The 144,179-nt window shown below is 38.4% G+C and overlaps 1 protein-coding gene across 4 annotated transcripts; it reads left to right on the top strand.

Moving 5' to 3' along the window:
* Positions 1-69,927: 69,927 nt before the first annotated feature.
* On the top strand, positions 69,928-142,837 carry SLC39A8 (solute carrier family 39 member 8). 4 transcript variants are annotated; one of them, XM_057729626.1, is made up of 9 exons: positions 69,928-70,061; positions 70,507-70,978; positions 94,121-94,283; positions 103,735-103,904; positions 106,295-106,417; positions 106,907-107,074; positions 137,813-138,020; positions 138,598-138,782; positions 141,277-142,837. In XM_057729626.1, exons 2-9 carry the CDS (start codon positions 70,760-70,762, stop codon positions 141,424-141,426), a joined length of 1,386 nt encoding a protein of 461 aa, XP_057585609.1. In that variant the 5' UTR covers positions 69,928-70,061; positions 70,507-70,759; the 3' UTR covers positions 141,427-142,837. The 4 variants fall into 4 exon arrangements, with proteins under 4 accessions (XP_057585609.1, XP_057585613.1, XP_057585612.1 ...); XM_057729629.1 differs by lacking the exon at positions 69,928-70,061 and adding an exon at positions 70,077-70,255; XM_057729630.1 differs by lacking the exon at positions 138,598-138,782.
* The last annotated feature ends 1,342 nt before the right edge of the window (positions 142,838-144,179 follow it).

Below are 144,179 nucleotides of genomic sequence, written 5' to 3'. Positions count from 1 at the left end.
GTTCCTCCTCACAGGAGGACTGGCTTATCAACATCAAGCAGTGACACATACACACTGAGCTTTGTTAACCCAGTGAGGTCACGGCTTAAGAATGTGGGCAGCACAGTCCTCCGTCTCTCTTGTTGCTTGTCAATTTGTGGGCCTGTATTGCCACCTGCCCTTTGTCTCCTGGAAGCACCTGGGCCAGACTCAGGATTGTCTCTGGCAGGCCCAGTTTATGTCTAAGCCTGCTAATGGGTGAGAATATGAAGAGATGCTCTGTGGGACCAGGGGTCTTCATTCCAGGAGAGCCCTCAGCTGAAAATTGTGTTTCCCAACACAAGTCATCAAAATTCTTTGTTTGGGGATTATTTGCTTTTGCCTGGCCTATAATGCTTGGTCTGTACTTTTTTTCTCTAACTGGATCCTTATGAATATTTCTTAGGTTTTAGAAAAGAGGGAAGGAAGCAGTGATGTGCTGGTTAAACTGGTTCTCTGAGGGGAAAAGGCCAGATTGAAGGAATTGTTATCTTTTATAATGCAATGCACTCACCATGGCATATTTCCAGCTCCCAATGGGCTGTTGGACAAAATTCCTGAGTGTTTAACCATCAGCTCTTATGAGTGTGCTCCAGCACACCACAGGAAGGAAGGAAGCCATTAAGCTTCATCAGATATGATTTGCCACATCGAGGGAACAGCTTTCTCTCAATCCATTTCCAAACTCCTGGGGAAATTCTCAGTGGCCCAGCTTGCCTGTCAGGTTTCTGTCCCTAGTTTTATCAGCTGTGACCAGGGGACCATGTCTACATAGTATTGACAGAAGGAAGCGCAGTGGTTGGAAGTCTGCTGTAATGAGTCAGAAGCAGTTAGTGTCAACGTGTGCTGAGCTAATAGCCTGGGTCTCTGCAAAGCAGCGCCTAAGACAAAGACTTGTGTACATGACATTTACTCAGAAATATGATCCCAGGAAGCAGGAGTACAGGACCAACAGGGAAGGAGAGAAAGACAAAATATGGATGTATTATTAAATTCACAAATCTTACTCTTTCGTTAATACTGGGTAATAAAAGAGCAATTTACCTAAATAATGCATAGTAAGAAATGAGCTGGGAGTTGCCAGGAGCCACCACTGGAGCTTGAGAACAAACCCAAGGCAGAGGAGGGTAGAGCTAAGAGGGGAGCACAAACCAGTCCTGGTGACATCACTTCATCCCTGATTGGTATGTGCTATGTGTCAGCATTATGGACCATTCTACCGCCTTTGATTTTGGTTATGTGAACCAATTAACTTCCTTATTGCTTAAGCCAGTTTGAATCATGTTTTCTGTCACTTGCAATTAAAGAGTTCCAACTGCAGTACTTCACAACAGAGATCACACTGTATTCTGGTTGCTTGTTTGTGTCTTCTCCAGCAGGTTGTCACCTCCTGAGGTCAGGGCCCATGCATCTTACTCCGCTTGTATCTCTAGCACCTAAGAGAGCACCTGGCATATAGTAGAAGTTCATGACATGCTGGATTGAAGGAAAATATCTGTAATATTAATTTTGCATCTGCAATATTGATCCTTTCTAGTTTTATCAAGGCTTTTTAAAAAATATTAAACCATTTTTTATATTTAAAATTATCTACTAATGTGCATATAAACATTCTGCATAGTTATAATCAATCTATTGCTTTGTCTTAAAAATACCATTTTATATTCTGTTTTTCCTCTTCACTATTATTTCATACAAACAATAATTTTATTTTATATCCATCAAGATGAACCATGAAGCTATTTCAAATAGGTTTTAGTATTAAAATTTTTTTCTTTTACTTTTTGACCTCCTTCACCCATTTCTCCTACCCCCTCATTAATGCTTTCTTAAAGAATATAAGTGGGTTAAACTTTTTGGTGCAGAGAAGAAAAACAGATGAAAATTTACAAGAAAATTTGATGAAATACATTCACTCAGAAAGAAAAGTATGGTTAGATGGAAGAATTCACATTATTTAAAACTATTCTGTCAAAAGTACATCTTCATAGACCATTTTTTACTTAACTGTGATAGAGCTAAAAGATTAATAAAGGGCTAGTTTTAATTGATTGATTTAAACTGTAACTAACGTAATGGAAAGATTTTTTTCCTGCCTTTTTTTTTTTAAGGGCAAAATTTCTATGTAAAATGAAAATATGGCAAAGAGAAAATGCTATGATGTTGATAATATTTTATTTTGCATAGTCCTAAAAGAGGGTTCCCATGAGCAATTATGATCTTATTACTAGAAACTCACAAAAGAAAAGCTTATTTTATAATCTACTAAATTCCCTTATATGGACAGTATTACCTCTTCCCTGTCAATTTAAAACCTTTCTGAAAGAGAATCTATACAGTGGGAAATTCAGGAAGCCCACAATTTTATCTAACTATTCATCATTCTGTCTGCATTTCTTGCACATGGCCTTTTGAATGAGAATTTAAAGCAATCTTTACCTGGAATCTTAGAATTATATATGATCTTCCAAATTGAATTGTGAAGCCATTATATGGGATTTTCACTATATAACTATACTGTTGGCAAGAAACTCATGGAAGTATCAAGCAATATTCAAATACAATTCTGTACAAGCCAACATTCAGAAAAACAATGCAGATAAACAAAAAGGAGGATATATCTTAATAATGATATTATGGGGACCACAATAAATTTTGAAGTAAGCTACAAATTCTTTGCCTTCAGAACCCCAAGTCCCAATATTTTCATTAAGCCTAACCATTAGCCGCTAATAAGTTTTAATCCAGAAATAAACCTTCCCTCTTAGACTAATGGCAAGAATACAATAAACAATTCTTTTTCAGTCAAAATTCCAGACTAAATCAAAAGGAGAGGGAAAAAAATTTATCCTTCTTGCCTTTTAGTAAGATTCAGAGATCAGGAGTAAATTAAGTCTGATAGAAAGACAACTTTATAATTCCTTCTTCCCAGATAAGGGATCAACATGTCAGCACTGGCTTCCTCCAAACTTGACAATGCCCAGCTCTTTCCGAGCTGTGTGAGTGGCCATGTTGTTGTATGTGTTCAGTCTGAAGGCTGAGCAAATGATTCACAGATGTGTTCTAGACATCCGCAACACTGGAATGAGTAAATCATGACTCTGCCTGACTCTGCAGATGCTCACTCTATATTTTCCCTCCCATGAACCTTTTGAATATAACTTCATCTCGATTAATTTTCCTTAAAGTCACTTACGTTAATTGTAGAAATTATTAAAATCTGAAAAAAATTCAATGCTATGATTCTTCAATGTGAATTTGAGATTAGAATATTTTAAATTAATGAATTTCTCTTGTAAAAATGAAATATTTCACCTCCCAGACCATTTGTTCTATAGGTAATTATTTTCATGACTTCATGTTATTCTTCCTGAGATTATTAAAGCTTAAAAATTTTTTGTTTAAATGTAAATAGCAAAACATTATATTTTGAGTTTAACATAAATGACATATTATAAAGCAAATGAATTAATGCAACAAAACAGAAACAAACTCGCAGATATAGAGAACAAGCTAGGGTTACAGTAGGGAGAGGGATCGGGGAGGGCAAGGTATGGGATTAAGAGGTAAAAACTACTATGTATAAAATAAATAAGATACAAGGATATAATGTACAGCACAGGGAATATAGCCAATATTTTATAATAACTGTAAATGAAGTATAATCTGTAAAAATGTTGAATCAGTATGTTGCACACCTGAAACTAATACAATATTGTAAATCGACCAGACTTCAATAAAAAAATAAAGTAAAATAAATGATATATTAACTCTTTGAACTACCTCACAGATTTTTCAAGCTGTTAATAAAGTTTATTTGTACTAAAATGTCCTTTCTGTAATTAGCAAAGTTTTATTATAGAATTATGTAGGTATCTAGTCAGAATGTGAAAAGGCAACTTTAAAATCTAAAATCCTCTCTTGATTATTAAGAAATCCTCCTCCTTCCTTTCTTCCTTCCTTCCATCCTTCTTTCCTCCCCACTCCCTCTGTCTATCCATCTGTCTGTCTGTCTCCCTTTCTTTTTCTTTTTTTAAAGATGACCTCAGTCTGGAATAAACATTCTTGCGAAATTGGCCAGGATTTTTGCCAAGCATAGTGTGTACACGTCAGCTGTTTTCTGGAAAATAACTGCACCGTGTGACAATGTCTATTATTTTAATTAGTACTGAGGAATGCCTCCAAGATATTTCATCAGGTCAGTCTTTCTGACACTGGCAATGGCTTTTTACTTCCTGAAATGCTGATTAAGCTGATAGATGACATTTGACATTTTGTATACGTGAACAAAATAATTGTTATAATTAAGCCAGAACTCACAGAAGTAATAAACCACTCCCCAAGTATACAAAAGGCTTTAGGGCCTGTATCCTGAAGAGAATATGGCATCTTTTAGAGTGCAGTGTTCAAATTATCCGACAGAAATAGTAACCAAACTCAGTTGGTGGGAAGGCCACTCTCTGGGAAGGCCCTGGCATGCCCGGGGAGATCAAAGTGCTTTGTCATAAACTTCCAAGGCTCAGTCAGCCATCCAGTGGCTGTTGTATTTCCAGGATACTTGCCTGTATTTCTGTGTTAAATTCAAGAAGTACTGATTCCAAGATCTGAAAAAAAAGAGCCTTTTGTGAGACTGTGTTGAGAACACACCTCCAGAAATGGACAAACCTGAAAACACAGTTTTTAATAGTGCTGGAGAGGGTATAAGCAGCTTTATTTCCTCTTTCCACAGCTGTTCCTCAACATCACTGTCAGAAGAACTAAAGATTAGGGACAGACGTGTTCATCTGGAAAGAAAGGCATTTTGTAATCATCATGCTGTGTCACACAGTATCAATGTGATTTTGTAATATAACAAAGCACATATTTTTATACTGGTTTTGTATGTCTTCTGTGTGAATAAAGGTGAACAAAGGTGGTTAGTCAGTTTTATTGTGAGGCTTTGTAGAGGCTGGCAGGCCACACTCTGTGTGGGTGGACTCGCTCTCCTGTCAAAGGGGTGGTAATCCCTGACATCAGTTCCTCTGGGTGGGGGAGGTTTTCAGACTGAAACTGGACTGATATTGGTTGCAGGAAAGGATTCTCCTCCTCTTCCTGGGTCTTCATTGCTTAGTCTAAGTAAATTAGGAGACACTGGCCTATGCTTATAGGTGGTGGGTTCTGAGACAGTGCACAGGCACTTAAGATGCTGGAACCTAGATCAAGCCAGGCTTCAGCAGTACACATCATAGTTTGCAAGCTTTATCACCCATGTAAAGGACTGACTTTGATTCCACTTATTTATTTATTTATTGCCCCACGGCATGTGGGATCTTAGTTCCCTGACCTAGGAACAAACCTGTGCCCCCTGCATGGGATGTGCGGATTCTTAACCACTGGACAGCCACTAGGTATTTAAAAACGCCATATTTTCCCACTTTCTACCTGGTTTATCCCTCCATTCCTGTGTGTGGACAAGAAATTCAATATTAATAAATTGTCAGGACATGCTTTGCATTGCATAGGAACCCTGGGCCTTATTCAGTCCAGGAAATTCAGGGAAGGCTGCAGTTTTGATCTGTTTTACTGTCACAATCCCTTTGCATTGCTGGGTGCTAGAGTGCATTCAAAGTGGGGAGGCTCTGCTTGTGATTTCCTCTCTTGTGCTAAACTCAGTGACAGGGACCTCTGCTGAGACCTCCAAGGCCTAGTAACAGGGCCCAGGCTTCTGAAGCATGTGCTGTATTTGAGCCTCTGTCACATCTTGGGGGCTGTCTGGGTAGGGTCATGGTCTCCATCTGTGTGGGGGCCTGTGGGAACATACAGCCTGGTCCTCCCTCTTGCTCTTGGGGGACTCACCTACCATGGCTCAGCCAATTTTTCTTTCTACCCAAAGTGGCCACATCCTTTTTGAGCAATTTAGCCTAATTACCTGATATACATTCCAAGTAAAGGCTGGACTTTGATGGGGGAGGGGCGTGTTATTAGCGGGGATCACTTCTACTTCTTTTTAGTTCCAAAGCACAAAAAGGTCAGTTCCTTGCTACCTTCCCGCCCCTCACCCCCCCAATGCAATCTCCAAGGGAATCCATTAGGATTTCTTCAGGCCCCAAGATTACCAAGGTCTAGTCTTTTCTTCTGCAGAATTAGAATAAGGGTGGGGAAAGGATAATTTTGGTTTGGTTTAATTTTCTCCCGTTGACTATTCAGAAACCAAGGAATTAGTTAAATACTTTCACCTATTCACCCTGATGGAGCTAGTGTAATTTTGTTTCCATCAAGCTCCCTTTAGTTATTCCTTTTTATTTAGTCAAGTCTTATTTAATATGTTAGCCCTGTTGCAGTTTTACTTGTTGGTGTTAAGGGAAGGCTTTGTGTCCAAAAATGGGCCAGGAGGTTAAAGGTGAAACGGCATTCCTTTTTCCCTCATCTTAAACCAACCTAGTAGTTGTCAGAAGTAAAACCCCTAAGGAGAGATTAATCTGTCAACTAGAGATAGGGCTTCATGCCCATGCTATTCTTTTTTGTGTGTGACAATCCTTTGACAGTTTAGGAAGATCTGGATTTTACATATTTTGAGAAGGAAAATGTCTATACAAAAGCCACAGCTGTGTTGGATTCCTATACATTATGTGGCACTTACTATTTGCAACTAGGGAAACCTCCTAAACCATGTATCTTGGGATTGTGTTCCAAGGTGGCATAGTGTTTCTTTCTGATTGGCGGGAAAAATTAGGAATAATTCTTAGCCTCACAAGCAGGAGAGAAGGGAAACAGAGTGATAATCACAGGGTTCCATGCCCCTTTCCAGCCCCCATTTCTTTTTTTACTTGTCAAGACAGTATATACATGGACCTAAGCCAGCTGCACAAATTTCTCATTGGTTTTTCTGCCTCTAAGTCTTGATTTAGTAAAGTTTTGTTAATTATTGACCATACATAAAGATTTTTGTGTGTGTGCTAATCATAAGTAGAAGCAGAGAGAAAATTGGTGAGATCCTGTTGACTAGGCTGGGCATATTAATATAAGAAATAAGCAGTGATTTTAATATTCTGCCTTTTTTGGAGAGTGAAATGATTAAAACATAAGAAAGTATATAGAAATTAACTAAAGACTTTAAAGTAGATATAAATATGTCTAAAGAACTAAGAAAACTACATCTAAAGAATAAATGGAAAAAAAAGAATAAATGGAAAGTATGAGAATGCGTCTCAGTAAAGAGTAAAGTAAAGTATATCAGTAAAGAGATAAAAATTATTTTAAAAAAATAAATGAACAAAAATTCTGGAGTTGAAAACTACCTGAACTGAAATGATTTGAGCTGCCCAAAATAAATAATTGGAAAACTTGGAGGTACATCATTGTGATAGCCAGTCTGAAGAACAGAAGGACAAAAGGATGAAGAAGCATTATGGAAGAAGTAGAGAAATCAGAACCTTCAAAATTGTTAATTAGATTGTAAAATGATGCAGCCACCTTGGAAAAGTTTGGCTGTTCCTCAAAATGTTAAGCATAGCTTTACTACATGACCCAACAATTCTACTACCAGGTATAAACCCAAGAGAAATTAGAGCACACACTCACACAACTTTTACATGGATGTTCATGGCAGCACTATACATAATGGTACAAAAGATACTGTACAACCCAAAGGTCCCTCAGCTGATGAATGGATAAGCAAAGTGGCATAGCCATGCAATGGAATATTATTTGACAATAAAAATGAAGTCCTAATACATGCTACATCAGGGATGAACTTTGAAAACATTATGCTAAGTTAAGCCAATTACAAAAGAACACGATTGTACAATTCCATTTATATGAAATTTCCAGACTAGGGGAATAGATATGGAAAGTAGATTCATGGTTGCCAGGAGTTAGGGAGAGGAGGGTATGAGAACTAACTGCAAATGGATGTGAGCTGTCTTTTTGCAGTGGTCCACATACTCTGGAATTAGGTCACGTGATGGTTGCCAATCTATGTCAATATACTAAAAACACTGAATTACACACTTTTTTTTCGATCTTTATTGGAGTATAAATAGCTTTACACTGTGGTGTCAGTTTCCACTGTATAACAAAACAAATCAGCTGTATTTATACATATAACCCCATATCCCCTCCCTCTTGAGCCTTCCTCTTGAGCATCCCTCCCACCCTCTCTATCCCACCTCTCTAGGTCATCAGCAATGATGGAGTTGATCTCCCTGCATTAAGCAGCTGCTTCCCACTAGCTATCTATCTTATATCTGGTAGTATAAGTATATAAATGTCAATACTACTCTTTCACTTTGTTTCAGCTTCTCCTTCCCCACCTCCCCATGTCCTCAAGTCTGTTCTCCACCTCTGTGTCTTTATTCTTCCTCTACCACTGAGTTCAGTACCATTTTTTTAAAATTCCATATATATGTGTTAGTATACGGTATTTGTTCTTCTCTTTCTTACTTCACTCTGTATGACAGACTCTAGGTCTATCTACCTCACTACAAATAACTCAATTTCATTCCTTTTTACTGCTGAGTAATATTCCATTGTATATATGTGCCATATCTTCTTTATCCATTCATCTGTCAATGGACATTTAGGTTGCATCCATGTCCTGGCTATTGTAAATAATGCTGTAATGAACATTGTGGTACATGCATCTTTTTGAATTATGGTTTTCTCCCGGTATATGCCCAATAGTGGGATTACTGGGTCATACGGTAGTTCAACTTTTAGTTCTTTGAAGACACTCCATACTGTTTTCCATAGTAGCTGTACCAATTTACATTCCCACCAACAGTGCAGGAGGGTTCCCTTTTCTCCACAGCCTCTCCAGCATTTATTGTTCCTAGATTTTTTGATGATGGCCAATCTGACTGGTGTGAGGTGATATGTCACTGTAGTTTTGATTTGCCTTTCTCTAATGATTAGTGATGTTGAGCAGCTTTCCATGTGTTTGTTGGCCATCTGTATGTCTTCTTTGGAGAAATGTCTGTTTAGGTCTTCTGCCCATTTTTGGATTGGGTTTTTTGTTTTTTTGATATTGAGCTGCACGAGCTGCTTTATATTTTGGAGATTAATCTTTTGTCAGTTGCTCCATTGGCAAATATTTTCTCCCACTCTGATGGTTGTCTTTGCATTATATTTATCGTTTCCTTTGCTGTGCAAAGGCTCTTAAGTTTTATTAGGTCGCATTTGTTTATTTTTGTTTTTATTCCCTTTACTCTAGGAGGTGGGTCAAGAAAAATCCTGCTGTCATTTATGTCATAAAGTGTTCTGCCTATGTTTTCCTCTAAGAGTTTTATAGTGTCAGGCCTTACATTTAGGTCTTTGATCCATTATGACTTTATTTTTGTGTATGGTGTTAGGGAATGTTCTAAATTCATTCTTTTACACATAACTGTCCAGTTTTCCCAGCACTATTTATTGAAGAGGCTGTCTTTTTCCATTGTATATTCTTGCCTCGTCAAAGATAAGGTGACCATATGTACGTGCGTTTATCTCTGGGCTTTCTACCCTGTTCCATTGATCTATATTTCTGTTTTTGTGCCAGTACATACTGTCTTGATTACTATAGCTTTGTAGAATGGTCTGAAGTCAGGGAGCTTGATTCCTCCAGCTCTGTTTTTAATTCTCAAGATTACTTTGGCTATTCAGGGTCTTTTGTGTTTCCACATAAATTGCATAATTTCTTGTTCTAGTTCTGTGAAAAATGCCACTGGTAATTTGACAGGGATTGCAATGAATCTGTAGATTGTTTGGGGCAGTATAGTCATTTTCATAATGTTGATTCTTCCAATCCAAGAACATGGTATATCTCTCCATCTGTTTGTGTCATCTTTGATTTCTTTCATCAGTGTCTTATAATTTTCTGCATACAGGTCTTTTGCCTCCTTAGGTAGGTTTATTCCTAGGTATTTTATTACTTTTGTTGCAATGGTAAATGCTTCCTTAATTTCTCTTTCTGATTTTTCATTGTTGGTGTATGCGAATGCAAGAGAATTCTGTGCATTAATTTTGTATCCTGCAACTTCACCAAATTCTGTGATTAACTCTAATAGTTTTCTGGTAGTATCTTCAGGGTTTTCTATATATAGTATCATGTCATCTGCAAACAGTGACAGTTTTACTTCTTTCCAATTTGGATTCCTTTTATTTCTTTATCTTCTGATTGCTGTGGCTAAAACTTCCAAAACTATGTTGAATAATAGTGGTGAGAGTGGACATCCTTGTCTTGTTCCTGATCTTAGAGGAAATGCTTTCAGTTTTTCACCACTGAGGATGATGTTGGCTGTGGGTTTGTCATACATGGCCTTTATTATGTTGAGGTAGGTTCCCTCTATGTCTACTTTCTGGAGAGTTTTTGTCATAAATGGGTGTTGAATTTTGTTGAAAGCTTTTTCTGCATCTACTGAGATTATCATATGGTTTTTATCCTTCAATTTGTTAATATGGTGTATTACATTGACTGATTTGCATCTATTGAAGAATCCTTGCATTCCTGGGATAAACCCCACTTGATCATGGGAATTACACACTTTAAAGGGAGAATTTTATGCTTTGTGAGTTTATCTCAATAAAATTGTAATTTTAAAAAAGTATAAATAAATGGGTCATTTTTTAATGTGATCAACCTATGTTGCAAAGAATACTGTAAAAAAAAAAAAAGACCCTGCAGTATATTTTCTTTTCTTTTGAAGTAGGTTATAGCTATTCTGATTTTTTTTTAATGGATGAATAACTGCCCTCAAATGTGAGTAAGCCATTTCTAACTCTTCATTAAAGTTCTCAAAGCTACTTTAAAAGGAAATTCACTGCCACCTAGTGTCTAACTCCTAAAATAACTGAATTACGGTGCTTAGAAATATTTTTTAAAATAGAACCGCTTGGTGGCACTACGTACAAGTACATTAAAGGTACAACTTCCAATTTATGGACTAGTTGTTCTATCTCTGTTCATAAGAGTTTGTTAAATGTGACAAATACATTGCCTTCTTTTTCAGATCATCAGTGTTATATTTTCTAAGAAAATCTGGCATATTTTTGGAACTAAACCCTTATAAGTGATGAGAAACCTGAACATCTTCAGATTTAATTTTTGATATGTGAAGACTTAAAGCTTTAAATAGTTCACAGTAGTTTTTTTTCCCTCCCTGTTTTCCCTTTAGCCATACAAATGTAATACAAACCAATTTCAACACAGGGAGAGAGGTTTAAAATATTTGTGCAAATATTAAGTGAAAATATGCAACAAACTTCCCAGATAATCAAGAAGAAGAAAGAAAAACAACTTAAATGAAACTATTTCATAGCAAGGGCTCTTTGTATTTAGAAAGTGTGGTGGTGGGTGTGGGGATAACTTCTGTTTTAAGCATTAAAATCTAGTGGGAAAAATGTACCTCCTAACAAGAACATCTGCCTGAGATGATGATTCATTATAAAGAGACACAGAGCTTGGGTCCAGAAAAATCAAGAATGCCACAATGAAAATTTTTGTAATTGATTATGTGAGCATACTTCCAGTCTTATTTTTTTTTTAATGCCTTCAAATTTGGTAGTAGTAGCAATGGGAAATGAAATTCATTCCACTTCCTATATTAGGCAGATTCCTGAAGAAATTGATCTAATAAGCTGACTTTCTTTATGGTTACACAAGGCAAGAAAGGATAAAACAATGTTTGAAAATATAACACCTGGTTAAAATAAACATACTCTAAGCACATGAAAACATCAAATAAAATTTTGGTACTTAGTATCACATCACATCTATGTATTTATGTATCTATCTATCCATCATATAGATATAACATAAATCCATAATGCCAACTATAGCTTTTGCAATTTGGTAAGTCATATATATTACTGGTAAAAATATAATTACAATGATCCCATCTAAATACTCTTGCTAGGAAGAAATAGACTAATTGCCAACATACTTTTTTGGTATGTTCTGGTAATAATGATTATTAAGATTTCAAAGGCTTATGAGAAATGAGTTCTCATAGCTTATCACAGAGCAAAAGCTTTTTACTTGTTTGATTAGATTTACCCTTTTGGTCTCTATTCCAAAGCACCATAATTCTCCTTAACATTTAACACAGTGTTTTCTAAGCCTTGTTTGTTCCTTAACTGAGAAAGTTGTGATCATCTGTCAAGTGTCAGTCCTACCTCACACTTACGAATAGATAAGCATTTCCCTTCTTCCTTTCTTCACACTCCGAGGACAATGTACTCCTCTTCCTGGTCAAAGCCAAATCCTCTCCTGGAGCCCTCAGTCTTTTCTTCCTTCCCCATCTGTGTTGGGTGAGCAATGCTTCTTCAATCATTTGCACACTGTTCCCTATCTTCCACTTTAATCTTTCTATTGGCTCTGATCCTGGGCCCGCAAACCCAAAGTCTTTTTCATCCTTTAAAAACAAAGAGACAAACAAATACCCCAAAAATACAACAAAAAATTCTCATGACCAAAAAACAAAACAGACACTACGAACAACGAAACTACCCTTTTTTGACCTGAAATTCCCCTTTGCCTTGCATTCCATCATTTCCCTCCCTTTTTTTGTGCTCCTAGGCTTTCTTTTAGTTTCCTTTCTCTTTTAGGTACCTTTTATAATATTGTGTGTGTAAGTTTTGTTTAGTAAATGCTTGTTCAATAAAATGAATGAATAAATGGATGGATGAGCTAAAATGGGTGATATTAAACAGAGGTCACCAAGTGAAATATCTATAGGACTCAAGCAATAATACAGGTAAAAGAAACATCTTCAGTGTAAGTAAAAGGGAGTGGTACAGGTCATGGGAAATTGAGAAGTGCATGCTTTGGCAAAAGGGGAGAACTTGGATTTAACTCCATTTGATTGCTACCATGCACAAATATGGGTCAAGGGCAGCCAATTTTTTTTTTATTTCAAGAGAAGCTTGAGGGGGCCTCCTAGGTGGTGCAGTGGGTAAGAATCTGCCTGCCAATTCAGGGGGCATGGGTTCGATCTCTGCTCCAGGAAGATCCCACATGCCGCGGAGCAACTAAGCCCATGCCCCACAACTATTGAGCCTGCGCTTTAGAGCCACAACTATTGAGCCCATGTGCCGCAACTACTGAAGCCCATGCGCCTAGAGCCCGTGCTCCGCAACAAGAGAAGCCACGGCAATGAGGAGCCTGCGCACCACAACAAAGAGTAGCCCCCACTCACCGCAACTAAAAAGAAAGCCTGCACACAGCAAAAAAGACCCAACACAGCCAATAAAGTAAATAAATAAATAAATTTATTAAAAAAAAAAAAAAAAAAAAAAGAGAGGAAAAAAGATGGCGGCGAAGTAGAGAGACGTGGAGTGCATCCCTCTCCACAGATGCATTGGGAATGCACGGAAGGACACAGTCATTCCCACAGAGAACCAGCTGAACACCAGCAGACGGCCTCGGACACCGGAAAGGGCTGCGGAGAACCTGACATAGCCGGTAGGGAGGCATCTACGAGGGCTCAAAGAGGGTGAAGCGGCGGAGCTGTGGCAGACGGGAGGGAGTGAGAAACATACGGAGGGTCCACAGCGCAGCTCAGCGTTCCCGGACCGAGACATCGATCCGCGGCTGAACGGAGGGTCCAGGAGCGGGAGCGTGGGAACCGGAGAGCTGGTTCAGGGGGAGAAACATTGTTGCCGGTAGGGTGACGGACCGAGAGGACAGGAGGGAGGAGATCCGCGGAGAGGAGTGCCGATCCCTGAGAGCTGCCCGGCCATAATGGCGGCTGGAGGCTGCAGGCTCCCGGGCGCGGGGGAGGAGCCGCGCGCATAGCCTCTCTCTCTCTTTCTGCGCCTCTGCAACAGGCAGCGGAGAGATGCCCTGCGGGGCCACATAAGGCGCTCAGGGATAACAAGCACCCTCAGGCGCTCGGGCGGGGCTAGATTAAAACTCCTTGCAACGCCAGCAGCAGGGAGGCTGCCGAGAGAAAAAAAAAAAAAAAAACCAGCATCAAAAAGAAAAAACCCCGAGAGAGGCCCAACTCTAAGACTTTCTGTGTACGCCTGAGCCACCAGCGCCCTCTGCAACAGGCACCTCCAAGCCTGACTGAAGCAACAGTGCGCCACTGCTCACTCCCTCCCAGGAGAAGGAGCCACTATTGCACCCTCTCCCTCCCCACACACCGAGGCTTACAGACGAACAATAAAGGAACCTCTGCTGGTCACAGAATAACGCAAAAAAAAAAAAAAACCCAAGGCAAGGAAAAGGACACTTACAGCTGAGACGCTAAGGAAACAGAAATAGTAGTATCAATACCTATTGAACTGGTCCATTCGGGGATCAGTTCTGGATTTTTTTTTTTTTTTTTTCCTTTCTCTTTTTTTTTTTTTTTTTTTTGATTTATTAAATACGATCTTAGCCATAAGGGATCTACAAGTTTTACAACATAATTTTATAAGGATATTTTTTACTTTTTTTTTTTTTTTTTTTTTTTTTTTTTTTTTTTTTTTGCCTTTTAAAATACTTCTATATCTAGCTAAGTTTTTGGTAGTACGGACAAAATATCTTTCATACTTTCCTTTCATCCCTTTCTTTTATACACTTCTATTCCTTTCTTTTTCTTTGCATATTTCCAACCACATTACGCTCTTCTGTTCCCCTTTCTTCCAGCCATTTTAAGTGTATTTTATCTTAACATACTTATAAGCAACACTATCGGTCTGCTCAGACTCCTTGCTCTATTCTCCAGATGATGCACTGCCTTGGTATTAATATTAGGCTTTTGTCTTTATCTTAGTTCTTAGTACAGTTGTCTAATTACATTCTGAGAATCTCCATTCTCTCTGGTGGTACTCCAGCTCATTTCTATATTTGATCCTAGCTTACAAAATCTCCCTGGATTGATGTTTGTATGTGTAGGGTGTTATTTGTTGTTTGTTTGCTTTTGCTTTTGTCTCTGATTTGTTCTGTTTCAGTTGTCAATTTCTGCTGGGTTTCTCTCTGAATATCTGATAGCACACTGGGGTTCTGTCAGGTCTTTCTAGAGCCTTATGTCCTAACGGATTCAATAATTGTGTGTCTTATACATGTATGTGTTTCCTAGACTGAATATTCGTCTAATCCAATACTTGGACATTAGTCTGAGGCTTGGACAGTCTTCTATAAACACCTCTATCACCAGGACAAGCAACCCCAAAAGCTTGGACAACCATGAGGAAACAAAGAAACACCATGCAGGCAAAGGAGCAGGAAAAAAACCCACAAGACCAAATAAATGAGGAGGAAATAGGAAAAATGCCTGAAAAAGAATTTAGAGTAATGATAGTAAAAATGATACAAAATCTCGATAACAAATTAGAGAAAGTACAAGAAACAGTTCATAAGAACTCAGAAAAACAAACAGCAATGGATAACAAAATAACTGAAATTAAAAATACTCTAGATGCTCTAACCAGCAGAATGACTGAGGCAGAAGAACGAATAAGTGAGTTGGAAGATAGAATGGGAGAAATAAACGCCACAGAGCAGGAAAAAGATAAAAAAATAAAAAGACTAGAAGACAGCCTCAGAGACCTCAGTGATAACCTTAAACGTACCAACATTCGAATTATAGGCATCCCAGAAGAAGAAGAAAACAAGAAAGGGTCTGTGAAAATATTTGAAGAGGTTCTAGTGGAAAACTTCCCCAACATGGGAAAGGAAATAATGAACCAAGTCCAAGAAGCACAGAGAGTCCCATACAGAATAAACCCAAGGAGAAATACACCAAGACACATATTAATCAAACTAACGACAATTCAACACAAAGAAAAAATATTAAAAGCAGCAAGAGAAAAGCAACAAACAACATATAAGGGAAAACCCATCAGGATAACAGCTGACCTTTCTACAGAAACTCTGCAGGCCAGAAGGGAATGGCAAGATATACTGAAAGTCCTGAAAGAGAGAAACCTACAGCCAAGAATACTTTACCCAGCAAGAATCTCATTCAGATTTGAGGGAGAAATCAAAAGCTTTCCAGACAAGCAAAAGTTAAGAGAATTCAGCACCACCAAACCAGCCTTACAACAAGTGCTAAAGGAACTTCTCTAAGTAGGAAACACAAGAAAAGGAAAACACCTACAAATACAAACCCAAAACAATTAAGAAAATGGTCATTGGAACACACATGTCAATAATCACTTTAAATGTAAATGGATTAAATGCTCCAACCAAAAGACACAGACTGGCTGAATGGATACAAAAACAAGACCCCTCTATATGCTGCCTACAAGAAACCCACTTCAGACCAAGGGACACATATAGACTGAAAGTGAAGGGATGGAAAAAGATATTCCATGCAAATGGAAGTCAAAAGAAAGCTGGAGTAGCAATACTCATATCAGACAAATTAGACTTGAAAGTAAAGACTATTAAAAGAGACAAGGAAGGGCACTACATAATGATCAAGGGATCCATCCAAGAAGAACATATCACAATGGTAAATATCTATGCCCCCAATATAGGAGCACCTCAATACATAAGGCAAATGCTAACAGCTATAAAAGGGGACATCGACAGTAACACAATTATAGTGGGAGACTTGAACACCCCACTTACATCAATGGACAGATCATCCAAACAGAAAATAAATAAAGACACACAAGCTTTAAATGACACATTAGACCATCTAGACTTAATTGATATTTATAGGACATTCCATCCAAAAACGACAGACTACACTTTCTTCTCAAGTGCACACGGAACATTTTCCAGGATAGATCACATCTTGGGTCACAAATCAAACCTCAGCAAATTCAAGAAAATTGAAATCATATCAAGCATCTTCTCAGACCACAACGCCATGAGACTAGATATCAATTACAGGAAAAAAACTGCAAAAAATACAAACACATGGAGGCTAAACAATTCACTATTAAACAACCAAGGAATCACTACAGAAATCAAAGAGGAAATCAAAAAGTATCTAGAAACAAATGACAACGAAAACACAACAACCCAAAACCTATGGGACGCAGCAAAAGCAGTTCTAAGAGGGAAGTTTATAGCAATACAGTCCTACCTTAAGAAACAAGAAAATGATCGAATAAACAACCTAACCTTACACCTCAAACAACTAGAGAAAGAAGAACAAAGAAACCCCAAAGTGAGCAGAAGGAAAGAAATCATAAAGATCAGAGCAGAAATAAATGAAAAAGAAAGGAAAGAAACCATAAGAAAAATAAATAAAACTAAAAGCTGGTTCTTTGAGAAGATTAACAAAATTGATAAACCATTAGCCAGACTCATCAAGAAAAAAAGGGAGAAGATGCAAATCAACAGAATTAGAAATGAAAAAGGAGAAGTCACAACGGACACCTCAGAAATACAAAAGATCATGAGAGACTACTACAAGCAACTATATGCCAATCAATTGGATAACCTGGAAGAAATGGATACATTCTTAGAAAAATACAATCTTCCAAGACTGAACCAGGAAGAAATAGAAACCATGAACAGACCAATCACAAGTACAGAAATTGAGGCAGTGATTAAAAATCTCCCAACACACAAAAGCCCAGGACCAGATGGATTCACAGGCGAATTCTATCAAACATTTCGAGAAGAGTTAACACCTATCCTTCTCAAACTCTTCCAAAATATTGCAGAAGGCGGAGCACTCCCAAACTCATTCTATGAGGCTACCATCACCCTGATACCAAAACCAGGCAAAGATGTCACAAAAAAAGAAAACTACAGACCAATATCACTGATGAATATAGATGCAAAAATCCTCAACAAAATACTAGCTAACAGACTGCAACAGCACATTAAAAAAATCATACACCACGATCAAGTGGGGTTTATCCCTGGGATGCAAGGATTCTTCAATATACGCAAATCAATCAACGTGATACATCATATCAACAAACTGAAGGATAAAAACCATATGATCATTTCAATAGATGCAGAAAAAGCTTTTGACAAAGTTCAACATCCATTTATGATAAAAGCTCTCCAGAAAATGGGCATAGAAGGAAATTACCTCAACATCATAAAAGCCATATATGACAAACCAAAAGCCAACATTGTTCTCAATGGAGAAAAACTGGAAGAATTCCCTCTAAGAACAGGAACAAGACAAGGGTGTCCACTCTCACCACTGTTATTCAACATAGTTTTGGAAGTGTTAGCCACAGCAATCAGAGAAGAAAAAGAAATTAAAGGAATCCAAATTGGAAAAGAAGAAGTAAAATTATCACTCTTTGCAGATGACATGATACTATATATAGAAAACCCTAAAGACTCTACCAGAAAACTGCTAGCACTCATTGATGAGTTTAGTAAAGTAGCAGGATACAAAATTAATGCACAGAAATCTCTTGCATTCCTATACACTAACAACGGAAGAGCAGAAAGAGAAATTAAGGAAACTCTCCCATTCACCATTGCAACCAAAAGAATAAAATACCTAGGAATAAACCTGCCTAAGGAGGCAAAAGATCTGTATGCAGAAAACTTTAAGACACTGATGAAAGAAATCAAAGATGACATAAACAGATGGAGGGATATACCATGTTCCTGGATTGGAAGAATCAACATCGTGAAAATGACTGTACTACCCAAAGCAATTTACAGATTTAATGCAATCCCGATCAGATTGCCAATGGCATTTTTCACAGAACTAGAGCAAGAAATCTTACGATTTGTATGGAAACGCAAAAGACCCCGAATAGCCAAAGCAATCTTGAGAAGGAAAAATGGAGTTGGTGGAATCAGGCTTCCTGACTTCAAACTATACTACAAGGCCATAGTGATCAAGACAGTATGGTACTGGCACAAAAATAGAAAGGAAGATCAATGGAACAGAATAGAGAACTCAGAAGTAAGCCCAAACACATATGGGCACCTTATCTTTGACAAAGGAGGCACGAGTATACAATGGAAAAAAGACAGCCTCTTCAATAAGTGGTGCTGGGAAAATTGGACAGCAACATGTAAAAGAATGAAATTAGAACACTCCCTAACACCATACACAAAAATAAACTCCAAATGGATTAAAGACCTACATATAAGGCCAGACACTATCAAACTCCTAGAGGAAAACATAGGCAGAACACTCTTTGACATACATCAAAGCAACATCCTTTTTGACCCACCTCCTAGAATCATGGAAATAAAATCAAGAATAAACGAATGGGACCTCATGAAACTTAAAAGCTTTTGCACAGCAAAAGAAACCATAAACAAGACTAAAAGGCAACCCTCAGAATGGGAAAAAATAATTGCCTATGAAACAACGGACAAAGGATTAACCTCCAAAATATACAAGCAGCTCATGCAGCTTCATACCAAAAAAGCAAATAACCCAATCCACAAATGGGCAGAAGACCTAAATAGACATTTCTCCAAAGAAGACATACAGATGGCCAACAAACACATGAAAAGATGCTCAACATCACTCATCATCAGAGAAATGCAAGTCAAAGCCACAATGAGGTATCACCTCACACCAATCAGAATGGCCATCATCACAAAGTCTGGAAACAACAAATGTTGGAGAGGGTGTGGAGAAAAGGGAACTCTCCTGCACTGTTGGTGGGACTGTAAGTTGGTACAGCCACTATGGAAAACAATTTGGAGGTTCCTTAAAAAACTACAAATAGAACTACCATATGATCCAGTAATCCCACTCCTGGGCATATACCCAAAGAAAACCATAATCCCAAAAGAAACTTGTACCATAATGTTTATTGCAGCACTCTTTACAATAGCCAGGACATGGAAGCAACCTAAATGCCCATCAACAAATGAATGGATACAGAAGATGTGGCATATATATACAATGGAATATTACTCAGCTATAAAAAGGGATGAGATGGACCTATATGTAATGAGGTGGATAGAACTACAATCTGTCATACAGAGTGAAGTAAGTCAGAAAGAGAAAGACAAATATTGTATGCTAACTCACATATACGGAATCTAAAAATGGTACTGATGAACTCAGTGACAAGAACAGGGAAGCAGATACAGGGAATGGACTGGAGAACTCGAGGTATGGGAGGGGGTGGGGGGTGAAGGGGAAACTGAGAAGAAGCGGGAGAGTAGTACAGACATATATATACTACCAACTGTAAAATAGTCAGTGGGAAGTTGTTGTATAACAAAGGGAGTCCAACTGGAGGATGGAAGATGCCTTAGAGGACTGGGGCAGGGAGGGTGGGGGGGAATCGAGGGGGGGGCGTCAAGGAAGGGAGGGAATATGGGGATATGTGTATAAAAACAGTTGATTGAAAAAAAAAAAAAGACCTAGGGTACGACTGCCATAAAAAAACAATCCTATCTGAAAAAAAAAAAAAAAAAAAAAAAAAGAGAAGCTGGAAGTCTCTGGCCTTTTTAGTGTAAAATTTTCTGTTAGCCAAGATTCTGCAGGTCAGATGAAATTTGTCCTGAATTTGTTCATTATCCTGCCAAGTTATGACCTCTGATCAAGTAGTTCAACATTATTTTATAGATGAAGAAAAGCAGGCTTTTCTATTATCTGTTAATAGATACGGAGCTAACCTTTACAGGCAGCAAATTACTCTTTCACATTTTGGCTAAGATTTGAGGCTGCCTTTTAGCTCCAACACAAAAGCAGCAAAAGTATAACCATGAAAGCGGCTCAATAAATACTGTCATATGTATTCTTCTGCTTTAACTTGATTGCTTAAATCACTCCTTTAATTTGGATTCCAGAGAGTTAATTACCACATATTTCAGTTATCCATCTGAAAAATGGGGATACTAAACTTCACCTTAATTATTTAACAGGGTTACTACGTTTAAGCGATGTAGCTGTGATGTGCTGTTATCATACCACTCCAGAGGTTAATCCACGATAAGGCATAAATAGCTGCCTACGTTTAATGATCTTGGCCAGTTTGATATCATATAATAGGCTCCTTCCCCAGGTACTTAATTGTTTTTCCCTCTAATTTTAAATTCTTACTAAACTTTAGGATCAAAAGATTATAGAATATTGTAATATGGAGTATCTTGTCAATGGAAATTTAAAAATATTTCTTTCACTGAATAAGATATGAGCACCAACTGATATTCAAAGCATTAAAAATCCATTACATCTAGTTTAAGGAGATATGACACAAGATGCACTTCTTAAGGCTTTACTAGTTATTCTAAACGTTATTTATTTTCTGAAGCAGATTTCATCCTTAAAATTGTTTTCAGCAACCTAGTTTCACTTCTACATGATAATGTTTTTCTGAAGTTCCAGTTCATACACTGTATCATTCTGTAGCTTTTTGTTATTAACAAAAAGTTAAATGGCTTTTAAAATCAAGGGGTTAAAAAAAGCACATGATAATATTTGCAGTCTCAGTATTTAGTACTATTAAAGATTGGTAGGGCTTCCTAGGTGGTGCAGTGGTTAAGAATCCGCCTGCCAATGCAGGGGACACGGGTTCAATCCCTGCTCCAGGAAGATCCCACATGCCACGGAGAAATTAAGCCCGTGTGCAACAACTACTGAGCCAGCACTTTAGAGCCTATGAGCCACAACTATTGAGCCCATGTGCCACAACTATGAAGCCCATGCGCCTAGAGCCTGTACTCTGCAATAAGAGAAGCCATGGCAATGAGAAGCCGGCGCACCACAATGAAGAGCAGCACCCGCTCTCCACAACTAGAGAAAGCCTGAGTGCAGCAACAAAGACCCAACACAGCCAATAAATAAATTAATTAATTAAAAAAAAATGATACCTTCAGGGATTTTTATTATGAACAACTCAGCAGTGTCTTTACCAGCTTTCTCTAGCTTTCTCTATTCTGCTTCTTACCAAATCCTACCCACCATACATATACTTAGAAAGATTTCTTATCATGGTATTATGGTTATTTATTAAATTATAACCTACTTCCTTTCAGAAAAGATTTGAGATAGCTTACTGGATTGCACACAGTATCATAACATGAAAATTAAAGACATTTATTTACAGGGAAAAGAAATTTAGAATGTTGAGATGTAACAAAAGAAAAAAATAATATACAGAAATATATGCCACAAAAATATGTCCCACACGACTCTTAAAAGACAACTACATATTTACACTTAGTTTCAAACTTCTGATTAGCCAAAGCTTAAAGGACAATATTATCACATAAAGAGAAATATTGTCCTAATAATAACAGAAGTATAGTAACAGCAATAAAAAACATAAATGTAGATAAAACTAAATAAGCTATTATTTTTCTGGTTATGAAATTTGAGAACATTTTCTCCAAATTTAGAATTCTGGATGCTTAACAGTAGGACATGGAATCATGGAATGGAAAATATTATCAACAACATTCTTAAAATCAGAACAACTAGTTTTGTGTAGCTGTTTCCTATAGTGCCCTTCAATGTAAATTGAGAGTGTAAGGCCAAAGCACAACGTAGTAACTGCAATTCTCTGTAAGTGGGTAGTACCAAAAAAAACTCAAAACAATGAAATAAGCTTTCTTAATGTCTAGGTTGGTCCAGGGATAAATATCCAAACTATTTATTAGGCTGGGTGAACTTTATGCCCTTTAATTAGTCCTTCATGAATACTATTTCTTGCACTTTGACTTTTTAAAAAATTGAAGTATAGTTCATTTGCAATGTTATATTAATTTCTGCTGTACAGCAAAGTGACTCAGTTATACATATACATACATTCTTCTCTATATTCTTTTCAATTTTGGTTTATCCCAGAACACTGAATATAGTTCCTTGGGCTATACAGTAAGACCCTGTTGACCATCCATTCTATATGTAATAGTTTGCATGTACTAACCCCAAACTCCCAGTCTATCCCCCCACCCCCCTTCCCCTTGGCAACTACAAGTCCCTTCTCTATGTCTGTGAGTCAATTTCTGCATTGTAGATAGGTTCATTCGTGTCATGTAAGTGATATAATATGGTGTTTGTCTTTCTCTTTCTGACTTACTTCACTTAGCTTGCACTTTAACTTCTGATAAAAGTTGGCCAGCAATGGATAATTGATTTTTTGACAAATGTTTTAGAGTATTTGGTGTTACTAATTGAAACACGTGTTTTTAAAACTCATATACTTCAGAAAGTATATATTTTAAAAATTAACTGAGCAAAGACATATAGGAGAATGTCACCTTATGAAAATTACAGTGCCTTAGACTTTGTCTTGCGTTGGCATTGGCCTACCTCTGCATAGAGGAGATGGGAGGATTGTATACAGTATAAAGATTTTTCTCTGAAAACAATTATGAGTCTGCTCCAGGATAAGGGCAAATCAATAAACAAGGTTCCAAAGTTCTACACTCTAGACCATGGCTTTGACAATTCTGGCCTGGAAAATTTTCAAAGCAGAATTACTCATAGAAAAATTTAAGAAATCCATTTGTGAAATGTCTGAGTTTCACAGTTTTCTAATGATCCTTCTAGGGAAAATGACTTGTGAAACATACCCCATACTAATAAAAATGATTGACATGCTGTTTAGAGTTTTTGGATATAAACTAATTAAACCTTGGAGGACATCTACCAGAAATACAAATTTGTGTTTAGAGATAATTGACCTTAAATGAACTCTTTCTGACTATTACATGGTAGGAATATTGTGTATTAAGCCCAGTACTATCACAGAATATTTCTCTTTTCAGTTTTTTTTTTCTTTTTCTTTTTTTTTACCCCCATAAGGAGAATTATACTTGGGTTATTAAGTTGAGCTTAGTTTCTTTCAAATTCTAATAGTCTTAATGAGACTGCTGTTAACTGGGTATTTGTCTATGAGCTAACAAACTGTAAATGTTAGAATTTTCCACACAACTGCCCAAGAAAGGTGGATAATTAAAATGAGCACTCAGAGGCCTTCTAAATTTCCACTTACTAGCTATGCACCAAAACTTTACGTTTTAGAGGTGCTCTCAGTGACTGAACTTGTGTATAATCAATCATACTTGGTTACATAAAATGGCTCCTTTCCTCACCAGTGACCTCACACCTTTCTTATTAACATTTTTAATTTAACTCCTGTGCTATAGCATGTAGAATTACAGGAGTAGATCAACAGACACCACTGTGAGAGGCTTGGGGAATGGAGGAAGGAAAAAGAAAGTTGGCATGTTCTAAGGCTTAAAAAAAAATCCCCTTTAATTTCTCTTCAAAAATTGCAAAAGTAGTATGAGTTTAGTGAGAGTGAAATAGTATAAAGATAAATAATGAAAAAAAAAGCAATTAATATTTTTTTCTCACCTCTTCTCCCTGCCACCTCCCCATCTCCTGGGTCCTCACAAGCAACAAAAGTTAACAACCTGGTGTATATCCTTTCACACATTTCTACATGCTAGTTCATTCACAAACCTGCTGGTACATACGAAATTCCATGGATCTTAAATTCAGCTGCTCTATTCTCTCCACGGACCTGGTCTTGAACTCTCTTTTTCCTTCTGGACACTAAGCAGTTGCTGTAACAGCCTGGGTTATGAAATGAGGTGTGGTAAGAAACGTCAAACAGCAGCACAACAGAGACAGCTCTGGGATCTCAGCTAGGATGACTCAAATTTGGCTGCGGGTGACTTCAGTGACTGGGTCTGGAGATGTAATTCTAAGAGCTTCTTCACACATCTCTCCTAGGTGGAAACGGCTAAAGAACCGGCTCAGTTGGGATTGATGGTGGAGTGTCTGTCTGTGCTGCTACAGCACGGTGGTCTCAGGGCAGTCAGACTTCCGTGATGGCTCAGGTGGTTTCACGGATGAGCACAGCAGAAGCTGCATAGCTGTTTATGATCTCAACTTAGAAATCACATGGCGAGCTGCGCGCTCTCTTTGGTCAGGTGCTCCGACTCGCGTCGCATCCCTGAGCCATTCAACTCTACCTCCAGCCCACATGGGGTGCTCCCGCCACTGGGCCTCCAGGAAGCGGTCCCGGAACTGCGACGCCAGGAGCCCTTCATCCTCCACCTCCCCGAGAGCAATGGTGGAGACCATCGTTGTGGCTGAGGCCGTAGTTGACGTGTCGCCGTCGCGGCCATCTTCGCTGCCGAGGCATCACCTCCCCACCTGCTCGCGAGAGACTGGCTCGGGGTCTGGGATAGGAAGCAACCAGGGCGCACTTCCGGTCTCTATGGTTTCTCACTAGGCCGGCCTTCTCTCCCCGACGGTCCTCCAGGCTATGGGCGCTAGCGTGGGGAGAGACTGGAAAGCAGCTAGAGAGGCAGGATTTGAAGCTGCTGAGGAGCCGCTGGCAGCTGACTTTCTGTTTCCGTTAACTGAGGCGCCGGGATCTGGTGTTCCAATCCAGCGGGACTGAAGAGGAGACTCTTGTAATGTGTGAGAAGATAGCAAAATACATGGGGGAGACTCTTCAGCTTGCTGGTCGACAGGCCCGATGACGCCTGCTGTCTCAGGCTGCACGACGAACGGCTCTGCTGCGTGAGTGAGAAGATCTTGATGTTGGCGGCCAATATCTGGACAAGCTGGAGTCTTTGGGGACGTGCTTCGAAAAATTCACAAAGACCCACAAGTTTCAGTTGTACATCACAGCTCTGGATTACCTGGCAGCCTCTGCCAAGTGTAAAGCGTGGATGAAGCCTGGAGCAGAGCAGTCCTTCCTGTATGGGAAACGTGCTGAAATCTGGACTTGGTGGAATCACAGAAAATACTTCTCGGTACCAGGGAGTCGTGGGGTACGCCATGGCAGACATCCCTTTGGGCTTTGGGGTGGCAACAAAGTCTACACAAGACTACAGGAAAGTAGACCCCGTGGCGATTTCGGTATTTCATCAAGCAGACATTGGGGAATACCTGCGGCATGAAGAGACTGACTTGAAATCATCACAAGGACTTGTGGCTGCATGGAGGGGCCTAGCTTTGTTTCCTTTGTCTGTGTAGGTTCCACCATCATGTTGAATTTTGTCAACACTGTGACAGCTTCAGGGACTTCTTAGTTTAATATTCTCTCTATTATGGACAAATGCAGGCTGGATTCTTATTATGCAGAAATGGCTCAAAGATGGAGTTTCAGATCTTTGTGATTGTGACTAAATATTGATATAATACTGTGTTTTATATTTGAATCAGAGGGCTTGTTTTGAGTAACAGTTTCTAAATTGTTGGAACTGAGGACAAGAATAGCTTATTATTGTTATTGCTGATAACACTGTTTTCCAAACGCATGATAAGAACATAATGGATCTTCTTAATTATTTATTAATACTATGAAAGATAGTATTATTTATTATTAAAAATTATTTATTTAAATTAAATAATTATTTATTAATTATATATTAATACTATCTTAGTTACTGCCATATTAGAATAATAGGCCATGTCTGGGATTTTTACAGATGAAATTTGGATAGAATAGTAAGGGAAGTTTATTCTGCTGATTTTCTATACAGTAGGTGCTGTGTGGTGTGGAAGAAAAACTTGGATTCAAGCACCAATTCTCACATCTACCAGCTGTATGGCCTTAGATGAGTCATTAAACTTTAATAATCTTTATTTTCTTCTTCTGTTTCAAAAAGCAGGTTAACCATCTTCCTAAGAATAGTTTTTAGAATCAGAAATCATGACTGTAAAGTACCTAGCACAGTGCCTGGCAAATGACAGGTGTTGAATAAATGGTAAGAAGTATTTTTACATTGCTTATACTAAGTATTTCTGCTACTAAGACTAGGATCTTATGAATATAATTTGACGATATTATTTTGACTTTTACAAGTGGTTTTCTCGATCTTTCTTTTTCTTGAATGGTAGGATTCCAGGCTGAGTGTTATTTTTATCACCTTGATTTTGTAAAACATAATTTCTCTTATAAATCTTTTGTGTTTTTTAATTTAAAAAATTTGAAGTATAGTTAATTTACAATATTGTGTTAGTTTCAGCTGTACAGCAAAGTGATTTGGCATATATATATTCCTATAAATCTTTACTTACCTGACTGGGCTGGACAAAAAGCATTAATCAGAGATCCTGAAATAATAGTTCAGCTCCTCCATCCTTCCCCCATGCCTTCCAAAATTATTTTTAGAATCATTAAAATATTTTTTAATGAAATCACAGACAAAAATTTTTTAAACTACCTGTATTGTAAAACAATTTCTTTAGTGAATGTGCTGCTTATTTTAAATTCCAAAGGTGACATCTCTAAAAATAAAGCATTTTTCAATTACAAAAAAAAAAAGAAGAAATCATATGGTATTACCTTCTCTGCACCCTATTGGTGGGACAGAGTCACAAGCCCAATAAGATCCAGGGGATGGGCACATGCTCTCACCTCTTGATGGGAAAATGGGTACAGAATTTACGGCCACTTCCCAAGAGTTATCCTGTGAAATATTTATCTGAGAAGTTCATATTTGCATTGTATCAAAGTAGAATATGGAAAAGCTAATAGGCTGATAATTTGTTTTGTTCCTTTAAAAGTTGCTCTTTTAAAAATAGGCCTGACTGTATTCTGAGTCTAACCAGGCAAGACCAGTAGAGTGCCAATAGAGATTGTAAGTGTGAAAGTCAGCCTGTCAGAGAAGATGTTGACTAAATCATTGCAAGAATTCTTTATTAGATACTTTATTTAGCTTCAGCTGTTAATCAGCTCTTCTAAAGGTGAAAACTTTCCTGAGACTGAGGTAGAGATAGGCCTGGGTCACAAAGTTTAGGTTCATTGCCCTAAAAATAAATCTGAGAAAAGCAAGCTTCTCAAGTGTCATGTGAGACTTCCATGATCTCACCCAGTAATACTACTGGGTTCTCCATCTCTGAATCTGCCTTCATTAGTGGTTTCAACAGCGAAACTCAGGGCCTGCACAATCATTTATTATACCTAAGGTTTTATAATGCAACAAAAATTTATAGTAAAACCATGACTAAGTTGTGGCCATGGTACCAGGTGCTCAGATATAACAATGAATAAGGTAGTGTGGCTGCCTTCAAAGAAGGCAAGTGAACAGATAAATTGCAACACAGGGCACTACTTGTAAATGAACCATGTGATCTCAGAGGGAGAAGATCTACCTGCCTGGGTGTTTACACTGCATTAGCACTTATAACCACTCCCTCTCTGTCCACACCTGAGCATTTTTGTACCTTATGTCTTATCTGGCCTTCTAGGATGTCTCTTTGATAGACTTCAAACCCAGTTTTTCCCTCTGCCTAGATTTTTTGCTTTCATGACTGACTTGGATTTTTGTCTCTTTTCTTCACATTCCCTCTCCCTGCAATACTTTGTCTCAATCCCGTTTTTTTTGTTTGTTTTGTTTTGTTTTGTTTTTGGTCTCTGTGCTCTGAAGCCTGAAGGCAGGAGATTCATTCCTTAAAATAAGTTGAACAGTGACTCTATGCTGGGCAAAATGTTAGTTGCTGGGAATACAGTAGTGAGCCAGTTAGACAGAGCTCCTGTCTGTTGCAAGGACCTTACTTCTAGTAGGTGCCTCCTAGACTCTTGGAATTATGAGTCTGGCCTAGTCAAATGTGGGGTGGGTTAGACCGGAGAAACTCAAGGACGCCTTTCTAGCCAGGTGACATTTGATCTATTATTATTATTATTTTCTAATGAAAAAATAGAAGTTTTCCAGGTTGGAGTAGAGGTGGAGTGGGGGAGGCCAGACATTTCATGCAGAGGGCATAACATAAAAAATAGGAAGGGCATGGTCAGTCTGGGAGATAAAGAGAAATTCATTTGAGAATGTAGTGAGGCATATCAGAGAGTGAGCTAGAGAAGTTGGTTGGGGTCATATTGGGAAGGGCCTTCTGTGTCCCTTCTGGTTAAATTTGGGCTTAATCCAAGTAGGAAAGGGAGAGTAAACAAGCATTTAGAAGCAGGATCGTGACAAAATCAGATCTGTTGTTGTTTAAGACGATAAATCCAGTGGATGGTTGCAAGAGTGGGAAAAGGACAAGTAGCAGGAAGACCAGTTAGACTATTGTATTAAGCCTAGATGAGAACGTGTGAGCATCTGAGTTAAGAGATCAAAAGAGGGTAGAGAGGTTAATTCTGCAATACAGTTTTAAGGTAGAATCAAGACCACTTGGCAACTCTTTAGAACACCTGATGGATGATAAGATCATGAGTCTAAGATGGAAAAAGAGGGAAGAGGAGCAGATTTGGTGAGTAAGATAACACCAAGTTTTGTTTTGGTTACTTGGCAATTCAAGTGAAGATGTTTGGGGGAGGCAGTTGGAGACTGATCTGAATCTAAAGAGGGAGAGAAGGTGGGCTGAAGATCCATTTTTTTGGAGGCCATAAGAGAGGCAAGTGAACAGAAAGTTAAACAAATATTTGAGAAAGGAGAATAAAATCAACAAAGATTGTGGAATCAGCGAATAAGGAGGAGAAGCAGCAAAGATTAGCCTCCTGGAAGGGAGGAAATGTTAGAGAGATGAGTAGTGTTGCTTTGTTGTTGACCAAAGTTCTGTGGGTACCTGGGTCAAGTGTTGGCACATGGATGATGAAAGTATAATAAGGATCAGTTGTTGGCTCTGCTGCTTAGGACACTGCCAGGGGGGCTTGCACCAAAGGTGAAATCCTATATGGCTTTCGGCCCTCCCTCTTGGTTCTTGCCAATCAGGAGTCAGGATGGAGTTAGAACATTTCCCAGGCTCATCTCACTCCCGAGAAAAAGAGGATCCTAGAAAGTTGGTACACCCCTTTTCAAAAGTTGACAAACATGGGAGATATAATCTGTCTCTTGGGAGATAACAGCACTTTAGTTTTAACCTACACCAGCTTTTCCATTTCTGTGCCTGAGTTTCATCTGCCCGACGCACTTGGTTGAATATCACTTTTATTTTCTATTGTACTAGAGATGTTTTTGAGTTGGCATGTTATGCAATTTTATGCTGGAAAATATTTCAAATTGTACTAGAAACAATTTGTTTCTCGTCCCCCCCAAGAAAGTGGTAAGAATTTTCTCTTTCCTCATTAAACATAAATACACAAGCTGACTGCAAGAGAAGGCTTTTGCCCAATTGTCATTTTTTCCCATAGTTTATTTGTTCATTTAATTTCCATTGGGAAGTATATGAATTATAAATGCTCCAATTGTTTAAGATGAGTCATTTAATTTGCACAGTCCCTTGTGAGTAGTGTTTGGTATCAAAGGATCGGGATTCAGTTTAGATGCTAAGTGACACTTAATCGTGTGTGGTGGAGTTAGTTCAGAACGATGCTGGCTGAGTGCCCTGGAAGGATTAATATCCTAATACTGGATTATCTAGCTGGATGAAAGAACTGTTTGTAGATTGTTTGTTTGTAGATTAGAAGAGAGTATAGTAGCCAGGTGACTTGGAAATAATCATAACAGGGGAGGAAAGTCACCATAAAACCCAACCACACTAAATCAAACTAAACACTTAGTCTGCCCTAGGGAAGGTGATATGGGGACAGGGCTTAAGGGAGCCTTGAAATTCACTTCCGAGATTTAGTCTTTGCATGCCCTCATTGTTATTTTCATTTTTATTCCTTCTAAGTGATACAATCTGTGGGATGACTGCTTCCTTCTTTACAAAAATTAGGTGTTAACCAGCAGTGTAATTGAAGCCTTTCTTGTTTGGCTCATAAATGAAAGTGCTCCATTATATGCATTTAACTGGGCTTTCTTTCAGATCAGACTCTGTTGTGAAATACAGAGGCAATCATGCAACATCTACTGGCTTGTATTTACACAACTGTCTGTGTACAAGCTGTATTTTTCTTACTTGATAATAAGTACCTTCAGGGCAGGAAACACTAGCTTTTCATCCGTTTGTCCATCTGTCCGTCCATCTATCCATTTATTGAAAATTTGAGTATGTGTCACGAACTGTGACAAAGACATAGTCTTTTCCCTCAAGGAGCTCAGAGTGCAGTTAGGGCCCTGGTTCCTGTTAGGAACTGCACACAAGAATCACTTGGGTCGCTGGGCTCCACTTAACTGTTTTCATTGTGTGACCTGGGTGTTGGTATATATTTTTTCTTTTTTTAATTTTTAATTTTTATTTTATAGAGTTTTCAAGGTGATTCCAGGGAGCAAACAGATTGAGAGCCACTGAGTCAGGCAGATAGGCCTACATTATGTTAAGTTCTATAATAAAGAAAAAACAGAACTTTGTTAGTACGCAGAAGAAAATTCAGTCACGTATTTTTTAAAAAAATCTTTTACTCCTCACAGCACACACCACAGGGCACAGGGTCTTGGCTATACTAGATTAAACATTTCTTTAATTAATGAACTTATTACCATTAGGCTCAGTCGCCTACTGCAGTATCATTAGATGATATTCCATATTGCAATTAAATTAGGACAATTCTTTCATTTATTAATTGACTTTCTGTCCCAATTTAGAGACTGTTTGGGTCTTTTTCTTTGAGAAGTAATAAATTTAGTTGTTGCTATATTTAGCTTTATAGCTTTTGGATTCTTTATTTGATGAAATCTAATTCATCTTTTTATGGGCAAAATAATTTTTGACTTTGAGAAAACTGACTTTTAAAAATCAGCCTCTTTTAGTTTAGACATGTTTTATAAATTAATTATGACACAAGTAAATTATCTTTCTTAATGTGCTTCATCTGTTTAAAATTATAATGGCACGTCCCATAAAGTTGGTATGAAACTGTCACACAATGAACTCCTGACCTTAGAAGAACATTTGAAAGGATCACTTAGGCAATATGGTATTGTATTTCTCTTCAACAGGGAGTCCATTTCTGCTCAGACACCCAATCTGGAAATTACTCTTCTCACTGAAGTTCAAATGAGATAAAATCCTTCTCTCCTCACAGTAAGCATGAGATTGGAGAGCACACAGGGGCGAACTGCTGAGTGTACAGACCAGAGTCCAGCTCTAGTCATGTTGAGAGAAGCCAGTTTTGGGGGAACCAGTATTAGTGGCAGACACTTCGTGGTGTGTTGAAGATAGCCAGCCTCCTCAGAAATACTGTTGATCAACATAGTTCTCATAGTGAACTGTGAGCAGTTTCATAACAAAAGTGTAAAAATCTGCAAGTAAGACTTTGACATAGGAAAATGGGCTCTGGACACAGACCACATTTTCTGGGTTCCCTTGCAGCTTGGTATGTGCAGGTGACTAACTTCTGGTTAAGAGGATAAGAGTAGAAGGCATGTGCGCAACTTCGAGTTTCTATTCTTTTTTTACAAATTATTTATTTTACTGGCTGTGTTGGGTCTTTTTTTACTGTGCGCGGGCTTTCTTTTTAGTTGCGGTGAGTGGGGGCTACTCTTCATTGTGGTGCACGGGCTACTCATTGCCGTGGCTTCTCTTGTTGCGGAGCTAGGCATGTAGGCTTCAGTAGTTGGAGCACAGGGGCTCAAATAGTTGTGGCTCACGGGCTCTAAAGCGCAGGCTCAATAGTTGTGGCGCACGGGCTTAGTTGCTCCACAGCATGTGGGATCTTCCTGGAGCAGGGATCGAACCCATGTCCCCTGCATTGGCAGGCGGATTCTCAACCACTGTGCCACCTAGGAAGCCCCTCGAGTTTCTATTCTTGAAAGGAATTCCCTTTGTCTGTCTTTCCACTGATTGCAATGTGGGTGTGGCAGTGAGCTACCTTGGTCCATGAGAATGAAGGCAAAGATAGGAATAACTAGACACCTTGATGATTCTGCAGTGCAGAGGTACCAGACCTGCTCAGACTTTTATGTGAGAGAGGAATAAATTATCATATTTAAGTCACTGCCACTTTGTATCTGTCATACAGAGTTTGTATCATATCCTAATTTACTGTCCCCTCAGCTTCTAGGTCAGTTGAGTTGAATTAAATACATTTCCCTGAACTTGCAATGTAGTTTTGAAATTTCTTCTTACCTTTACCTGTTCCTGAACTGCATTTTCAAATACATTCTTTCCACGAGCCAGGTGAACTCCTCCTCATTTTTCAAGACTCAGTTTAAATATTACTCCCTCTAGCGAGACTTCCTTGATATTTCCATGTAGAGGTGATAATCCTTTTATGATTGCCTTCAATAGACCTTGTACATAATTAAAAGAATGACAATATACACACTTTATTGAGTATCTACTATGTGTCACGTACTTTACATTTGCTTTACATAAAATAGCTCATTTATTCTCTCAATAGCTTTATGGGATGTGTGTTAAACTCATTTTATAGATGAGAAAATCTAGGCTTAGAGAGACAGGCTAGGTAATTTGCCCAGTTCATAATGTTAGAGTAAATAGTAGCACTGGAATTCAAAAACAGATTAACCTGGTTCCAATTCCATGTTCTATCCACACTTCCTTCTTTATAGCCCCTCTCCTATGGCATCACATTTATTTGTTTACATTTACACCTTGTCCAGTTATACCCTGGATTCCTCATATCTAACTCATTGTGGAAGCTCAATATATACAAGTTAAATAACTGAGCCACCACCAACTTTATTCACCAGTCATCTTCCAACGTTTTGGTATAAACTCTAGAAATAGTATCACACCCCAGGTCCAGGGCCAAGGGCAATCACTGCTGCCTACTCTGGTTTCTCCTTGGATCATGTATCTGTGATTGATCTGATGTTCCACGTCCTAGGCTAGCTTTGGTTACTGTTAGACCGAGTTTTAATCTTCTAGGGCTGCCATGACAAAATACTGCAGATTGGTGGCTTCAACCACAGCAATGTATTTACTCACAGTTATAGAGGTTGGGAGTCCAAGACAAGGTGCTGTCAGAGTTGGTTTCCGGTGAGACCTTACTTCCTGACTTGTAGATGGCTGCATTCTTACTGTGTCTTTTTTTTTTTTTTAATGTTTATTATTTATTTATTTATTTATTTATTTATTTATTTATTTATTTAGCTTGCACTGGGTCTTAGTTGTGGCACACAGGATCTTCATTGCTGGATGCGGACTTCTTAGTTGAGGCATGCATGCAGGATCTAGTTCCCCAACCAGGGATCGAACCCTGGCCCCCTGCAGTGGCAGTGTGGAGTCTTAATGGACCACCAGGGAAGTCCCTTGCTGTGTCTTTATATGGGCTTTTCTCTGTGTCTCACAAGCTTGGTGTCTCTCTCTCCTCTTATAAGGACACCAGTCCTAACAAATTAAGGTGTCCACCCATATAACCTCTTTGTGGAAATAAGCTTTTAGCCTCGAGATGGAACTACTCCTGCCTGGGGTGCCAAGTCCGCACAGCGAAACTTAGAAAACTTTCATATCCCTGTAAACTCTCTGCGTGACCGGAAACACAGCGTATCCAGCCAGCCAATCCCCAAATGCCAAGCCAACTCTGGGCTCTATACTTATCTCCTCATTTCTTATTCATTTTCTCTTTTTCTCTCCCTTGTTCCTTCTTCTTTATTGTATAAAAATTTCTTGCCTTCTGCTCCATTTTGCAGTTCTTTGGACCCTTGGGAATAGAGACTACCTACTTCATGAAATACTAAAGTTTGTCTGTATCACCTAAATTGTCTTCTTTAATTATTTTTAACACTACAGAAAAGCTTTTCCTCTCCAATGTGTTCCACGTACACTACTGCCTGTGTTGTGAGGGTGTGAAATGTGCCAACTTAGCGTACCCAATCCTCAGTTTCCTAATCTTTAAAATAGGGATAATAATAACAGTCCCATCTATCTCACAATGGGGTTTTTTTTTCTTTTCCTTTCCTTGGTATTAAATGCAATAATATTCAGACAGTGCTTTACCAACTGAAGGTGCTATGTCTGAAATGTCCTTTCCCCAACTGCCTGGCAAATGTTGACTTACTTTTAAGACTCAGGCTAAATATCACCTCCACTGTGAGCCATTATTTTTCTTTATCATAATTGTTGACTGGTGGGTGGGTGAAGTTTTTACACCCCAGGGTTGAAGTCTAATACAGGTAGAATATAGAAAGAGCATAGGTAATTTGCTGGAGTCTTGTAAGTAACCAGCACTTGCTTCTCTAACTTGGAATGATATGGTCCTAAGTGTGTCCAGACACAGAGCAGACTCTCTGTCCCTTCCTTCCTTCTCTCCCCACTTCTTATCAATGTGTTATGGAAAGAGCATAAGAGTTGAAGGTAGACTGATCATAGTTTAAATCTTGATTCTGCAACTACCTACATATCTGACCTTGGGCAGCTCATTTTACATCTATGAGACTCAATGCTCTGTGAATCTATCTGATCCTACAGATTTGGTTGCTACTTCTGTGTGGGCATGAAGTGCAAAGGGCTGTGGGTGCAAGGAAGGGAAGAGATGAGCGGTGGAGAGGAAAAGGGAGGAGTACTGAGAACTCTGAGGACAGGTGGCATTTGTGCCAATCTCTGTGTTTTAATTGCCATATCTGTCCCCAAATTGGGATCTAGCTCTAAACTCAATAAATCTTTTATGTTAATTTCCCACTAAGTAAAGTCAGGCTTCTATTATCTTCTACAAGTGGTGTTTTTCATATTCTGAAGAGACAGATGTCATAGTTAATGCACAGACTTCTGGGAACTAGAGGAGCAAGCAGGAGGCCCATCTGATAAAGCAGGTGGGCAGACTGTGGATGCCCATAAAGCATGTGTGTGTGTGTTGGGTGTTAATTTTTGTGTTAACCTGAATATTCCAAGAAGGAAAAAAATTTTGGTGGGCGGGGAGGGGGAGAGGGAGGCACTTGGGACTGAACAAGATAGGTTAACCATCTCTGATTGGTTTCAGATTTGCAGATCTCTGAGGAATTTGAAAAGGGTGTGACAATTAAGCAATAGTAGAAGCTCCACATACCAAATAAACTATTTTGAGGCTTGCACAAGTTCTGAATATGGTCCAGGCATTTTTAGTAAATATCTACTACATTTCTCAAAACTGAAATGGTTGAAGGAAAAAAAAAGGAAACACCTAATGAGAAGAACGAACCAATTTATGTAAGGACAGAAAAGTGTTTTTTATCTTAACACTTTCAGTAAATGCTCTGTTTATTCAAGGGTGATCTGTAATACTCAGTAGTGACTTAGAGGTTGTCTCTCCCTGCCCTGCCCAGCTGTGGAATATACATTCATTCTTTTCATCAGAGTGATATTTTGTTCAATGGACAATGTTTATCCGTATCTATACCCAGTGATAGGTTTAAACTATAAGTAATGTAGAAGTGGTTTGAGAGACTCCAGGGAAATGAATTGACAGGTAGCTATAAGGACAAAGTACTGTAGTCATAATTGGGTTTCAAATTGCAGTTGGAAAGGATGTAAAGATTCAAAGCAGACTTATAGACCTTGACAGCCAGTTCGTGTTCCAGTGTCCTAGCCTTGAAAATGCTGTACTGTCTCCTAGTGCTGTGGTGACAATTCAAGAGTAGCATGCCATTTGTAAAGTTGCTACATTGTAGGTACTTTTCAGTTGCTAGTTCGCTTGCCCTTAACTTCAAGTGCCAAAACCCTGCCCTTAACAAAATTATTTCCATCTTCAAAATGTGTGTGTGTGTGTGTGTGTGTGTGTGTGTGTATACGAATATGTGAGATAGGGGTGTTCTCAATAAAATGCATGCGTTGGTGCAGTATGCCAATGATTAATCAATTTTGAAAAATATGCCCAGCTCTAGATCATTTTGTTTTCACTTATTTACGGGACAATAAGTTTCTATTTTTTATTGTAGTTTGGGCATAGATGTAACTGGAGGTCTAAAAATTGGGGGGTTAGGGGAAGAAACATACATAAAATGGAAACTGTGGCACCACGTCCAATATATAAAGGGGCAGGCCAAGGGCCTCTTTCGTGGGGTTCAAAGAGAGGCAGAAAGTGGCTGATGTGAAAAGCCTCTTCATTGGGGAGTTCAGAATAAGCTGAGTGTTGCAGGACAGGGCCTCCACAGGCTGCTGTGAGGTGAAATTTCATCATAAGGACCATAAACTTGGAGGCCAGAGTCTTATTGATGTGGCAAGATTTTTGATTTGAAGAAAGAATATACTTTCTAGGGAAATGGTAACAAAGCAAGATTCCTCAATGTCAGTGGAGTGTCTTAGCAACTCAATAATGTTGATGTGTATCTAATCTCTGAAAGGCCTTTGACCATATCTACCTAATAGTCTGGATTTGATAATTCTGAGGTGGTGTGTTGACTGATATTCTCTTTGAAGAGAACTTTGAACTATAGTTTCAAACTAGAAAGAAAAAGTAATCAATAGTTAAAGAAAAGCAAGGCAGGTAATGAACCCTGGTTTAGGTGTTGAGTAGTTAAATGTACCGCAAATATATGCCAGGAATTTACACTGGGAAGTGAACTGGAAGCTGAATCTTCCCAGAGAAGCTTTCAATAAAGACTCTCGCTTCTTTCTTTGCTTCATGCAGGAGACTATGTCAATTCCCCTTTTAACAGAATGGAAAAAATAGTGCATGAGCAGACAAAGATAGTCAGAGTGACAGCTGAGTTTTGTAAAGCACAAAGTGCCACACACATTTCCCTGCTGTTGGCTAGGGAACTGGTGTGAACTGCAGCTCAGTGTTTTGTCAGAGGTCTGTCAGTCCTGCTAAATCAAGGAAGTTTGGCTTAACTTCTTTCTCTCTTCCTTACATTGTGCGCTGCAAAACCAAAAACAGCACCAAATAAAACACAACAAATAAAAACAACATCTCATACCAAACAGTACATGATTTACCTCCATAAGGATTAAACATTACAGAAGCTGAACTCACGAAATAGTGAGTGTCTGAGGAGCTGTCATTGTGAGGTTGTTAGCATTTTTTAGTCTGATCCAGACATGCTATACAATTGAAGAAGGTACTAAATCCAGGGATTTGGTGTTGCGACCTAATTATGGATCATAATTGCTTGTGGGCCTTCAACATGCCTGAAGATATCGTCACTGATGCAGGTCAGCGCTCCGGACAGCGACCTTTGCTCCTGGATTCACTGTGGCCTCTTGTCTGAAAAGCTCTCCCCCAAGGAATCTTCCCCACACATTTCTCTCAACTTCTACTCTTTTTGATGCAGGAAGGAGGCCAAATGTTGTATATATAATTCTTGAATATTTCCTTTGAAGTTTGCATCTTGGTGGTCTGTCTCATAACTCAATTTTATGTCTGATATATTTTGTACTTTGGGTTTTTAGTTGCAACTTCCAATTTAAGGTTCTGGATATGGGAATGTGGGGTAGAGAGAGATTTGGTGATTCTTATTTTCTTCTTTATGCTTATTTGTATTTTCTTAATTTTCTGTAATAACCACATATTAATTTTAAAATAAGAAAAATTCATTTGAAAGTGTCACTCATTAGTTTATCTTTTTACCTCTAAAATGTTCAATGATACTTCGACAAATTTGTAATTGATACTACTCACGTATAGAAACATTGCATATATAAACAAGGCAAAACTGTAATTCTATTGCAAGTAATTCTCATTCTATGCTATCAGGTGACACACCGTGGCTAATTGTTCCATTACTGGTATAGCTAACATTGATCACTTTATCAAGATGTGTCTGCCTGGCTTTTCTTTTCTCTTGTTTTCTTTTCTTTTTTTCCTTTCTTTCTTTCTTTCTTTCTTTCTTTCTTTCTTTCTTTCTTTCTTTCTTTCTTTCTTTCTTTCTTTCTTTCTTTCTTTCTTCTTTCTTTCTTTCAAGCTCTTTAATGGAGTATAATTGCTTTACACTGTTGTGCCTGTTTCTGCTGTATGACAAAGTGAATCAACTGTATTTATACATATATCCCCATATCCCCTCCCTCCTGTGACTCCCTCCCACCCTCCCTATCCCACCCCTCTAAGTCATCACCCATCATCGAGTTGATCTCCCTGTGCTATGCAGCAGCTTCCCACTAGCTATCTCTTTTACATTTGGTAGTGTGTATATGTCAATGCTACTCTCACTTAGTCCCAGCTTCCTCTTCACCCCCACTCCATGTCCTCAAGTCTGTTCTCTACATCTGCATCTTTATTCTTGCCCTGTCACTGGGTTCATCAGTACCATTTTTTTTTTTTAGATTCCATAGATATGATTTAGCATACGGCATTTGTTTTTCTCTTTCTGGATTACTTCACTCTGTATGACCAACTCTAGGTCTGTCCACCTCACTACAAATAACTCAATTTCATTCCTTTTTATGGCTAAGTAATATTCCATTGTATATATGTGCCACATCTTCTTTATCCATTCATCTGTTGCTGGGCATTTAGGTTGCTTCTGTGTCCTGGCTATTGTAAATAGTGCTGCAATGAACATTGTGGTACATGTTTCTTTTTTGATTATGGTTTTCTCAGGATATATGCCCAGTAGTGGGATTGCTGGCTCATATGGTTGTTCTATTTTTAGTTTTTTAGGGAAACTCCATACTGTGCTCTATAGTGGCTGTACCAATTTATGTTCCCACTAACAGTGCAGGAGGGTTCCCTTTTCTCCGCACACTCTCCAGCATTTATTGTTTCTAGATTTTTTGATGATGGCCATTTTGACCAGTGTGAGGTGATACCTCATTGTGGTTTTGACTTGCATTTCTCTCATGATTAGTGATGTTGAACAGCGTTTTATGTGTTTGTTGGCCGTCTGCATGTCTTCTTTGGAGAAATGTCTGTTTAGGTCTTCCGCTCGTTTTTGGATTGAGTTGTTTGTTTTTTTGATATTAAGCTGCATGAGCTGCTTGTATATTTTGGAGATTAATCCTTTGTCAGTTGCTTCATTGGCAAATATTTTCTCCCATTCTGAGGGTTGTCTTCTTGTCTTGTTTTGGCTTTTCTATTGTAATGTTGCTTTTTCATTTCAATTAATAAATATTTGTGGGGAGGCAACTTGGGATCGGGTAAAACGTTGTTCCTTATCCCACCTTCACCCATCAATTTTAGCACCTATTGATAATACTTGTGTAAATTTATTATTACCATGATGATCACCAAATTGTGATTTTTCTAATTTCATCCTTCATTCTACACTTATTAGTTGGCATTCTACGCTAAGGAATAAATTTCTTTTCTCCCGTTTTTAAAATTTATATATTTATTTATATCCATGGCCCCTTGAATCCTTATTTTATCAAATGGGTTATAATTTGTTACTATTATTACTTATTTTGATACCCAAATTTTTCCAGATTTGGCCATTAGGAGCCCTTTCAGGCTGGTTACTGAGTTTGTTTGCCATGTCCCTATCATTTTTTGGACATGTTCTAGGTTCATCTTGTTCCTTCCCTATTCAAGTCCTAGAATTATGCACTTTTTCCAAATGCCTTGGTTCCATTTAGTGTAGAGCGATATTTAGAAGCCAAAGATCTGGGTGGTAAGTGTGCTTATTGCTACAGAGATATTGATGTCCCACACCCTCAGGGAGCAGGATTATAAAAAAATATACGCATACACTCATTTATATCTATATTTATTTCTATGTCTTTCTACATATATTGAAATACATGAGTTCATATTTATGCCTCCTATTCCAGTTCAGCACCACAAGATACATTCTAGCTTCTCTCCTTGCTGTGTTTGTACCTTTTTTCTCTGACATTGAGAAATATTGCTGTCATTATCCTTATCATATTTACTTATTTTTTCAGTCTCTGAATATCATTAATCTCTTGACCTCTCTAGGTTTCTACCCCATTTGGACACCCTCCTTGCATGGCTCATGACTCACTCAGACACCCTTCTTATTTGGATTCTAACTTATGCTGGGATGCTTTCTTGTCCTCTGGGACCCTCATGTGGGCCATGGCCACTACTGGGTGGCCATCAAGGAATGAAGGAAAGAAAGAAGAAAGAAAGGAATCAATCTGAAGAAATACTTATGTAGTCATTGTCTTTTTGAAAACTCAAGCTCTAGATCATATTGCTTTATAGCCATTATTATAGAATCATTGCATTCAAGCCTGCAGGAAAAGTTAACAAGTTTCTAATCACCTTCTCTCATTTAGCATACATGCAATAGATATCCAGAGAGGATAAGTTACTTGGAAAGGTCACTTAATTAATCAGAAGCTATAGTCTAAACAAGAAGTCAAGACATCTGGGTCCCTGGAAGGTTCTATCTTCACTGGATCATTCTGGTGCATCAGAAAATGGTTTATTTTTAAATTTTTTTTAAGTATCAAATTTAATTTCCATATTACAGTGGAGATTCGTTGTTTTTGCTTCATCGGTATACTGTTTCTTCCTTTTGGGGGACATCCCATTGTCACTATTTGTTCACTCTCAGCCATCACCAAGTGCAGGGCCAGCTCTACTCTCTGGCTCCACAGGTGGTCATGGACTCAGGACTAGCTAATGAGAGTCACTGGGGCTTTTGTGGAGCCATCATGAAGGAGATTTTCTCTGCTGGGTCTGTTAAACTAGCAGGAGGTAAGCCTGACACTGCTGTGGCCATATACAGCCTAAAGATGGGCTTGATTACAGTTTAGGAAAAGCCTGGCCATTAATGTAGCCAAGACATGAAGGATTTTCTGGTGACATCCTTAAGCCCTGGATCAATTTTTGCTTGAAACCATGTTGCATCCCTGAACTTCACTGGTGTGTGGTCCAGTAAATACTTTTGTTTGTCTAAGGCAATTTAAATTGGGCTTCTGTTACTTGGAACCAAAAGAGTAATATGCTCCCCTTAAAATTTTAATCTCTAAATCTGTGCAGCAGTAAAAGGATAGCTAAATTTATTTTCTGTTAAATTGATGTCAGGGAGTTTCTTCCTTAATGCTTTGATACAGGAGAAAGGAATGAGAAGTATTTGTTGATTGCTGGTCTATCAGGAAGAAAACCAGCCACCTTTGCTTAATTAAATAAGCCCAATTTCACCTATGTGAGGTTCCTAAATGGTGAAGATTATTACTTCATAGCATAGATCACCAGTGTAAACCGCATCATTTTTCAACAGACTTTTTATCTTTGCTTTAAATAGTTAGCCTCTCTAGACAGATGATTGCTGTTGTAAAACAATGGTGGTTTATTTACCTCACTTAAAAATAGAAATATTCTTAACAGGAATGGTGGGTGGACTGTTCAGTTTTCAGGATGTTCATCCTCCTTAAAGTTTGTTCCAAACTAAGTCAGCTTTAGGGAAACGGGTAGGATGTTAATGGTGGAATGACACATATAAAACCAATTCCACTCCAAGTTTGCTTATTACTAGAAGCCTGGGGCCTGAAAGTAACCAGGCAGCCAACCTATGAGATAGTTTTATATATCATATTTCTTCTAGTAAAATAGTTTAAAGAATGCATGCTCATTTAATATGATTTGAGGGGAAACATAAAAAATACAATTGTTTTATTTATTTATTTTATTGCAGTAGAGTTGCTTTACACTGCTGTGTCAGTTTCTGCTATACAGCAAAGTGAATCAGCCATACATATACATATATCCCCTCTTTTTTCAGTTTCCTTCCCATTTAGATAACTACCGTTTAATATCTCAATTATAAAATATAAAGAAAACTATATTTTAAGTAAATTAGTGATGATAATATTTATTCAGCACCTATGATATGTAAAACACTATTAATTAACTCATTTAATGCTCACAACAATCCCACTAAGCAGAGAAAATTTTATTCCTATTTTTAGAGGTTAAGAAATCAGAACCTGGCGTCCATGATCACACAATTATAGTATGTGGATTTCTACTGAAGTTTAGCTCTCCAGGTAAGTTCCTTTGATCCTCCAAGCAGACTAAATTTCACTGAATTTCATGTGATAGTGATGATGGTTAATTTTATGTGTCAACTTGGCTGGGGCACTACACCCAGGTATTCGGTCAAACATTTTTCTAAATGTTTCTGTGAAGGTGTTTTTTAGATGAGATTAACATGCAAATCAGTAGACTCTGAGCAAAGAGTTGCAATTATTTGGTAATAAAAGATACGTGTATTAAAGAAGATTAGTATTTTTGTTGCTCGAGTAGGGTCATAATTCAACATTCCGCTAAGTAGATCAATTAGTCTTAATAACACTCGCTAGAGGAGTTTGAGATAAGTATGTAGGGAGTCCTTGCTTGCTCTCCAAGTTTTCATTAAGGGAGTCCCCAAAGTACAGTTACAAATTTGCATAGAGAAGCAAAAGTCCTCATAGCATGAAAATGTTTACTAATGAACTTCTACTTACAAAATTAATCTCCACTTATGCATCCCTTTCCTTTAACACCACTAGAGATTTTGAAGCCTACAGCGTGCCTTCTCTATCAGCCCCTGACTGATATTTTTGGATGCCAGGATTAAAGGCAAGTCAATTGCAAAGTGAAATTCCAAATCTTGCAAAAAGGTAGGATTACATGCAGTATTAAACACAATGTCGAAGAACTTCTTGATCTTTTACTGCAAAAGAACAATAGGCACAATGAAATCAGTTAGCAATAGAAGACAAAGGAAATCCACCCAGGTGGCAGAGTTTTTAGTTCTTTTTATTTTGATGAAAATTTTACATGAAATGAAATGCATAAATTGCTGACTTCAACAAATACTTCCACCTAGGCAACTCAAATCCCTATTGAAATATAGACCTTTACCATTATACCAGAAAACTTGTGCTCTTCTCTAGTTAGTATTCATACCCAGAGAAAACTACTATGTTCATTTTTCTCCACCACAGATTAATGTAGCCTGTTGTAGAAGTTCTCATAAATATATTCTTACAGTGTGTGCTCTTTTGTGTAAAGTGTCTTTCATTCAAGATACTGTATGAAATTCACCCCTGTTGTTACACGTATCAGTAACTTATTCCTTTTTATTTTGGAGTCATATTCTATTATATAAACATACCACAGGTTATGATGGACATTTGGGCTGTCTGCAATGTTTGACTATTATGGAAAAAGTTGTGAAGAGAATTCATGTACAAATGTTTTTGTAATCATATATAGCTGTCCCTTCATATCCTAGGAGATTGGATCTAGGACCCCTGTGGATTCCAAAATCTGCAGATTCTCAAAGGCCCTTATGTACTATGGTGTAAAACAGTCAGTCCTCTGCACCTGCAGGTCCCACATCCATGGGTATGGAGGGCTGATTGTACCTTCATTTCTCTTGGGCAAATCCCTGGGAATGGAACTGATGGGTCTTAGACCAGGTGTGTTTTCACTAGCAGAACTTTTCCTTAAGTGCTCATACCATTTAGTTTTTAAAAATGACCATATTGGTTGCCACATGGAGAGGATTGTAAGAGGACAGGAATAGAAGCTAGGAAGCCTGTATTATTGTCATAGCTGATAGCCAGAATCTAGGTGTGGGTTTTATCCAGAATTTCTCTAAAATAGTCATATGATTTTTAATTGCTATTAAAGCTGACATCTGACTCAGAATGTGATAACTAACCACAGGGCCAGTTTCAGCCGGGTACTTTGGAAATATGTAAGGAATTTAAAACTCAAGTACTACTTACGGGAAAGAGTCCTTCATTTTAGAGAAGGTAATACTCGTAAATTATGTAGAGAAGATATTCCTGGGAGCCTCTGTGCTATTTTCCAGGTGAGTGATGAGGTGTCAAAGCTGTATTAGTTTTCTTCCCCATCACAAGGCTTATATATTTTTTCTTTTTTATTGTAAAATAAAATACAGATCCAGAAAAACCACACAAAAGAATTAGATAGCTCTGAATTTTTATAAGCTGAGCACTTAACTACCACCCAGGCCAAAATATAAAGTTTTGCCAGCCATTCCAGAAGTCCCTCCAGGTGACCTGTCCCACACACCTGCCCCTCTCTCCAAAGGTAATCACTTTCTTCTTTATGATTTTATCATTTAAGTATGCATTATTTGATACTATAGCTGATTTTGTCCATTAAAAAACTGATATATTGTATGTCTCTTTTAATCTATGGGCTTATCCTCCATTCTAGTCTCTGCCTTACAGTTTGTTGAAGAACCTAGGTTTCACTAAAGTGTCTTACAGCCTGGACTTTTTTGATCGCGACGAAATGGTGAAGTTCAACACAGTGTTTTATCCTTCGTATTTCCTGAACATTGATAGCTGGATCCACGAGCTGGGCCAAACTCAGATTCAATTCCATGGACCCATATGTCTAACGGTTTTTCTGATGTTAGCAGACATTGCCTCAAATCATTCATTGGAGGGTCGCATAAAGGGTGATGCTCTAATTCTATCATTTGGTTTTCAATGATTAGCTGAAATACTTTTATTAAGAGATGCTTCTTTCACCTGCTATTGGGTTACTTAGTAGTACAATTTATATAGGAAAGGCACGATACATTTTTGATTTATGCTCTTTACTCACTTGTTTTTTAAGTAAAAAATTGGAATTGGTTCCACAACATCCTCTGAAGGCGAGTAATTAGTTTTATATGTGTATAGGGGGAGGGAGTTCGAATAAGATTTTGCAAAATGCTCTTATTTGGAATGCTAGCAATTACACTAGCATTCCAAAGGGATGGCTGTTTTGTCAAGTTTTATACTGTGTGAATGTAGTTGTGTGTTCATGCACACGCATGTGTCTGTGTGTGTGTGACGGGAGAAACAAGCTGGCACAATAAAAATGTTGATGAATAATTGTACTTCGGCTAATACAACTAGCACTTCTCATTTTATACACAGTAAGTTTTCTGAAAAGCAAGACAAATCACCACCGTTTGTTTGTACTATGACATAACACACTGCATTAAATCACTATCTTTATGGACGTTTCTGCCCTTATATTTATACAAAAATTTGTAAGTAGCCATTTTGCTTACTTCACACATTCTTCCTCACAAAGTGTTATATTGCGGAATAAAGGAAAGTTAGAAATCATAGAGTTACCTGATTAAGAGTTAATATGTGAAACAGTTGATTGAACCTGGTGTACCTCCCCAAAAAAAAATAAAAAATAAAAAAATAAAAAATAAAAAAGAGTTAATATGTGAGGATCTGAAGTTGATCTGACTAACATAATCTGAATTTATTTCTTTCATGCAGGAAGTAGAATAACTTCACCTCCAAAAAATAAAACAGAAGTGCCACACTTCCATGAAAAGGCTGTCCTTTGGTGGTGAGACATTTTGGAATATGGGGTCCCAGCTCTAATCTGAGCACAGTGGCTGTGGCTCCCATTAAGGCTGGCTAACTCCTTTGCACCCCACGCATCTCTGTTCTATGTCTTTAAAGAGGGATAACCATAAGATATCTTTGTTTACTCTCCAGTGGTGACAAGGCAATTAGGTAAATGCTGCATATTTTATTTTTCAAGCCTCAGATAGAATTGGGAACACACCTAAGTCTGTCCTCAAGGCCTTTTCAGATGTCCTCTCTTTAGTTTAGCTGATGGGTTTGCTGAGATTTAAAATCATTATTTTAAATGTTCTGTGCAATAATTAAAAGGTATTCTGAAATCTGCAGTGGTGCCCTAGCCCACTTTTAGACTTTATTTCTCAGATATCTCTCATTCTCTTCCTTACAAAGACTTCTAGTAGCAACTTTGCTTAATTGCTTGCATTTCAGGGAAGGGAACTTTAAAAAATATTTTTCAAATTCCCCTCCCCCTTAAAAAATAGGACTATTCTTAGCAACACTAGGAAGCACTTCTGTACATAATCTATGAATTGTGTATCAAAGTTCAACACTGAAGCTCTTGGTCATTTTAGAGCTAAAATGGTTCTGTCTCTAATTCTGGTTTGTTTTGATTATATATTATTTATTTTGTAAGTGACGTCATTCAAATTAATGGGGTTAAGGGGTAAACTGGTGAAATGAAAAAAAGCATAATTGCCATTTAATGTAGAAGAATCATTAATATTGCCATTATGAACCAAGGCCCCCATAGACTACTGATTAGGATGAGCTGATCTTAGCCAGTTTCTGTTGCCTGAGTTCTGAATCCACTGGTCTTTTCATTGGTTGTTCGAATTATTGATTGCTGAAGCTGCCATCTGTAGGTAAGTTGATTGACCCAACTTAACCAGCCATCAATCTGTGCTGGCTGTGCCCACTCTGTGCTACCTGTGGAGATACAGAGGTGAATAAACATGCCCTCATCCTTGAGGAACATACATCCTAAAGCAGTGTTACCCAAAGTGTGGCCTGTAGACCCGTCCCCGTCCTCAAACTGTTCCTTACCTAGTTGATTATGAAATAAGTACAGCAACTGAGAAAAAATGTTTAAGGAAGACGACAGAAATTTAACGGAGTAATTTCATGTGTGTTGATATCATCCTGCTAGTTATTTATTTTCACTGTATTTTTTACAAGTATTGGTCTGAGACAGACTGGAAATTTTAAAATATTGGTTCTATGCTGCTGACAGTTTCAGACACACCTATTAAAGGCATGAGTCAGACATGTTAGTTCAAACTTTTTGATTATGAACATCATAAAAATTGTCTTTGTATGTTTCATATATAAGCATACATACGTACGTTATACATACATATGTAAAACAGAAATGAAAATGCTAATAAATATTATTTACCTTTAGTCTAAGTGATTCTTGCCTTGATATTTCTATTTACTTCTCTCTTATTTTATTAAAAAATAAATTGGAATTAACTCACGAATAGTGTTCAAATTGGGCATGAATTTTTATGCCCAATTTGAACACTATGTCCTAAGGGGTATGACTTAAAAATATCATTCCCTAAAACCTCCTATTGATGTTGCATTCCTAGAATTGGGAATTAGATTTTGGTTCTCTGTTAAAGGACACATCTTTGGAAAGGGGCTAAATTTTGCCAATCTTATATCTTAGAGTGAATGATTTATTAATCTTTCTGGAAAGTCAGTTATATTAGAGGGAAGAATAGAGAAAACATGAAAGCCTGAAATGTGTGCCTGAAAGGGACCAAAGGTGAGAGGTTCTGAGAAAGAAATCTTACCTTTACCATTTACCAAGAAGTTACCACAATAATTACAAAATAAAATTAATATGTATTGCTAAGATAAGACCTTAGCTGTTCATTCTCTAAATGAAGAAGAAAGAAGCTGGAAAGGAGGTTAAGCCAGGATTGGCAAACAGGACAGTAATGCAAAATTTCTTAATTCTATAGATAAGATATTAACCAGTATATCTGGAAGATGGAAGAGCGGAAAGGGAGTGGTTTGGAATTACCAGAATAGGAAAGGCGGGAGAGTGTGGGATTTACCTTTTTTTAAAAAAGCAAAATGTGTCAATGGCCCATAATAAAAGTGACTCTGGTCCTCAGGTTTAGGCAAGACGCCTAGTCTGGGACCTCTGTCTTTTGTCAATCCCACTAGAATTAGCTGTCCAAACAAATCAATGCAGAGGGTATTAAGAAAACTGGCTCAAAGGTCATCAGTGGTATTGTTAGGAGGACAAGAGTCAGGCAGCTGGTGTTTTCCTGGTGATTCTAAAGTTTGAAAAAAAAATCATATCAGAAAAGTGACTTAGGGCACGTGCCTAAGTGGATGTCGAGAAGGACTCTTTCTAGTTTGTTGTGAGAGTCCCAGGTTGACAGCTAGAATTCCGATCTGTTGGTATGTTCTGCACCTCCATGATTTTGTCCGGGCTGAGGGGTCATTTATTAACACTGCGGTGTTATTTTGCACCAGGTCACTTTGTCAGTATGTAAAATATGTCAGTTTCACCCTCAAACTTTAGATGTTAATTACACACAAACAGTAGTCAGTGAGTGAAGTCAAATAATTTAAATAGAGCACAATGGATACATTAAATTGTATCGTGCTCTACCGGATCTCTTTTATCAGTTGCATTGGACTGTTTCTCTGAAAAGACCAATACCCTTAACAGAAAGATCAATTTTCTCCCATTTAATAGAGGCTTTACCTATTATTTGCAACTCGATCCTCAAAATTTGTAACTGAAAAGTTCTCTTTAATTTGGAATTAATTCTGTGGAACTGGAATAACCAGATGAGTTCATCCATTTTCTCTTTGTCAGTTTACAGAGAAGGCATCAGATGGATGTATACGGCCACATTGCTCTCTTCCCAGAATAACAATCACTCAAGTGCTGAGGAGAAGCCCAACTCAGTCTCTGTTGTGAGTGTGAGAGGATGAAAGTGGATTTGTCCTCACCTCCTTGAGATTGAAGAGGAGGGGAAGGTCGTGTGTGACTTTGCCGTTAAAGCCCTGCATTATTCCAGGAGTCCCCACTTGCCCTACCCTAGCAGCAAGAGAATCCGGCTGGATGGTGGGATCAGGAATCTCCCTGAATGTTGTGCCTTGAGGAAAACTTTGCCATTTCTGATAGTCGTGTAAAAAAACTCATAACTAACAGATGGATGTGACCCCTACCCCTCAATGCAGATGTTCCTCACTCTCTACTCCCTCTTACAGATAGAGGTAAATTCTAGCTAAGCCACACCTTGTGATGCTATTGGCCTGGGGCAGAGAGGAGAGCCTGCAGAGGAAGCAGTGGACCATGAGACTGGATCTAGAAGTTCTGAGCCTCTTCTTGTTGAGGAGCAGTGAGTACCTACTTGAGATCATTGGTGAATCACAACATCTGCCTCCTCTGGCACTATGCTTTCATCACTTCATTGGTTCTGCAGTGAACCATATTCTAAATGTTTTATTTGGAGATTTATTCTGTGAACATATACTCTTAGTTCTGTTTCACAGGAACAGATGTGAGAACTTTAAGGATATGAACAAATCAAATGGTCACCTTGGAAGACTAATTCACTGTCTGCAAGAAATTAGCATTTGAATATTTCACTTGATTTCACAAGCATGATAAATAACAAAGAACAGTATGGAACATGCAACCAGCCAGCTGCTCATGAATGGCTGGCTGACTTCAGGAGACGGATGCTCCAGCCTCCGGAAGTCCAGGCTGAAGAGTCTTGATTTTTGTAGCACATTCCTCTCCATTCCTGGATTGTAGTTGGGTAAACCATTGGGCCATATACCAGAGATTCCCAACCCATGTGGGTCAGGTGTTCACAAGGGCATGGTGAAATGAGAAAAGTCACAAAATGGAGTGGGTTTTTCATAAGGCCAAGTTCATTGCATTTAATGGAATTTTTCTTACTTTAAGATTATGCTTTTACATTCTGGGTAATAAAATGTCCTTCCTTTTTGAGGGGTATTATGGAAAGAGTGAGTGTGTGTGTACGTGCACACACATATAGATTTAACGTGCTTACTTGGCAAAGGAAAGTGGAAAACTCTTTGTCTCTTCCTGGGAAATTGTACTGGTGTCTGAAGTTCCAAGATCTGGGAGCCACTATTTTATACAGTGTTTTGTATACTGGAAGGTCAATGATGGAGTTCATTATAGCCAGTTCTTAAAAAAATTATTAGGTTTATTTTAGCTTAGTTTTAGATTCATAGAAAAATGAATGGAAAGTATAGAGAGTTTCCATAAGTCCCCTCCCATTCCCCCAGTTTCCTCTGTCATTAACATCTTACATCAGTGGGGTGCATTTGTTACGATAGATGAGTCAATATTGATAGATTATTATTAACTAAAGTACATAGTTTACATTAGGGTTCACTACTTGTGCTGCAAATTCTATGGGTTTTGACAATATATAATGACATGTATCCACCATTATAGTATCATACAATATAGTTTCATTGCCCTAAAAATTCTCTGTGCTCTGCCTATTCATCCTTCCCTCTACCTGAGCCACTGGCAACCACTGATCTTTTTACTGTCTCCAGACTCTTTTACACTTTCCAGAATACCATATAGTTGGAATCGTATAATATGTAGCCTTTTCAGATTGGGACCTCTTTCACTTACCAGTATGTATTTAATTTTCTTCCATGACTTTTACAGCTTTTTAGCTCATTTCTTTTTATTATTTCATTGTCTGGATGGACCACAGATTGTTTATCCATTTGCATGCTGAAGGGCATCTTGGTTGCCTCCAACTTTTGAGAATTACAAATAAAGTTTCATCTTAGCCTTTTTTTTTCCTTTTGCTTTTAAAAATACATAATGTTGTATTCATTTGCTACTATTAAAAGGGTATTCATTATGAGATTTTAGAAAGTACAAGAAATATAAAAAAGAAAAATCTTATTGGTAATCTCATGCCAAAGATAACACTAGTAACTATTAGTGTATATATGTACTCTTTTTTCAAACTTAAATCTATATCTAGCTATATCTAGAAGCTATATCCATGTCTATCTATGTCTACATATGCCTCTATTAATTCTTTAAAAACTTTGGTATCATACATATATATTATATATGTATGAAAAAACTGAGATACAAAACTGCATATGCTATATATATATATATATATATATATATATATAGTTTTGTATCTTAATTTTTTCCCACTTGACATTATGTGTACAAATTTTCAAATCTTTAAATTTTGTTTTTGGGGAAGATGATATTTAATAACTACACGGTGACTCATGATAAGTGTTTTTAAAAATGAACTATATGTGTTATTTTATTCTTCTCCTAGTAAAATATGAACTCTAAGAAGATAAGGATTTTAGTCTGTTTTGTTTATAGGCAATCCTTCAGTACATAGAAGAGTGCCTGGCAGGCACATAAAAGGCATTTGAAAAAAACTTTCGTTGAATAAGTGAAAGAATTGTATTTTTGAAATTTGTATGGTTTCGTTAACTACTCCTTAGAATCAGCCCAGCACTTGGTTTTGGTGAAAGTTATTGTCTGCTAAGTTGAGGATCAAAATAATTGTGTGGTCTCAAATATAGTGTTTTTAAGTAATGGCTTACTATAGTGGCTTTTTCATGCAGTTAATGATGACAGTCTACAACCAAGGGTTTTTCAGTCCTGTGTGTTCTCTTGAGAACAGTTAAACATTGTTAAGAGGGTGGTGAGGAATAAGGCTTTGTCTTGAACAGAGCAACACTACATGGATTATGCTGGAAGCGACCCTTACTTGGTTGCAGTGATGTCCTGATGATAGGGTCTCAGCTAGGAAGTGGCTCTTGACACCTCCTGGATGGGAACCACTTACCCAGAGAGATTGGTGAGGTTGCACGTATTCCTGTAGATTGCCCAGGAAACCGACTTCTCTGTTTTAGCTGACTGGAAATTCTTACTCATGTTCTCAAGTGCTGGTGTTTGTTTGCCTAACAAGGTCAAGAGCTGGGGAGTGGCAGTGGTTACACATTGTTTAGATGGTTGATACCTGGAAAGGTCCGTTCACCAGGACATTCTGGCAAGATTCTTGGATTCATCAAGGGTCAGGGCAGTGAACGGACACAGAAGGCTTCTGATTTTAGAGCAGAAGCAGCAAGAGGAGAAATCATGGAGTCAAAGGCCTGGAACAGATTTTACTTACTTTTCAGCCTTACTGAAAGGCTAGTTCTGTTCAGCACCTTATTGTTTCACTGGGTGAGGTCATAAATTAAAGTCATGTCATTAAAAGTCATTTAAAAATTCACTAATTTATGGGATTGACTTAATTTTCCATTTGAAAATGCCTACTTTGTATTACAAACTTTTAAAATTGCTTTCTAAGGAATTGATTAAAAGAGTCTGAGTAAGCATGTATCCATGGTTATGGTAGTAATGGTATCAAAGATTTTTGAAGATAGCATTTTCGTCATAGATTTTTATAGAGTTTCTATTTATTAATCTTCCTTCAGTTTGCGTCAATCCTTTCTATATGATTTAAACACTTGTTTGCCAGTTTTTTGTTATTAAAAATCTTTAGTGGGCTTCCTACATGGCGCAGTGGTTAAGAATCCACCTGCCAATGCAGGGGACATGAGTTCAATCCCTGCTCCAGGAAGATCCCACAAGCCGCAGAGCAACTAAGCCTGTGCACCATGACTATTGAGCCCATGTGCTGCAACTACTGAAGCCCATGCGTCTAGAGCCTGTGCTCTGCAACAAGAGAGACCATGGCAATGAGGAGCCCACACACCACAACGGAGAGTAGCCCCTGCTCACCGCAACTAAAAGAAAGCCCGTGCACAGCAAAAACAAGGCCCGACACAGCCAATTAAATAAATAAATAAATTTATTAAAAAAAAACTTTAGTAACATTAACAATTTTATTTGTATTAATTCATTTATTTTACCAATATGTTTTGAATACCTAAAATATGTGAAGTTCTTCAGACAGTGGGAAATAAAAACTTTCAAAAAGTATAACTGAGTGTATGACTTGAACAAATACGCAGGCAATTAAAATATAGCAAAATATGTTTTAACACATAGGAGAGGCATCTAGTCAAAAAATTAACAGCAGAGGTCTTCAAGAGTATGTGCCAACTAAACTAGGAAGGGTAAAGATGAGTGGTAGTGATAGAGAAGGACATTTCAAGAGGTAGGAGCAGCACGTGCAAAGGCCCCAAGGTGAGAGATTGCATGGCTGGTCAGAGATCTAAAAATAGTTTTATTGGACTAGTCTAAGTGAGAAGTGAGAGGTGAGACCAGGCAGGAAAATTAGGTCTAAAAGACCTTGCAAATCATGTTAAGGACATTATGCTAGAGACGATGGGAAATATTTGAAGGTTTTTATGAGTGAGTACATGGGATCAGATAGTGCATTTAGAAAGCACACACTGACTTCCTTGTGGAGAACAATTTGGTGAGGGGCAATTCACAAGGCAAGGAGTTAGAAGATTGTAGCATTATCCAGGTATTAGTTGACAGTGGCCTGAATCCAGAATAAAGGCAGTGGGCTTGGAGAGAGTAGATGAATTTGAAAGCTGTGGTAGAATCACCAGAACTTAATAACTGATGGCCAAATAAAATGGCTAAAGGAGAAAGCTGAGAGAATGACACTGACAGTGCTAGTTTGAGCTCCCCCGCATGCAGGTCTGAGACAAGGATTGGGGTTCAGGAAGTTTACTGTAGAGGCGATCCCAGGAAGTAAGAGTGGGGAAATGGAGAGAATGAGTCAGGAAAGGGGAAAAGCCAATTCTATGAAGGAGGAAAGCCAATCAAGGGTGCGCCATTGAGCTCTTGATTGCTGCGGAAACTGGAGCACAATCACGTGTGAAATCTCTCAGCAGGGTCGTTCTGGAAGACTGAAGCCCAGCTCTTCTGTCTCCAGGGATGTTAACTTCTAGCTGCTGAGCAAATATTTAGAACTTTGGGGAAAAGCCTGAGGCAGAACATCTGAGAGAACTACTTGAGGTGAAACTGGAGTTAAAGGTGGGCTGAGGGGATGTGACACGAGGGACAAGTAGGGTCTTTTACAGTGACCACATTTCTGGTTCAGGCAACTAGATGCACTGGCATATAGAATTCTTGAAATATTTTTTTTTGAATGTTAAGTATTTTTTTCTATTTTATTTATTTATTTTTTTCACATTTTGAAGCTCTTTATTGGAATATAATTGCTTTACAATGTTGTGCCAGTCTTTGCTGTACAACAAAGTGAATCATCTGTATTTATACATATATCCCTATATACCCTCCCTCCTGTGACTCCCTCCCACCCTCTCTATCCCAGCCCTCCAAGTCATCGCCCATCAAGTTGATCTCCTTGTTTTATGCAGCAGTTTCCCACTAGCTATCTGTTTCACATTTGGTAGTGTATATATGTCAATACTATTCTCTCGCTTCGTCCCAGCTTTCCCTTCGCCCCCCACCCTGTGTCATCAAGTCCGTTCTCTACAACTGCATCTTTACTCCTGCCCTGTCACTGGGTTCATCAGTCCATTTTTTTAGATTCCATATATATGAGTTAGCATACAGTACTTGTCTTTGTCTTGCTGGCCTACTTCGCTCTGTATGATTGAAATATTTTTGAGACATCCACGTGGTGAGACCCAGTAGGCAGTGGGATATGCTTTGGTGATTAGACCTGACAGCACAGTGATGGGTTTAGGAGCTATAGCCTACTTGCAGGCTGTGTGTTAGTTTGCTAGGGTGCCAAAGCAAAGTTCCACAGACTGAGGGGCTGAAACAACAGAAATTATTTTCTCACAGTTCTGGAGGCTGGAAGTCCAAGACCACGATGTCAAGAGAGATGATTTCTTGTGAGGCTTCTCTCTTTGGCCATCTTCTTCCTGTGCCTTCACCTGGTCTTTCCTCTATATCTACCTGTGCCTGAATCTCCTCTTCTTATAAGAACATCAGTTGTACTGGATTAGTCCCACGCCTATGATCTTATTTTAATTTAATTACCTCTTTAAGGACCCTATCTCCAAATGCAATCTCATTCTGAGGTATGGGGTTAGGACTTCAACATACGGATTTTGACAGGACACGATTCAGCAGGTAGTAATCCACACTAGGGACAGAGATGAACTGAATCCACATGATTCAGCAGGTAGTAATCCGCACAAGGGACACAGATAAGCTTGTTCAACAAATATGAATGAGAAAGAAAGGGCCTTGGACAGGGTTTGGAGGGAAAAGAGCATTTAACAGGATTGACACAAACACTAGCACTAACAGTGCTTGTGTTAACCTTTGACACAAATGAAACTTTTAACTAACAAAAGGACTAACCTTTAACACTAACAAAACAGACTGATAAGGAGTTGAGAAAAGTAGGAGGAAACCAGGAGAGTGTGGCTTCATGCAGGACCAGGCAGAGGGTAGGCAGCCAATGCCAAAGGCTGCTGAGAGACATAGCAGAGGAGGGAAGTCATGAGGCTGCTGAGCCCCGGGGGTTGAAAAGAAGGTGCAAAACTTTGGCTGAGAGAAGAAGAGTGAAGTAGTGCAGGGGCTCCCGTGGAGCATGGAGTAGGTGGATGGGTTTGAGTGCAGCTGGGAAGAACCGCCAGGCAGAAAAGGACTGAGGGTGGAGGAGAGAGAGGAGACGACAGGTGAGCAATGCCTGAGGTGGAGGAAGAGAAAAGGATTCATAGCTCAGGTAGAGGACCGGCCTTAGGTAAGTGTAGAGACACCTCTTCCCTTTGTCCAGGGTAGAAGGAAGAAGTGATGGTTAAAATTATTGGAAAGTAAGGAGGAGTGGTTAAGAAGGCAGAGTTTTGGGGGAGAGAAGATAGTTTGAGTTGAACAAAAGGTTGAAGTAAGATTTCATAAAATAGCATGCAAATGTATTTTTAGAAATATTTTTATGTTGTTCAACCTAGTATCACTTCTGGTCTTGAAATTTCTGGAATCCATTTTCTTCATGAAATCAGGGTGTTGACACATTTTGTCAAAGATGAGTTTAATGCAAATATGAAACAGTATTCACAGAATTTTTGTTATTGTGTGTATACATGGATGATTAAATGGCATTGTTATGTTACTCTGTTCCTAAAAATAGCTTGAATAAAATACATAGTGCTCTTCCTCTATGGAAGCTTTGATAGGAAGTGAGACAATGTAGCCCTGATGTCTGCAGTTAGCAAAGTTTCAGTGTGTTTAATGTGCTGCCTTATCTTGCTGTTGAGCTACTGTTTGCTATTGATAAGGAGAGCAATGGAAAAATGGAAAGACAAGTTTATGTGGATGGTCGATTACTGTGAACTATCACATCATGGACTAATGTGATCATAGTCCTGTTCACATTTTAGATAATGCATTTTATGAATACGTTTAACAGTGCTCCTTAATTTTCTCTTTTAACTCGGTTCATTATGCCAAACTTCTGCTGCTCCTTAGAGCACTGAACTGAGAAAGGAATCTTCATTGCATTTATTTGCATAATATCTCTGATTTCTTATTCCTTATCTTAAATTGCCTTAATATCCAGGAGGAAGTTAGTTTTTCTCATTTAATATAATTAAGATAATAACCTTAAATTTCAATGAAATTATAAGGTGGCGTTAGTGATGGGGGCCTTTAGTGGAAATTAAACTGATTGGATAGTGAAAAGCGTTCATCCAAGTTTGCATTTTATCGTTTACCCGCTTAGATGTCACAGGATTGGCCTTTTGGTTCTTAAGTCATTCAGTTTCCAAATCTGTAAGATAAAAGTAAAAAAACACACTCCTTTCCTTAATACGTAGGATGAATATGAAGATTAATATCTGCTAATAGCTTTGGAAGGTATAATATAAAAGAAAGACATAGTTTCCTTAGGGTAAAATATTAGTGGTAATGTATGCTTGCAAAACATAAAAACCCTTTTTATTAGTAATCTTTAAATTCTTGAAAAGTTATTACAAAATCCTTGCAAAATTTATAGCATCCACAAATAAAGAAAGCTTAAATCCAAAAGGAAATTGTATCTATCACATGTAATTAATAATCTAAAGGCAAATGCATTGCACTGTTTCACAAAATTTCATTAAGAACCTACTGAGTGCCAGGGCCTGGAGCATGGTAGTGAAAAAAATACATCAGTTCCCTGTCTTTTTGGAACTTAGAGTCCAGTGAGGGAGATAGACAATAGCGAAATTAAGAAAAAAAAAAAATTATTTGTTTTGAAAACAAAGTACAATGTTACTTTGACGAGAGTGGTTTCGGGGAGTGGTACAAGGGGCGGGGATCCTGACCAGAGTAAGTGCGTGAGAGAATGGGGGTGGGGGCGGGTGCTGAGAGATGACAGCAAGTAAATGTAACTCAAAAGATATTTGCTATAAAAAGGAAGCAAAAAAATAGGGTGCTAGCTTAAGGGAGTTTTAGGGCCAAGGGGATTTTGAAGTGATAAGAGAGAATGTTTTCTGCTCATTGGGAATGCTTTAGTACGAAGTGGAAATGATGTATTAGTTTCTAGGGCGGCCGTAATGAAGTACCACAAACTAGGTGGCTTAGAACAACAGAAATTTATTGTCTCACATGCAGTTCTGGAAACTAGAAGTCTGAAAATAAGTTGTTGGCAGGGCTACACTCCCTCTGAAACCTTTAGGGGGAACTTTCTTTGCATCTTCCCAGTTTCTGGCAGTTTGCTGGAAATCTTTGACATTCCTTGGCTTGCTGCAACATATCTCCACGTATCAACCTTCACTGTCCCGTGGTGTTCTCTGTGTTTTCATACGTCCATCTTCTTACAAGGATGCCAATCATATTGGATCGGGGCCCACCCAACTCCAGCTAATTCCATCTGCAATGACCTTATTTCCAAACAATGTCATGTTCTGGGTTACTGAGGATTAAGACTTCAACATATCTTCTTTTGAGGAATACAATTCAACCCACATCAAAGAAAGTGATAGCCTGAGAGATACATAGCGGGAAAGAAACTTTTCAGGCATAAGAGATAATGTTTTCTGTTCTTGGGAATGATGTAGCACAGAGGGAAAAACTGATGATATTGCAGGAGACAGAAGGTATGATGTGGGAACAAAGACCTTGAGTAAGCAAGAGAGGATGGGAACCATTGTACGAGTGGAGGGCTGCTCTTGGAAAAAAAGGATGGAATGTTCATTTGCTCTAACAGGAGGGAAGTCAGAGTTTAGGAATTCAGGTAAGGGTGGACTGTAGATCTGTTGGTGGGAAAAGAAATTTCTTTTCTGAGTGTTTATATATTCTCAGTGAAAAAGAAACAAATGTTTCTGACTTGAACTTCAGATCAATATAATAATCACAATTAGTATTGTTTTAGGGAATTGTGGTCCACGTGAAAGTACAGCAGAGTAATTGAGACACACACAGGCACATTGCTATGTCTTTATGCTAGATACTTTCATATATTACTTACTTTAATCCTTACAATATTTGACAAAGGAGTTTTCTGGCAAAAGAACTTCTTTTTCTACATACCATAAAGGTTTAAAGTGTTAAATATGTTTTCACAGTAGTCCAGAGGTTAACTAAGAGCACGTTGTCAAAGGTCCTTTAAAGGTTGTAGTGTAATCACTACGTAGCTGAGAAGAATAGTAAAAAAAATTTAATAGATTAAAATATAGATTTTAATAGGTTAACATATGGATATAGATTGAAGATCAATTAGTGAATATTTACCAAAAACTAAATCATTTTATTAACATCACTGTTTATCAATCATCAGTTTTGTGTTAGCAATAATAGGACCAAGAGAAGCAAAACCAAAGTATCTTTATTGTCATTTAAAACTTTTAGGGAGCTCCATATTTCTTCTTTGTCATGTATTTTGGATGATAATTAGCTGTTAGACCAATCCAGGCTGAGGAAAGGAATGCCGAACCCCCCAAAAAACAAAAAACAAACAAAACAAAAAAACCCTATGGTAGCGGTTATAAACGGGTTGCAAGAAACACACTGTGAAGCACATTTGGGTTCCTCATAACCGACTTCATAGGCTGATTAAACACTGCAGCTCTTTGTACTTTAGCCTGTCTTGGCCAGAAGCCCAGTCCAGGGGGCATTGTCTTTTCGTTTTAGCTTCTCAAATGTAGATCAATTTTCTGGTAGGTAGTGGTCTTTACCATCTTTATTCATATTTATATCAAAAGAAGTTTACAAATTTAAAATGTATACTATTTATGACTTTTAATGTTAGCTTTTGTTTTAAATGAGTCAGTATTTGAAAACCAGTTTGCTTTTCTGTATTTAACCTATCTTTGATTTATATTCACTCCTAATATTTAAGAATATAAACTATATGTGAAGCATTCTTGTCTGATTAAGGCAATAAATTAATGTTTCAAATGTTCACATACTAGAATTAAAATGCCAGATAATAATTCAAGCAAAGGTTATGTGAGGAAAATAACATCTGTAAGAAAATGATGGCATTTAGACAACCACACATTAATCTGGATGATATAGTAAGAATGCTGTTATCTTCATTTGTAGGCTTTCCCCAGATCTATCCCATAGGCTAAAATGTCCCAGAGAGATCACGTCTTCATACTCACTGTGGATTAGAAAGGGTAATTACAGATATTATTTTTGTTGATGGTGCTGGATCTACAGTTACAAATATTGAATTCAGGAGGGTCATAAATGTGTAAAAAATAATTAAAGTGATATAAATGTTCTCTAATTATCTTAAAACCCAGGTATCTTTGAACCTACTCTAGAAACAGTGTTGATATGATCTGATCTGTGATGACACCCAACCCCATTCTTTAGTTCTTAAATCTGTGACACAGCCAGGCTCAGGGTAGGCAGATGGTAATGCTATGCGCACCTCCTCCTTTTCTAATCCCAGTCATTTTGCTAATCTTACTCACCCGTTTTGGCCAAAACAGAACATTACAAACCACTCTCAAGATAAAAGAGCAGAAAGGACACTAGGGCTTATATGAGCTTCAACTTTCTGTCTGAACTCCCTGGATGACAAATTTATTTTGGCTCCAAGTTTGTTCCAAGATTTTTCTAAGTGTTCTTTAAAAACTCATACCCTAGAAGCACAAAATAGTGAAAAATAAAATAGCCTAGGACCTAATAGAAATAATTTTGCATTATAAAGATTGAAAACTTAAACATAATATTGGCAAAAACTTGCTTCGTGTTAACTTTCTATGGATTGAATAGGAAGAAACAACTTGGAAACATTACTTACTCCTATTTTAGGTATTTTAGATTATTTTATTTTAGATTAAATTTTTAGTTTTATTTAGATGTTTTAGTATTTATTTAGTAATATTTTAGATTAAAATTCTCGAAAATAATTGTTAGTCCTATGCAATGTTTTAGATGAAAACTTGCAAAGTGGTAGCTACTCAGAATGTATTGGACCATTTATTTTTCCTTAATCATTTGGATTTTAAGGTTTTAGTCTACCCTTTATGTAGGAGGGTATAATTACACTTGGAAAGTTTCATGGAGCATAAAAATTCTGGCCTTAGGGGACTTTTTCCCCTACTAAATATTGAGTTTGCTGACTCACTCATTTCTGTTCTTGCTGTGAGTCTGTAATTAACTACATAGACAAGGAGAAAGCACGGTTCTTTCCTCAAATTAAAGGAAATCCCACAGGCATGAATTCAGAGTGGGAAAGATTCACCACACTTTACCATTGGCTTTTTTAATGAAAAACTGTTTATATCCTCATTCTACATAACTCTCTAACTTTTAATTTTGTTGTTGCTATTTTAAAATTAATAGTAAAAACTTAATTGTGAAATCATTTTTCAGATTTATAAAATATAAAAAAAGTTATAAAAATTTCCCAACTACCAAGAGATGATGAAGTTGATGATTTTGTGCATTAAATTCTTTTCTTTATGCATCTTTATTTTATTTCTTACAAAAATGAATTCAACCTCACTTTAAAAAATTATGACTTTATCAGCAACTTTTTTTTCATGACATTTAAAACAATTTAAACAATATTTAAAGAACAACTACAGTGGTAGAGTGAAAACTCAAATATATAACAAACCCTCAAGTTAGTTTGGAAATTACAGTTTGGAGATGTAATTTCATTTTTAATAATAAAACTGGGAAACATCAAAGGAAATACGAACTTAATTCAGGATATGAAACATGTTATGAAACTCATGCCGTTACAGAACATTTCCTTTTACCCTCCTTTCCTTTTCCTTCCCTCAAGTTCACAAATGATAGATAATAAAGAAATGAAAAAAAAATCCATCTGAACTCTGTATTTTCCTGGAATTAACTCCATTACAGCAATTCTTTCTCTTTTTAAAGAGAGAAACCTAGGTGATAGTCTTGGGACCTGGGAATAAAGCATCTGCTTATTCCTCCTTAGTACTTATTCATGTATCAACCTTAAAAAGACTTGTAGTGTTTTCGTCTGAATAAATATTTAAGCTTCTTTTAACATGGATTTTTTTTTCATATCTAATTTAGTTTCCAAACTGCAGTGGAAAATATATTTTTCACTTGTGAGAAAGAACAAACATATTTTGGGTAACTTGAATTAAGAATTAGGCTGGATTCCTAGAAAATACCGCAGGTCTACTAATTGTCTATAGACTTTGAGAATACAGATGTACCGGTATTTCTAGAGATTGTACCTGGAACATAAAAAAACCTGGACATTAGTAAATCCATCATTTCTTAGTGGTGTCAGACTTCTAGTCAGACAAGTCAAACATTTCCCTACAGTTTTTAGGATATTAGGATAGGATTTTTTTGAACATTGTTTCCTGGGTTTTCAGATCAATATCTTTCCCTGTAATATCTATCCTGCTTTTATACTATATTTGTGTACATTTTTATTCCAAATACATTTATCTATATTAAGACTTTCCCATGAGAATGGATCATATTTAAGTGTAAAGCCACTGGTACCAAAGCTTGATTTTTCATTTGTGTGCCAAGAATAATTTTCCTTCTGAAACATACCAACCAAAGGTATCAGAATAAGAAGTCAAACTAGAAAACATTAAGGTTTCTATGATTAAATGACAAATTCCAACCAAGTCAAAAAAAAAAAAGTAGTATTTTCAAAAATGGGCTCTTTGGACCATGCTGTGGTCCTACAGACAAGTAATTTTCCTGTCTAGAGAGGATGAGCTACCTGGCCTGTTTGATGTTTTAACGTGTGTCAGACAGATAAATTATTACAGCGCTGTCCACTGTGCTCAAAAGGACATCTTAATCTAGTTTGGCTACTTTGAAATTTTAGTTTTCCTTGGTTTCGTAGATTATAAAATACTTTAATTTGTTTATCTCAATGAACTATCAAAACAGCCCCTCAAGGTACACGAAGGGCCAAGAGACTTAAACTCTACAGACGACAAAACTGTTCCCACGGTTTCAGTTAAAATGAAACTTACTGTTCTCTCTTGATTTGGGACCATCAGTGCTTTGGGATCATGATTTCTAAACATCAGGGATCACAGGATTGCAGACATTAATGATATGGGCCCTTGGGCTGGAAGCAGCTCCCAAGCTGAAACACATACCACATTCCCCAGAAGTTTTCTTTAAAAATAAATCTCTCAAAAAAAAAAAAAAAAAAAAGAAACTTACCTCATTGTTCTTTCCTCTGTACTGTGCTGCCAGGCCTTGGGTTGGTTAGTGTACAGTGCCACCCTTAGAGATCACACACCTCTTTCAAACAAGAGTCATAGGTGAACGCTTCATATAGTGAGAGTACTTCTGCAGCAAGAATGTGGTATGAATGAGCCTCGGGGAAAAGACTAGAGGTGAAGCTGGTCAAAAGGATTCTTAGGTAGATTTACACTCCTCAGAGTGCACACATACACTGAAGAGAGAACGCTTGCTCTGTTTGCCTTTTTACTTCCAATAACCTCATTTAAACTCTTAAGTTAAAAATGCTTTGTGAATCAGGTAAGCCAGGGATACTATTGGCATAAAAAATAATTGCAAAGAGTGCCTGGGTCAGTTATGACTTTTTAATTCTTAATCTTTTATATTTTAATGTGAATGGAGGTATTTAATGTGAGTGGAGAATAGACGATTTGAAGGAAGGGAAGAGGACGTGGGTCCAGGTATTATGAGGAAGAAGAGTTCCTTATTATAGTTTCATTCCATAAATTTGCCCAAGCCTAGACTTTGTACTGAGATCTTATCTTGAAAACAAAATTCTTAACTCTTCTCACATAATGCTATTTCCTAGCAACGCCATTTCACTCCAGTTTTGCGCTGGAGTGAAATGGGAGAGTTGAGATATGGGAAGTCCTCGTTCCAAGGAGAATTATTCATGCCTGCGGTTCAGCTGGCCCCATCCCGCATCAAAGACTTGGGGCTATTCAAGATTCACAGAGTGAAAGGCATTGGATGCCTTTCAGGGCTATTTTTATAAACCCATGCTATTTTTGTTCGCTTTCTGTGATGAAGAAGCACGTCAACCCCACAGCAGGGCACCTCTGGGTCTGCTGCTCAGGACTCTCCTTGCTGGGCTCACGGAGACACCTTGATTCTAACTCCTCGAGCCCCCACTTTAGAGGCTACCTAAAGTTCTACCACCATCTACATTTCGACATTGTCATTCTTTTAATTATAAAAGTAAGACACCTTTCGAGAAATTCAAACTCCATAGAATTGTATAAAGCAAAAGATACATTTCTCTTATACTTTCCTCCAGAGAAAGGTGTTATTCTTCCCTTGGAATCCTCTGCTCCCCAAACCTACTCCTTAGGAGGAAGATGCTGTAAACAGCTTGGTGCAACCCCCCACAGACATTTGGTATTGTAAGTGCAACCACACACACACACACACACAGCTGTTCATATCATTTTACAACAGATTCTGCTTCTTTTTCCATTAATTTATTCAGCATCTTTCTGTGAGTATGTATATACATTTTCTAAAAATTCTAAGAATATCTTTAAAAAATTGTATGGAACTATAAAGCACAGAAACCATGGTGAGGTCATGGTGAGCGAGCTGAGCTGAATGGGAGCCAAAAGCCTGGGGATATTTATCCATTACGAGGAAGAAGAGCTGGGAAGAACATAGGCTGATATAATTTTCAGTTTCGTTTACTCAATCAAATTAAAGTCATGTGTGTAATAGTCTCCAAACATTGACAGGTGTTTGCTTTTGGTAGTAAAAGGCAAAGAGGCAGCTTTAGGCCTGAGTGTTACTTAACCATGTCACTCAGCTCTCCTGAGTTTTCCTTTCCTCCCTCAAAAATGACCAGATTGGAGTCAATGATATCTATGGTTCTTTCCATTTCTGATTAGCACTTTAATTTTCTGGGACAAGGCCTCAAGAATTTAGTTAGGTATAAAGTAATCTTTGTTCCAAGGTTCTGGGTTGTTTTTGTCCATTTCCCAAAAACAGTTCACTAGGCTGATTACACAGGTCACATTACCTTATCATTTTAAAAAGCTTATAAGGATACAGACATTCTGTTTTACAGTTTATAAAGAGTTTTCACACACCTTACCATATCTGACTTGCACAGTTATTCAGTGACATAGATTGAGCAGATGTTATTTTAAACCCAGTTTATAGACTAAGAGTTAAGTTCAGAGAGGACTTGCAGAAATCTGATTCCTACCTACATTGTCTGTAGCATTGAAGGTTGAAGAGTCATGTACAATCTGGATAGACCAGCTCTTTGGCTCCCATTTGAGAATTTTGTGTGTTTGTAATAATAAGGAATGAATATTATTTGGTACTCACAATACAGGAAAAGTGAGGTTTAAATTCACTGAGGGGTGTGTTATCACAGATGATCATCCTTATGGATCCTTTTGGAGCATAACTAGAGGAAGACATCTTTGACACATTGGAACTTAGCATTCCTGCTCCAGATTCTCCAGGTCCAAAGGCCGTCTTGTAGTTCTTGCTCTCCCAGGTTTCTCAGGGCTTTTTACTTTGCATTTCTTTGTTCTGGAATGTGCTTCCACTCCCTGTTTTTCTGTCAAACTTCTACTTATCTTTCATGCTCAAGGGTTACCTGCTTTGTGAATTATTTGCTCAGGACCTTCTGCAGACATAAGTCCTCCAATCTCTCTCCACTGCACCCTTTAAAATCACCATAATAGCAACAATCTCCTTTCTGTCTAACTTTAACTACAGGTTTCTTAAAGGTAAAACAAAATGCATGTTTTCCCAGATATTATGGACTGTTGCAGATGCCAAAAATATGTATTGAATGAGTCAATTAATTTTATGGAATATTATCAAGCTGGGGATTTTAGCAAAATTTTTGTATTAATTTCCATGTAATTTGTTGCAGGAATGTTCTCCTTTCCTTATTCATACTCAATGTTTTATTTTTTTAAAGATATGATTCAGTTACAAGCTTACAGAAAAGTTGCAAGCACAGTACAAAGACCTTTCCCCTGAAAACCATTTGAGTGTAAGTTGCTGCTCTGATGCTCCATTATGTTGGAATACTTTACATGCATTTCCTACATTTTTTGACCTCTTCCTTGTTTTCAGGCACAGCAAGAGATTCCAGGTTCATCTCGGACTTGGCCTGCTCAGTCCTGGAATCAATCCTTTTGCTAAGGAGCTCTGCTTCCTACTAGTGGAGGATAGTTTTTAGAAGCCAAGCTCAGGGCTCTGGGTAAGCTTATTGCTATTAGGGCATCACCATGTCACCTTTTGGGGGACAGAGCTAGGGGTTATTTACAACGGTATCCATTTTCATTCGTGTATGTACTAAAAACCATGAATTAACACTGATATCTCCAGTGCCTCATCATGGGCTCCCTCTGATTTTCTCTCTCTTGATGCTTGCAACTCCCTTCTCTGACAGTGAGAAAATTGGCTACTATTATCTTTAACATATTTACTTATTTAATGGATCCCTTTATACATAACTAATCTTCTATTTCTGATGCCATCTCCTTCCCTCCTGACAGCCTTCTTCTCCTCCTTGGGTTCTCCTTCTATAACTCTGAAATTCCAAATTTCAATGTGGGGGATGGGTTTCTACAGGCATCCAAGCCATTCTCGGACACCAGCTCTGTGTCCCACAATTCAACTCAATGCCAACACTATCTATCTGGAGATAGTGTCAGAGCGCACAGTTTCAGGGCTCATTGCTACAAGACTGTCCCTGCACCAACGTCAGTCACAAAGTCCAGGTTACCACCTGTGATTCTGGTAAACTGGCTACAGATCAGAGATTCCAATGACTCACAGAACTCAAGAGAAACGTTTTACTTACTCCATCTGCAGTTGATTACAGAAAAAAAGAACAACTCAGGAATAGCCAGATGGCAGAGATGCAAGGGGTAAGGTTTGGGGGAAAGGGGCGGAGCTTCTTTCGTCTCTGAACACACCACTCTCCATGAACCATATGTTCACCAACCTGCAATCTCTCCCAACTCAGAGCTTTTGGCTTTTTATGAAGGCTTCATTACATAGGCATGATTGATTAAACATTGACTATTAGTGATTGATTCGACCTTCAGCTGCTCTCCTCTCTCCAGAGGTCAAGAGGGTGGGATTGAAATTTCCCACCATCTTGGGTGGTTAGTTTTCCCAGCAACCAGCCTCCATCCTTAGGTGGGGTCTGAAAGTCAACTTTAACACTTACATCACTTAGGAAATTCCAAGGGTTTTAGGAGCTCTGTGCCAGAAATGGAGATGAAGACCAAACATATTTTTCTTTTTATGAGTCACACTATCACACACCCCTTGTCAGGCTGCCTTCCTCACTGCACGGACCCTGGTACCTCATGCTGCTGCTTGGCAGGGTCTCTCTCCTCACCCTTGTCCACCTCGGACATTCTGTGAGGGGCCACCATCAAGCACGGATGCCCTCCTCACCTACGCAGGCTCTGACTCCACAATCGGCTGCTTCTCTTTCTCTCCTCTAATTGAGGATGCCCTCTAATCCTTGCTCTGACTCTGATACCTCACACCAGGAATCAGACGGGTAGATGCCCTCCTTTCCAGTTTGGGCTCTGACAAACTATACCAGGAAGGATGCTTCACTTATTATACTTGAGTGCTGACATTCTGCGCTTGGGGTGCGTTACCTCATTAGGGATGCATCCTCTGATTTCCAAAGTTTCCTTCTCCAATCATGATACCTTTGTCACCCTTCTTGGGCTCTAACTGCCCACACTAAATTTCCCTCCCTCTTGGGTACCCTTCTTCCCTGGCTTAGGTTCCAACACCCTTCTTTGGGCCACTGTGGCTGCCCTCCACACAGATACTATTTATTATGCTATACTCCCCACTGATGGCTTTAGGACTGGGAGGGAGAGGAATAGAAAGCAAGGGGAAGAAAGGAAAAGGATATACCATTTCCTAGGTTTGCTTATTAGTCCTACCAGAGGGAAATAAATACATGGAAAAGTTTAAAAGTGACCAATTTCTCCTTATTTGCAATAGTAACGAAAGATTTGGACTAAGAAAAATTTGAAGTGATTAGAAAAATAAGATTTGATGTTAAATGCCCTTTCCATTGGAGAATTGAACTTTTATTTATCTTCTAGGTGTTTCATGTTTTGTTCTGATAGATGACTTCTACATTAGATATTTAGAAATGACAAGGCTGGAATGGACATTTGGGCTTCTATTCCAATTTTCTTATTTCATAGATGAGGGAATTGAGTCCTGGTTAGGTCAAATGACTTTCCCAGGTTTCCCAGGTGACATAGTCAGAAAGGAAAAGGACATGTTTCCACATCCCAGCCAGTGTCCTTCATTATTATCATTTAAAATTATTTGAACCTTAAGGCAAATTTATGAGAAAAATTAGTTTTTACATTACACCCTATATTTTAAATTGGAAGTCCTTTTCTTCAGTAATGATATTGCTAGTAGAATGCTATATTTTTGGGCTCTAAGTATCTACTTAGATACTACATCATCTAAGTAGTACTTTGGTGATTATATTTCATAAGAGTGGAAGATCTAGAGATGAGCCTTACCAATTTGGTAGTTAGTAACTTGTAATTTTCTGAATACTCTCTTTTAATTGCATATGTACATTAAGTTAACTGTTTTTGGTAAAGACGCCAAGCAAGTTGATTATTATTTATTTTACTATTTATCATCTTGTGGGGTTGACGGACTGGCAAAATGTATATATACACAAATGGCTGATAAACTTTTATTTTGAAAATCCACAAGATAAAATTTGTATTATTTGAAGCCCATTTACATTTGTGGAAAGTCCAACTTTGTTGCTGAGAAAAACCTGCCCTCTGTTCACCAATGTCAAATAGAAATACAGAGACAGAGCTTTGGAGGCGTAGAAAGGAATATCTTTATTACTTTGTCAGGCAAAAGGGGAACACAGTAGGCTAGCGCCTCAAGAACGGTGCCCCCCTCCCTGGGAAATAGGGAGAGGTCTTACAGTCAGGGCTTGTGGTCAGGGGTATGCAATAAGGATCAAAGCAGTAACAGTCCCGCATTCTTCTGATGGGCTGGTGGTGAGGTAAGTAGGCGTCAGCATCATCAAGCTTCAAGTCCAACTGGTCTGGGGTCTACCTGCTTGTGGGCAGCATCCCATCGTTCATCATTAACTTCTCCCACCTGGAGGGGGTTTCAATTTCTGCAAAATAGCTCAAAGATATTGTTGTGTGTATTGTTGATGGGAAACAGGACCTGCCCCAAGGCTGCTCTTGACTGCTTCTCCCAGGTCTCGCGCATCCCCTCCCTTCACTCATTAACAACTGCTTGAATCTGCCCATTGGAACTCAGGGAAGGTCATGGAGGCTGAATGAAAGCTGTTTTCCTACAATCAAAGAAATGCGGGATGCAGAGAGGCTTTGTGCCCAGGAGTCCCACAGGGCCCTGCTTGGTATCAACATTTATCAATGTTGCAATTCAACCTGGGAAAGAATAGCTTGCTGGGTGTAGGTGAGCCATCTAGAGTGTTCATTGATTTCCAAGAATCACCTGGAGTTACTGGGGTTAAAGGAAAAATAGGCAACAAACTATATTTAAGGATCCAAGAAAAATCTTGAAGTGTCCCCATCAGCTGTATAATTTAAGAGCTTAAGTGTGACATAAACTTACTTTTGGCCCTTGGGTGAAATATTTGCCCTTTTTGCACCAATGTAATTCTGTAAATTAGTATCAACAGATGCACAGATTTTTATAGTTGGAAAGGACACATTATCAAGATCATTTTGTTGATCTCCTTCCAAGACAGTAAGCCTTCTACTAGGTACCCCTGAGTCTGAATCACTTTCAATCATGGGGGAAATCACTACCTCCCAAAGCAGTTGCGCCTTATTTTTTTACAGAAACCTTCCTCTTGGTAACTTTGCCCTGTTACTACTGCCTTCTGTCCTCTGTAGTTAGAACACAGTTAAATCGTCTCCATATGACAGCCCTGGAGTATGTCCCCCTAGATCCTCATCTTTCTGGAATTTTCTCTTGCTGTCTCTTTCTTCCACCATCTAAGTTCTTCACGGGAAATGAGAATCTTTCCCCTGCCCTTTGTCTGGATTTAGTGCCTCTTTTAAAATGTGCTGTTTGAGGAGGCTGCGCACTCAACCCCAAAGACAAGAGCAACGCCTTGAGGTCCTCTTACTGTCCTTAGCCATGTAACAGTGAATCGTGGTTTCACTTTATTTCTGGACAGTCGCAGCCACCAGACACAATCTTTGCCCTCAAACACCGCGTTCACTTTGCACAAGCTTGCTGACCTCACACCTCAGTCAGTTTTTCTTGAACCCTCATCTGAACAAACAAACACTGTGATCTGCGGATATCCTGTGCGGCGTCAGGAAGGGCCGGCTTGAGCAGTGCCGGTTCAGTGGGCTCGCCACCACCGCTAGAGACTGGGTTTCCTTTTTCTCCTGACTTTAAGAAGTAAGACAAAAAAGCAATTCCTGCTAATCTCTTAGACAATGCAAAGGGTTCCAGACTCTATTCCAGGAAGCCGGTTTCAACAAGGTAACAAAGAGACCACCGAGACCAGAAAGGAGGCTAGGGCTGTCCACCGGAGGTGGCATTCAGGTAACCCCCGGGGGTGAGGGTGGGGAGCCAGCTCCGGGGAGGGGGGGAGTGCGCCACGCCAGCCCAGAGGAAGGGCCAGCGGCTGTGCTCCCGGGCGGGCGTGGACGCGCGCGAGTTCAGGCTGGGGCGTGTGTCACCACGTGCTGCAGGGAGGCGGGGACAGGGCCCTCCTCCTCCTGTTATCCGTGAAGAGCGCAGGGCCGGATTTCGGAGTTTCACAGCGGACTTGGCCAGGGATAGTGTTGAGAGAGAGAGAAAGAGAGAGAAAGAGACAGACTGACTCACGTGGACACAAACAGACGCAGAAACAAACAGGCAAGGTGAGAGGTTAGCAGGCTGGCTAACCTACTAGCTTGCCAATGCAGAGAAGAGATCTGGGAGAGGGACGGTCCCGTTTAGACGCTCAAGCTCCCGGACACCGAAGGGGCCATTTCCTGCAGCTTCCTGGGGGCTGCACGTCTCACCCCTTCTAAGTTTGCTTTGAGGGAATTAAGCAGAAAGAAAGGAAGAGGAGGTGGGGTTCTACACCCAGTGTGGTTTTAGTTCTTCTCAAGACGTGGCGCGGTTTGGGGCTTTATATCCGGAAGGAGCATGTGTCATCACACTTTACGCTAATCCTGGGACGTTTGCAAACCCGGCTCCGGGGCAGTTGGCTCCACGCCCGGTGGGGCGTTCGAGGGCTCCGGCCTCGCAGTGCTCCCGGGGCCGGCCGGCGGGTAGCCGAGTGGCCTTTATCTCTGTCCCCCTTTGTCCTCTTTATCTCAGGCTCTCCAGGAGGCCCGGGGGCCGCTCTGTCTATCGCTCCCCACCCCCGGCTGCACCGCCACTTCAATGCCCGGCAGGTCGCCGGCTGCTGTTCTTTCGAAGGTGGCGGAGGACCAGGGGCGCCCCGCGCCACTGCCGACTCGGACCGGCGCCCAGGCCTGACCCGCGCCCTTGGGCACCGACGCGGGTGCGCCCGGCGCTTCCCCGTGCGCTCCAGTTCGTTTCTGGCCTGCGAGCGGCAACCTTGGCCAGGATGGCCCCCGGCCGGGCGGCGGCTGGGCTCCTGCTGCTGGCGGCCGCCGGCCTCGGAGGGGAGGCGGCGGGGCCTGGGCTCGCCTTCAGCGAGGATGTGCTGAGCGTGTTCGGCGCGAACCGGAGCCTGTCGGCGGCGCAGCTCGGGCGCCTGTTGGAGCAGCTGGGAGCCGCCCCCGTGGAGGGTGCCCCCGAGCCCGGGCTGCTGCACTTCAACCAGGTAGGGCACGGGCCCGGCCGCCCTTCCCCGCCGGGGTGTCCGGAGACGTCCCTTTGCACAGGAGCGCTGTTTAATGGGGGAAAAGGGCCGGAGGGAGAATTTCGTTACGTTTCTCCAGCTTGAGGCGGGTCCTGCTTTTCGCTAGACCTGGCTTTGTCGCCGGGGTTAAAGGGCGGGCGGTGACGAGGGAGTCAGAAACTGCAGTTTTATGCCCCATGAACTGCGTCCTCAGATGCTTATAAGAGTTTGTGCAAAAGTTTATAAAGTAGTTGAGAGCGGGAAGCACCTTAAGGGATGCGTTTTAGATAGGAATGGCTTACTGAAGTCTTCCCGGCAGAGATAGCGGCTCACATGCCGTCCACGTTAACAGTTGCTCGGTGGGTAACGACTGCCAGCGAGATATAATGTAGTTCTGTCTTTCCAATGTACGTTACACGAGGCATTTAGGGCCGAAGGGCCTATTGTATAGAGACAGGGAGGCCGAGGGAGGCCCTGGGACCAAGATCACGCATCCAGCTGGTGGTGGAACTGGGTTTAAAGCTATTGATTTAGTTATCTGTCAGGTGAAGGATTTGATTCTAATATTTATTCATTAAAAAAAACCTATTTTAGTACATATTCACAGTATTATACAGGCATTTGGTACTTCCTAAGATTTAAGTATCACCGTGAGTTACCTAGGAGCAATTAAGAGCATGCCTACTAGTAAACTTCAAAAAAGATGTTATAGATGCTTCCTTACTTCCGTAATATTCTGTGATTATTTCTTAAAATTGTGAAGTAAGCGAAGTGTGCTTTCAGCATCCTCCCCAAAACTTCTCCTTACTTTGAAAAACTCTGTTAACTCAGTACTTTGATTTTTTTTTTTTCTTCTGCTCTGATTCCAGTGACAACTGATGATGAATGGCAGTATTCAGTATTTTCAGTATTGTTTGTCACTTCTGGGTGATGTTAGTTTGTGTTACAAAAAAGTTTTTGTGGTCCAAGATGTTTGGGAAATGCTGCATACTATACTCCACGCCTGGAAATCTAGCATTTCCTAATGTATCTGATCTTAGATTACAGTCAGGGAGACTTTAATCAGATAAATTCCTTGCTAATAACATTATAGTTGGCATTCTTTTTCTTAGAAATATCTTACCTCAATTAAAACATACAATATTCAAGAAATATAAGTTTCTGATGCCATGAGGTATCAGAGTGACCTCCCTTTGATCTAGAAGGGTTTTGTGGTCCTCTTATGCATGTCCTTTAGTAAACTATAGGTCCAGTTCTGGCATTGCTTTACAATTGGTTTAATGTCTAAAAAATGATAAGCTGGAAAAACTGAAATGACCCCATATTAAATTGATACTTTAGAAAATAAAGCAAGCGACATCCGAAGTATTTTCTGCCTAGTTGCAGTCTCTTCAAGTAGGGGAAACAGCTGAGCTGACTAAAGCATTTCTAGGTAAGAGTAGGGGTGGTCATTGCTTGGAAAGAAGCTTGGGGACTTGACTTGCAGCTGCATATCTGTAACCCACACATTGTTTTGACTTAAATTATCTCCTTATCATGCAGTGTCTGAAGGTGTCGATGAATTGTAAAGGGACAAAAGAGCCCTGAGCCACGCCTTGGCAAAGACACTGGAAAAGACAGCTAAATAATTTAGGAAAATTGCTTAAGTTTAATAGCAACATGATTCCCAGTTTATGAGTAAGTAGGATACCTCAATAGGTAAATTATACGTATGTTGACGCCTTGTTTCTCATTCTTCTGTTTGCATATTTAAATACCCTCATTATGGCCTCTGTGGGCATCAGAAAGAGACAGGAGGAAGCCCATAATTACTTGGGAAATAAAGGGAAGCCAGGAAAATTTATCACTTAATCAGACTTAGCAAACATCTGTTTGATGTTCTAAAAAGTCCTAATGAAAACAACAATGATGTTGAATGAAGTGCCATTCCAGAAGAATCTATTAATTTGCTGATGTTTATATGTGCTCTAGCAGGAAACCATCCAATTTAGAGCAAACTTTAGGGCCATTAATATCTCCATACCTTAAAGAATGCAACTTCAGTTTCCTCACCTGCAACAAAGTAGAATAATAATATATGTGAGAAGCTTGATTTTCTGACTTTGAAGAAGGTTGAAAAGGTAGAATTTATTTCTTTGGGCCAGGGATTTCTTGAATCGTCTACAAGATCTATTTACAAATGACATTGTTCCTTTGGATGAGGGCTTAGGTCAGCTTTTCCTGAGTAATAGGAATACCGTACTAAAAATTTAGACAATTTTGGAAGGTTTTCTAATATTTTTTCAGTATCCTTAAATACTATTAAATTAACTTGTTGCTTTGGGAGATCAAAGTGACCTGAGTTCAAACTGGAGACAGTAGAATAATTGAGTTTACTGTTTTGCTTCTTATGGTTTCTGAGGGTACAAAGAACAGGTAGAAGCAGCAACCCAAACAAGTGAGAGGAGGGAGCTCTTTTATCTAAATGGGTCTCCGGGGCCCATGACTGAGTGTGAGTCGGCTCTATCTCAGGGAGTTTCTAAAATACAAAGGGAAGCCCCAACTGGGCGAATACCCTGGGTGATTAATTTAGGGGATTTAAGAATGGGCTCGGGGCCTCCTTTTGTTTGTTCCCTTGTTCCTTTCTCATTCTCTAAGAGGTCTTTTCATTTCTCCTTCAGAACACCTCACCTCTAAATGATCACACTAAGCTGCAGGAAATGCCTGAACAAATCAGTCTCCTGGGGAGGGTTAGTGGGGGTGATGGAGATGTGGGTGTGGGTGTGGCAGGTTGGCATGTGAGGCAACCTTTATTTTCCACTATTGCTCAACCTTAGACTTTTGCTTCCCTCTCCCAACTCTGTTTTTTCATTTGATACATATCCTGCAGTGCATCTTCTGCATCTTTGTTTTTTTCTTTCACAGGTTCCCTGAACTTTGTTTTTAAATCTCTTTCAATTCATATTCAGTCTTCCTAAAGCAATACTTGAAAATGCCTCTCTTCTTTCAGATCTCCTCCACGAATTGTCTCTTGGCTGGTGAAGTCTCAATCTGGAGCCTGACATTTGAGGCTCTGCACGGCAAGGTTGACCCTGAGATGTCAACCTTCCTGCCCAGGCCTAGCAGTTGTTAAATTAAACTATTCACTCTTGCATGAAATCACCTTATACTTCTACTCAACAACTTTTTTACTTCATTATCTTCCTTACCGCCTTCCTATTTCCAAATGCAGTGTCCTTCTTTTCCTTGAATTGCCCTATCAAAATCTTAAATTTTAAAAAACCCAGCTAAACTCCACTGATTTGCTCTTTTTGAATTCTTGAATTTTTTTTATTAAGCTAATGACACAGTTATTCATGTGTTCAACAAATATTTTGAATAACCATACTCTAATTAGAGTGGTCATTTAAAAGTACAAATCTAATCACATTGCTCATTTTATTAAAACAATGAAATGCCTTTAAGAGAAACTTCAAACACTTTAATGTGGCTTAAGCCTTTTTATGATCTGGTTCCTGTATATTTCTCAAGCCTTATCCTTTGCTACTATTTCAGTCTTCATGGACTGCCGGTAGTTCTTGGTTCACCATATACATCTGCTTATGCTTTAGGTATCAGTTTAGACATTACTTCTTCCAAGAAGCCTTTCTTAGCCTGCTCAGGGGTTTAGTAGGAGCTCCTTCTATGTAATCCTATATTAATTGGTGCCTAATGCAATCATAACATATTATATATTGCAATTATTTTATAACACGCAAATAATTTTATATGTGTTATAAATTTCTGTTTATATTGGCCCCCCCGCCCACGTACACATCCATGTAATTTTGAACAAATTGAATGGAATGATCTGACTCATCTCTTTTGGGGCTAGTGTAATGCCTGGTACATAACATATATTCATTATGTATATTTTTGAATGAATGAGTGAAGACTTTAATATGAGTAAGGCAATTTGAGCCCTCACATGACTTTACAGTTTATAGGTAGACATGTGACATAGGCACACATGACTATAATGCACAATAGAATGATATGTCTGATTAAAGAATTTCAAATAAAAGTGGAATGGGATCAGACTTGTGTTTTGGAAAATTCATCTGCGTGAGAGTGTGGAATGTGTCTGAGTGGGTCGAGACAGGAGCTAAGGAGGAAACTGCAGTGGTTTGTAGGTGATGTAATGATTGCTTGATCCTGGAGACCATCAGGAGGTAGCATAAAGGCTCTGCCTTTTGGAAGAGCAGCTATGACTGAAGAGTAGACAAAAAGCCCCAAAAATAGATATTTTCTACTTCAGTCTTTTGCCTTTAGTGGTCTTTTAAATATTGTTAGAGGTTTCCTTTCATTAGTTTATGTCCCAAAGATGCTAGAGGGAGAGGCAGTGAGGTAACTCTTGGCTTATTTCAATGGATGACTGGGCTAGCGGTCTGTAGCAAACAGAAGGGGAGTACGTGTGTGGTCATTACATACATGTCGTATGCATAGCTTGTTGTCATTTATTGCACTTTTTCCTGGAACGGGCTTCCTGGAACAGGCTTCCTGGAATGGGCTTCCTGGAATGGGCAGGGTAACAGTGCATTAGATGAGGGAGGTGCTGGAAAGCACTGACCATGGGAGGAGGTAAGAAAGAGCACCTGCTCTCTCCCTCTTTTTTTTTTTTTTTTCCTTTATTTTCTGAGAAATGGTGGGGTAAAACTTCTGGGAATGCCTTCCAGCCTGCTTATTCAGGTTAGAAACTGGCTGCAAGGGCGGAACTGAAGGACAAGGTTGTGCTTAGGTCTCCGGTGGCTTTTCCTTCAAGACAATGGACCTATTCTGGTCTATTATATTACTCGCATTTAAGTTGACTGTGTACAGTGTGATCATTGTTTCCAAAAGGTTTTGGGAAAATGAGAGACACTCATGATTCACTTGACTGTGATGTCAAGAGCTTAGTTTGCTTCCATGCCAGGGATGATTGGGATCCACATGAGAAAAATACTCTTCATGCTTTCCATATCTAACTCCCAAACTTGCATCTTTATCCACCAGCCTAGGAGTCACATGGACCCTTTTGTACATAACATAAATAATTATATCTAAGATTTATTTTTTTCCTATGTGACATAACTCTTAACTACTTTATTTGTGTTAACACATTTCAAAATCGCAACAATCCTGTAATAAAGATACTATTATTAACTTAATTTTACACATGAGAAATATGTGGTGCTGAAAGGTTAAGTAACTTGACCAAAATCACGCAGTAAGTGATAGAAGCTCAGGCAATTCTCAATCCTACAGTGGATTTTTTGAATTATAGTTTAGAAACTCATACTCTCTCTAGCCAGGACAACTGTTACCTCAGGTTTTGAACTATGGGTAGAAGTTACTAACCATCAATCACTTAGCTAGCTCCATTGCTTAGTCACATTAAGGGAACAGTGCTAAGACTACAGAAACTACAATGACGATGGCAGGTCCTGGTCCTCAGAGAGCTCATGATCTAATTAAGAAATAAGGTGGAAACTTGTGAAAAGTATGCAAGGCAAAACTGAATAGTTAATCACTGAAAGAAGCATTACAAGACATATCACAAGGCTGTGTGCGATTAATTGCCAAATGAGTATTTTTGGGAGCCATGTTCTGTTAGTTTAGGAAGGTGAGAGAGCCTTCTGGGAAACACCTTGTGGAGGAGTTACAAGTCAGTCAATTCTTCTTTTGGAGAATTTTGCTTGTTTGGTTTGAAAATACTTATTGGATGAACATCTGCTTGTGCCAAATGTGTCTGTGCTATTAATCACAAGATGGACTTTCCTGTGGGTTACATGACTTCTCTTTTATGGAAGCAACATTTATTTTTTCTTGTGTAATGAATTTTTCTTGGAGAAAATATTTCAGTGACAATAGTTTTCCTAATTCTCAGTTTCAAAAGTTTTCCTGGAGAAAGGCGTATTAATCAACTTCTTTCCTCTATGGATAGACTGTAGCTATGGGAGAGACATCCATGTCTAGTGTTAAATTTTTCAGTCCTGTTCTCACTTTTACTCTAAAAGAATTCTGCCAATGAATTCACTCTCTCTTCTGGCAATTTAGAGTGTAAGACTTTTTTTTTTTTTAAATTGTGCCATGTTCTTGCTGGTAGATAATTCTTTTTTTTACATGTTAATTAATTATATTTTTCTTTTTTAATTGACATATAGTTGATATGCAATATTATATAAGTTACAGGTGTACAATATAGTGATTCACAACTTTTAAAGATTATACTCCATTTATAGTTATTATAAAATATTGGCTCTATTCCCTGTGTTGTATAATATATCCTTGCACCCAATGCAACCAATAAATAGATAAATAAATAAATTTATTTAAAAAAAAGGGACTTCCTAGGTGGCACAGTGGCTAAGAATCCACCTGCCAATGCAGGGGGCACGGGTTTAATCCCTGATCTGGGAAGATCCCACCAAAACAAAGGAAAAAAAAATCCTTGTAGCTTATTTTATACGTAATAGTTTGTTCCTCTTAATCCTGTAAGTCCTCCTTTTTTCATGCCTGCGAAGCAACTGCACTGCTGACTGCACAACACTGGAGAAAGAGGATTGTGCGTTGGTGCTAGGGAATGAGTTGAAGCAATGAGGGAAGCGTAAGTGAACAGAGGATTTTAACAGAATTAGTAACCCTAACAGAGTTACTAACTGGCAGAATTACTAAGTCTTAGAATCTCATTGCTGCTAGATGGGAGTTTGAGCTCTCACACAGATGCAAGGAGAGGGAGAGGTAAACTTTTTCCCTTAATTGAGGTAGATCTTTATTTCTCTCTAGAGATATTCAAAGTAGAATAGTTGGGTGGGAGATTTTCAGCTTCTATGCTTTACATGGTTCACAGTATATTTATGTTTCCAGATGATGCCCACATTGGGAGATGTTGAGGGACAGGGACTTCATTTCTCCATCATAAAAACCCATTGCTTTTCAACTATGACTGTAGTTTAAGAGTTTTTTCTTTAAATTCAGTATACATTTGAATTCTCTATGTTAAATTTCTTTTGGTGGTAGTAGGGGTTGGGGGAAAAAATAGGAATACAAATAGGCATGGAAAATAGGCCTGAAGTTGAGAAGGGTTGACATACCTCAGGGAAAAGAAAAGCAACCCCATAATGAGGATAGCCTAATGTGGTTGGTAATAAGAGTTTGCCAGTTTCTTGGATTCAGAGTGGCATTTCCTCAAGGAACTGTCCATGTTACTAAGTGCACACAGTTAATATTAGGATCATTTACAATGCAGTTTATTAAAAAAAAAGAAGAAGAGTGTTACTAAACTCTAGACAACCTAAGAAACTAGTCATTTTCAGATAGTGTTCCCATTTCCAACTCCAGATGATGGTAGATTCTTGTTTGTAATTGAAACTAATTAATTTATTCTCAAACTATTCCCGATTGTCTGTTTCAGGAGCCAGATGAGTTTGCCTAGTCTTGAGATTTATTTTATAAAGAAATGAAACTATCACTGAATTACCTTTGTGATGATGGGATTTGGGAACATAGAAAATCTTCAGAATGGAGTCTTATTTAATTTGGCTTCCGTCTCCTTCCAAAGATCCTCTGTTGTTTTTTTTGGCCTACAGTTTAAGGAGAACAAAAACAAAAATCTGTGAATCTAAATCAAAGGTGTTAACCTGAAAAGTAGTGTTATGCATTCCGAGTCCAAATATTTAATACCTTGACTTGTTTTTAATACTTAACTGAATAGTTAGAGAAAAAATCCCCAAAACAAACAAACACTGTAAGGCCTTTAAGGCTTTAGTTCTGTGAACCTAGTTCAAAAATAATACACTTGCCATCAATGTATTCAGTGGGCTTCTTAGATCTGTAACTATAGTAGAGAATACAGCATAATGGTTATCAGTTTGGCCTTGGGAGTTAAACAGACGTGGGCTGAATTCTAATTCTGTCACTTAGCAGCTGGGGAACCACAGACAAGTGACTTAACCTATTTAATCCTCAGTTTTCACATCTGTGAATTGAAAAAGTGAACCTTACTCATAGGATGGTTGTAAATGAAAATAAAAGAACAATAATAATTACTAAGCATTCACTATATTTTAGGCACTTCTATATTTCCTACTATGTGTATTATATGTAGTAACTCAAACAAATAATCTACTTTTTTCCCATTACCTATATTACTTAAAAAAATAATAAAAAAGACAAAGCATACCTAGCATCATGCCTGGCTCAAATTATATGCGCAATGCATAGTTATTATAATACTGTGTTAGTTAATATAGCTTAACAATAGCTTAACTATCCTTAGCAACATTGTCTTTCACTGGAGGCCTGAGCACCTTAGGGTCAGTCAACATAGAGGAAGGCACTGCTGTAAAAAGACAGCAAGTATTAGTGAAATAAAAAGTTCAGTGAGAAATATATCAGTCCAGTGACTTCGGTTTCAGTGTTAGTTTCCATGGCGACTCTCATCTTGAGAAAGGCTTTTACCATTTGCCTCTTCTTCCTTTTCATCAAACACTAGTAATGAACTCCTGAAAATGTAAACCTTAGGTGTAGAGACTAATGAAATAATTTGAGTATTTCAATAGGCATTGAAATTATAAACATTTTCTCTCCCCCAGAGGACTTCTGAGGCTATATTAGGAGTTGGCTTTGTTTTATTATTTTTGTCCAAAATTTGTATCAATATTGAAATGTGAATGATTGGAAGTCCATATTATATTTGTAGAAACTGTTGTAATTTTGGTTTTAAATTTAGATTTATTTCAGGACCTCTGTATGGGTTTTGTAAGCCAAGAGAATCCAGGGTCCTCCATATTCAGCTGACCTTGTTAGTTGGAAAGCAGGAGCCGCTTTGGTCTCACTGTGATAAGTGAGGGATGTGTCTCTTCAGGGACAGGGAAAGAGGAGTTAGCCCAAACTTCAAATGAGGGGTAAAATCAGTAGGTCAGTACTACATTGGGTAACAGGTCCTGCTTTAAGTGAATGATCATGGGATTCTACAGTTTTGTGTAGGAGCAAGGATCTCAGAATTGACATATATCCTTTTTAAACAAACAAAAAAATTATTTATTAATTTATTTCGGCTGCTCCGGGTCTTAGTTGCGGCATGCGGGATCTTTTAGTTGCAGCATGCAGATTTCTTAGTTGCGGCATGCGTGTGGGATTTAGTTCCCAGACTAGGGATTGAACCTGGGCCCCCTGCATTGCGAGTGCAGAGTCTTATAGGCTGGACCACCAGGGAAGTCCCAGAGTTCAGGTCTATTCTTTGGTTACTTTACCTACACATATTAATGAGAAAGTCTGAAGTCAGGTATATTCTTTGGTTACTTTACCTACATATATTAATGGAAAGGTCTAGACACTGGCTCTGTCCCTAATCTTGGGATGAATACCCTTAAGTAAGTGTTCAGGTAGGACCTTCACTCCAACAGAGGAAGCAGGTCCCGTCCTAACAGCAGTGATAGTTAACATTTATGGAGTACTTATCATGTGCCAGGCATTGTGCTTAGTACCTTCTTATATACCGTCCCATCAAGCCTCTTAATCACACAGGGTAAGTACTCTGGGTATTCTCAGGAGGAAACCTAGTCTCTGCGAGGCTGACGACCTCGCTCAGAGTCATAGCTCAGAAGTGGCCGAGTGAGGATTCCACTCCAGCGTGACTAGACTTCAAAACCTACGGTCTCTCCACTGTTGCTCTGCACACCGAAGAATATCATCCCACGGAGGGGCTGGTTTATTTTCCAAAAATCTTAGTGCCTCATGTGTCATCCAAGTGCCTAGGTGTCAAAGTAGAGCTGATGCTAGTTTCTTGAAGCCACTTGTAGCAGTACAGTCATTTGAAGCAGGAAGGTATTTGCTGCTGAGATTTCTTTTGTTTCAGTAAAACAAGAAAAAAAATACTATGGTAATGTTTCCTGCTGGAACTGTCTCTGCAATAGTCAGGTCCAGCTCTAAAACATGATTATGAATTCCTTCACAAGCTGTTTTTCAGCCTTACAATGTTATTTCCTGATCACTGACATTTGATATTCCAGACAGTGTTGTGAGAGGATTAGGACATAGCAGTCTCCCCAGAAACCGAGGCACAAGTAAGTCATTTGCCAGAAGTCGCCAAGTGCCCAAATTTGTCTAGGAGAAGAGAGGTACCAACTTGGAATCCTCAGTTCTTTTCCATTGCGCTGGTTTTAGGCAGGTGCTGCCTTCGTGTGGCCCCTGTGCTGTGAGTCCCCTGGATATCCTATGGTCTTCCTGGTGGAAACGTAAGAAGCCTATTCCATTTTCTTACCTTCCAGACACTCCTCAGTACATTGTGGTCTGGCTCTGTCCCCAACACTTCCTTAAAATTGCTCTACAGGACATCACCCAGAACCTTCTTATTGCTAAATAAATGAGAGATTCTCAGGCTTTACCTCTTTGCTAATTTTGATGGTGTTGACACATCCTACTTGAAACACACCCTCTCCTTGCCCACAGCTGTGTCGGCCATAGTTTGGTTTTCTTACCTCTTTGGCTGCTTCTTTTCAATTTCAGTGTCTTTTGTTCATCCTTTAAATACCGGTGGCCCTTGGGGTTTTATCCTAAGCCCTCTTCCTTTTGATTTTGCAGACACCCTCTGTGCAGCCTCAGTCACCCCTCTGGTTGCAGTGAAAACCTATCTGTGGCTGCTTTCTGCACAGGTCGGCTTGGTTCACATTTTCCTCTTGAGGTTCAGCCTTGCACATCCTGTTGCCGATTGATGTCCAACTCTCTGCCCTCCCCAACTCAACAGGTCTAAACCTGTCCCAAATGGAACTCATGAGCTCCATCCTTTCCCCATCGACACCTTCTGGTACAGTAAGTCCCCTACATACGAATGAGTTCCATTCCGAGAGTGTGTTCATAAGTCCAATTGGTTCGTAAGTCCAACAAAGTTAGCCTAGGTACTCAAGTAACACAATGGACTATATAGTACAATACTGTAATAGGCTTATAATACTTTTCACTTAAATAATACATAAAAAACAAACACAAAAAGTAAAGAAAACATGTTTAATCTTACAGTACAGTACCTTGAAGGGTACAGTAGTGCAGTACAACAGCTGGCATACAGGGGCTGGCATCGAGTGAACAGGCACGAAGAGTTACGGACTGGAGGAGGGAGAGGAGGTGGGAGATGGTAGAGCTGAAGCATCGTCAGCAACAGGAGATGAAGGGGCAGCTGCAATTTTACTCACGGCCGACGTTGATGGCGCAGGTTCTGGTTCCTTCGTAGATTCAGTTCTATCTACCCTCTTGAAAAAGCGACCCAGTGATGTCTAGGTAGTAGCTCTTTTTTTCTCATCATAGATGACACGGTAGCGCTGGATTGCATTTTGAATGGCTGCTGCAACCTTTGTGTACCGTCCTACGTTCAGGTTCTGAGCCTCAAAAGCTAACAGTGCCTCCTCAAATAAAGAAAATCCCCTTGCCATTTCCTGCGTTGTGAATCTCTTTGGTTCTTCAGTTACTTCTTCCCCTCATCTCTCTTCGTCCTATCTCTGGGCCTCCAGTTCCATCAGATCTTCATTAGTGAGTCCCTGGTGTTGCACAGCAAGGAGTTCAGTGTTATTAGAACGAGCAGCATCTACCATCTTTTCGCCTCAATCCACTCTCTCAATTATTTTCACTTTTATTTCCATCATTATCGCTTGGCGCTTCTTAGCAGTACCAGCTACATCACTGCTGCTTTTACGCTTGCTTCCGGACATCCTGGGCTTGAAATAAGGATACTGTACCACTCTACTCTATACAGTACTGTATACTAAAGTACACCAAAGCACAACCACTTGTAGAGGATGCACACACGTGACAGCATACGCCAGACATGTGAACTAACTTACGTGATTGGACATACGAAGGCATGTTTGCAGTTTTGAAAGTTCTCAGCTTGAAGGTTCATATGTAGGGGACTCCCTGTCGTCCTGTCTTGTCCGTCTCCGAGATCATCCTCCACTCCGTTGACTGAGCGGAAAGACGGGCTGTCATTCTCGATTCCTCTCTCTCCCCCTACTTCCCACGTCAAATGCACATAAATCCTGTCACAATAATGTAAATATTGCTTACTTAATATCTCCAAATTCCAGTGTTCTTTTTTGTGTAAGGAGATACTTCTGTCTACTCTATGGGATTGCTGTGAGGTTAAATTAGATGCTGTATCTTGCTCTCTGTTTGTGCCTGGCATGGGGCTGCCCACTGCATCCTGTGCTGCCCCATGTCTTGTGTTTCCCCTTGCTGCCAGATTTATATCTCGAATATGCAGATCCCATCATTTCACCATCTTCAGTGGGCTTCTAATCACTGTTAGGATAAAATCTAAACTTCTTGTCTGGTATTAAAGACCCTGCAGTACCTACCCTTACCCCCCATATTTCTCCAACCTTTTTTCTCCTTTTCCCTTCACATCTCATCTTAGATGTTATTTTTCTCCAGGAAGCCTTGGACAATCCCATTACTTTAGGGTAGGTTAGTTATTCTTTCTTCTTCAGGTTCATGGATCCTACCCCAGCACTTACCATGCCATACTGTAATTACTTATTTTTTTTTTTTTATCTGAAACTTGTAATAGTCTATGAGATCTGTTGTGAAGTTAGGGACTGGGTTTATCTCTGTCACCTTCTTTATTCCTGTAACTATCATAGTGTCTAGCATATAGTAGGTATTCAGGAAGTATTTGTTAAATAAATGAATAACGTCAACCTTTTACAATACATTTTATACCAGTATAACTTTTAAAATTATTTCAGTCAACTTAGGTGTCTCATTTAATTCAAAGTAAGCCGGCAATCCATTTATTTGATGTAGACACATTAATAAAAAAATAGTAGAAAAGAAACAGTAAGTTAAAATTGAACCTGTGTGTCATATCAATAGAAGGGAATAATAAAGTTTTTGTTTCTTCTAATTTCTGAAATTTTGAGAATTTTTTTGTCATAATTTAGACTCATTTTCTCCATCACACATAGCTGGTAATTTTTAGGGCAGCTTGGAAACACTGGTGTCAGTATTAGTTTATTTGTAGTATCAGGGCCCTACTGAGCTGATGCTGGGCAAGTTTTATAGAATGAGCAAAGCAACTTGTGAGTAGAAAATTTGATTCTTCAGAGTTCTTGGTAAATAAGTCTCAGGTTATCAATTTGTATTTTTCAGAATTATATTCAGACACTATTAGTTTCTAATCTTTCATTCACTTCCCTTTCATTAATCTGTCATGTTAGTGGTTGTTATAAGTTGAGGGACTTATGTGTCTGAAGCTTTGCTAGGAGTTGAGGAAGATATGAAATAATACATCTCTCTAGATGTTCGTGATCTTATTAAAGAGATATCCATTTTTCATGAACAGATGGTAATACAAGGAAGCACACAATAAATGCTAAACATGTAAATCCTATGGGCTTGGGAGTCTAGAGAGCAGAGCAGTATTAAGCAGAAGCAGTGGGGCCAAATGTAGGAAAGACAGCAGTTGGATACTTTGAGAATCTCAGGATTCTAGGTAGGGATCATGGGGCATGCAAAGTCACAGTGAAGGCAAAATACAAGACATTAGAATTGCTTGGTTAGAACAGAGAGTTTAAATATGGTTTTGCAGGAGAGCAAAAGGAGGAAGGAAAGTTGGAGACAGATAATTCTTCAATGTTAGGTCTTTAGACTCTTGGCAGAAGGAAAGGTTTCTTTTTTTTGGTGTGCGTCTTGGGGGCCAGTTTGAGCAGAAGAGTGACAATGGCAACATTTCAGTAGAAAAGTCTTGCACACGTGTAGGGGTGGGGTAAGGATAAACAGGATGAGAGATGTATTGGATGAGATTGGTGAGAGGTTCCCAACTGGTCAGTTAAATGGCATGTAAGGGCCCGTCTGTCATTCTTATGCTCTAGACCAAACCTTTTGGTCTCAGGACCCTTTTGTACTCTCAAAAATTATTGACGACACCAGTACACTAAAGTACATGTGGTTTACATCTATTCATATCTACTATTATAGAAATTAGTGTTAAGAAAAATCTAAAATATTTATTTAGTATATAAAAAATAACAGTAATAAGCCCATACCATGTTAACATTTTTTTAAATGAAAAATAACTGTATTTACCATGACAAAAAATTAGTGAGAAGAATGACATTGTCTTACATTTTTGCAAACCTCTAATGTCTGGCTTAGTCAAAGATAGTTGGATTCTTATATGTGTTTCTGTATTCAGTCAGTTGTGACATGTTCTTTAGCCTCTGGGATATCCATTGTTTACTCATGAAAGAATGAGCGTGAAAAAGGAAAATGCAATTTTAGCATTATTATGAAAAGCATTTTGACCTTGCATATTCTCTAGCAGGGTCTTGGTAACCCTTGGGGGGTCCCTGGACAGCACTTTGAGAACCACTGTGCTAAAGGATTGTGATATGATTGGGCCTGTGATGGACAAGGTCATTCCACGTATGCAGAGGTTAGATGACTTTGGAGGATGAGCTCGCTTCTTGTGGCATCTACCCCAGCCTTGAGTTGGATAAGGGGCAAGCCTTTCACACTTTATCCCCCTGGGAACTTAGTGGGGAGCCCTTGGCAAGAAGCAAGGCTGAAAGATCTTTTGATCTTGGCAGCAAATGGGAAGGGGCCCAGGGGACTATCTTACAGGTGACGGAAAACAAGGTGGCCCCAGCCCCTGGAGGCAGGTCAGGGTCTGGAAGTCAGGAATCCAGATTATTTGTGCTCTGACACCACACCAGGCTTGGCCTTGAGAAACTGCACGTAGGGTAGGGCAGGGCTGAGAAACTTGTCAGTAGCTGTGGTTAAGTCAGAAAATTTTTTAAACCTCTTTTAAAGAGTGTATCACAGCTTTTAAACTTTCTTTTACTTTAGTAAAAATTAAAAAAAAAATCCAGCCTGTCTTAATTGTGTTTGGAGGAATTTGGAAAAAGTTTAGAAAACCCCCATGATTTAACTTTATTGTCCTAATTGAAGCAGAAACACATGCATGTTGTCTAAAACTTTGGCAAATACAGAGAAGCAGAAAAGAAAAAACAAAAAAATCGCCCATAATGTCACCACCCAGAGGTAAATACTGTTAACATTTTGAAGCATAAATCTCCAGGTTTTATTTAACCTTATTTATTTATTTATTTATTAACAATATTTATTTATTTATTATTTTTGGGGGGGTACACCAAGTTCAATCATCTGTTTTTATACCCATATCCCCGTATTCCCTCCCTCCCTCAACTCCCCCCCCACCCTCCCTCGAGTCCCCCCCACCCTCCCCGCCCCAGTCCTCTAAGGCATCTTCCATCCTCCAGTTGGACTCCCTTTGTTATACAACAACTTCCCACTGGCTATTTTACAGTTGGTAGTATATATATGTCTGTGCTACTCTCTCGCTTCGTCTCAGCTTCCCCCTCACCCCCCGCCCCCCCAAACCTCGAGTTCTCCAGTCCATCCTCTGCATCTGCGTCCTTGTTCTTGTCACTGAGTTCATCAGTACCATTTTTAGATTCTGTATATGTGAGTTAGCATACAATATTTGTCTTTCTGTTTCTGACTTACTTCACTCTGTATGACAGACTCTAGGTCTATCCACCTCATTACATATAGCTCCATCTCATCCCTTTTTATACCTGAGTAATATTCCATTGTATATATATGCCACATCTTCTTTATCCATTCATTTGTTGATGGGCATTTAGGTTGCTTCCATGTCCTGGCTGTTGTAAAGAGTGCTGCAATAAACATTATGGTACAAGTTTCTTTTCGGATTTTGGTTTTCTTTGGGTATATGCCCAGGAGTGGGATGACTGGATCATATGGTAGTTCTATTTGTAGTTTTTTAAGGAACCTCCAAATTGTTTTCCGTAGTGGCTGTACCAACTTACAGTCCCACCAACAGTGCAGGAGAGTTCCCTTTTCTCCACACCCTCTCCAACATTTGTTGTTTCCAGATTTTGTGATGATGGAATTTAACCTTATTTAGAGCAGTGGTATTATTCTATACATATTGTTTTGTAATAATCTGCTTTTTTCCCTTAACAATGAATCATAAAATAAAGCATCTTTCTCCTTTAAATACTATATCCAGGAAAGGCTCTTTTTGTCTGCTCTTAAGGAAGAGCTTTGAGAGTGTGTATGTGCGTGTGTGCGTGTGTGCGCGCGTGCGCGTGCACGCACGCACCTGTGTAAATACATGTGGGAGGGGGATGCATCAGCACCATAGTGGCTTCAGCAAGAACTGTAAGAAAACCTGCTGGAAAAAATGCAAAAACAAATCTTGGGGAAACAGAGTCGGGATCACTTGATTAGCCACCTCTTACACCTTAGAAGATCATCTTTCTAGAATGTCCTTTGCGTAGACCTTAGAAAACTCTTTTATCATGGTGAAATAATCATGAGTAAACTTTTAAGGAGAAAATTGGGAAAAAGTTCAAGAGAAAGTTGGTAGAGGGTGATTGAGCACATATATATGTTGTGCAATATCAAGGCGGTTTGGAAGTGGTATGCCAGTTCCTTGTAACTGTGGTTGGGTAGTTTCCATTATTGCGTCAGTAACAAACTTGGAAGTGATGCCCACGGTCACCTCTGCTTTGCTGTTCCTGCTGCCAGTGCGGAACATTTAAATCACCAGTTCCTTGACATGCGGTCACCCCTGAAGGGTAAAGTTAATGGGACTGTTCACTAGTTTCAAGGTTGGAAATGGCTCCAAATTGTTAACCTCAAACCACCCTTTTAAACTTGAAATACGTAAATTGTCCTCTTGGGATCTTTGGCCAGTTGCCATAGTTGAAACTTTCTTGTGTATACTTCATCTTCTTTTGTTTTTTTTATAATTTTGTTTAGGTTGCTACTATGAACCTAACCTGGTTTTGCAATTGGTTTTAAAAACTACTGTGAAGACAAGTGAGGGGTTCATTCATTCATTTACTAATTCATTCATTCAACAAGTATTTACTAAGTCCTGCTGTGTGCCAGGCATACAGTATTATATTTTTAGTATTAGCATTAGTAAATGCTAAGGTAGATATGAGCTCAAGGAATCCAGAAGTTTCTTTCCCATTACATAATTATTTAGGGTCTTCATCGTTTCCTCCTAATACACTCCTAACAATCTGAGACCAGTTCCTGGCCTCACAGTTGTATGGTTATGTGATGGTAGCTTAGGTGGATGAAACAACAAGTTGGCTTCTCTGCTTGAACTGTGAGAATACTGGATTTAAAAAAAGTGTGTGTGGCTCAGTTACTTGACACCCCAAAGGAACTGACTGGACTTGATGTTTCGTTCTAATTTCAATCGTCACTGAGTCTAAATGCACCCAGAGAGCTCAGCCACACCTATAGCAGTGTCCTTATTCGGAACGTGAGCTGCTCAGCTTCCACAGAGTCACAGTCCGCGCAAAGCAGAATCTGAAACCATTTCTGGGGTGACTTTTGAGTGGGATGATGTTTCATTTGAGGCATAGTGTGAAGGCCTAGGCTTAATGGGTACAGGATCAGATGGCCCTATTGCTTTGTATTATTTAGTGGATGCCATTTGACTAGATAGCCAAGTAGAGAAGACAGCCCACGTGTTGGAAAAAGGAAGAAGGATGGAGAAGCTTATTTTTTTTGTTATCGCACAGGTTCTAGATGTAGCATTCCTTTGCTAGATTTAAAAATGGCTTTTACATAGTTACTTTATATATCAATTAGGACTCTTTCAATTGTAAGTAAAAGCCACTTAAGTGAAATTAGCCTAAGTCAAAAAGGAAATTCATTGGCTCAGGTAACTGAAGAGTCAAGGGACAGAACCAGCTTTAGGCACCGTTGTATCCCTGTGCTTAGTGGTGGTATTGGATACCTGCCTTTCTCTGCTTATTAGTTCACCTTCTTTCACGTGGTGGAAAAGTGGCCTAAGGAGACCATAGACTTCTAGCAATCCTAGTGGAAGAAGATTTCTTCAGTAGCTCCACCAGAGAGTGGACACGTGTGGGTCCTATGTTCACTGGTCAGCTCCAACTAAATCACGTAGAGGGAGGCTCCCATCGCAGGCAGGTGGTCTGTTACGGGATGATGGGGAGGGGATCTCAGGCAGGCAAAAACGACAAGCATTCATTGGCCTTAATTATGTCTTATGTTTTGGGCTTATCTCGCTCTATCTTATTCTGTGGCTCCCTTTCCTGCTTTTGCACAAATCATATATGTATTCCCAAAGCTTTTCTCTTCTTTCTATATTCTTTCTCCTGATGATCTCCTTCACACCCACTTAGCTGTTATCTCCTTAGAGAAGACAGCCACATCCTTACCTCTGGCCTCTAGCTTTCTCAGAGAAAGCCCACTCATCATTTCCATCTGGTGTCCCACAGGCAGGCATTGCAACTTGAAATGTCTAAAATGGAACTTGCCACCATCCTCCGAAAACTAGGTTCTCTAATCCCACCATAGCAACATCCTCTTCCTACTTACCTGGAATTCTAACCGCAAAGTTGTTTTTGACTGTTTCCTCTGCATATTATTTCCGCTTTATATAAACTCTCATAGTTCTTTATCATTACTTTATCACTTTCTCTCTGGTTTTATAGATACTGGTGTATCTGATTTATTTCTGCCAAAATTACTTAGGTTTCTCGATGGCAGGTATGACGACGTATTTATCTTTGTACTATTTTGTCACCCTCCAGCTTCCCCTGCCTGCCACTTCTCCCGTCAGTGTCATACCCAGAATTTTATGATGCAATAAATATTTGTTGAATGAAGGAAAGAATTTATGTGATGCGTAGTATAATTATATGGTTATTATACTTGGTATTGTTAAAGAAAATCAGAGTCTGACAGTAAGGTCATAAAAACTGGTTTTATTCAAGAACTATTGCAATAGAGGAAAAGGGACTTCAGTATAGAATTAGGCTCAGTTCTGAATACATCGTGGACAAGTGGGGATTATAGCCAAGCAGAGTGGGGGTCAGTGGATGGGAAATTACCAAGAGGAAACATCAGGGGTAGGGAGGGATTTTGGTTAAATAGACCTAACAGGATTCCTGCTCAAGCCAGGGTAATCAGATATCAGGGTAAGGAATGAGGAATTTGACCAGACGTTGAGGACATTCAGATAATATCAAATATCAAGGGTAGGAGGTTCTCTCTAGACAGACATATGCAGGATTCTTGCTAAAACTGGGCAGCGCCGGCCCTACAAGGATGGCTGCAAGGCCAAACTACAGGACTTAGAAAAACCTGACTAAAGTTATTCAGGTAGAAAGTCTGAGTAATTATTTAAGCTATATAATCTCAAATCTTGCCTAACTCCTTGGCATTTATTATAAGCAGATTTCCACTGTATAAAATGTTGAGGGAGGAACTTGCCCTAATCATGCAGCCTTCCCCCATCCTCTCTTTGCACTGGGCTCCAGTGTCCCTACAAAGAAATGTCTGGAAGAGAAGCAAAAAAAATCTCTGACTAGTCAGCACTGGTGGAAGATGGAGTAGGGGAAACAATATATGGAAGTATCTGCTAAATGATTTTGAATATAATTTGGGGTCTTGTTAATGAGATGCATCTAAATCCCTTTACCTCTACCACTGCTTTACTTTGGTACTTTGTGTGTATAAGGCCCATTTGAGATCATCTTAATGTGTAAGAGACTAGCAAATAGGAGATTAACTCAACATTTAGAAAATGTCTTTAAGAATAAGTCCACCCACTGTGCATTAGTGCATCTGCTGGCTGGAGGTTGCCTCTCCTGGCACAGAGCTCAAAGGGCCACGGCAAACACCAGGGCGGTGTTCTCGAGAACAGCAGTGCTGTAAGAACAAATAGATGGGAAGAAGAAAAGCCAGGACAGAAATGTGAAGGAGCCGGTGACAGCACACGGAAGCAGACCCTCTTCAGGTTAATCACCCTGAGCTGTCTTCTGAGGAGCCCCTGTGGGTCACACCAGTTTCATAGTTCATTCATTGTTTGTTTTGGAGGAGAAGGGGTGTGTTTGAGAGGATGTTTGATTTTCCTCAGTGGTTCTACCGGTTTGGTTTCCACGATCACTGCTCAGGCCCTGGGTGCTTATCCTGTTTGTCTCTGCTCTGGGAAACACTGCCCTTTCTTAGACAACTGCTTTCTTTGTGTCAGGTTCAACTTTGTTAAATCAAAGCGTAATAAAAATCAGTATTGTTTAAAGCCAAATAGCGTGCAGTGTAAAACTATTTGCATCCCACTTGCTGGTAGATAGCTATTTAATTCAACTAATTAATGAATTTATTTTCACTCATAACTTCGCTCCTTTATTTTTATTTATTTTTTAAATTAAAATATAGTCGACGTACAATATTATGTTAGTTTTAGGTGTCCTACGTAGTGATTTGACGTTTGCAGACATTATGAAATGATCACCGTGATAAGTGGTTACCATCTGTCCCCACACAAAGTTATTACAGTATTATTGACCATGTTCCTTATGCTGTATATTACAACCCCATGGCTAATTTATTTCATAACTGGAGGTTTATACCTCTTAATCCTCTACACCTGTTTCACACGCCCCCCCCCCCCCCCCCCGTTTTCTGAAGGCAGATAGCTAATTTAAATAAAGGAGGCCTGTCATTCATTCAGTTTTGTCACACTGTCAGTAGTCTATCCTCATTCTAAAATCATAAAGCAAGGCCTAGAGTTTTGTCATCTCTCTACCTTTTTGTTGTTTCTGAACAGATCATCAAGACTCTCTCAGCTATCTTACAATATTGATTACATCTTCCCTGACTGCATTTTTTCCCCCTAACATATGTAGGAGAGTGTCTTTAATGATGTACAACGGGCAGTCTGGTCTGGGCATCCTTAAGGATAGTGACTTTATAACTTGACTGCTATTTATAGTAAAAAATGAGCTTTGTGTTGTGGTCCAGTATACACGTGCATGGGTATGTATAAAGTGTAACTGAAACAAAAGTTTGAGTAAGCAATACTTACTCTTGTTACGTGTGATACACTCTACAATTTCTATTGTATTGTTTTTTACTTACAAAATGCTGATTATGATGTTGTAAGTGGATTTCCTGATCCCCTATTCGGTCACAGTTAAGAGTGTAAAAGGAACTACTTAAGAGTCATCAAGTTTTAGGAATTTTTAGCTTGTTAATTCTGAGAAGACTTTGCAAACTGTCTGTGGGCAGCTTCCCTTTCTTTCCTATTTTGTAGTTGGAGGAGCTTCCTTGCAGGGAAACAGTGCTGCTTTGAGTTCATACTTCTGCACCTATTTATTCCTGGAATCACGCAGTGGGGCAGTCAAGCCACATGAACTCAGTAATTTTTTGGTTTTCTTTGGTCTCACCACACAGCTTGTGGTGCCAGGGAATTCCCTGGACTCCATAATTTTTGAACCTAGCAATTATGCTCTTGCGTGTCTTCATGGTAATGAATAAACTATACCTACTTTCTCTCCCCCAGTTGGCTCTCAAGCTATTTTCTCCCTCCATTGGTTTATTATCACTTATTCTTGGCCTTAGGGAAGCCTGTTAACAGAGCATTGAGTGTACTGTCTCCTCTTCTAGGGATGGCACACAGCTGTCACTATCATGAACCCAAAGCAGAGTTTGGGTTCAATAAAGAACAGCTTTAGGCACATACTTAGACATTAAAAAGAAAAGATGTCTAAATGTGCATTTTCTTTAAGGCAATTGAAGTCTTAGCTTTTGACAACTCCACACATTTTGATGTATTTGATGTTTTTTCGTCTTTCCTTCATGATCAGTTGTGTTCTCTTTTTACCAAATCTTACATTTTTAATTTGATTGTTTCTGTTGTGAAGGGAACTACAGCACTTTATGATCAAGCAATTAGCAACAACTTTTGAGTTCTTGCTATGGTTCATAGTGTATCAGTGAGCTCAGGCTGCCATACAAAATACTGCAGCCCAGGTGGCTCAAACAACAGAAATGTATTTTCTCACAGACTGGAGACTGGAAGTCCAAGATCAAGGTGCCAGAAGGGTTGGTGTCTGGTAAGAGCTCTCTCCTTGGATTGCAAATGGCTGCTTTCTTGCTGTGTCCTCACATGAAAGAGAGAGGGAGAGAACAAGGAAGCACTTTGGTGTCTCTTCTTATGAAGCCACTAATCCAGTTGGAGCAGGGCCTCATCCTCATGACTTTATCTGATCCTAGTTACCTTCCAAAGGCCCCATGACCAAATATCATCACCTTGGGGGTTAGGGCTTCAGTATGTATATATTTTGGGGAGGACACAGTCCAGTCCAGAGCACAAAGCTAAGGTCTTAGTGGGATTTAAATATTGGCTGAAGTATGCAAAGAAATGTTCTTTGCACTTATTAAAGATAGACTTTTTTCTTTGAGTGAATGGGTATTTTTCATACTCTATAATTCTCATAACATTTATTAGCAATAGTAACACATTTAATTTCTTTTATAGTCTTCTTAATAATGCAAGTATATAGAAGAAAGTTTACAGTTAAAATGTGTCCAAGAGTGAAACGATACTTTTAAAAAGTTATTTCTGCTGAGAACTTCTTTCTAATGCAGATTCTATTCCTTATTAATAGTTAAATGAATTTCTAAACAGCCCAGCACCATTTTCAAAACTTTGTTTTATATAGAAAAAGCTACCCACCATCACTGAGAATAATAGATATTTTAGCAAACAATGATTTTTTCTAAAGACTTATTTTAAAACAACTTTTACATATTGAGATTATCATCCCAGTCTAGGATGGATGAGTTTCTTAACCATGAAATTGTAAGGGAACCAGGTGTGTTTGTCTACAAGAAACACTGTACAGAGGTACTCCAATAGTCTCCACAAAATACCTATTCAGAGACAGAAGACTGAGGATATAGAATTGTTTTAAAGCTCTTTGTGTGAATTGCTATTGGTGCACTGTTAATATTTTTAAAGTCCTCAAAAACCCCCAAACCGGTTCTTATGTTTTGGCTGCTATAGGTAGACTGTTGATCAAGAGATTATTATTATTATTATTATTTTTTGCCATTTTTCTAGTTTCTAGGTTTAAAGAGGTGTGACTTGCTTTATAATTGCAGAGGTCTATACATTTTTATAGTGGGCTTTTGTATAAGAGGTAGTGTTTTGCGTGTCGAGGAAGTATTCTGTGTCTCTTTACAGTATCATTGCTTGTAGACTTTCATTATGCTGACACACATATGTTTACTTTGTTTCTTCTATTTCAGTGTTTATCAGCTGAAGAGATCTTTTCCCTTCATGGCTTTTCAAATGCTACACAGATCACCAGCTCAAACTTCTCTGTCATCTGTCCAGCAGTCTTACAGCAATTGAACTTTCACCCTTGCGAGAATCGGCCCAAACACAAAACAAAACCAAGTCTTTCAGAGGGTAAGTTGGAAGCTTTTTCTCCCATTTGTTTGAAAAATCTGTGGGCTAGTCTGAAATGAAATTAAGGTGCTTCTTGTTCTGCTTTATCGCTCTTAATTAATCTACAGAGAATCCCTTGGTAAAAAATACTTGTATTCTGGAAGTCTTTAGAATAAGCATGATTAGAACTCATTTAAGCTTCAGAAGTTATGCCCTTCTATCTATGCAGTCAAAATTTTACTTGGTACCAACTGAAAATTTTATAAAATTCAGTTCTTAATTTTAAACAATACATGTTTTATGCTGTGTATATTGGATGGCACATTCACTCTTTGGGTCATAATTGGTCAATATCCATTGCTTTGAACTTATACTATTTTAAAACCTGTCAATATATCTGTCATTGTCATTAAAGAGTTAAGGGAACTAGTGTGGTTCTAGATTAAATCTTAAGATATGAGTTATTACTGCTTTAATTTTCATAAATGAAAGAAAGTGCCAGTGACTCTTTTAAGTGCCTGTAGTGGTGTTGCCATAGATATTGCATTAAAAAATAATCTGTAAAGAAGACTTTAAATATAAGAAAATAAATGTATCTTACTATAGAGTTCACATACTTAATGAAACACGTAGAAGAGTTCTTTCACCAATGAGATAATCCAGTTGTCGAGGGGCTATGGGCTAGCTCTGTGCAATTTCTTGGCATTCTCAAATTGTTACCTGCCCTACGTGAGTATTTGAAGTCTCATTGTTTTGGTTCCTTTATTCTCTGTGTATTAAGGATTCAGTAATGAACAAGAAGAAAAATTCCCTGCCCTCTTAGGGCTTATAATGTAGTGGAGAAAAGAAATAGGAAACATTTATACAAACAAGCAAATAAATTATATAATTTCATGAGTGATAAATGCTATGAAGAAAATAAAGTAGGTAAAGGATAGGAGATGGTGGGTGAATGTGACTTTAGGTGGGTCAAGGGAGGCCTCTTGGATGAGATTACATTTGACCAGCGTGCTCACAGAGGAGAGGGAGAGGGCCATGACTAGATCTTCTCTGGGGGACAGCATTCTTGGTCCAGGGAACAGCAGCATAAACTTGGGGATGAGCTTGGCATGTGTAAGGGACCGCGAGGAACCGTGTGTGTCTGGAGCACAGTGAGTGGGAAGGAGAGGAGGAGATGGTGGCCAGGGGCCAGATAGGGTGGGCTTGTAGGGGGCTGGTAAACTGAGTGAATTTTATTCTGAATGTGGTATGAAGACACTGTAGGTCCGTTCTCTCTACGTCTGCATCTTTATTCTTGCCCTGCCACTGGGTTCATCAGTACCATTAGGTGTAGAGAACGGACTTGAAGACATGGGGTTGGGGGAAGGGGAAGCTGGGACGAAGTGAGAGCGTAGCATTGACATATATACACTACCAAATGCAAAATAGATAGCTAGTGGGAAGATGCTGTATAACACAGGGAGATCAACTCGATGATGGGTGATGACTTAGAGGGGTGGGATAGGGAGGGTGGGAAGGAGGCTCAAGAAGGAGAGGATATGGGGATATATGTATAAATACAGCTGATTCACTTTGTTGTACAGCAGCAACTGGCACAACAGTGTAAAACAATTATACTCTGATAAAGAGCTGAAAAAAGAAAAGACACTGTAGGGTTCTAAACAGGGGAGTGATGTGATTTTATTTGGGTGTGCAGAAGATTATTCTACCTGCAATTTGAAGAATAAACTGTTATGGGGCAAGAGCAGAAGCAAGGAGATGGGTCGGGGGCTGTTGCCGGGGTTGGTGCTCAGCCTGATGGGGGCTTGGTCTAAGGTGGAGGTGGAGAAGTGAGGAGACGTGGTCAGATTCAGGATGGATTTTGGTGACTGCTAATGTGGTTTGCCTCTGCACTGGATGTATGGGAGGGAAAAATGAATCAAAGTTTAAGCCCCCTATCTTGCGATGGACAGGACTGGGGAGGAGCACTTTGTTGTGGAGGAAGCGAGTGGTGAAGACCAACAGTATAATTTTGGGTGCAGTTAGCCTGACGTTGACATAGACCCACAAGGGGAGATGTCCAGTAGGCAGTGGTACACATATATTTGGAGCTCAGTGAATAGATGGAGGCTGGAGATTTGTCATCTTCAAGATGGCATTTGGAGCCACTGGTCTGAGTGAGCACATCTAATGTGAATATAGATAGAGAATATAAAGAGAGTAAAGTTGGAAAAGAAAAGGGAAGCCTCAACAAAGGAAGTACCTATTTTACTAACTTTTGGATTCCTATGTGTATATGTGAGTATTTTGATCTCACTGTATATGAATAACAGGGATAATATCAAAGACAAAAATAATGTTAATAGCCAACTTTTAAGTAGTGCTTGCTATAACAGATTCTTTTCCAAGTTCTTTCATATGTTAACTCAATTAATTTCTGGACAGCTGTGTGATGAACAGGTATTCCCATTTTACAGCCAAGGAAACCAAGATACAGAGAGTTCGAAGTCATTTGCTCAAGATTATACAGCTTGTACATGGTAGAGCCAGGTTCAAACTCTGGCTGTCTCTGCTTCAGAACCTCTGTTCTCGTTTGTAGTCTATACTTACATATACAAAGAATAGAAATTACCAACCTTAATTTATCAATATAATTAGCAGTTTTGTGAGTAAATAATTTCAGAGCTCATTGTTCAAACAAATATTTTTTCTAGATGATATACTAAATGGGAATATGTTTATGTTTCTGCAAGTCTGTTTAACTTCAATACAGTCTGCAGTTTACATTCAAAAGTAAATTCAGCAAATGTGTTCTGTATTACATTTACTAATAATATAGTGTAGTGAAAGCATAGATTCTGAAGCCAGCCCACCTAGGCTCAAACCCCAGCTTATAACTTTCCAGCTATGTTGGGCACTTTATGTCTTTCTGTCTCAATTTTCTCATCTAAAATAGTACCTTTCTCATAGGATTTCTATAAGGATTAAATCACTTAATGTTTGTAGGGCATTTAGAATATTATCTGGCACACAGGTACTATATGCATATATGTCTGTTAAATAAATTATGTCTGACATCTACATAATTCTGGGGATAGGAGGCGAGGCTTCAGAAAAAACAAATCCGCTACTCTGTGCAGGTTAATTACTGATATTCAAAACCATTTTAACCCGAATTCCTGGGTTACTCTCTCAGGAACCAAGAAGTAGGAATGGGGAAGTGGGAAGAAATAGGGGAAGAATTCTATGGTTGACACGGCAAATCCATAAAATGGAAAAATCAGCACTTCTAAGTTGCAGGACCCAGAGACAAATGCCTCTTAGGGTGCATAGTATCTTAGGAATTGAAATAAGGCTAGAATGGCTGGGATGTAGTGAGGGAAGATATAGAAAAGTTTCCAGAGAATTAGGGAAACTAGTAGAGTACTCATTACTAATCTAAGATGTTTAATTTGATAGCATATGGCCTTTACTTGGTGTAATATCTTAATTGTTTCATTTTTGTGCAGCTGTGTGATCTTGGGTGACTTATTTAATGTGTCTGTGCCTCATCTGTAAGATGGAGATAATAATAATACTTGCCTTTTATAGAATTGTTGGGCATATCAAATGAGTTAATATACACAAGTACCTAGAACAGTGCCTGGCACAGAGTAGGAACAATATGTCTTCACTCTTCTTATACATAGGCTTATAGGTTGACTTCATTCCCCGGTCCCTGTGTAAGCCTAATCTTTTCTAACAAAGAAATGATTTTTTAAATAATGAATTGTCCCGGGTTCTTTATATAACAGTTCACTTAATATAGAGTCAATTTTGAGCTCATTCAAGGGAATGTAAAACCAAAATAAAAGCAAGCCAAAGAGTCATGATACAAGGATTTTATGAACACATTTACTCTGATATTTCAGTGTGCAGATAAAAGAGTCTCAGTTATCGGAGACCTTACATGTTGTGATTTTGAAATTGCCTTTCAGGTGCTTTATAAACTCATATTGATGAGTGCAATAAACAGACGGTAAATTAAATTCTCTAGGAGATTAATTACATTTTAGGAATAAGTTAATGGTCCGAAGTTGCCTCATTTTTTTTTAGATCACAGAATACCGTTCAATTCAAATAACAGATAAGAATAATAGTATCTTACCCTTAATAGTATCCCTGAAGATCACACTGTCTAACTCTGTAAGACAATTGATGACCTAAGTCTATGTTTCAAAGAGCTTAAATGGCTTCCTCTAGGTACATACCTGAGGGGGGATGAGAGCCCAGGGCTCCTGACTCCTGGCTTGCTGTTCTTTCATTGTGTAACAGTGAGCCAGATGAAGTAAAATTTACATGATATCTACTTACTTATTTTTAAAAAAATAATAGTAATAACATTTATTGAAGACTTGCTATATTCCAGGTTCTGAATTAACTGGTTTCATTTTATTCCTGTAAAAACTCTATGAAGTAGGGGAACTACGTGAGTTTAAAAAGGTGAAGTTCGTAGAAGAATCTTAACACACTGTGGGCCTTCAATAAATGTTAGCTCTTGTTGCTAATATTCCTTGCAAATGTAGTTAAATTCTTCGGCGTTCACTAAGAAGCAGAGAGAAAGGGTTTTCTCTGAAACAGGTCATTAGAGGGAGTCCTATGTGTATATGGAGAGGACCAAGGAATGTTTCTATACTGACTCATTGCTTGGTGCTCAGGTTGAGTGGATGAATGGATCTTTTTTTTTTCCCTGAATAATGTCCTAACAGTACAAGAAGGGGAAACTACGCTGTGTGCCTAGAGCGTGATGGTTCACACTCCCACAGTTCCCCAAGTGGTTCTGATAAACGTGCACAGCAATAGGAAGGAGGGTTAGAAATATTGGACAAGCAAATGAATTGGTATTTTTTTGACAGTTCTTGAAAATATGGCATTCATTCATTCATTCATTCATCAAGGTATGTGTGCTAGTTGCTGGGCAACATTCCAGGCTCTGAGGATGAATAAAACATCGCCTCTGTCCTTGAAAATCTTATAGTATGTATTATGCAGACAAATATATAAGTGATAAAATGATGGTAGCACACAAGAAATGGTAAATGGCCCAAATACCTTCAAAGAACTGTGGGAAAGTTGATGAGCCAGGGACTGCTGCCTGGAGGAGCCAGGAAAGCTTCATGGAGGGGGAGGTCTTTGAGTTGGTTTGGAGAGCCCTGTGTGAGTTTGTCAAGCAATGAAGATAGAAAGGTGTTTCCAGATAAAGAACCACAGTGCAAAGGTACATCTGTATTTGGAAAACATTGTGTCTGCATAAAGGCCATGTTGATAAGGGGGTAAATAATATTGGAGAGTTTGTGTGGCAGTCTGTTTATGAAGGACCGTTGCAGATAGGGGCACGAGATGATCAGAATTGTGTTTCAGGATAATAAGTTTGGTGGCCATGTCAAGCCGGGGCAGGAAAACCAGACAGAAAGCTGTCATCTTGCACCAGATGAGGAGTGGGAGATGATGAGATGGGGAAACTGGAGTGAGATATCTCAAGCAGAATTGATAGAGTTTGGTCGCTAATTGTCTTTGGAATTGACTGTGAAGAGTGAGAAATTGACATTGATCCTGATGTTTCAGGAGACAGTGGACAAGGGTAATGAAATAGGATTTCTCAGGGGAAGTAGATGAGTTTGAAATCTATTTGCTACCCCAAAAGTTCTTGGCATTTTGATTTTAGTTTCCAACGTGTATGTATCGTGTCTGCCTAATTAGATTATAAATATTTGTTGAACGAATGAACACATGTAGGCTAGTGATGGGATAGAAGTCTGTTTGTGTTAAGGGCAACTCCCCATAGATTATGCCACGGAGGAAGCAGTGGGATTGAGAACTTTCTCTAAGTGGAAACGCTGAGGGGAGTGGGCAGTACTGCTTTAGGCGATAAGGTAGGAAATGGGAAGGAGGTGGACCTTTGTGAGTCCAATGAGATGACTGTAGGGCGTGGTCAGGAGTCTGGCACTGATAGGAAAGTATCTGCAGAAGATAAAGGCGTGGTCGGTGCTGTGATGATTTTTGTAATGTGTATTATCTGTCCTTTCCACGTGGTACTCAGCACAAGCTACCTTGTTTCGCTTTGTGTATGTGTGTGCCTGCTAGTGTTCCCAAGCCAAAGGTCCAAGCTCCTTGTTGGCAGAAACCACGGTTTGGTCTACATCCTAGGCTCCATAAACATTTGCTAAGACTGTTTATTTGTAGTTAGAGTCACTAGAATAATGGTGAGCAATCCTGTATTCATGAAACATGATAAAAAAATGTTCACAGTTTTGTTGAGTCCCTTGAGCTTTTTAAAAATTAGATTACCCCCAAGGAGTAATGAAGCATATTGCTAATGAATGTGGACCCTGGAGCCAGACTAGGCTCGAAATCTCGCATTCTATTCACATGACACGGGCAGCTAATTTGAACTCCACGTGCCTTGGTTTCCTCAACTGCATGAAGGAGGTAATAGTACTATTTACCTCACAGGATTTTGCAAAGATCAAATGAATTAATATAGGTTAGTTGCGTAGCACGGTGCCTGGCATGTGTCAAACACTCTCCAAGCATTTGGTGTTACTATGTACTCCATTGATAGCGTCAACAAAGAGAGTGAGCCAACATTTAACAATGTTTTCTGGGCATTTTAAAGAAGTGACAAGGCAGAGGTAGCTTTCTAATCTTTCACACCGTCCTTAGCGCACCATGAGAAGGCAGAGCCAGTGCCACACAGTTCTAGGGACTGATTGGTATCTCAGCCTGCACTGCCACCTGCCCCTGTATGGTTCACACAGTCTGTTTCACTCGCATTCCCTTTTTGTTTTTAAACCATCCTCTCTAGAATAACCAGGGAGATATTGGCCTTAGGATGTCATCCATTCATTTCATTTTGAGCAACATTTATTAAGCACCACTAGGGTGCCAGGCCCTGGGATGGAGACATGAAGAATGCACCATGTCCCTTTTCACCACAGTCTCCACTCTGTGGGATATTTTTGCCTTCATCTGAGCCCAGTAGGGTGAGTTGCGCAGTGTATCCACTCTCTCCCGCCGCCACGCGCTCCCTTCCTGTGTGCTCACTGCAATGGGGCTCCCTGGAGGCCCGGGGGGTGGGGGCTGAAGTGCTGCCTGCCCCAGGAGCTGCTGTCCACAGGTGTCTGCAGACAAGTGATTATGACCAGCTCAGTGCCAGCAACTATGGTCATCTTGAAGCTGACCACCCCCACCCATCTCCACTCCTACCTTGTGCTCGTCTTCCCATACCTTCTCCCTGAAACCCACACTGCCTCCGTGAATCCTCTGAAAGTCTTAGTTTTTTTTTTAAATTTTCTTTTTTTTTTTTTTATTGAGGCATAGTTGTTTTACAATGTTGTGTTAGTTTCTACTGTACAGTGAAGTGGAGTTCCCTGTGCTATACAACAGGTTTTTTTTTTTTATTTTTCTTTTTTTTTCTTTTTTTGGGGGTACACCAGGTTCACTCATCTGTTTTTATACACATATCCCCGTATTCCCTCCCTTCCTTGACTCCCCCACCTCGAGTCGCCCCCACCCTCCCCGCCCCAGTCTTCTAAGGCATCTTCCATCCTCCAGTTGGACTCCCTTTGTTATACAACAACTTCCCACTGACTATTTTACAGTTGGTAGTATATGTATGTCTGTGCTACTCTCTCGCTTCGTCTCAGTTTCCCCTTCACCCCCCGCCCCCTCCCATACCTCGAGTTCTCCAGCCCATTCTCTGTATCTGCATCCTTGTTCTTGTCACTGAGTTCATCAGTACCATTTTTAGATTCCGTATATGTGAGTTAGCATACAATATTTGTCCTTCTCTTTCTGACTTACTTCACTATGTATGACAGATTGTAGTTCTATCCACCTCATTACATATAGCTCCATCTCATCCCTTTTTATAGCTGAGTAATATTCCATTGTATATATATGCCACATCTTCTGTATCCATTCATTTACAACAGGTTTTTATTAGTTATCTGTTATACATATTAGTATATGTATGTCAATCCCAGTCTCCCAATTCATCCCCCCTGCCCGCCACTTTCCCCCTTTGGTGTCCATAAATTAATTCTCTACATCTGTGTCTTTAGTTTTGCCTTGCAAACTTGTTCATCTGTAACATTTTTCTAGACTTGACATATATGCGTTAATATACGATATTTGTTTTTCTCTTTCTGACTTACTTAAAAAGATTAATTTTCTAATAGTCTACTTATGATTTTTTTTGCTCATATTTTCTTTCTTTTTTTTGGTTTTTTTTTTGTTTTATTTGTTTTTTTAAGCTCTTTATTGGAATATAATTGCTTTATACTCTTGTACCAGCTTTTGAGGTACACCAAAGTGAATCAGCTGTATTTATACATATATCCCCTCCCTCCTGCGACTCCCTCCCGCTCTCTCTGTCCTGACCTTCTAAGGTATCACCCATCGTCAAGTTGATCTCCCTTTGTTATACAGCAACTTCCCACTAGCTATCTATTTTACAATTGGTAGTGTATATATGTCTATGCCAATCTCTCACTTCATCCTACCTTCCCCTTCGTCCCCGCCCCCCCAACCCTGTGTCCTCAATGAGGTATCACCTCACACTGGTCAGATTGGCCATCATCAAAATCTAGAAACAGTAAATGTTGGAGAGGGTGTGGAGAAAAGGAAACGCTCCTGCACTGTTGGTGGGAATGTAAGTTGGTACAGCCACTATGGAAAACAGTTGGGAGGTTCCTTAAAAAACTAAAAATAGAACTACCATATGATCCAGTAATCCCACTACTGGGCATATACCCTGAGAAAACCATAATCCAAAAAGAAACATGTACCATAATGTTTATTGCAGCACTATTTACAATAGCCAGGACATGGAAGCAACCTAAATGCCCATCAACAGATGAATGGATAAAGAAGATGTGGCATGTATATACAATGGAATATTACTCAACCATAAAAAGGAATGAAATGGAGCTATATGTAATGAGGTGGATAGACCTAGAGTCTGTCATGCAGAGTGAAGTAAGCCAGAAAGAGAAAAACAAATACTGTATGCTAACATATATATGGAATCTAAAAAAAGAAAAAAAAAAAAAAGGTACTGATGAACCCAGTGACAGGGCAAGAATAAGGACTGATGGTGAAAGTCTTAGTTTTAAACTGGGCTTTGAGCCGCAGGTGAAACTAGGTAGCTTGGAGCCTGTGGGACTCAGATAATCACTCTGCTGGATATTCTTCAAACTCCCCGCAAGCTATAAAAGTCTGTAATCCCGTAATGATGATTTAGGACTGAGGAAAGTATAGGCAGTGTTACTATTAATATTTATATTCTCAGTAATTTTCTATATAATTTTCATTGAGAAGATTTTGTTGTTTTAAAGAAGATACCTGTTTCAAGCTTTTGTAGATGAAATCTGTTTCAGACTTAACGTACAGTAAGATGTCATTTGGCTCCTTTGCTCTAATTAATTTCTACTCTTTTCCCTGTGATCCACAGTTTGGGGATACGGCTTCCTGTCAGTGACAATTATTAATCTGGCATCTCTCCTCGGATTGATTTTGACTCCGTTGATAAAGAAATCTTATTTCCCTAAGATTTTGACCTATTTTGTGGGGCTGGCTATTGGGACTCTATTTTCAAATGCAATTTTCCAACTTATACCAGAGGTAAGGAGGTTGGCTGTTTGTTTTTGTGAATAGTTGTTTCTTTTAAATGTTTCAGCACTTTGTACATTTTAAGCCTCCATAATTCTTACAGCATTTTATGGTCTGGTTTATAGTGTTTTGGATAAGAGAAAGCTGAATCACAGCAAATGAAAAGGCTTGTCCCAAGCTGCAGGGGAATTCAGTGTCAGAGAGCAAATTAATATTCTGGGAGGCCAGCCACCAGGACGTGCTCAGACAGCTCTGGGACACCTCGGAGGACCTTACAACTCTATTCTGTCTCACATTTGGAAAATTTAATTTTTCTGCACTCTTTATTTACTTATTTATTTCTAAAGTGCATGCAGTGTCAAATTTACTAAAGATATACAACAAAATTCCTTCATTTATTTACCAAAGCTATAGAAGACTAGAGGATAAATTAGAACATGGTTGACAAACCTTTTCATTTTTTTTTTGACTGTGGAAAAAAATCAATCGAGGGCCAATAAATAAACAGCAGCTTATTTTTTCCTTTGGTAAAATGTGTTATTGATCTGCCATTGACTAGAGTGTGCTATTCAGTTCATCAGCACATGATGTATATGCTTTGTTTCAAATCTATAATGTGGCCATATGAGGAAGAGAGACGGAGGGAGGAGAGTAAGTGAGAGGAAAAGAGACAGGAAGGAGAAAGAGACATTAATAGGAGAGAGTCACAAAGGGGAACTAGAGAAATACATATACATGTGGACAGTATCTCCGCATCCACGCACACACAAAGGTGGGGGGCAAGCGCTGAACAAAGAGAAAATACATAGTACCGCCTTCAGCTTGTAAGTTTTAGAAAATTATAACTAAAGCTCTAGTTTTCACAGCTATATATGAAAGTGGGGATGTAACTTCTTAAAGTCATAGTTTTATTATTATTGTTATTATATCTAGAAAGGACCTAGGAGAACATCTACTTCAAAGCCTCGACTGTAGAGATGAAAAAATTAAAATCCAAGGGGATTAAATGACTTGATTACAGCCATGTAATCAGCTAGTAACAAAGCTAGATGACAATACAGATTTTCTGATTTAAAAAATTATATGTAATATTATGCAGGTAATATATTGGATATTATATGTATTAACTGATTGTGGGTCAAATTAAATTAAACAAACTGACGTGGACTGAGGATTGTACATTTATGATTTTGAGGGTTTCTATTTTATTGAAAATGTAATAATACATTAAAGTGTCTATTAGGAAAATAAGAAACTTCTCCGACAGCACTTATAGATGTTCTTTTGCCTTTCTTTGATAATTAGGGCATTATGGATGTGATCAAAGAATTATGTAAACACTAAAGAATTATCTTTTTAATAATACCTCCAATTCACATAGATAGTTATTTCTTTTGTGGCAAAATTATTTCCCCTTTGTTGTTTTATTTTCATAACCTCTGTGTTAGGTGTATGGAGTAGGTATTTTTATGCCATTTTTGCACTGTGTAAATAGGTCGAGAGAAGTCACTGAAACGAAGATATGGCATGAAGTCTCCCCAGAGACAGATGTAGAGCAAGAACCCAGGCATCTTCTATTCTAGACTGCTGTTCAGAGGGGAAATTTACAATGTGTGGAATGGTATAAAGCTGTGGCTTTTCACATGTTACGCTCTCCTGCTGTTTTACTTATTTTAAGTTTGTGTTTCTTGTCTGCCTAGAACGTCTTGACGCTTTATAATTTCAAACTCCAGCTCTTGCCCGGTGTCCTTTAAACAATGAATTATTTCATTCTCATCATTTGTCTGTGTGTGTGTGTGTGTGTGTGTGTGTGTGTGTGTGTTTGTGTGTGAGCACCTGGTATCTTAAATCTTTTCTTCTTTATTCTGGGGCTCGGTCCTTGATTTATTTATCCCTTTAGGACTTATTAGGATCCTCTAAGTTCAAGAGGATCTCTCTTGGGAAAACAGTAATCCAAGTGACCTGCCATATTTGTTTTAAAAAGTTGATTCTGGATATGATGGGCAAATATATTACTTTTAGAAAAAGTGGATAATGAAATGTCTCATTTGTCTTAATTACCCAAATCTAATATTATGTTATATATGTGGGAATCAGTGCTGCTTTTTTACTGCTAAAAGTTTACTTTCTCAAGGCAAATATTGCTGAAGGTGTTATAGCTACGAAACTATGAGGTACTCTGGGAGCTTTATTTAATAGACCTTCCTCTGATTGTAAGACTTCAATGCCATATCTTATAGTTTGATTACTCAGATTTCAGAGTTTTTGTTTTACGGTTTTAGCAGGTAAATTCACAATATTACCTGGATGTGAAGGATGGACTTAGAACTGTGGTGAAAATTATATACTGAATCAAATTAAATTACTTGGTCTTACCTGAATTGCCTTTTTTTCTCCCTCAGGCATTTGGATTCAATCCCAAAGTTGACAACTATGTTGAGAAGGCAGTTGCTGTGTTTGGTGGATTTTACATATTTTTCTTTTTTGAAAGAATGCTGAAGATGTTATTGAAGACGTATGGCCAGGTAAATGGACTTTATTTAAAATGTTTGATGTTTTACCCACTGAAGCTACTTTATATAGGCAAATAAAGGCAGGAATTTTATTCTTACAATTATGTGAACAGTTCAGTTATTAGACTTGTGAATGTGAGGAGAAAGAATCAATATATTGGTAAGTATAAGAGGAACACTTGATTCTTATAGAATTTGGAGTAAATATTAACAATTTAATGTCCAATGACAGATGCACATAATTTGTATCCCACTCATATTCATCAACATAAGAAGGTATATGCACCCTGACATGATAAAACAGAAACAGGAGAATCTAATAAATGAAGATACATTTAAAGGGAGAGAAATTTTATAAATCTAGAAAGATTACACCACATATAGCATAGACATAAAAATTTTCTCTTATAATTAAAAACCATTAAAATCTCTATTTTCTTGCCTGTATGGGCCATCTTTGTTTCTTCTTATAACCTTTTCCTCCCTTATTTTTCCATGTAGAATGATCATACCCACTTTGGAAATGACGATTTTGGTCCTTCTCAAGAAAAAACTCATCAGCCTAAAACGTTACCTGCCATCAATGGTGTGACATGTTATGCAAATCCAGCTGTCACAGAGCCTAATGGACACATCCATTTTGATAATGTCAGTGTGGTATCTCTACAGGTATTGCAATTTTCTTTACTGCCCCTTTACACTATGTGAAGACTGCTGTGCATGCAGCCAAGTCAGTATTTTGTGCATTTAATTGTGTCAGACTTATTCCTGCATGTGTGGGATAAGTGGAATGTAGGTCTGTTTCTTTTTCCACTTTCCCTCCGTCTATTTACTACAAACACATGAGTTAAGCAAGAAATTGTGGGTTACTGGGTTGGAGGCTTTTCTATTCTCTAAGATGGTTTAACTATGTAAGAGTTACTATGATTTATGCAATGATATGTAGCAAAAGTAATTTAGGGCATTTCTCTTATTTTGCAATTCTTTTAAGATACAAAACCAAAGAATCCCTTTGAGTGATTTTGAAACTGAAAGAAGAAAGATGACTTGGAAGCTATTAAAATTGTGTTAATTAATTAATTGATTTAGAATTTGCATTCCATTTTTTAAATAATGATAATAGGGCTCATTTCTTAAGCAAGTATTATATGCCAGGTAATAGGCCAGACACTTGTTTTATCTCGTTTACTTTTTATAACAGCTATTAGAAGTAGGGATTCTTTTCTACATATTAGAACTACTAGAACTAAAAGTAGGGATTATTTTCTACATATTAGAATTATTTGGAAATCAAACCCAAATTATGTATGCAAAAAGAGAATTTATTGGAAAGAGAGTGGCTGTCTAATGGGACAGCCAAACTGTAGGAAGGTCAACAACCTTGGAACCATTAGAGTCATTAGGACTCCCTCTCCTCCTCTCTGCATCTTAGAGTCATTCCCTTCTTTCATTATGGGCGGCCTCCTTCATAAATGGGAAGCATAGCCACTAGCAGCTCCTGGGATTTATGTTTTATAATTTCAGCTACTATAAGGAAATTTACCTGCCTCTTTAAGTCCTAAATCCAAAATTTCTGGCAAGTGTCTCCTTGGTCTAGCTTGGATTAGATGTCCACTTCTAGATTAATTTAAGTGCTTAGAAGGTTGGGCCCCTTGTATGGTCCCAAGGAATTATGGATGCAGTCAGAGAGTGGTTTTAAAAGGGAGACTAGGATGCTAATGTCATTGGTGTCCACACAGTTCTTATTTGACAGATTAAGAAAGTGGAGCTTTGGATGCTAAATAACCTCTCCAGGGTCTCTCAGCTCATAAATGACAGATCCACCAGCTACAAAGCTAAATACAATATAAAAGAGGACAATTAAAAATAAAATCAAAAGGAAACTAGTTAAGAAAAAAAAAAAAAGCAGAAAAAAGATATTTGGAAGAGGTTATTAGTGCAAATGACCTGAACTTTCTTCTGGAAAGAAAACATGATTGGTCCTATACTTCTTCCCACCTGATTAAGGAAGATCTCAAGTGTGTTTGAAGAGGCAGTTTTGTGTGAGCAGTAAGCTAAGAGAGGAAATTATTTCATACAATGTAATGAACGATGCTTTCAGGCAAGACTTTGCAAAGAATATGTAAATGTTCAAATAGATAATTTCCTATAATAATTACAGCTAACATTTATTAAATATTCAAGGACTGTGCCTAGAACTTTAGATGAATGATCTCATTTGATCCTTATAATAGCCTAGGAGACAAGTGCTCTTATAATTAGGAGACTGTGGCTAAGAGAGGTTAAATAAACCCAAGGACACACAGCTCCTAATGAATGAAGCTTCTGTCAGGCCTGAGGCCATCTGATGCTGCAGCTTGCACTCTTATAAGCCTTGCTGGGTTGCCTTCATCGTGTCACGGCTCTGCTAGACTCAAGATGATAACATTAACTCTTAATAAATATTAATTTTTGTAGGGGGAGGAAGATAATTTTGGCCCATGGTCACTGCTTTCTGAGGACAAATAAAATTGAACTGCTCAAAAGTCTGACTTTAGTTTTAAAGTTTTAGGGCTTCTGGTTTATGATTCACAATGGCCAGAAGACATGTTTGCAGTAAATACAAGCACCGTGGCAAAGATGGGGTCCTAGACATGATTCTGTTGTATATAATTTAGAAATATCAACCAAACGGCCATTCCTTCTCTACTTCTGGTAGTTGTGCTAATATACAGGCTTTCGTTCATTTATTCAGTAAACATTTATTGAGTACCTGCTCACTGTCCTAGGCACTGGGCATTCAGAAGCAAACAAATTCTTGTGAAGCTTATAGTTTATTCGGCAGAAATAGACAATGTAGAAAAGAGTAAGACAAGAAAATATCAATAGCATTAACTATTTTGATGAAAATAAAACATGGTGATGTGGGAGTGACCTGTACAGACTTCTTTGATTGATCAAGAATGGTCCCTTAAGAGGTCAGCAGAGAATTGGAGAGAAAGAAGAACCAGCCATGCAAATATTGGGGAAAAGACTATTCCAGAATCTTTGAGAATAATCAAATGGGTCCCCTACAAGGGACCTAGAAGCTGAATGGAATTATATTTCCTGACATCAATGCTGGAGACCAGTGGCACAGTCCCTTCAATATTCTGAACAGAAGCAACTGTGGAATTGTAAACCTGGGTAGACTATCAATCTAGTGAGAGAACCAAGTGAAGCTAAGAATCTGGAAATCTGCTTCTAGGAATGAGAAGTCCACCTGAAGCACAGAAGGTGTGTGCCAGTATGACAGGATGACAGCCGTGAACCAGGCCTTGACATGAGCTGCATAAAAAGTCCTGATGCTAATTTCCTCTTGGGACTGTTTTCTGGCCATTTTGGTTGTAGATATAATCTCTAGTGAAGAGAGATTTAAACAAATTGAGCAACATACTGTTATTTTCAGTTTTCTCTTCACATTGTGTTGAAAAGAATGGAAAGAAGCGAAATTTAAGAAATACTATCAGGGTCCAGATATTGCTCTAAGAGACAATGAAATAGAGAAATATAAGTGATACTGATTTTAATAATAAAATTAGAATATTTTCTAATATTTTATATGGTAAGAATATATTTAACCTAGGTGATCCCATTACAATGATTGAACATGGCATGTAAAATTCATGGTTCATTTCGAAGTCCAAGTATTGCCCTGAAAATTTTGTTGACGATTCCTCTTTTTGCTGTTTTGACACCGCGAAGTTTTTCCAAATTGAAGATAATAAGAAACTATCTAAGAGTGAGTTAGAAAGGTAATTTACTATGACATTACTATCAAAAGAATACAAATTATAGACAGTGTGGATTATAACAGCATGATTCTTTGTTTTTCTGGAATACAGGAAGAACAAAAATGTTATAGAATAATTAAAATGTGAGATGTAGGGATGTCTTTATCAATATTCATCCAGACAATTTTGGTTCATCTCAGAATACTCAGAAATGCAATAATGTTTAAGTTTAGTTGCCTCTGGTATTTTGTCTATATTCACTCACATAAAAACTATAAATTTACATGTATTTTAGAAGATTTTGTTGCCATGGAAGCAAATTTATCACAGTATGAGGCTAGAAGATACTTAACAGTTTGTTAGCTCGATTATAACTTTTAAATATTTAGACAAATGGTGTGAAACTTCCTTAGTACCCTTGTTCCAGTCTCAGAAAATGTTAGCACTGCCGCCTGTGTGGCACGTGTGTGTGTGTTGCTGTGGGCACGTAGGAGCATTCATGTTCTGGGGGACATGATAGAGGTGATAGAGGCATAATAAGGAGGCAGTTATGGGGGACAAACGGGAGCACAGGACTCTCTTTCTCCAGTTATCTAGTTATTGCCTCTGAGTAACATTTCACATCTCACCCTGTGACACTTGCTCTGTTCATTTCTCTCTCTGACTACTGCACAAACACAGGCAGACGTCATTGCAGTATCTCTGCAGCCAGATGGGTCTTTTTTCCCTGAGTCTACAGTTTTGGAAGGACTGTGTTTGTTAGACATTGATTCCTCAGGAATGTTTCGTACTGTGGGGAGTGTTAGCTCTTCAAGGCCACTAGAGGGCCCATCTGGTTCATTCCTCCAGTAGTCTGTAATCACTATTTTTTTAAATGAAACCTCCTGTGCTTTCATTTAAGAATAGATGCAAAAAAAAAAAAAAAAAAAAAAAAAAAAAAAAAAGAATAAATGCTATTAAATATGAAGTGATACGAGCCACTCATTCTTTCTAAGAGAGGAAAAATTCATATCAGCCATTTTTAGAAACTAACTATTGTGAATTTTCTGTTTAACGTTGAGATGCAGTGAAGAGGAATTTGCAAAGTGTGGTGATGTTATTACTCTGTCAATAACTGGAAGGAAGTGATACTCTACAAATATAAAGATAACATTTTTGAGGTGCTTGGGGTATCCAGGAGAGTCCAACAGATTTTAAAAACACTTCATTCATTCAGGTATTCATTGAGTACCTAATATGTACTTGGCATTACTCTAAGTACCGAGAATTCATCAATGGGCCCGAACAGCTTTCTGCCCTTCCATAGCATAACCGAAGTATTATATAATATACAGAAATATTATACACAAAAGTGGAAAGCATCCTTTTTTTAAGTACAAAAAATCAAATCAGAAGCTCTGTGTATATGTGTGGGGCTTGCGTACTGCTCTTTTCTCTTGTGTGGTGGGTTTTTCTCTGTTCTTGCCTGGAGGTGGGAAGGATGGTGTCCATTCTTGGCTACTCATATTGGGAAAGAGGGTGAGAGAGGAAGGGGTTGGGGTGCTGTGAACATCTGACTTGATACCCTTATCTTCAGGACCGTACTTCACGCTGGCCTTTAGTTTGCTTTGTGTCCTTGAATTTGAAGGTCTCTTCTGGTTCAGTTTCCCTAGTTGGGTAAATCTGTAGTCATCATTTGGGGTGGCTTCCTTGCTGAATCGGTTTGGGAGCAATAATCTGGGGCTTTAATTGCACCCTAAATAAACTTACAACTAATCTTCTTATTTTTAGTTCCACTCTTTCTCTTCAGAGGCACTTGGTGCCTCCATTCTCTAAACTTCTGTGACTTTCTAGGCCCTGCATCACTTTGTTTCTTTTGACTTTTTTCTTCTGTGGGGTCAGAACTCATCCTCCTCTTTTCACCCTCCAAAATAAATATCTCAGCATTCTCATCTTCCATTCTTTCTGTCCTTGTGACTCTATGTCATTTTTAGTCTTTAATTTTAGGAAGTTTCAAGAGGAACTAGGGAAAAGTACATAACATCTAGTCTGCCATATTTCACCAAAGACCTATTTACTATTTTAAATCATATAGTTTTTGAATGTCACGAGATTTAAAAACAGAAATCAGTTACTTCCTTTTATGGGGTTCTACTAACAGTCAGTTAAAATTGAAAATGATACATGTAATAAATTATATAAGAAGTGGTTTTCATTGGTCTTGATTGACAGATGCTTACAAAAAGCTAAACTGGAGGCAAACGATGTCCCTACACAATTATGAGGAGGATCTCTGAGGCAGGTTGGTTGTTGGTGGCAATTGTCTGCTCACTGGATCCATCTCCATGCTTCCTTGCTCCCCACAGACTACTCTGTGAGGCTGCAGTCTGTGTGTTTTGAAAGTCATGAAAATTTGTACGTGAATCCACTCTGAGTTTAGCCCACGCTTTACTAGTACTAACTCCGCTTTTATTCACTTTTAGTGAACACCTTTTCATATTTTCTATAACTGTTCCAAAAATTTTTTCATTACTCCACTAAGTTCTCACTCTGACCTTTTCTTCCTTCAATGAGGAGACCGCGAAGATTGTTTGGAATCTCCGTGAACTTTGCTATCTCACCCCATCCGCTACTTCCTGAGAAGTGCTCTGTGTCCTCATCTGCTCTCTACCTTCCCTTTAGTGTCAGAACTTGTATCCTTTCTCTTGCCAGTTCCTCCAAACGTGCTGATCTTGCCCATGGCCTCTTCCCATTTCATTTATCTTTCCTTCTCCCCGTGTCTACAAACATCAAAAGTCTTTTCTTCCTTCAACTATTCTTTTTTTCCTCACTCTGCTGCTCCCCAAGATTTCTCACATCTTCTCTACACGGTCCATTTTCTTGAAACGTCAGCTAATACTGAAATACGCATATATGTCAGACATTGTCTTAAGTGCTTTACATATAGTAACTCATTTACCCCTCAGAATAACAACTGTATGAAGTGAGTACAGTAATTATCTCCATCTTAAAGAAGTAAAACTGATATACAGAGAAATTGAGTAACTTAGCCAAGGTCACATGGGTACCAAGTTAGGATGTAAGCCCAGGCTTCCTGGTTCCTGAGATGGTTAACCATCACCCTGACTACACTGCCTGTTATTTCCATTTGCTGACTAGTCTTTACTCCCTCCCTCCTCTTATTCATCAGCTCCTCAAATATTTAATTGTGTATCATTTAAAAATTCACTACCTATTCTCTGAAATTTCTGGAATGACACAAGTGGTTTTTCTAGGCAGCAGGCTGTATTCTTAACACTCATTCTCATTCTTTCTGTAGCATTCCTGTTGTTTAGCACACATTTGAGTACCTATTATTGGCTAAATGCTAGGAATATAAAGGCAGATTTTTCACTGGAACTTATTTCCTCCCTCTCAGAATTACTCATTAGATAGTTTCTGTGACATGATACCACTCTTCTCCTGCCATTTTAGCTGCTACCTTCTTGGTGCTTTCTCAGAATCTCCTTTTCTTTGCAGGACAGCTGGGAGGGGGAAGCAAGTGTTTTGGAGTTAGATGGGGCCAGTGCTAACGTCTGGGCAATAAAACATGTGTGATTTGGGGAAAGTTAGTTACCATCTCCGAGTCTTTGTTCACTCATCTGTGAAACAAGGAGCAAAAAATCCTTAAATTAATAAGTTTTTGTGAAAATTATTTATTATGGGCCAACTATGTGACAATGTGTCTGACATTATATGCACGTAATAAATATATATTTCCCTCCCTCTTCCTTTCACCAAATTTTTTTCTTCTCTTTCCTTCATTTTTAATCATAGTGATCTCATCAAATCCTATCACTTCACTTTCCATTCCTCTGGGATTAACTTTTAAATCTATGTGCATAATTACTTACAGATCATCATTTAGAAGAGGGCTTCTTATACTAAGCCATAAAGCCTTTTGGATCGATTTTTTTTTCCCCAGTGGGATAGAGTAACACAATGAGAGCATAAAAACATATAGAATTCCATGCTTTCTCATCTTTATTACTTACCCTTTAAAATATTAGAGTGCCTTTCCTAGAAACTAAAGTTTGATTTTTAAAACTTGAAGGCTATTTGGTAATAAAGACAACTTTCAGAATGCAAATGCCTGCAAGCCTGCCGTTGACTTCTGTCAGATAGACTAAGAGAATGGGAAACATTTACTCTCACTGGAATAAAACTTGAAAGTCCAACGTAACTGGCCACTTGAATGATATTATCAGTGTTTGCATTGCAGATTCTCTGTCATCCATCCAGTTGTGTCTGTCACACTCTGACACATTCAGTTCATTTAAAAGGACATTGAAAGAATGGCACCTTAATTATTCAGGGAAGGTATTTGATTGTCATATTATTGAAATAATTGGGGTGCATAAATAAATCATTTAAAATTGAATTGAGTTGTAGTTAGTGCTGTTAACTTTTTAAATCTGGATACAGACCTTTTATACAGCTAAATTCTAAAGATGAAAAATTTAGTGATACAAAATGTATCACTAAATGTAAAAATGATAATTTGAAAGCTGAGAGAGGGCACCAGTGAATAAAGTCATGTGACTAGAGATAGTACATGCAATCTAAATTAAATCAGAACTAAAATGGAGAGGTTTGAAATGTCAACCAGAGCAACTTGCCAGAAAGGGAAAGTGTCCATTAAATACCACTTTTGCTTTTCCGGATAAGACCACGTCCCAAATACGTAAATTTGGCAGAAGCATTTTAGTTGATACCAAGTGTGAGGAGGGATTTAGGGTTATCTGCTGTCCCTGAAATTAGCCAGTCATTTGGCCAGCTAAGACATCCCTGTTCTCACACAGGGAGGCTGGTAGCATCACCATTGATACAGAAAATCCATAAGGAAAGAGTTGGTACTACTGACTCTTAGGCCAGCTGGGAGAATCAAATAAGGTAATGCACAGTATATGAAAGTGCTTTGGAATGTACCCAATCTGCACTATTTAATCTATTTGAAGGACAAACAGTTGCTTAAGGGTCTCAGACAGGTACTGATAATGATATCCAAATGAAAAGGGAATATTTTAGTCATCTTATAGACATTTATATGATTAATACTTTTTGTAAAGTTTATAATTTTAATCCATTTGTAGGTGCTTTCAGTCCATGCAAACATAATTAAAATGTTATGAAATTTTGAGTTCTGGGTATAACTTATAGATAGACTTTCAGGGTTTTCTTTTGCCTCTGTAAATAGACACACACACCCAATGTAATTTCTATTGAATAATGAATATCAAAGTAAAAAAAGGAAAAGAAAGAAAAGGTGTTCAAAAACAAGACATTTCCAGAGAAGTCTTCTCAACCTCCCTAGAAGTTGCCAGAGAAATCCTGACTGATTTCTATCCCACTTGTTTGCCAAAGAATCATTAAAAATTCACTCAAAAGAGTACTACTCATAGTGGACAGAAACCTTTTGTGAATTATCAGGATAAGATGCCAAAAACTGCTTGGTTTCCAACTCAGTTTACAAAATGCAGAGCAAGAGAGAAAACAGATATCTTTGATGCTGGTGAGAAAAAAGGAAAGACACATTTGATAAGAGTTCCAGATAGTATTGGTCTGTCTTGGCAAGGGCTGGTCTTCTGGTGTTGGAAGACCGGAAATGGGTGCGTGAGCCTTTGTTTCAGAAAAAAATTATAGTGTGATAAACAGAAATGAAGCAGTCGGAAAGAGAACTCTAGAAGAAAGAGGGGAGGAGGAAAGATGATTAAATTTTCTCTAAATGAAAAAATTTTTATTGAGGCAAAACATATATGGAAAAGTACACAGAAAATAAAATAATTTAGTATATATTAGTACCTTAAGGCACTAGGGCTTAATTGTCTCACGGAAACTCTGTGAGAAAGGTTGGGGTACATAGCTAGACTTGTAAGAAATGGATCATAGGGTTTGCACATATGTAATTTTATTGAATAACAACAAATTGCTTTCTACACTGTTATACTTATTTATACTCTCAGCAGCAGCAGAATTCACATTTTCTCCACATCTTTAGCAGTTGTTGGAAATTTCAGACTTATAACAATCTATTGCTTATTTAATGAATTTGAAACGATATCTTTCTGTGGTTAGCCTTTGTATATTTCTGATTCCTATTGAAGTTGAGCATCTCTTTATATGCTCATTGGCCATTAGTTTACTTTTGTGTTTCCTGTTCATCTATTTCACACATTTTTAGTTGAGTTGCTTATCTTTTTTCTTACTGCTTTGTATTAAAGAAAAATTATTCTGAGACTTGTTAAAATGGCAAGGGAGACTTTATTCAAGAGAACGGAAATAGGGGTCAACTCTGTTATGATAAACAGAGAAATGGGGCTCAACTCAGAATATAGCAAAGGCAGCTGAGGATTTATGGCTAACGAGCAGAGTGAGGGGGTCAGTGGATAGAGAATTACTAAGAGGAGACATCAAGAGTAGGAGGCATTCTTGTTAAACCAATGTGACAGCAGGCCAAGATGATCAGATATCAAGAATATGGGGATTCTTACTAAACTGATTTAGCAGGATTCTTGCTACAACTGGAGTCTGTAAACAAGGGCAAAGAAGCCCAAGACTGAGGTCTAGTTGAGAACAGGGCTCAGAGGATGCTGACTAAAGTTTCGTTAAGGAGAGTCTTTGTCATTTGTAAGGAGAGTCTTTGTCAGTTTGTATATATTCTGGATGCTAATCTTCATTGATTAAATGGATTACAAGTGTATTCTCAAAGTCTGTGCCTTCTCTTTTCACTTTGTTTATATTTTATTTTTTTTAAGTTTTAATTTTAGTGTAGTCAAATATATCAATATTTTATTCAAGCTTTCTACTTTTGTATTTTGTTTAAGATAGCTTCCCTTTGCCAAAATAAAGACTATCTTCTGTATTTGTTTCAAAAAGGTTTGTTTAATATATTCTGTGTGGAATTTATTTTTTTATATAAAAAAGGATCCAGTTTTTTTCTTTCTGTATAGATAAGCAGTTAACCTAGCTTCTCTTATTGAATAGATTATCTTATCTTTGCCATATATCATTTCTATATATCAGTGTGTTCATATCTAGACTTTCTGTTGTCTTTCATTTGTCTATTAAAAAATTTCTGCCTTATTACCACAGTACCTTAATTATTATAATTTATAGCGAACACTTTTCCAAGACAAGTTTCTTCACCTTGTTGTTTTCACTGAAAAGTGTCTTTGTTCTTCCATATCAGTATCATTTTGAGGATTTTTATTGACATTGCATTGAACTTAGAAATCAGTTGAGGGGCAGCTAAACATCTTTATGACATTTCAGATTTTCTTTGTTTTGTAATTTTCTATAAAAATGTTTTTAAAGTGTTCTGTTAGATTTATTCCTAATTACTTTGTAGGTCTGCCAGTATTATACATGGTATTGTTTATTACTCCATTTTCTAATTAGTTATTATGAAGAGTACATTGAATTAAGTATATTAATTTTAAACCTGCAGTGTTGCTGAACTCTCCTATAAGTCTTTGTATTTTATTTGGATTTTCTATGTAGATATCAATGAGCAAAGAAGCAATTTTTTTCTTCTTTTACAATTGTTATAATTCTTTTTTTCTTATTACAATTGCAAGGACTCACAGGACAATGCTGAGTAGAAGTAGTGTTAGCTGGTGTTTTGTCTTTATTCTGATTTCAATGGGTACACTTCTAAGTTCAGTAGGTTGCTGGCTTTGGTTTTTTTTTTTTTTTAATAGATACCATTGATTAGATCAAAAAAGTTCTCTCATATTCAGAATTTACTAAGTGTTTTTCTCAACGTTGAATTTTATTTGGAATTTTTTTCTTTTTCTATACTATAAACAAGTATGGATAATCTATACTTAGTTATTTTTACTTTTTTATTTTATAAATTTTAATTAAAAATTAAAAAAATTGTTATTTAAAAATTTTAGAAATTCAGGAGGAAAAATGTATCTCTGTTAGGGATCTGGAAAGCTTCTGTCTTTCTGAGAGGTTTTTTTCTTTTTCTTTTTTTTTTTCTTTTTACTTTTAGAATTGAGTCTTAAAGCAGAGCGAAAGACTAAATGAATACATAAGAATATTTTCTGACAAAAATTGTATCACTTCTAAACTAGAGTATTATTCAGTAGATGTTAATTGATTAGTAACATGAAAGTTAGAGCAACTCTGCTTTGTCAGAAGAACTTGAGCCAAAATAATGCCATTTGCAGCAACATGGATGGACCTAGAGATTATCATACTAAGTGAAGGAAGTCAGACAAAGACGAATATCATTCATCACTTATAAGTGGAATCTAAAAAATTTAAACAAATGAACTTATTTACAAAACAGAAATAGACTCAGAAACATAGAAAACAAACTTGTTGCTAAAGGGGAGGTAAGGGGGAGGGGTAAATTAGGAGTTTGGGATTAACAGGTACACACTGCTGCACACAAATAGATAAACAACGAGGACCTACTGTATAGCATGAGAAACTATATTCAATATCATATAATAACCTATAATGGAAACGACTTTGAAAAAGAATATACACATATGTGTATATATATGTATATATATATATAAATTTATAAATGTTCTGTATTTCAATGGCAGAATATTGATTGGGTAGCTCTTGATTTTGAGTAGGAGGCTTGGTACAAAGTTGTGGGCTCATGTGTCAGGTTTATAAGCACAAATCAGCCAGAAGGAGGAAAGCATTTTATGCAGCAGGTTTTCTGTGAAAATATGGTGGGGTACATTTTGAAGGTTCAAAAATAGATGGATTACTTCAGTGCAGGAGCAATTTATAGTCTAGAATTACGTTAATGAAGGTTTCCAGAAGAGTTGAGGAGAACAGGCTTTTCATGGACGTTTGCAGAGAATAAAACCAAATAGCAAGTTTGAATAAAGGATATGAAGGAGTTGAATTTTAAGGTTGATTTGCTTTCCCTTTAGACCAAACTTCTCAGTGTCAAGGTTCATTAGAAGAGAATTTGATGCACAAGGTCCCATGCAGTAGGCAAAACTGTCCTCAGGGACACTGGAGAGGAATGCAGAAGAAAATGACCAGGGGTTGGGGTGGGATGGAGTGATGCTATGGTTCCAGCTATAAATAGAAGAAGTCTCATAGGCCTTCAGTATATTGCAGACTCTCCTTGATAATATGTCTTTGTTTGCATCACCCCAGCACAGAGTAATGATTGCGAATAATCAATCAGCTTCCATAATAACAAGTTTATCTGAAGATGGAGAACTGGTACGGGGTGGGGGGGGGGCAGGGGTGGAGAGAAAAATTTGAAAGAATTTTCAAGAAAGAAGAGATTGGAGATTCTGCCCTGACAGCTGAAACTATGGCCAGGAAGAGTGGTCTGAAGGGTATTCCGAATGGTGCTGTATGTACTGAATAAGTCTTTCCTTGGTGTTTTCAAAAAGTTTTTAGTAAAGAATTTATACATTTTCAATGCTTCTGAAGTCAGATATAGCTACTTTTGGAGGATTACTATGCTGCAACGGGCTGTATGTAAGAAGAGGAAAGGCCAGATTTAATAAATAGATGCAGAAAAAGATTAGAAAAGTGAGTTATTTCAAGGAGTTTGTCATTGAAGGGAAGAAGAATGAGGGAGAACAGCAGTTTAGTGGAGGATCAGGATTCAGGATTTCGTTATCTAAGGGAGATTGCAGACAGAGAGGAGAGGCTGGAGTGGACAGACAGAGATTGGGGAAGCAGAAAACAATGGAATTTGTGGCAAGAAGGTCTGTTGCAGCAAATTCCTAGAGAAGAAACAAAAGGGAGTTAGAACATGAGTGGAGCTGCTGATCTTCAAAAGGAGAAGTGTTCTTATTCTAAGATAGAGTGGAAGGTGGGGAATGTGTTTGTGGGCGTAGGGGAGGGTGTGTGCCAGATGTCTCCATCTCAGGCAAGTAGGAAGTAGCAGTAAGGAATGTGGGATTGGGGAAGAGTGGAAAAGCTTGGAATAGGCTCTCTGTTCATGTGGTTTAGAGGTGATTAGAGATGATAATAGATTGCTGGGCAGAAAGGAAGAATTCTCAACCCTGAGCCTGTGTCCCCACTTTCAGGGATAGAAATGTTGACCTTTAACTCCTAGACTCACAAACTCAAGCAATGCTCTGCATGGGTGCAAGGCAGAGGCAGTGATATTCCATCTGGGTAGAATCCCACACTGTTGCAGACCCTGAGAACAGCATGCCTGCAACCTTTGGAGGGTTCTGGGAACCAGGTGGTCATATACTGAAGTAGTCTGCTCCTGTGTACAAACTTCCAGAGATACCATTTTGCGCTCCACCTCCTGAAAGCTGTCCCTGCACAGATTTTCTTTTCTCTGGTCTCTGAGCCATAGTCAATGTCAGGCAGAGCAATCCATCAGTAACATGTTAGATTTCTGTTACCTGTCACTCCTGAATAACTAACAGTAATAATTGTGATGGTGGTAGTTAGTGGTGTGATGTTGGTGATATAGATCGTGTGCAGGGAATATACTCAATACTAGATGAATATTATTCATGTACAACCTTGTTTGGTAGGTGTCATTTCTATTTCACAGATGAGGAAACAGTTTCAGAAAGGTAAGGATTTATTTGAACTTAGATCTGTCAAACTCAAAGTTCTTTTAAAAAAGCCAAGTTGCTTCCTAATGTGCATGTTTCTCATCAATTAAAATGACTACTTTTTTAAAACAAATTTTTTGTGGAATGAAAGATTCTTTAAATTCTGTAGCGCTTTATAATTTTCAAAGGTTTCACACAGATGTCTTCATAATCCTATAATAACCCTTTTTTTTTGTCTCTTATGCCTGTATTGCCTCTCCACCTCTTCCCTTTCCCCGTTGGTAACCATTAGTTTGTTCTCTGTATCTATGTGCCTGCTACTTTTTTGTTATATTCACTATTTTGTTGTAGTTTTTAGATATAAGTGATATCATACAGTATTTGTCTTTCTCTGTCTGACTTATTTCACTTAGAATAATACCTTCCAAGTCCATGCATGTTGCCACAAGTAGAAAAATTTCATTCTTTTTTATGGCTGAGTAATATTCCATTATTTATATATATTATATACATATGATATATATATATAAAAAATCTTCTACATCTGTTCATCTGTTGATGGACATTTAGCTTGCTTCCATGTCTTACTTATTGTAAATAGTGCTGCTATGAATATTGGGGTATGTTTATCTTTTCGAATTAGTGTTTTTGACTACTTTTAATGAAATCCAAACATAAATACATTTTTGTGAGAAAAAATTCTATCCACTTACCAAGCATCTACCATGTACTTGGAATTTCTTAAAGGTATGTATATCCATGTAAAAATAGTTATAGTGCAGTGTGATAAGTACTATAGTAGAGGTATACACAAGCTGTGCTGAGAAAGATGTGGCACATGTTGGGGTGGGAAGTGATGCAAATGAAGTGGTCCTGGATGCTCTTCTGAGAAGATGATGCATGTACCAGTCTTGAAGGATAGGAAGGGAGGTTGCTAAGTAAATAAGATCAGATGAAACGGTAACCTAGGTGCAGAGGATACTTCCAATTATTATTTGTAAGCATTTGGCCATTTCTAATTTTTAAAAATTTAAGGAAGTGCCCCTGTAGAACAGGAGGTCTTAATCATCCCCCTTTAGGAAGCTGTTTGATGAAATGCATGAAGTTTTGCAACAGAAGAATATACAGACCCACCAATTATCACATATGATTTAAAGGGATTCATGAACCCATTGAAGCACCTCTACAACCTCCCAGCTAATTCTCTCTGATGTTCGAGAGGTATTTGATAAAAGAAAATAAATGCCCAGGGGTGAGAGTAGAGAGTACTGTAGTAGGTGCCTTGCAGATATTATGTTTAATTCCCACAACAGTCCTGTGAAATAGGAAATATTTACAGATTTAATTGACTCAGTTAAGTTTAACTGGCACAGGTTCACACAGATAATAAATGGCAAAGTTACGAGATGCCCTCCTGGGATCTTGAGTTCCATCCCCATGTTTCCTCCATATACATGCATGACACGACCTTCCTAATGGGAACATTGCTCTAACCAGTTCTGATTTCTAACAATGAACTTACAAATGAACTTTTCCAGTGCAAGTTGAGGATTGCCTGCAGAGTGAAACCTCGTCAATTTCGACTCCACTAAACTGTCATAGCTAATAACTTATGGTTTGCTATATTTTGCTTATAGACTGGGCTGTAGAGTACTTTGGCATTCTCTATAAAAACTGCTTTTGAAATAATTTGTTAGGAAGATGCACCTAAAGTTTGCACGTTATCTAAAGAAACACCAAGTTGTTATTATGTAACTGAGATGCTGCATTAATCTTATCCGTACAAAGTGGCAGGTTTTCTGAAGGCCCTCTACCACAAACCCTGCTTGCTGTGGAAGCTATTTGTTAGTGTAAGTTCTGGAAAGCTATAAAAGTGTATTTATCTAAACATGTTCTATACTAAATTGCTTTCACTAATCAAGCAGGACTTATCCCTATTTAGAAGAATTAGTGAGGTTTTACTCAATTAGGCTTGATGTCAAGTTAATTTTTTCCCCTATTAGTATAATGAAGAATTGCTCTGTTGCTTTGTCGTGCATGCTGAATGATAAAAAAATTGGGAATGAATGCCAATACATTTTTCTTTTGAAAAATGAGGAAAAAAATTAAGAGGTTCAAGTAAATTATTCTGGGCATCAGAAAGAGTTGCTTAATTTTATTGTGTAGTTGCTTGGTTTTATTATGCAAACCAGCATAAGCAATGGAAAAATGTAAATATGTAGTCTGTTGCTGGTGTGTCTTTAACATTAGCTTTTTCAAGTTTTTTGAGATTCAGTTATAAAAGATGTCCATGTCACAAACACTGGACTTGCCAAAATAGGCCTCTTTTTTTTAATTTTAAATTTTTTATTTCTGCTCTTTGCTCATTTGAAAATATTTATGTGGTGCTATATTCTTTACATGCTACATCTTGCAGTTTGGGAATACTGGATCAAGACCTGGTGAGTAATTTTTACTCAGTGGATTGAACGTTGGAAAATTTGCCAAAGCATGAGATGTTTTATTGTAATAAGTAAAATTCATGTCCCAAGGTGAAGCTCTTGGGGAGGTAGAATTTTTTCTTTTTTCTATATTCTAGTATTCTGTATTATATTTATTCTATATATTTCAAAAATAAAAATCCTAAATTAGAAAGATCACAAAGCGAAAGTTTCCTGCAAATGAAGCGTGGTCTTGCTAAGAGGTTTTTTGAGTTTGACACTACTATAGTCTGTAGTATTAGCAGATTGTCACACACACACACACTCATACACACACACACACACACACACACACACACACACACACACCCCTGTAGATATTTATCTGCCTATATATTCCTATCTATTCAGTTTTACGTCTGAGGCAAATGTCCAGATTGTACATAGCACTTTTGTAACGATCAGTACTTCACCGATTATCTTAGTGAATAAAAAATAATTGAAGGTGTTTAAAGACCAAATTAAGTGTTCACTCAATAAATGTACCATCAGGTTACAGTCAGATCATTGACTGGGCGGTAAAATTTGATTTTACCTTGTGCTTGCTTTTTAGAGAGGCGATTTGAATCCCTGTTTGAGGATCTCACTGCAATTAAGTTAATGGTTCTTCATTTTTGTTAATTAAGTGGTGACTTTCTCCTGTCTTTACCGTTGCTCACCGTGTTGATGAGTGCCCCGATTTATTCAGATCTATTGTAAGTTTGAGTTCTTATCAGTCGAAAGGAGAATCCTCAATGTGTGAGCCCCCATTTCTTTTTAAAGTGGTTCTTCTTTTTGTTGCTGGTATCAGGCATCAGAGCATTAAAAGTAAAAAAAGAGCAAACTTTACTGAATCTTCTTTTACTTAGGATTATCAGATTGCTTAATGAGGATGATTTTATTAAACCTTTATAACAACTCAGTGAAGGCAGATTAAAGAAAAAAATTCAGTAGCTGAGAAAGCACCAATAAAGATCACCAAACCATGCAGGTCTCTGATTTGATGCTTTCTAGTTTATCTACTTTTATTACTAGATTGTAAAATACATATCAGAAAAACTGAGGTGAGGGATCATCAGTAGTTTTCTAGGCTGCAAACCAAGCAAATCTACAGATCGTTTTACATTTGGAAAGTAAAATCGCAAAAATCCTTTACCTGGAGGGCATCATTTTGCAGAAAATATCTCTGGATTCTTTGCAGTTTTTGTGACTATGACCAAAATTTCAGTCATGCAACTTGTATATTAAAACAATAAAGACAATCTTAAATTGAGCCTTCTTTTATGGTAACATTTCACATTCTGAATGACATTCTGCTCTATAGGTCAACTCACTGAAGCTGTACTAATGGGCAGGAGGATGGTATTTAGTTTTTCATTCTGTCATTCATTCACTTGTCATGATCCTCTGATCACGTGCCCAGTGCCAGTCTCTGTTCCATACCCTGGAGATATTGTGGCAAATTAGACAGAAAATGTTTCTGATCTCTGGCACTCTTTTTGTTCCAGTGGGCACACAGCCCAACATCATAGGGTTACAGATGCTGTGCAGGGAATTGAAATGTGGTGATGTGATGATGTCTGGGTAGCTAGTTTGGAGAGTCAGGGACATATTTAAGCTAAAATCTGAACTGTAGGAAGTAGCTCTCTCTGCAGAGATCAGGGGGAAGAAGGTCATGGCTGTGGAAACAGCCACCACAAAGTCTTCAGGGTGGGCAAGAGTTTGGTGGGTTTTAGGAATCGAAACAAGATCAGAGTAGCAAAGGTACAATGGATGCTGGTAATTTTAGTAAGCGTTACTGTGTTCTAACGTTGCTAACGTTTAAATAAGTGCCAGTAATCTCAAATGAGCTTCTGGTTCTAAAATTACATTTTATTAAATGTAACAAACTTAGGAAGGGACAGTCAAAAAAATGACTGTATTTTTCCCATCCACACTGCATCTGTAAACAAGAGATTATATGGAGTAGATTTGAAAGCCCAAGGATGGTATTTCATCCCCTCAATGATTGGAATTATTATTTTAAGTGTGTCTGAAGTGTTAGCAAACCCCAGAACATCAGCTTAGTCTATTCTACTCAAAACCAGAGGTACTTGAATCACGGACACCTTCCAGGATTGGACTTGCAACAGCAATGAAATAACCCATTATGATAGGACTAAAATTACTGAACTCGGAATTTATCTCAGTCCTTTGGAGCAGTCTCCTCTGCCTTTTATTGCGTGGGCTTAGGAGTCAAATCATATGGGTTCAGTGGCTGTTCTGTCTCTAGCTATGTGGTTTTGGTCCGGCCCTTAACCTCTAGTACCTTCGTTACTTCATCTGTCATTGGGTGTTGGAGGTGAACTCAGCTCATGGCATTTAGGAGAGTTCTTTGCAAATGGTAAGCACTCAACAGCGCTAGTTGCCTTTGTTGCTACTATGATTTTTATGCCCCCTTCCTCCAACAGTCTTCTGAAAAATGTGTAAGTGTCCTTGAATTAGATGCAAGGCAGCTGCTGATAAGTCTTCCACCTTTTGGAGGTCACTGGGATGGACGTGGAGGCACTGACGTCTGCTGACTAGAATGTGATTCGGCATTCCACTGCTCTATTCAGTTTGGCAAAACAAGTCCCCTCTGCCCTTGATTTATTTAAAAGAAACATTTATTGAGCACCTATTAATATTAAACTTTGGGGTGAAATGGAAAAAAAAAAATCATGGTCCACAAGGAGCTTTTGACCTGGCTCCACGACATTAAAAAATTGGTGAGAAAACAATGAACAACAAAAACCCTTCTGCACTTTCAGAGGTTTTTTTTTTTAATGTAGATGAACCAATTTGGAATTGATTAATGAACATTTTCTATGCACACCTTCCCCATGTTGTGTAAATGCCCTTATGTTTGTTCTTTGGAAAGATAGGAATAATTGCTTTGTGTGACAATGATTTGTGAACCTGTCATGAGAGAAAATGTATTTTTACTATTACTGCACCTTCCTTTATTCGGACAACAGATGTATAGAGTGCCTGCAGTGCTAGATATTGGATGAGCAAGAGTGAATGAGAGGAAATAAAAACCCCACGTTTCCTGGGGATTACGGATGTAGCTTGTTTGGCATAGAAGTTTAAATCCTGTCTCTGCTCCTTTCTAGAGGTATGACTTTGGGCAAGTTACTTCGCTAACCTCTTTATGCCTCAGTTTCCTTATCTATAAAATGGAACTAATAACCTCATGGAGTTACTGTGAAGATTAAACGACTTTACTACTAATGACTTGCACTGCTACTATTACCACTATTACTGTTCTGTGCTCCCTGAGTATATCCTGTGTCTTTCATGCTCAGTTCCTCACTACCAAATTTATTTTCTCCAATATAAAAAAGAATGTATATATATGTATAACTGAATCACTTTGCTGTACAGCAGAAATGAACACAACACTATAAATCAGCTGCGCCACAATAAAAATTTCTTAAACTGGCGAGCGAATCTTCAGAGTATCACATTTACGTCTTTAAGAGGGAATGAGGTCCTGGTACCCTTATCCCCTGTGTAGTTCTCACCCCTCACTCTCCACATGCAAAGTAGAGATGCTCTGTTTTTCTACACTGTCGAAATATAGACCGGGGGCTGGTTGCCTCCTCAAAGAACAGGGTTATTTCTAACCCTCTGTCGCTCACTTCTTCACTCCTGGCAGGCTGTCTGTTTCTTAACACCCCCACTATGGTCCTCATCGCCTCTCACGTCTCGGTGACTGCAGTTGGCACTTGCTCTTGTCCCTCTTGTCATCTGTCATCCCTTACCTCTTATCGCTTTTCCAAGCTTCTTGCCCTAAGAGGCTTGCATTTCTAGATGTCTGCCAGTCAGACAGCCCACCCTCCTCTTTTGCAGGGCTTGGTAGTCAATCACTTGCAATATTTTGGGTGGGATCTTCTGTATTTCAGTTCTTTTCACGTAATTCATGTCAAATGATGATAACACCACAGGCAGCAGCTGCATGGGGTTAGTTCCTCTACCACACCCTACCCTACCCATTTCCTTATTTGAATTATTCTGGAAGACTTAATGCTGAGCAGTGTAGATATCCCCGCCTTTGGGGAACCCCATTTTTTCAGGAGCCCAGCAATAAATTTCTCCAACGTACGTTCAAACAACCAATTTCCTGGTGCCTTCTGACTTCCTTTAATACTTCTCAATAACAATCAGAGTTGCGTGGGCTGGGGAGTACATTATGCAAGCTTTTTATAAGAAATGATGTCCTGCTTCCCGAATGTATCAGAGCATTAATGCCCTTCTCCATCTGTAGTAACAGTAGGCATCCTTTTAAAGTGGCGTAAGTAGTCCATTAGGATAACTGTAAATACTTAATTAGTGTATACTTTAAGCTCCATTGGCAAAATAGTAGCATAATTTCTTGAAAACTCCTCAGATTTCTCCTAAATTTTTATCAGGACAGTAAAATTATATGGTCCCAAACTGAAAATGAAAGACAATTATTTCAACTCCTAAAGAGCTAAACAACTTCAATCACATCTCACAGAAGGGATGGAGGGAAAAGAAACAATTTTTAAGGTTTCTGGAAATTGTTATTTTCTCATTAATGGTTATTTTCCTTGGCAAAGAGACTTGTGAAAATAGTTATGAGGTTTTTCTTGAAACCAAATGACTAGAAACTAAGTGTATTCAAATTATATTTGGTTATATGCGTTAAGGATAAAATTAATTTCTCCTTTCTCATATGAAGGTTGATTTTGGTTATAGGGAGCTGAGACTGACTTTTCAGGGCTAGAGGAAGGACAAAAGAACCACCAGCTATAAAGTCCATTGAAATCACTTGAAAACATAGTCATAAAAGCAAAGCCCATCAAAATTTTATATTTGCATAGTGCCTTTAGCTCTTTATATCTTTGTGTTTATTTAATCCTTTTTGTAAGTTTTTCCATGAAAATATATTTAATAGTATATACAGAGTCTGTGAGCATTTGACTGTGGATCAGTCATGTCCTTTCCAGAAAGAGATGGCTCTTCCAAGTTAGGATAAATAAACATTAGAAAAAGGGCAGTTTACAAAACTCTGGGCAAGGTGTGGGTGAACCACAGCGCAGAGTGCAGTAAACCTGGGGCTTGAAATGGTGGACTTGTTAGCAATCTTATGTCCAAAGGGAGAGGGGAAGGAAGAAGTTACTAGAACTGGGAGGGAACGAATCTTGTACAGAAAGCCACTGTTCAGTGGAGCAGTGATCTTTAATCAGGGACAGTCAGCCTAAGTTGCCCCTCAAGGAGGGAGCCTGGGGGATAAATTAGGTAAACTTTGGGATGGCTAATGAAGGATACCAAGTGGCATTTATAGTCAGATCTTCTTGCCCACTTCGTTCCTGAGACCATTCTCAGTGACAGCCTCTCGTGAGATTCAATGGACTAGATTGTCTTCGCATTCTGTGCCTTTTACAAGAGGTTCATCAAGATATTTTTTCCAGATCTCTGCCGCTAGTTTCCAGTTTTGTTTTTTTGAAAGTCTCTGATCACCTAGCCAACTCTTTTATCACCCACTCATGAGTTAGTGTTAGACGTGTAACTCAGGCCATTACCTCTACACGAAGTTCAATACTACCCTCAAAAGTTCTGCCCACTTGGAGGATTTATCTTTATCATTATATTTTAAGTTCATTGTGAGTAAGGTTGTATAGCTGGTTGGTGCTGGAACACTGTTGACAGTTAACTGGCAATAGGAAATGCCCCATGTAGCCTTATTGTTGTTGAAGGAAAAGAGATGAAATGTTAGGTTTAGATTATGAGAGTCTGAATCAACTGCCACTGCAATTTATGTCTTCAAGACTGATGTGGGCTTGTACTTGTATATACAATTTAATACCATTATTAAATTGTATGCTGGTGTGAATAGCTGATTTTATGGCTTGCTGGGAATGATCTCAGGGCCACTTGATGTTCCATGGGCACAAGGTAAGTCCCCAGAAGGACCTAGGAACAAGCAAGGAACTGCCTTTGAGATAAAGAATAGTTAATGACAAAAAGAGAGCATGGCTTTAACCTAACATCTTAGGTGTCTGCACTGTGATTCTCTGATCAGGGATTGCCAGAAGGCTCCTTTCAGCATCTCTGTCTGCCACAGATTATTCCAATTCCTCTGGGTCTACTGGGTCCTAAGAACCAACTGGCAGGAAAGCTTGCAATACAGCCTAGAGCTTGCAGAGCCCTTTCATGCTCTGGGCTTCACTGGAAATTGCAGCTCACCTATGGGTAGCCAATGTCCCATTTCCCCATACTTTGAATATATGAAAAACCCAATTAAATTCCATTTTGGGGGTCTGTTCTTTATGGCCACTTCCAGCACCAGTGATTCTATCAGGATCCCAACAGGAAACAGATGGGCCACTCAGATTAGAATAATTTCTGGAAGATTTATTTATAAGATGTGAGTGGGGTATAAGAGTAGTTCATGAACTAGGGACCAGTAATGGCAAAGTCTTTACCACCCCTGGGCCCAAAGGATAGAGAGGAAGGAGCAGTTACTAGAACTTGGGAAGAGAATTGTCTTGAGAAGAGCTGTGTTCTCCATTTGAGGGTCATTGACAGCCTGAGGTGACCACATAAAGGGGCATCAGGGGAATAAATACCCTGACTTCTCCTTCCTTTCTCCCCCTGAACTCCCTCTAGGGCTTCTCAGCGGTCCATATCAAATGGAAACCAGAGGGGAAGAAGCCTGTAGCAGTAGCCCATTCAGGAAAACAGCTTCAGGGCAGAGAGCAGGGCCAGAGGGTGGAGGGTCATCCTAAAAGGGCAGATGGGAATTAATTCTCATGGGCCTGAAGTTTGAATCTTGGATGCTCCTTTTTGGACTATGAATTCCAACAACGTGGAGATTCTTTTATTTATATTTCTGTCCTCGGTTCTCAGCACAGTTCCTGCCTGCTGTAAAATAGGTGTTTGGTAACTAATTAAGGAGCCTAATCCCAACACCTCCTGTGTGATGTTGAGCAAGTCATTTACATTCTTGGATTGTCATTCTCCTCATCTCTAAAATTAGGATACTAGTATCTGTTCTGTTTTACTCATGAGGATGTTGTAAAGGTCAAAAGAAAACGAAGGCACTAATGTATGGAAGTGCTTTGTAAACTGTGAAATGCTGAATATGCAAGATACTATTTTACATCTTAGAGATTCCTTTCTTCCTATACCAGTCAGTTATCTGATTCATATAAACTTACCAATGTAGATTGCATACTTTTCACAGTGGGTTTTACCTTCTGGCTAATTAACCTCCTGACTTTTTCATACACCTTGAACTCCAGTAGTTGAAAGTTCAATAGCTTTCTTGAAGAGTATATTTATATCCAAGCTCAAGCATCTTTGTTAGAAGTTTTCCTTGTTTCTTTTCAACACGTCACTGTACCCTCTCACTTTTTTTTTTAGAACTTTTATTGAGATGTAATTGACATACAATAAACTGCATATATTTAAAGTGTACAATTTGATATATTTAAAGCGTAGTAATAAGAAAAAAAATCAAATTGTACACTTTAAATATATGCAGTACATTTGTTACAATCGATGAACCTACACTGACACATCATAGTCACCCAAAGTACACAGTTTACAGTTCACTCTTGGTGTTGTACATTCCGTGGGTTTGAACAAATGTGTAAGGTATCCATCATTGTAGTATCATATAGAATATGTTCACTGCCCTAAAAATTCTCTGTGCTCTACCTATCCATCCCTCTTTTTTCCCCTAATTCCTGGCAACCACTGATCTTTTTATTGTCTCCACAGTTTTGCCTTTTTCAGAATGTCATATGGTTGGAATCATATAGTATGTAGCCTTTTCAGATTGGCTTCTTTTACTTAGTAATATGCATTTAAGATTCATTCATGTCTTTTCATGGCTTGTTAGCTCATTTAGGGGGTGGTGTAACAAGATTCCGTTGTCTGGATGTACCACAGTTAATTTATCCATTCACCTAATTAAGGATATCTTAGTTGCTTCTAAGTTTTGGCAATTAGGAATAAAGGTACTATAAACAATGGGTTTTTGTGTGGACATAAGTCTCCAACTTCTTTCGGTAAATACCAAGGAGCATGATTGCTGAATCATAGGGGAAGAGTGTGTTTAGTTTTGTAAGAAACTGCCAAACTGTCTTCCAAAGTGGCTGGACCATTTTGCATTCCTGCCAGCAATGAGTGAGAGTTCCTATTGCTCCACATCCTTGCCAGCATTTGGCGTTGTCAGTGTTCCTGAGTTTGGCCACTCTAATAGGTGTGTAGTATTATCTTGTTTTAATTTGCATTTCCCTGATGACATATAATGTGGAACACCTTTTTGTATCTTTATTTGCCATCTGTATGTCTTCTTTGATGAAGTGTCTGTTAAAGACTTTGGTGCATTGTTTAACAGGGTTGTGTGTTTTCTTATTTAGTTTTAAGAGCTCTTTGTATATTTTGTTTAAGTCCTTTATCAGAAGTGTCTTTTGCAAATATTTTCTTGCATTCTGTGGCTTGTCCTCTCATTTTATTGACATTGTCTTTTGCAAATGAGAAGCTTTACATTTTAATAAAGTTCAGGCTATCAATTATTTCTTTTGTGGATTATGCTTTTGGTGTTATATATGAAGAGTCATGGCCATACTCAGGGTCATCTAGGTTTTCTCCTATGTTATATTCCAGGAGTTTAAGAGTTTTGCATTTACATTTAGGTCTATGATCCATTCTGAGTTCATTTTTGTGAAGGATGTCAAGTCTGTGTCTAGATTTATTAATTTATTTTTTTCATGTGGATGTCCGCTTCTTCCAGCATCACTTGTTGAAAAGAGTGTCTTTCTCCATTGTACTGCTTGTCAAAGATAAGTTGACCATATTTATATGAGTCTACTTCTGGGCTCTCTATTCTGTTCCATTGATCTATTTGTCTCTTCTTTTATTGGTACCACACCATCTTGATTACTGTAGCTTTATAGTAAGTCTTTTTTTTTTTTTCTTCTTCAGATCTTTATTAGAGTATAATTGCTTTACACTGTTGTGCCAGTTTCTGCTGTACAACAAAAAGTGAATCAGCTGTATTTATACATATATCCCCTATAGTAAGTCTTAAAGTCAGATAGTGTCAGTTCTCTAACTTTGTTTCTTTCCTTCATTGTTGTGTTAGCTATTCTATGTATTTTGCATTTTCATATAAACTTTAGAATCACAAAATATCCACAAAATGACTTGCTAGGATTTTGATTGGAATTGCACTGAATCTATAGCTCAAATTGGGAAGGACTGACATCTTGACAACTCTGTACTGAGTCTTCTAATGCATGAATAGAATAGTTCTTCGATTTCTTTCATCATAGTTTTGTGCTTTTCCTCATACAGATCTTCCACATATTTTGTTAGATTTATACCTAAGTATTTCATTTTTAGGGGGTGCTAATGTAAATGATATTATGATTTTAATTTCAAATTCCACTTGTTCATCGCTGATATATCAGAAAGCAACTGACTGTTATATGTTAACCTGTGTCCTGCATCCATGCTATACTTGCTTATAATGTTCCAGGAGCTTTTTTTGTTGATACTTTTGCATTTTCTACATAGACAGTCATGTTCATCTGCCAACAAAGACAGTTTTATTTATTTCTCCGCAAGGTGTATGTACCTTTTATTTCCTTTTTTTGTCTTACTGTGTTAGTTAGGACCCAAGTAACTTTCCAAAGGACACAGAACTATTAAGCAGTAGAGCCATTACTGACACTCACACCCATTTGGTGCCAAAGCCCATACACTATCATTAAGGTAGTTTGCATTCAGTGCCCCTTTCTTTAACTCTCACCTTTGTTTGTTTGCAGCCTCTTAAAATAATATTTTATTGTTTTTATTTATATTACATTAATTTCTCTTTTATGGGCATAGATTTTATGTTCCTTTGCATATAATTTTCAGCTTTTATTTATTTATACTTCCTTTTGCTATATTTATTATGTTTTTTGGAGGGTTTCTACTTTCCTTTTTGACTTTTTTTTTTAATACATCTTTATTGGAGTATAATTGCTTTACAATGTTGTGCTAGTTTCTGCTGTACAAGAAAGTGACTCAGCTATACGTATACATATATCCCCATATTTCCTCCCTCTTGAGCCTCCCTCCCACCCTCCCTATCCCACCCCTCTAGGTCGTCACAAAGGACCTAACTTATCTCCCTGTGTATGCAGCAGCTTCACACTAGCTATTTTACCTTTGGTAGTTTATATCTGTCAATGCTATTCTCTCACTACGTCCCAGTTTCCCCTTCCCCGCCCTGTGTCCTTTAGTCCATTCTCTACATCTCTGCCTCTTCATTCCTGCTCTGCCACTCTGTTCACCAGCACCATTTTTCTAGATTCCACATATATGCGTTAGCGTACGGTATTTGTTTTTCTCTTTCTGACTTACTTCATTCTGTATGACAGTCTCTAGGTCCAGGGTTTTTTTGTTTGTTTGTTTGTTTCTTTTTTTTAACCAGAGTTCTTGCTCTGCGAAATTTTTCCAGCACGAGATGTGGAATTTGAAATTTAATTTTCACCTACAATGGTTGCTCACTTTTACCTTCTTATCAATAAAACAGATAGACAATAAACCGTATAAACATTTTTATTAATCGTGGCTTACCTTGCTTCCTCCAATGCAGTGCTCATGCCATTGACTTAACAAAAAAAGTTTCACTTAGTGGGACAATACACCCTCTTTTTAATGCAGACCAAACCTGGCAGGCAGCCTGCTTCTCCAGCTTTACCTTGTTTGTTGATGATCACCCATGAGTCATTACAGGTTCATTTTTCCCTGTCACTGGTTCTCATCTGATGGCTTTAATGTTTTGTTTTCTGAGTATTGAAATAATATGTAATAAGTGCAAAAAAATCCAGAACACTCATAAAAGATAAAAGAAGGAACACAAGGATCCACAGTACTATCTCCTGGGGAGAACCAGGATTAACATTTTTGTGTATATCTTTCCAAGTATATTTGCACTTAGACCATCATGGAATTATCGTAATAATTTTTACAGAAAGGTGCCCACTAGACATGTTGTTTTATATATAAATATGTATGTATGTGTGTGTGTGTATATATACATACATATATATATTTACCTTAATACTATGTTTTGGACATCTTTACATGTGGGAAAATAAAGATATTCTTCACCTCCACTACTCTTCATATTATTTCATTGCAGATGTAAGCCATGTTTATATGATTTATGTCCTATGCAGGATAACCAAGTTCTTTCTTTTTCTTTCCTCATCTTCCTCCTCCTCCTTCTCGCCCTCCTTCTTGTTCTTCTCCACCTCCTCCTTTTTCCTCATCCTTCTTTTTGTTCCCCCCTCATCCTTCTTATCTTCCTCTTTCGATTTCTCTTCCTTTTCCTCCCAACTCATGCCACTCCTCCTTTTCCTTGTGTTCCTTTCTGGTCTTCCTTCTTCTTCCTTAAACTTAAATTGTTCTGCAATAAGCCACACTTGCTTTCTTCATTTTGATTTCTCAGTACTTTTTTTTCTTTTACTTTCTGCTTCTTCCCCTCCATACTTATGTTGGGATTCTACTGTCTCCCCTCTTCTCTCACAACTTTGTTCCATGCTGTTCTTTCTCCCCCCCATCCTGATTAGTCTGCACTTTGCTTTGACTTTCATTTTCATTAATAATTAAGGTGAGCAATGTTAAGAGCCTTGCTGATGATTACACGGTAATTCTTGTCAGAGCCAAGCGAGAACTTGATTCTCCTGGATTTTAGGCTGATGGTCTTTTTACTAGACTGAGTTGCCTTATCATGGCTGAGGTTAGAAAGAGCCTCACATTCAGTGTACAAGTCAAACAAGGAAGAAAGTAAGCAAGCAACAACAACAAAGAAAAACGAAAAATAAAGGTAAGGAAAGAATACGCCCTAATTTAGCTAAAGGGACTTGACTTAATTTTCTCTCTGTTCAGTGACTTTGTTCCAGGTAAATTAAAAAAGAACTGTTTGTGAAGGTTTGCCTTCTTTCATTTGTTCTAAGACTATTAAAAATGTACAACTGTTAACCTACCCAACAGTGTCACTTGAGACCTGAGATTATAAGGCTGAAAGGAAACATAATAAATAGAGTCAATAATATCTGGACTCAGAGGTAAGAGAACCATGCCTGATATATTAATTTAATTTCTTTTTCAGAATTAAAGGAATTTGTATAAAGACTCTGTACAAAATATCAGGTAGTCAAGACTTGGTCTTGTAACCTTTCCCCTAAATCATCGAAAGAAAGTAAGGAAATTATACATATGTGATTAGGTAAACCAAGTTGGAAGAGAAAAAAAACTGGTCTTATTAAATGTATCTTGACAGTAAGTTTTTGCAATGCCAAGGTCACTTCCTCTATGGGTTTTCTCATGACCACCTTTGTTTCTCTTTTGGCAGTAATTGCTTCCCAATCTGGGGCATTTCTTATCCAAGCTAGCCATTTGACATGAACTAAGTCACTGTTGTTTATTATGTTGTGTATGTAAGATATATCAATTATCAAATTAATTAAACAAGGAGTCAGTTAGGCTGAGGTGGCTCTAATGTCATATGCAAGCAGTCCAAAATCTAAGCCTGTAAATGCCTCAAGGTTACGAAATCAAAACCTAAGGACGATCCATCCCAAACAGCCAACTAGGCTTTAAGCTGTAGCCCATCAATAATTTCTTTGCTTTGCTTCCATCCTTTGTCTGTAAAAGTGTCTCCCTGAGCTTCCTGTCTGTGGAATGCTCCTCACCACTTCCGGTTTGACACTACCAGATTGGAATCCATTCTTGCTCAAATAAGCTCTTAAATTTTTTAATTTGCCTCAGTTTACGTTTTAACACTGTCCAGTAAAAAGACCACATTGTAAAACCAGATGGAATCCTTTTTATACTGATGAGAATTGCCTTTTAAAAAGTAAAAGGAGATTAAATACTTATTCCAATGTGGCTTCAAGTGTTTTTGAGGGGAGGGGGTGTTCTCCTTGCGAATTGCCTTCAAACTTTACCACAAACAAGAAGTGTTCCCTCCTCCCTCCAGCATAAGTTTGGAGTAGTAGAACAGTTACTAAAAAAAGCATGCTTCTTTCTTTCGTATCTCTAGTAAGTTCACCAGCCTTTCTGTGCTTTAGTGTCCACAACCATAAAATGATGACAATAGTAGTACTTAACTCCTAGAATGGTTCTGAAGGAATTAAATATCTAAATTGCTTGGAACAGTGCCTGGCACGTAATAAACACCATATGCCTTTGCTATTAGTATTTCTACCACTAGTAACAACTAGCAACTGCTACTAGCAATCCTCCCTCCTTCCATATTAATTTAAGAATTTATTGGCTCCAAATAAATGTTGGCTGTGTCTACAAACAAAAAACATCCCTCAAGGATGCAAATTTGCCACTAATGAAACAGTGAAAAGATGTGTGACAAGATCTAACCTCAGTTCTGAAAGAACGGTCCCCAAAGCGTCTTGAGCGATGAAGTGACATCAGAGTAAATGCACAGCCTCGCGGATGGTTGCTCCTAAGGAAGCCCTTTTCGGCTGGTATTTGTTGCACAGTTTTTAAAGAGTCAGTCATATACTTTACATCTTGTTTCTCCAAGGTAAATATGCTTCTTGAAGATAGAAAAAGCTGTATTTTCCACTTCTGTGCACTTCCCATAGCACCCAGCACGTTGCCTGCCATGCAAATTGCAGATGTTCAATAAATATGTTGATTAGCTGCTGAGGTAGAGTTGAGGGGAGGAGAATTAGGCATAAAATGTTCTCCAGTTAATTGTAAATTGCTTCCCTACTTAAAAATGAATTTGCATTTTATTATCTTTTCCCACAGTTTCTGGAAGATGCTTCAGTTGGCATTTGTCATTTGATTTTATACAATTTTGTAAATTTGACGGAAATTTAAATTCTTACAAAGGGTCCATTGTAGGAGTTTCTATCTTTATTATTGTTTCAAAGTGGGAAGAAGTGTTGTGTAAAGGCAAGCCTGTTCTAATCACACTTCATGGAATTTAAGAGAATCATTGAGGTTTAGAGATTGTAAGGACCACGTTGTTACAGCCTAAACACCCAGCACACTACGTGGAACACAGCTGAAACTTAATAAGCCATTGAAAAATAAATGAATCATTGAGTGCATTCTCTTCACGTCACAATTGAAGAAACCGAGGCCCAGATTACTTGCTCACAGTTACACAGTGGCATAGGATAGATTAGAATAAATGTTCCTTGATGTCATCATGCTTTAAATGTGGATTTCACATTTAAATCGTAACATGGAAAAGACTTTAGTCTTTGAAAAACTTCTTTTTATTTAAAGAATGTGAATAAATCAAATTCTTGGTTAACAGCAGTTCCATTTTAGAAAGGCAGTAGTAAGAATTTGTTCATACAAGTCAAAAGGATTGTTTGAAGGGGAGACCAAAGTAAAATGTCTTTAAGTGGTTTGTTCAAGGCCTGTTGATCTCTTCCTTTCCTATGTCCCTCCCATAAGTTTTTTTTTTTTTTCTCTCTTTTATATGGTTAGGGTTTCCTATCCACTATGAAAGACTTTCTGCTGGAAACACTTGTCTCTCCCAACACGTAACGGATCTACTTCTCTGTATCACTTCGCCTTTCAAGAAATGTTGGTTATCCTGTTGATTGATTTTCTGTTATTTTATAGGATGGAAAAAAAGAGTCAAGCTCATGCACCTGTTTGAAGGGGCCGAAACTCTCAGAAATAGGGACAATTGCCTGGATGATCACAATCAGTGATGCCCTCCACAATTTCATTGATGGCCTGGCCATCGGAGCCTCCTGCACCTTGTCTCTCCTGCAGGGACTCAGCACTTCGGTAGCCATCCTGTGCGAGGAGTTCCCTCACGAGTTAGGTAAGGGACGCTGCTCATGTTCTCCAAGTCCGTTGCTTCTTTTTTTTTTTTTCCTTTTTTTTTTTAAGCTCTTTATTGGAATATAATAGCTTTACACTCTTGTACCAGCTTATGAGGTACACCAAAGAGAATCAGCTTTATTTATACCCCATGTCCCCTCCCTCCCACAACTCCCCCCCACCCTCCCTGTCCCTGCCCTCTAAGGCATCACCCATCATCGAGTTGATCTCCCTTTGTTATACAGCAACTTCCCACTAGCTACCTATTTTACAGTTGGTAGTTGTATATGTCTATGCTACCCTCTCACTTTGTCCCAGCTTCCCCTTCGCCCCCTGCCCCCCACCCCAACCCCATGTCCTCCAGTCCATTCTCTGCATCTGCATCCTTATTCTTGTCCTGTCACCACTGCTTCTTGGTTTCAGGGGAGGGAGACGTTTCAGATGACACGCTCTTAAAACTCCTGCTGATGCCTCAAAATGAAGGAGCCCTTTTTGGACATTGATGATTATCTTTTATTTCATCCAAAAATAGGAAAAAAAAAAACCCCTATCCACTTGATATGCTCTTCTTCTTCTAGGGGACTTTGTGATCCTACTCAATGCAGGAATGAGCACTCGACAAGCCTTGCTGTTTAATTTCCTCTCTGCGTGTTCCTGCTATGTTGGGCTAGCTTTTGGCATCTTGGTGGGCAATAATTTTGCTCCAAATATTATATTTGCCCTTGCTGGAGGCATGTTCCTCTATATTTCTCTGGCAGACATGGTAAGACATTTTAAGATTTTATCTTGTTTCAATTTGGAGATAAACATCTGGGTTATGAATTGACTAAGGGTGACCTTTTGCCTTCCACAGTGTGGAAGGCCTTTCTGTTGTAGTTTAAAATGTTCCTGGTCCAACAGATAACTCTTTTTGAGTAGTCTGTACTCATAGTGATTTGAAAGTGATTCTCATTGATTCTTTGATCTTGGGCCTCATGGATAGAGGATGAAATGACTTGTTTTTGCTGATGGAGAGATGTTTTCTCAGGTGTTTTGCCTTGTGGGTAAAGCTTGTATTCTATATAGTATGTCTCCATAGGACTTTTCACTCTTCTTTTGGGAGGATGTCATATTCAGAAGAGAATAATTTGTTAAAGTAAATAGCGTTTTGTTATTTCAAAGTTCTAAACAGTGAGAACATTTTGAGTTAAACTACAACGGGTAAATTAAAATTGAACAGTATTTACTTGGGCCAGTTATATATTTATATCTATGTTTGTGTCTATGCTGTGACTGTCTTTGTGTGTGTATAAGAGAGAGAATACCAATGGCCCTGTGCATTTTCAAATAAATCATGCACAGATTTCTAGAAAATGAAAACGTGCTAAGTAGATGCAAATCAAGGGATGTTTCCTTTGCATTTGGAACTGAGTGTGTATTACATACATAATTTAATAATTTAATTTCCTTCATCTGCATTCTTAGTTCCAAATGGCAACTGTCTAGCTCTGTTCATTGTTCTCTGCAGACCTTTATAAGAGCAAGGATTCCATCTCTTAGAACCATCGCTGCATTTATGTTTTTCTTCACAGAATTCATGCCACATAGCAAATTTATGCTAGGTCATCACTGCTCCTTTCTCTAATATAAGAACAGAATGTATTAGAGTGATTCAATTTAAAGAAATAATACTAATACATATAAGTATACCTATATACTTACAGCAGCTTTGCTTTTTTCAGAATGGTTTCATAGATTTCATCCATTTTATCCTAGTAACATAACAAGTTTTTCAAATCAGGCACATGGATTGACTGTGGGTTCTGGAGTCCCACTTCTTGGATGCCTTGGTACAATGCACCACTGTATATATGGCAGAGCACTTTGAAATATGTTTTGAAAAGATGGCATTTACAGATCTCCTCATGGAGCCTTTTCAGTAGAATTTATATGCTGAGAAAGGGTAGATTTTTTTTTTAAATTTTATTTATTTATTTATTATTTTTTGAGGGGGTACACCAAGTTCAATCATCCGTTTTTATACACATATCCCCGTATTCCCTCCCTCCCTTGACTCCCCCCCCCGCCTCGAGTCCCCCCCACCCTCCCCGCCCCAGTCCTCTAAGGCATCTTCCATCCTCGAGTTGGACTCCCGAGAAAGGGTAGATTTTAAGAACAGAACTTGGGGTTTTAATTGCTTTCACTGCAATAAGATCGTTATGGTCTTCAATTCAAGAACAGAGCACAGTTTCTTTAAAAACCTTATGCTTTTGTGAGGGATAGAACAAGCAAAATGAAACAAATTGAAGAGAATAGAAATTAAATATATAGTGATGTCTAAAAATTGATTTAATCAGCTACTATTTTTTTAAAAATTTAATTTATTTTAAATTTATTTATTTGTTTATTGGCTTCATTGGGTCTTTAATGTGGTGCGCGGGCTGCTCATTGTGGTGGCGGGCTTCAGTAGTTGTGGCACACAGGCTTGGTTGCTCCACAGCATGTGGGATCTTCCCGAACCAGGGATCAAACCCTTGTCCCCTGCATTGGCAGGCGGATCCTTAACCACTGCATCGCCAGGGAAGTCCCAGATCAGCTGCTATTGATTGATATTTCTGTATCAGGCTTGGAAATTGGTAAGGCACTGCGGACCCTGGAGGGAACAAAAAGGCACCCTCCCTGCGTTCCTGGGGCTTCTGTCTACAGAGAGGGGAACCTGAAATTCAACAGACGGAATCACACACGTGATTACATAGTTACAAATAAAAATTGTGAGATGAAAGGAAAAGCAATACATACGATGAAAGAGGATAATAGGGGAATCTAAGTTAGGAGGGCCTAAGAGAAGCCTTCCTAGAAAAAGAATGACTTAAGCTGAAAGCTCAAAGATTTAGCTCATTAAAAAATTTGAGGGAAAAGAGTTCAGGTAGAGGTTTTGGTGGATGTGAAGATTTTGAGGACAGAAAGAGGCTAGTGCATTTGGGGTCCTAAAAGAATGATGTGAATGGAGTAGAGAGCGCCAAGGAGAGAGAGAGAGGCACAAAATGAAGTAAAACCCATCCCACTGATTGACTCACTGGGGGAACACTGTTTTTGTACTTTTTTTCTTGTTGCTGTCTCGTATGGCTGGATATCACTATTATGCTCTCTATACTAAAACATTTAAACAACTCAAAGAAATACTCATCCCCTCCCACCCCCACAGGAATCTATAAATGACAGTTTTATGTTTTACCACAAGATGGCAACAGTTATCTAACAATATATCTTTCCTCTAGTTTCCAGAGATGAACGATATGCTGAGGGAAAAGGTAACTGGAAGAAAAACCGATTTTACCTTCTTCATGATTCAGAATGTTGGGATGTTAACTGGATTCACAGCCATTCTGCTCATTACTTTGTATGCAGGAGAAATCGACTTGGAGTAATAGGAAGTGAAAGATGGTGTTGTTAATGAAGGCATTTAATAAATAAAAACAGCTCCAAAGGGATTTTTAAGCTGATCCTATTTAGTTAAATGATAATTTTGTTTTCAGCTGTAGGTCAAGAAAACTGATTATTGGTTTCAGATCTGTGAAATAGGCCATTATTTGTTGTTAAAAATGCTTCAAAAAGCTTTTAGTTTCAGTCTGAAAAGTCTGATATGTGAGATATTTGGTAAATACTCCTTTTTTATGTTTCATGCATACTAAAAATCATCACAAAGCAAAAAACATGCATTCTATAATCATTTCGACACCAAGACCCAGAGAAAAATACAAACTAGGCCATATAAGCCTGTAAACATCTATGGTCAGATCAAATGTTCAAGTAGTTTCAGAGTGGTTATCTTTCAATTAATTTGTTCTAGTGCTTTCATAAGCAAGTACATCAAAAATGTGCAAGAGAATCAGAATGTATACAACACAGATATAAATGATTCTAAGGCCTTAATGAACCAGATATAAATGATTCTAAGGCCTTAATGAGAGAAAGCTTGCTCATAGCTTTTTATTTTGTTTTATATTTGAGTTAGGAACTTGTAAGATTGTTTTGAAAACCATCCTGAAATAATATGAATTAAGAAATCAGTAAAGTTTTGTTAGCCCTACTAAGTTCAGACTCAGATATTTTTTTCTCTAAATGTAAACTCTATCAGATTCCATAGAAAGCCAGAATTGCTTTCTTATGACTTACATTATGGCTGTACCATGGCAAATGGCAGAACAGCATAAAAAGCTGGTGACAACGGAGTTGTATCCAATGTGTTTGCTTTGTGAAAGTGAAGAAAATGTGGGTTTATAGAAAGAAACTGAGTGTAATTTTAAGCTATATACTTTTAAAGAGGAACACTATTTAGCAGACGATATTTTAAGTAAATACAGAATAACAGCTGGACGGCTGTGTGTCAAAGACTGATTGACTAGGAAATAATATATTCCTTATGGGTGATTGAGAGACACTGAGAAAATACTTCTTTTGTGTCCAGCCTACATTTTTCCTATGTGGTATACCTTGCAAAAAAACCCCACACACCATGGTTATTTTTCTACCTTTTATCAAAGATAGAGCCTGTTTATTTGTTGAGCAGATGCAGAAAGTTGGTCTACAATTGAACATCCTCAGCCTAACTCATACTCCCAAGTCATTTAAGGAAAGATGATCTGACAGCAAGGAAAATGATTGATAAAAGCCCACAATGATCTCAGGAATTATATTTTCCCACAGGCCATAAAATGATGTCACATAGCAATAATGCAGATGAGATGAATATGTAACATGTATGTTAATGTACATTTCACTCTATAACTGACAATTAAAAAATATTGCTTGACCAAGTAGTAAACACCTTTGAAACCTTGTATTGTATCATTCATTATTCATTTTTGATATGTATTTTTTGAGTGTCTTCTATGTACCTGTTATTGGGAGGGGGAGAAATAGATATGTTTATTTCAAAGATATTCAGCAAATATATACTAGAAAGATTATCATTGTTCATTAAAATCAGCAAACATAGAATCTGTAAACAGGTGAAATGATAAAAATAATTTTTTTTTATCATTTCACCTGTTTACGTTCAGTCTGAAGAAATAATCTTTACCTCTTTAAGGCACAGATTGTATGTCCGGGTTAAGAAGCTATTTACAACATGATATTAAAACAACATTAACAAACTCTCATTTGGTGTAGATCAACGTGTGTGTGGACAGTCTGGGTACTTCATGTTACTCTTTCCATGTGTTGATCTTTTGACCATTTTCTTCAACTATGAGGAGAACAGAGGCACTAGGGTATGAAGACCCAAAAAGCAGGATAGAAAATTGCTACTCATTAGAGGCTATGGTTCCAGGTAGAAGGTAGGATATGGTAAGCCATGATTAAATTTAAATTATCCTAGATAACAAGATGTAAACCTATCAGTCAACATACCTTAAACCGAGACATTCATTATACCAGTTGAATATTCTATAATTTCAGGCTTTAAAGACACTACTGTGACAAACCAAAAATGATTTCAGTGTGTTATATGGAGGTATATACTTTAATTTTTGCATTATGGAACTTTATAACAATGATTACTAATTTGGCATTTTTTGAGTACTGAATCAGACCCCGTTTTAGTCTGCTTAGGCTGCTATAACAAAATACCATAGACTGAATAGGTTATAAACAACTGAAATTTATTTCTTACAGTTCTGGAGGCTGGAAGTCCAAGGTCAAGGCACAGGCAGATTTGGTGTCTGGTTTGTAGACAGTGCCTTCTTGCTGTGTCCTCAGATAGTGGAAGAGCAAGGGATCTCTCTGGAGCCTCTTTTATAAGAGCACTAATCCCATTCATGAGGGCTCCACCCTCATGACCTAAGTATTTCCCAAAGCCCCTACCTCCTACCAGCATCATCTTTGGGCGTTAGGATTTCAACATATGAGTTTTGGGGGGACATAAACATTCAGACTGTAGGAGACCTCTATTACCATGCTCATGTGGAGTAACAACCTACCTGAAGGATCGGAAGACCCCAGGCTCACAACCACAGGTTATTCTTATGCTCAGGGGTCTGACGAGCAGGTCCAGCCGGGGCTCTGCTGGGTGGCTCATCTTCAGGCTGGGGGTCATCTAGGTTGGGCCACTGTCATAAGAGGCGCTGCAGCATCGAGTGGCAAAGGGACTAGATATACAATTCTAATGCAGGAGGAGAGT

This window comes from Hippopotamus amphibius, chromosome 3, assembly GCF_030028045.1.
Source record: "Hippopotamus amphibius kiboko isolate mHipAmp2 chromosome 3, mHipAmp2.hap2, whole genome shotgun sequence".
NCBI lineage: Eukaryota > Metazoa > Chordata > Mammalia > Artiodactyla > Hippopotamidae > Hippopotamus > Hippopotamus amphibius.
Note: the sequence above shows the minus strand (reverse complement) of the source record. Positions and strands in the feature narration are given on the sequence as shown.

Coding starts and splice junctions, on each gene's coding strand:
- SLC39A8 (XM_057729626.1), top strand. CDS start 70,760: ATGGCCCCCGGCCGGGCGGCGGCTGGGCTCCTGCTGCTGGCGGCCGCC. Junction 107,075..137,812: donor TCAGTGTGGTATCTCTACAG/GTATTGCAATTT, acceptor GTTATTTTATAG/GATGGAAAAAAAGAGTCAAG. Junction 138,021..138,597: donor GGAGTTCCCTCACGAGTTAG/GTAAGGGACGCT, acceptor TTCTTCTTCTAG/GGGACTTTGTGATCCTACTC.